This window comes from Rattus rattus, chromosome 3 (assembly GCF_011064425.1).
Source record: "Rattus rattus isolate New Zealand chromosome 3, Rrattus_CSIRO_v1, whole genome shotgun sequence".
NCBI lineage: Eukaryota > Metazoa > Chordata > Mammalia > Rodentia > Muridae > Rattus > Rattus rattus.
This window is the reverse complement of record NC_046156.1, coordinates 31,693,020-31,837,198: the sequence shown is the minus strand read 5'-3', so window position 1 is coordinate 31,837,198 and position 144,179 is coordinate 31,693,020. Positions and strand designations below refer to the sequence as shown.

At 42.4% G+C, this 144,179-nt stretch overlaps 3 protein-coding genes across 3 annotated transcripts; 2 read left to right on the top strand and 1 right to left on the bottom strand.

Annotated features, from left to right (window-relative positions):
* Positions 1–27,492: 27,492 nt before the first annotated feature.
* Larp7 (La ribonucleoprotein 7, transcriptional regulator) lies at positions 27,493–42,886 on the bottom strand. The gene is given in 14 exon segments (XM_032897357.1): positions 27,493–27,815; positions 32,124–32,215; positions 32,347–32,506; positions 34,322–34,446; positions 35,101–35,225; positions 36,819–36,993; positions 37,044–37,169; positions 37,172–37,399; positions 37,485–37,578; positions 37,663–37,827; positions 37,923–38,006; positions 38,089–38,189; positions 38,365–38,552; positions 42,644–42,886. Coding segments are annotated over 14 exon segments (1,761 nt in total). The 5' UTR covers positions 42,661–42,886; the 3' UTR covers positions 27,493–27,734.
* Positions 42,887–43,407: 521 nt separating this feature from the next.
* Positions 43,408–105,432, top strand: Zgrf1 (zinc finger GRF-type containing 1). The gene is made up of 26 exons (XM_032897356.1): positions 43,408–44,030; positions 45,575–45,664; positions 47,481–47,561; positions 49,354–49,413; positions 50,696–50,881; positions 51,183–53,418; positions 56,682–56,755; positions 61,218–61,403; positions 67,969–68,089; positions 69,766–70,367; positions 70,970–71,108; positions 72,326–72,510; positions 74,141–74,337; positions 75,976–76,115; positions 82,284–82,427; positions 84,968–85,082; positions 87,710–87,972; positions 89,549–89,708; positions 94,825–94,902; positions 95,284–95,431; positions 100,439–100,566; positions 102,440–102,563; positions 103,736–103,912; positions 104,048–104,182; positions 104,859–105,117; positions 105,296–105,432. The coding sequence occupies exons 2-26, from the start codon at positions 45,644–45,646 to the stop codon at positions 105,430–105,432; spliced, it is 6,096 nt and encodes a 2,031-aa protein (XP_032753247.1). The 5' UTR covers positions 43,408–44,030; positions 45,575–45,643.
* Positions 105,433–125,911: 20,479 nt separating this feature from the next.
* Neurog2 (neurogenin 2) lies at positions 125,912–126,878 on the top strand. The gene has a single exon (XM_032896631.1). It carries the CDS (start codon positions 125,912–125,914, stop codon positions 126,701–126,703), a length of 792 nt encoding a protein of 263 aa, XP_032752522.1. The 3' UTR covers positions 126,704–126,878.
* Positions 126,879–144,179: the final 17,301 nt, after the last annotated feature.

Here is a 144,179-nt window from a genome sequence, read left to right as displayed (position 1 = left end):
GTATTCTGGCTTACCTGGATCTCCAGCCAAGTTTTGTTCACTTTTGAATATAGACTGAACATCAGGAGACTGAAATTAAGAGACATCACATTAAAACCTATTTCATTCCCCTCCAATATTTTTATTTTTTCTTTACAGAAACCTTTTATGCAGCTAAATCAGTCTACTCAATCTTAAATAGAATACCGAACTTATTTCTCTAAGCAAAGGCATTATTGGATTTCCCTAGACTTCTGGAATTACCTTGTCCTCTGATTATTCTTAGTCTTTAGTGTCTGCAATAGTGATCATATGCTAAATTAGATTTTATGTGTGACTAACACAATCCACATAATATTATCCTGTATCATGCGGTTACTTATTTTTCTCTTCACGTCCTATTTCTCAGTAACTGCGTTATTGACTTTTTAAAGACAAGGATTGTATCATAGAGTTATTCCCTCAGCATGTGCTCTACAAATAGTATAAATAAGATAAGATGACTTGATTATTAGAGGAACTCGTCAGAAATGGAAAAATCACTAGGAATGGGCATTTTGTTCAGAAGAACTTTTATAAGAAAATGTAGGGCATGGAAGTACATGCCCATAATTCCAGAATTAGGTGAACTGAGACAGGAGGATCACAGGTTTGAGGGTAGCCTGGGATACGCAGCAAGATCCTATTAAAAAACAAATAATAATCACTAGTTATTTGAGGGATGGATTACTGACACCATATTGTAGAAATTGATATTAAATATTAGTATTGACTCCTCGTGGGGGGGAGGGGGAGGGGGAGGGAAGAGACAGCTCAGCATTTACGGGCATTTACAGAAGATCTGAGTTCTATTCCCAGCTCCTGTGTTGGACAGCTCACAACTACCCTAACTCCAGCTCCAGGGGATCCAAAGCCTTCTCAGGTCCTGAGGGAAGCAGGTACCTGCAAACACATAACACGTACATGCGCACACAAAATAAATAAGTAAAAATAAATCTTTAGAAATGTATCTACCACCCTTCATGTTTGCAAGTGTAACTCATATGAAAATGTTCTTTGAAAATGTTCCAATTCTAGGAGAAAGATGAGAAAGGGTCCCGGGGAAATGGGGCCGGGGAATAGGGCCAGGGAGTGGGGCAGGGAAATGCAGCCAGGAGACCGATCAGTTCAACCCTGTAAGAATTCGAGGACCTGTGCTGAGATCAGGCTCTCTTCTAATCCAAGTCCCTCCATAGTGTATAAAACGGTGGCTTTTCCGGCTGTACATTGCCCTAGGAGACTCCATTTTACAAACAGCTTTTGAGTCTGTTCTGTGGGAGAAAAATGACCGTAGCTCCTGAGTGGGCTTAGACACTGCACCATCTGCCTGGTGCCTCTCATCAAATGCAAGCTGATAGATGAGTCATTCCAGGGAAGACAAAGGGAGCTACCCTACAATTTTATTGTGGTGCACCTGTATCACACATGTGCCCAATTAAAATCATATCAGGGAAAAACAGGCCCAAGAATCTATCAGACATGCCAGACCAAGGAAAAGTTATAGCTCCTTTGCCTGGACTCCCTCAGATGATAGACAGCTGACACTGTGAAGGCATGGTGCTGTTTCAGCCTATCATCTGATACCCAGTATGTGCGTCAAGGATCAAGCACTCCCCCAACCTCCTCCTGGAGCTTGGCCTCAGCTTGGTGGACCTATGTTGACTACCTATTTGATGACCTGCTCACCCACCTTTTTTGCCCATTTGGACCTGAACTGTTGGTCCCCAGTTCCTGGCCTGTTTCCTGCCCTCAGCCCCCAGTCCAGCCTTTAACCTCACAGCTGACTCCAGCAGCTGCCGTAGCTGCTCCATCAAGGCATTGGTTTGGCTTATTAATGTGTTAATACAGCGCTTCTCAGCCCACTTCTAACCCCTTTAGAACTCTGCTGCAGCATCCAGTAATCAATAATTAGATAGATAGATAGATAGATAGATAGGTAGATAGATAGATGATAAATAGATGGATGACAGACAGAAGATAGATAGATGGATGGATAGATAGATGATAGATAGGTAGATAGATATATGATAGATAGATGGATGATAGATAGATAAATGATAGATGGATGATAGAAAGATAGATGGATAATAGATAGATGATAGATAGATAGATAGATAGATAGATAGATAGATAGATAGATAGATGATAGATAGATAGGTATATTTACCTCTGAGACATGAGAGTTAGTACTAATGATTAAAATCAAAATAAAAGAACCTGCATTCACTTTGGCCAGGCTACCAAAATAGGAGAAGTTTAGCAATAATTGCTGTCATCGAGGCCACTAGACCATGTAAATTTACAATTAGTCGATGAATTTTGACATTGTGAAAAGACACAAGCATATTGGTCTATGTTTCGGATGTAATGTCTTCGTGACATCTGGCATTCATGACAACTGGTGAAGTGACTCAGAGGGTTAAAGATGAAGATGATTCTCATCGCCCGAGTCCGATGACCTCAATTCAGAACCCAGTGCCCAACGTGGGAGGAGGGAACCAATTCCCAAAGGTTGTCCTCTGACCTTAACATATATGCTATGACATACCTTAAACAATAGATATACACATACAGATATGCAGGTAAACTATTTATTTTAAAAAAAATCCTGATCTTCTAATCTCCATTGTCTCTTTTTAAAAAATTAATACTGTGTAGACAGAACTCAGAAGGCTGATGCAGATGGATCTCTGTGAGTTCTATGCTAGTCTGGTCTACATACCAAGTAGCCCAAGGACCAGGACAGCCAGGGCTAAATATAGAGACCCTGGAGGAGAGAGAGAGAGAGAGAGAGAGAGAGGGAGAGAGAGAGAGAGAGAGAGAGAGAGAGAGAGAGAGAGAGAGAGAGAGAGAGAGGTGGGGGAAGGGGGAAGGGAAGGGGAGGGGAGGGGAGGGGAGGAGAGGAGAGGAGAGGAGAGGAGAGGAGAGGAGGAGAGGAGAGGAGAGGAGAGGAGAGGAGAGGAGAGGAGAGGAGGGAGGAGAGAGAGGAGAGGAGAGGAGATCGGGATCTGTAGAGATGATTAATGGTTAAAAGCACCTACTGCTGTTCCAGAAGCCTGAGTTGAGTTTTCAGGCCCCACATCAGGCAGCTCACAAGCCTACTTGCAAGCCCGTGGTGTACACAAACTTACAAAGTCATATGCATATGCATGTAAATAGTAATTAGATAAATCTTGCAAAAATTAAAGATTAAAACTATAAAGTATTATGTTGTTGTCGTTATTTGAGTTTTTAAGACAGGGTTTCTCTGTGTATCCCTGTCTGTCCTGGAACTCACTCTGGAGACCAGGCTGGCCTCGAACTCTGAGATCCTCCTGCCTCTACCTCCTGAGTGCTGGGGCTGGAGGTGTGTGACACCACTGCTCATGTGGACATATGAAAGTATACATTCTTTTAGTGTCGTTTCTGGATTTGTGACAAGAGCTTGCTATTGTCACACACAAACTGGCCTCACACGTCCACCTCTGACACTCAAGAGCCATGTGACACACTTGAACCGCCACACCCGGATTATTTGAAAGGTGAGTCTATTCATGTGTGTGCATGTGTGTGCACGGGTGCCATGCTTGTGGCATAATCTACATAGGAGTCAGAGACTGATGTCTACTGTTGTTCTGCCCACCTTCTCTTTGGAGGCCAGGTCTCTCTCTGAACCTGGAGCTCACTGTTGTAGCTACACTGGCTGCCCATTAAACCCTAGGGACCCTCCTATTTCTGGCTCCCCAGCATGGCTTAGAGACTTTAACCGAGCCCAGCTTGTGCAGTGGTGCTCCAGACCAAACATAAGTCCTCATATTCTACAAGTGACTGAGCCATCTCCTCAAACCTTCATAAATCCTCTCTCTTTTTTACTGTATGTATCTAGCCTGCACATTTGTCTCCGTGAGGGTGTTCGATTCCCCCTAGAACTAGAGATACAGACAGTTGTCAGCTGTCATGTGGGTCCTGGAAATTGAACCCGGATCCTCTAAAATAGTCAGTATTCTTAGCTGTTGGGCCATCTTTCCAGTCCCGATCATAAAATTCTTAATGTTACCTTTTAGGTTTAAATTAAAAAATTTAAATTAAGATCATTGTAGATTGTCACATAGTTGTACAGAATTCTTGTGTATATCCCCAACTTTTCCTATTACAATATTTAAAAAAAGATAAAGTGTAATGTAACCATGATATATAAGACATGTTACAATCTGGGTTGGGGATTTGGCTCAGTGGTAGAGCGCTTGCCTAGCAAGTGCAAGGCCCTGGGTTCAGTCCTCAGCTCCGGACAAAAAAAAAAAAAGACATGTTACAATCCAGTTTTCCAAATTTCCCCTTGTTTGACTCCCCATCCCCGTGTGTGTGTGTGTGTGTGTGTGTGTGTGTGTGTGTGTGTGTGTGTGTGTAGAGAAGCATGGTGACAGATGCCTGCAGTCCTAGCTACTTGGGAAGGTAAGGCAAGAGCCTCTCAAATCTTCATAGACTCACGTATCTACAACCACAAATAGGACTTTCAACAGTCTCTTTGACCTGTCCGTTCTATAAACACCTCCTCCTTAACTCCAGTTTGTCCTCCATTTCTAAAATGCTACCCCATTTCTAAAAGTGTCTGCGAATGGGATATCAGTCTATATAATCTTTTGGGGCTAGCTTCTTTTGCTCAGTGAAATTCTCTGAAGATTCATCCACATTGACGCACGCATTAAAACTTCACTCTTTTTGTCATTATTGTCGGACTAGTGAAAGTGGTGTGGTCTTAATACCAGACCGTAGAGCATGTTCCTCTGCAATCCATTTTAAGAACCTAAACACATGTGACATCCCCTCGCCTCCGCCCCGTGAAGGGGTGTCATGAAGTCAGTACAGGCTTCACGTTGGTCGGAATGATTTGCTTTGACCTTGAGGGCGGAGGGTAGTAATCTTAGACTAAGTGAAGCCTCCAGCAGTAGCTTCTAACCTTCTTCTCCACTGGGATGCCTTCCAGGGCTCACAGGGCAGCGTGCCTGGTGGAGGAGCAGCCGAGGTGAAAACAAGAGCAGGATGAAGTGGCACTGTAGGAGCCCGAGCTGCTCTTTAGGCAGCTTCCTACTGAGGACCAGAAAGTTCCACTCGTGAGGAGCCTCTAAAAAGCAGTGAAGGAAAAGAAGGTTGAGGAACACTATCAGTTCAGATGGCGTTGGGCCTCACCACTGCCCAGAGGACACCATAAAGTGCTTCGGAAAATGCGTAGTACTCTGCAGGAGGCATGCTTCCGAAAGAGTTCTGCCAAGTGATGAGGTTTCCCCTGGCGAAGTCATGGGGGGAGCACGGCAAAGGAGTTCTGGACGTACAGAGTGTATAGGTGGGAAAACATACACTTAACCCTGTGTGGGTTTTAATCAATTAAAACGGGAACCAAGGGTCTGTAAATAGAAGCAGAATATTCAGACGCAACTAGGAAAAATTTGAATAGCAAATCGTCGGTTTGCAGATGGTGCGTAAATACGACTTTGCAAAAATAGACTACAAGGAACAAGGAGACAGGGGAGAAGTGACAGAAATGCATTTCGGAGACAAAGAAAAAATATCTAGACCTTAGAAGGGAAACAAAGATTTTATTTTTTGCTAAGAAATGCCTTACATGTTTACTTTAAAGATAATTACCTCAATGTTTTCTCTTCCATTGAACACAGACAAACTATCAGCTTGTGTCCCTGAGTTTCTTTCTTCTTTTCTCTCTCATCTGAAAAGGAGAACATAAAGAACAGTAATGCTAAGAGAGCAAAATGAGGGGAAAGAGTTGTGTACAGGTCTGGTACACTGGTACATGCTTACATTATAATCTTACTTCTACAGAGGCAGAGGCAGAGGCAGGGGCAGGGGCAGGGGCAGGGGAAGGGGCAGGGGCAGGGGCAGGGGCAGAGGCAGAGGCAGAGGCAGAAGAGGCAGAGGCAGAGGCAGAGGCAGAGGCAGAGGCAGAGGCAGAGGCAGAGGCAGAGGCAGAGGCAGAGGCAGAGGCAGAGGCAGAGGCAGGCAGCTCTTTCTGAGTTCAAATCCAGATGGTCTTTATAGTGAGTTCAAGGCTAGCTGGGACTACATAATGTATACAATGGGGAATGGTGTTGTAAATTTTATTTATTTTATGGTGCCAGCACTAAACCAAGAGCCTTGTTCATTCTGGTCAAGCAATCTACCAGGGAGTTAGTCCTCTGACCCTAATTTTTGTAGATCTCAACTTTGCAATGATAGTAAATATTCTATACATAGGAACACACTTGTCTGAGCCCTGTCCCAAACAAAATCATGCAGTACAGGAAGTATTCCGAATAGGAAAATAACTGTCAGAAAGTGCAGGACCCTAGAGAACAGGACCGTTAGTAACCACTGAGCTCAAAGCCACAGACAAGCTCCATGACTTCACTGAGAATTGGTGTGCTCCTATTTTCAATATAATTTCAGCAGATGTCAGCATGCGACTTCCAGACTTGAAGCAGACCAAATAATGTTAAAGCAATGTCAGCACTTTCAGGTGGCAGACTAACAACAGGGAGTGACAAGTGACTTCCAGCAAATAAGAAGGGCACAGAAAGGATCAGAAGGAATACTGAATCACTCCAAAGTAAAGAAAGGGAAAGAGGTCGAGGGCATATAGCTCAGTGTTCTTGCATAAACTTGGCCCTAGATACAGACACAAACAATAGTCATTAGGAGGGTCACATAGTCTTAATACTTTATATAAGGCAGAAAAGCTATTGCATATCTTAGATTTTTTTACACAAAAAGATTAATCTTAAAATATTTTGGAACTCCTACAGTACAGTAATTCACCCATCTACTACATTTAAATTAAATCCAATATCTAAGAGCTTAAGCTCTAGTGGGGAGTACATGCCCAGATACAGTAGGGTTAATAGAGTGTAATTCTGGGGATACGGAAGGCTTTTAGTAAATATTGCTGGGCTTGGAATATTTTTTAAATATAGAGTAATTACAACCTTGTATTGTTCAGGGTTCTCTAGAGAAACAGAACTTACAGAATGAATGTTTTATACAAATGACTCGTCTAGAGAAGGTGCTTGCTTCTAAGGCAGACGACCATCTTAGTTTTATCCTTGAGGCTCACATGATGGAAGGAGAAGCCCCTGAAAGTTATCTCTGACTTCCACACTCCAACACACACAAATGTATGCCCACACAAATAGACTCACATGAAAGTAAATAAATAAATAACCACTCGTCAAGGGAACTTTTCTTTGCCACAGATGGGAGACCATTAAAGAAAATCACAACCAATCAAAATTCAAAGGACAAGCAATCATGTGGTCCCTAGTCCCACCTAATACATCTACAGTACAACTCCTGCAACCTAAGACTCAGGATCACGACAGAAGAGGGAGCAGAAAGATTGAGAGGAACAGGGGGTTTGGTATGAGACTGTCTCCTAGAAACTTGAGAGAGGCTATACCCACGGTACCTCATCAACAGGGCTGCCAAAACAAAACCTGAACAACCAAAGGACATGCTAACACAGGAGGGCTAACATGAAACTCTCAAACTTCAACCGTAGTTCTAGGCCAAGAACTACAGGTAATAGCGAGAGAAAGAGAGAAATAGGCTTCCCTGGGGAAACTCCTTCCCCCAACCCCCAATGTCCACTGCTAATGGGTCTGCCCTGAAGTCTTGTGTGTATTAGTAACATTATGGATTGAGAAAGTGACCAGTGAGCTCCTTTTATTCAGTGCCTTAACCCAGTTTTGCGGCTTAGACTGTGTGTCTATGCTCCTCAACTTATCAGATGAGATAGATATTGGTTCGCATCAAGCACATTTTACGTCGAAAACCGGAGTGAAAGTTGAAGTCTGCACTGTGCAATATCTTGGGCAACAACAGCACATGTGGCAACTGAGTGCCTGAAATGAATCCAAGTTGAGACCACAGTGTAGAACTCACCATAAGACAGTACAAAGAAGAGGGTAAATGACCTCGTTAGTATTGGCTTACAATAATTACATGTCGGAATATTTTTTGACATATCGACTTAACTGCAATGCAGCCTCCTTTTTCTTCCCTTTGCTTTTTCCGGTGCCGACAAGGGTTGTGCTTCTGACCTACACCTCAAACCTCACCGGTTTGCTTTAGTGTTCTTTAACCTGGCTACTCGAGAATTTAAACTCCTATATGTGTAGGCAGTCAAGGAACTCCCTAGTGAATGTGTAAAACTGACTTGGGCATGGCCACATCAAGGACTCATCCCTAAGACCTGCAGGAATGACTAAGCCTAGAGTGAGGCTCAGGGAGACGGCAAATCCTTTCTCTGATCCACGTGGGAATGTTTTCCTGGTTTGTGTCTCAGTCAGGGTTTCTACTGCTACAACGAAAACACCACGACCCAAAAGCAAGTTGGGGAGGAAAGGGTTTGTTCAGCTTACACTTCCACATTGCAGTTCACTAAAGGAAGTCAGGACAAAGGCAGGGCAGGGTTCTGGAGGCAGGAGCTGATGCGGAGGCCATAGAGGGGTGTTCCAACACCAACTTATTTGATATTACTCAGTCTGCTTTCTTATAGGATCCAAGGCCAGACGTCAACCCACAGTGGGCTGGGCCCTCCAGCCATGATCACTGATAAGGAAAAGGATCTCATGGAGGCATTTTCTCAATTGAGGCCCCATGTTCATGACTCTAGCTTGTGTCAAGTTAGCATAAAAGCGGCCAGTGCAAATGTGCAAAATCCAGCAAGTACAGTTTTCCCATCCAGGCGTTCACAGCCTGAAACCGCTCGCTATCTGCAGACACCTCCAACTGAGTCTGGCTAACCCCCACCCCGACCCCGGCTGTACATAATGAATGTGCGGAGGCTCCGGATTGCTTCACCGCTGTGGCTCCCTCTGAGCATGCGCAGCCTTCCTTATGGCCGCTTTCTTCTTTCCTTTGCTGGCCCAAGTCAGGGGTCTGGGGATCCAAACATTCCTAGCCAATGAACTATGACCCATACTATGCTTCTGTGGGTTGGAGGAATTTGTTTATCAAGGTGCTTCAGGTCACCTGACTAGTGTCAGAAGCAGGATGAAAGCCAAGTGGCCACCGGATATCTGTATCACAAATTAATGCTAGCTAGTAATTAAGAGATCTTAACAACGCAACCAACCAAAACACAATCAACCAACATCTCCATAATTTGTCTCGTCGTGTGCACTGAGACGTCTCTTAGAGCATCTGAATGTGACGGTGATTCCTGTAGCACAGCCAAGCTTACCACATTGTATTGCTTGGAGACTGTGGGTTTAAAGGCGAGGTTTAAAAGGAAATGAATGTAGTGTATCCCTACTCTAAGTATCTGAGATGCTTCAGATTGATGAATACGCCATTGTGCCAGCAAGATGGCTCAGTGGGTAAAGGTGCTTGCCACCCAGGCTGATAAGCTTCGTTCCGTTCCCAGGACCTACATAGAAGGAAAGAACCAATTCCCAACAAGCTATGCCCCAACCATCCCGTGCGCGCCTCCGCTCACTTCATAAATAAGCATTAGATATCTTTTTATTAATTATTTTACATTTTAAATTAAAATATAATTATATCACTTCTCCTCTTGCCTTTCCTTCCTTCAACCCCTCCTGAATACCCCCCCCCACTTCTCAAATTGGGTAGCTTCTTTTTCTTTTTTCTTTTCTGGACTTACTGCTTTTTTTTTTCCTTATGGCTTTTTTTTTTAAATGAAATTTTTTACAATATTTTCTGATCATTCTTTTTTCTCTCTCAACTCCCCCCTACTTAACTCCATGCCCCCCCCCTTTTTCTCTTCTTAGTTCTCTAGGGTAGGACCCAAGGGTATTTTTTGCCTTTCTTGATAGCTCGCCTATCAATATTGCCATTGTCCGGGTCTTTACACAGCCCTTTCTAAGAGAGGCTACCACACAGCAGGCTGCCTGATATTCTGCCTCTTGCGGTCTTTCTGCCTGTGCTTCCTCAATGTTCCCGGAGCTCGGGATGCAGGAGCTGTGCTGTAGATAAATCTATCGGGGCTAGACTCCTCATAACCCTTCCATCTCTGCATTGTGTCCATTGGTGTTTTGATTTTTTTGTTTGTTTGTTTTGTTTTGTTCTGTAGTGGTATTTGGCTAGGTATCAGGAATGATTTCCTTCCTATTGACTGGGCCTTATAAACATTTTTAAAAACATTATAATCTTTGACAGTGCTCGTGTTTTCATTAAAACAAAGCCAGTTTTAGGACTAAGAGACATAGCTAGCCTGTCTAACATGCACAAGGGCCTGGCTCCTGGATTTGTTCACCACAACATGAAAGCAAGTTTAGGTGGTTCGCGCCTTGGAACTTGGGTCGTGGAGGTAGGAAGATCCAGAGTCCAAGGCCAGCCTTAGCTACAAAGCAAGTTCAAAGCCAGCTGGGCTATACGATACCTTCCCTCGAAACAATAACAAAATTAGTTTTGTGAGGAGTTAATTTTGTGTACATCAGGAGGGGTTGTGTGATAGGAAAAATGCTCACTCCCGTGGAACTGACATCCAGTCACAGGTTTGGGAGGGTAGACAGACATCCATCAAATCTATCCTGTTGAAGTAAGAGATTCCATGGGGAAATGAACACAGAGTGAGAGGGGGAAATCACAAGATGGTGATGGAGGCAGAAGCTGGAATTTCTAATAGTAGGATCTGAGCCGGCTTCTCGGATACGCTGACATTTGTACAGCGATATAAATGAGGCAGTTGATCCAGACATGAAGTTATTTTGGGGAAGAGCATTCCAGGCAAAGGCAAGCAGGTGCAAAGGACCTAAGGCAGAGTGGAGTGGAGACGGGTAAGACATGGAGCTAGAGGGAGGCCGGGGGGGGGGGGTGTTCACACAAGGCGGAGTGACAGCACAGCAGCTCCTGGGTTTCACACTTCACCTTGATTGAAGGTCAACTTCAGAATCAAGGCGTGAGTGAGTTCCGAGTCACCCTGCTGGCTTTATGGAGGACAGGGTGTAAGATCCAAGAGGGGACTGGGAAAGATGCTTGGAAATGGGCCGGTTGGATATGAACGTCTATTGACCTGATGGTGTCAGCGCAGGAAATGACGAAAGTCCTTTGTGTTTGTTATGTCACTAAGGCAGACAAAACTCTGAGGATGGACTAGAAATATGACAAAGGGGGATGCAGCAGTCATGGTGGTCCAAGTGCTGTTGCCTTATTCCATCTCTGCACAGTGGCAAGAAAACAAAGAAAAGAAGGTTTTTGCTGTTGTTTTGTTTTTTGGGTTTTTGTTTGCTTGTTTGTTTTGTTTTTGTTTTTGTGTTTTTTGTTTTTTTTTTGTTGTTTTTTTTTTTTTTTTTTTTGAGACATAGCTTCTTTTAGTAGCTCTGGATATCCTAGAACTTGATCCGTTGACCAAGCTGGCCTCCAACTCAGAGATCTGACTGCAGTCTCCTTCCTAAATGCTGGGATCAAAGGTGGGCGCCAAGTTAGCTACCTGCGGAGCACTGTTCTTGCTGTTGCCATCACTTCTTTTGGCAGATGAGACCCCCGGACCTGAAGGTGACGAGGAATGCACAGTCTCATGTAGCAGAGCGGGCTTCTCACTCCCATCATTTGCTACTGGTCACAGCTTGTTTGTTGAGATAGGATCACATGTTGTCTAGGCTGCCCCAGACTTGCTAGTAGCTGAGGATGACCCTGATCTTCTGTTTTCTGAGTGCTAGGATTACAGTCTGCGGTGTTATGTCCAGTTTAATGCCGTACTAGGGATCTGAACCCAGGACTTTAAGCGTGCCAGGCAAACACCCTCCCAACTGAGATAGTGCCCTATTCTCAGACTGCGTTTTTGTTTGTTGTTGGTTTTGTTTTTTTGTTTTGTTGTTTTTCAAGACACTATTTCTCTGTGTAACCCTGGCTGTTCTAGAACTTATTCTGTAAACCAGGATAGCCTCAGACTCACTCTGTAGACCAGGCTGGCCTCAGACTCATGGAGATCCATCTGCTTCCACGTGCTGGGATGAGAGGTGTGTGCCAACACTGGCCGACTCCACTACTTGTCCTTAAAACTTGTTCTTTTTTTTTTTTTTTTTCTCTCTAATGACTTGTCTGGATTGGTGTTTTTCCTGTATATATGTCTATGTGAGGGCATTGAGTCTCCTGGACCTGGAGTTAGAGATAGTTGTGAGCTCCCCTGTGGGTGTTCGGAATTGAACCTGAGTCCTCTAGAATAGCCAGTGCTCTTAACCTCAGAGTCATCCCTCCAGTACCCGAACTTGTTCTTAGAGTGATTCCTCTTGCCTCAGGAATCGTTTCTGTTTTGTCTTCTTTGAGACACTGTCTTACCATTGACTCATTTGCATTTTCTTAGCCAGTGATAAGATTACTGATATACACCACAGAGACTATTAAGTTGTAAGTTTCTTTTAAAACATATATTTATTTATGTTGTGGGGTCAGTGGGCAACGTTGGGGTGTTGGTCCTCTCCTTCTAACTTAATCTGGGTCCTGAGGATTGAATTTAGGTTGCCAGGATTCTTGGCAAGTTCCTTAACCTGTTATAGCAGCCTAACCCTGAGCATTTGGAAAAAGATTGAATCAAGTTTCATAATGTGTCTCAGCTACTTGGGAGTCTGAGGCAGGAGGACCATTTGCATCCAGGATTTTAAGGCTGACCTGGATAACATAGCAAGACCCTGTGTCTTAACTAAAAATAAATAAATGAATTCGAATTAAATTTCACTTGAACTTGCCTTCTTTCTTCCATTTTTTTTTTCTTTTTCTTTCCTGTCCTGGAATTTGCTCTGTAGACCAGGCTGGCCTTTAACTCAGAGATCCCCTTGCCTCTGCCTTCTGAGGGCTAGGATTAACTGGGATTAAAGGCCTGTGTTATCACTGCCCTGTTCCCCATAATTATTTTAAAAATCTTCAATGATAGAGAAAAATCTACCTCTCCATCTTGAAAAAAAATCTGTAGCATCTTTTGACTAAAGTTTCTTAATTTAATGTTTTTCTCAGGGATTCAGGAAGGTTTACCTATTCTGGGAAGTGACACACGGAGAAAGGCCTTGACGTTGGAAGCAGAGTAATGTGGAACAAATGAGTCAAGGTCGGAGAGGGAGGAAGAAAGGCGGTGTGGGGAGGACCCACCACTCCTTCTGCTGGGTCCTCAACAGCTGTGGCTTCTCAGTTTGCACTTGGCCTGTAGCCCAACGCCAAGAGCCTCCTCCTTACCTCCCGCCTGCATCCTGCCGTGGACACACACTCAGGCCCTGCTCTTACTGTTCAGTCCTCTCCCTACAACAGAAGTCTCAGGATACTCTGGTTAGGCAAAGTAATGCCTGTGGTTCCCACAGCCAACATCGTCTCAGGGGAATGCCTTGTGTGTGGGCAACATTTTCATCTGAATGTAAGATCAAAAGCATTGCTCACCCCAAGAATACACACTGAGGATATTCTATGTGCACTATCTCAGAGAATAATGAAACTACAAAATATACTGGATGATTACGCCTTGTTTTGAAAACACATTTCCATCTGTGCTGGCCTTTCCTGTCAGATGAACTTGAACTCTTATGTCTGGCTTGGTCACTCACTGGTGTTAGGAACGTCATCTGTTTTTATTTCTCTGCTTCACGTTCCTTAGGCAGAATGGGGCTCACATTGTCTGACTGCAATGTAAATATAAAATGCATTGAAAAATTATGCAAAACTAGGTAAATTTTTAGAAATATTTTCTTATCAGTTCTCAAATGATACCTGCTCCGTGTCTGTGGCTAGTGAACTAAATAAATGAGCTCAATATAAACACGACTCCAATTCCGAGTCACCACATGCATCTGAGAACTTTTGCAAAGAAGAGAAAAAGCTTGGTGACTCTTTCTTTCTTTTCTTTCTTTCTTTTTCCCCTTCCCCTTCCCCCTTCCTTCCTTCCTTCTTCCCTTCTTTCCTTCCTTCCTTCTTTCCTTCCTTCCTTCCTTCCTCCCACCCCTCTGTTACTTTTAACTTTTTGATACAAGGTTTCTCTATTTAGCCCTGGCTGTCCTGGAACTCCTTTTATAGCCAGGCTTGCCTCAAACTCAGAAATTTACTTCACCTCCCTAGTACTGAGATTAAAAAGAGTGCACCACCACCCTCTCGCTGACTTGGGGCCCCTTCAGTACAGCACAATATGACTCCAGGCTGCCATTTACTTGAGCATATCCCGGGTTATAGAATCTCAGTCAGTGAATGTCACAAGAGGAATGAGAGCAGTCAACAGTACTCAGACCGTACAGATTTGCAAAGTGATGTCACAGAGCCAACACTGTTGAACTAATATCAAAGGTATCTTGAATCCAAACCTTGAAAGTTTGAAATGCCCCAGATCACGAACTTTTGGGGCACTCTCTTACATCATGCCAAAGGTAGAAATTCCATACTTGACCTGATGTGCTAGGTCACAATTAAAACGTCAGGTCACTGGGGTTACATGACAGCTAAGTAATTGATTATTGGTTTAGCATTCAAAAACTCCTGGGCTGCATTCTACAATCATACACATAAGCACATATATGTGCCAATACACACACACACACACACACACACACACACACACACACACACCCTAATGAAGTTCATCCGTAGCCTGTCGTGGTTATATGTGCATGTATCCCTTCCCGGTAAGGATGACAATGACGCCTTCAGAACAATGTGATCTGAAACATCTCTCCATGTTTCTTATTTCACTCCTTTTCTTTGAAAACTAATCTCATTCTCACATCACCCACAAAATTAAGAGCAGCACCCAGCCTGTCTTGCTCACATGTAAGTGAAGTGAGAATGGGGTGATTTCAGGATAATAGGTTCCCTGCGTAAAAAGATCCATCTTTTCCTGAAACTGGGACAGAATCCCTCTGTAAAATGTTTGTCATGGTGCTTGTGCACAGCACCTCTTCTAAACACAATGGCTTGGAGTTGCCACCCTATCACGTTCAATATTACAGATAATCATTCGTTTATTTTCTCTTTACAAATGTGCAAGTCAGAAAGGGACAGTATTTCTAGGCTTTTTAAAACCATATGGCTCTGTTTAAATTGTTTTCCCAATCATGGTATTTCTGGCCTAAAATCCTACCACTTAAACGGCTGAGGCAAGAGGTCTGTGAGTTTGAGGTTATCTGGGTTACATAATGAGACCTTGTCTCAATAAAACAAAACAAAACACCCCAAAAAAAAATCAGACAGCAGTTTCCAAAGCTCTCTCCACTGCTTCAGAATGAAGGTGTAACATTTTTACTTCTGCCTCACAAGACCTTGTGCTTCTGGCTTCCAGCTTTCTGGCCTGTCTCCTGCTACACATGCCCTTGTTCGTCCAGTACCAGCCAAACTGGCATTTGAACTTCACCTCGGTACCAGAGGCGTCCTCCCAAACTAAGGGCCCTCACGCTTGAGTCATTGGGCATGACCGATTCTCCTCTAGCCTCAACTTCTCACCTTCTGATTTCTTGCTGAAAAGTTTCTGCTCTCTCAGGGAACCTAGCCTTGTGAAAACTGGGGCATCTCAGGTGGCCCCTGTCCTATGGCTCCAAAGACACTCAAGGAAGAGCATCTCTTGCCCAAAAGGAAGATCCAAGTAGCCTGAGCAGCACAGAGACTGTCTGAAAGGAAACAGAGAAAACAAAGTTTCAACATCCCTCCCTACTGCTTCCTTGGGCTCCCCATTATTCTTCCTGCCTTTGTAGTGTGTGTCATCATGGCATAGAGAATATGTAAATAGCTTCCTATGCGGTGCTATCAGCTTACACTTCAGTACAGCCTCAATGACCGGAGAAGATTTGTTATTTTGTTACTATGTTTAGCCCTTGGTAGCTGCAGGACTAATGTGAAGTAATTAATGAGAATGAGTGAATGGCGCAACTACTGTGGGGTTTTGTTTGCTGGCTAGTTGTTAGTTTCAGGTTATTGGTTTTTTAAATTAGATTTATTTATTTATTTATTTCTATGAATGTGTATGTGTATGGGAAGTCAGAAGATTAGCCTGGGGGCTCCAAATCTCCCCTTCCACCATGTGGGTCCTGAGGAATGAACTCTGCTTGTCCAGCTAGCAGCAAGTGCCTTTACTCACTGAGCCTTCATTGTCTGCCCATTTTTTGTTTTTGTTTGTTTTTGTTTTGTTGTTGCTGCTGTTCTTGGTTGGGTTTTTTGGGCTTTTGTTTGTTTGTTTTGTTTGTTTGTTTGTTTGTTTGTTTTTGGATTTGGAGACAAGGTCTCATGTATCCCAAGTCAATCACAAATGCACTCTTGCAGCCAAAGATGACCTTAAACTTCTAGTTCTATCTCAAAGTGCTGAGGTGACAGGCCTGTGCCACCACACCCGGTGACTCCAATGCTAGGGATGCCTGGGGCTTCCTGCATGCTAGGCCGAGCCCCATGCTAGCCCATCACCTTATTCGGCAATAAGTGATTTAAGAAAATACTTTAATGGAAGTATAGTCACTCACAGAGCATGAGAAACAGGTAGAGGATATCTCTAGGAGGAAAGAGGACTCCTGAGGGTATCTGAAGGCTGAATAATTCCTGCTATTAATTTTGCTGAGGGTTAGCCCTTTTCAGTGTATTCACCAACAATAAATCTCAGATCCCGGTAATTCAGGAAAACTTAAACCTCAGAAATTCTATTGCCTTCCAAAAAACCCTGTCACAGTCATTTCTCATTCATGTTAGTAGAGTTCTCCTTTTCCTCTCAGGGTAGTAGAGCCAAAGGAAATCACTTCAAGGGCCTCAAAGAGAACAAGTAGCTAAATATAGCCACGTGATACTGTAAAAAGAACCAACTATGTAAAGCCTGCCAAGGCTGGTGCCCATCAACAAGGAACACATTCTGTTGTTCCTCGCTTCAACCTTGATGCAAGAAAGGCTAAAAATTAGTAGTTTCAGCCCTCTACCTCTGTTTTATATAATAATTAGAATTTTGCAGGATTGGGTTCAGGGTCTTCTGAATGTTAGACAAGCTTCTCAGCCGCTGAGCCACACTCCGACTCCAGGATTTCAAATGACCTGGCATTCGGACTGTCCTTTCAAAGTGCAACCTGGATATTTAAAGGCAGGAACTATGTGACTGCAGACAAAAATACACTGTATCAGCCTGGAAGCCGCCACCTTGCCTTCCCAGCTGCTGCTGGGACACTTGTGCGCTAATGGAATCTGCCTTGCTGCTGATAGCTGGATCTCAGAGCAGCGTTTTCGAGCGCACGTTGGAAGCAGAGCACGAAGACAAGCTCAACTGTACTGTTTCCGATCGTTCCGAAGTATGTAATCAGTAGAGATGGAATGTCAATACTATGTGGCGTGAGGCCAGAAGGATGGCGAAACCAAACACTTCTTCAGGCAGACGCAGGGACTCCCAACTCCAAGCTTGCCCACCAGCTTTATAACAAGTGAAACAGTTGTAGCGACATCAAAGCAGAGCGGCTTTGTTTGAGTATACAGCTTTTTCTCTTGCTCTTGGCCAGGAAGGAATGAGGGGAGAGGTCCAGTTTTAAAGGACCGGAGGTCTTTTTTGCCATACATGCTGTAGGAGACGGGAAACTGCACGCATCGAGGAGCGCATTGGAAGAAGAGAACAGGTTTGTTCACCAGTGAATATGACGCAGACCTAACAGAAGCAGAAGAGGCCAAATGGTATGGAATAACTTGTTCTACGACAGGCCTGCACGTTTAGGACATGATAGGGCCGCAAGTGCCGTTTTTGTTTTTGTGTTTGTTTTTTTAAATAAACATTCTCCATAGTTAACATTAGAAAACCGACGATCACAGCATGGTGCCAGGATCTGAGATCTTATTGAAGAGAGGAAGTCTCAGGTCCACTGCAGACCTGCTGGACCACACGGCTATGTGTGCAGAGTTCAGCAGGGCTCGTGATCTAACACTTGCCTTGTAGGCAAAGGGTCCTGGATTCGATATCCAGAACTAAAAAACACACTATCAGAAGGGACTCATCTGGTACCAGAGCCCACCTCTGATGCCCTGTACGGAATGGATGCATCACTAGTTCCTGTGGACAGGAAGTGGGAGCAGACATAGAAAGCCAGACATCATGGCCTGTCAACTATTATGTACCCGTTTGTATAATACAGAAAGTTCACAGCAAAAAAAATTACAATTATAGCACCATTTACATCGCATCAAATAGTTGTGCCTAGTAGATATTTCCCAGGGTTAAGATGAATGTTTATGTACTGTTCCGAGATATGTGGTGTGATATTTTTAAATTCTGTGTTGCTAGGAATGAAACCTAAGGCCTTGTGGCTATTAAGTACACATTCTACCACTGACTGATGTGTGTGTCTGTGTGTGTATATCTGTGTGTGTGTAAGTCACACACTCGTGTGTTTGTGTATGTCACACATGTATGTAGGATCTTCTGCTTGTCTTTTATCTATAATATTTAAGGTTATTTCATGTATTGCATGTATTAATTTAGTCCATATTTTTGTGTTTTTTCTGGTTTGTAATTTCCCAGTGTCTTTTTTAATAAAATGACTGAATTATGACTTCATAAGACAAGCAGAGATAATGTTTGAAACTGTTCTTTTTTTTTTTTCTTTTCTTTTCTATTTTTCGGAGCTGGGGACCGAACCCAGGGCCTTGCGCTTGCTAGGCAAGCGCTCTACCACTGATCTAAATCCCCAACCCCTTGAAACTGTTCTTAAAGGCCACATTGAGAGCCACCATGCGGGGAAATTCAGCTCCAATAAGAGAGAAACAAAGGACTGATGCTGGGTTCTGCAGGGACGATAGTCACTCAGAGGTTACTTAGGAAACTCCCAAGGCCCACTGTGAGAAGCTAGGCAGAGCTTTGGTGGTGAGGGGATGGGAAGTGATGGAGTGGAAGACAAAGGGAAGGCTCTCAGAAGAAAAGGAAGTTTTGGTCAACACAGGCCAAGCAATGGCTGAGGACACTCTGGCAAAGAGTGGAGAAGGCATTCCAGGCTTAGAGAATGGCCTTTCTAAGCCCCAAGGAGAGGAACTAGCAAGTCATGTGCTGGGTGCTATCTGCCAATTAACTTGGCCGGAGAAGAAGGTCATGTTAGGGCATAACAAAAATGAGGTTGACAGCAAGCCCAGAACGCTAAACCCAGAAATACAGCCACTAGTAAACAAGGGATCTCAATGCATTCACAAAGGAGCAATGGGATCCTGAAAACCACAGTCTCCTGTAAAACCAGTTGATTCCAAGTAAATACTGTTACTGGGTAATTGGCGAAACAAACCATTTGAAACAGGATTATTTATTAATAGGATTAAATATTTTAATTAATATTTACATAAATCAACATTATTGATTATTAATAATTATCATTGTTATCACCACCACCACCATCATCATCACCATCAGCTTTTGTTTTGTTGTTTAAGACAAACAGGTTTTCTCTGTGTATCCCTGGCTGTCCTCGAACTCACTCTTTAGACCAGGCTGACCTGGAACGCAGATCCAATTGCCTCTGCCTCTAAAGTGCTGGGACTGGAGGTGTGAGCCACTGTGCTCAAGCCTGAAGCAAAATTTTTATGAACAAGATATATAGGAGCTGAAGAGATTGTTCAGCAATTAAGAGTGAGAGCTGTTTTTGCAGAGAAGTTGGGTTCTGTTACACACACACACACACACACACACACACACACACACACGGAGGCTCACAAATCTGTAATTCTGGGGATCCAACAGTATTCTAGCCTGTTGTGGGCACTTGCATACATACACAGTGGACATGTTCACACACAGACACACATAGGATAAAAGTAAATATCTCATTTTGTATTTATTTATTTGTTTTGAGATGGGGTCTTTCTCTATGTAGCCAAGGCTGGCCTGGAACTTGATATGTAAACCAGGCTGGCCTCAAATTCACAGAAGTCCACTTGGGTCTGCCTCCCAAGGGCTGGGAATAAAGGCATGCACCACCAAGCCTGGCCAACTTTTCTTTTTAATGAAAAAGATGCAATTTTTTTTGTACTATTATGTCTTTCTTCCGCTGTGTTTTCTACTCAGTGCACTGCCATAGCTCTGCCCTATTTACCTCAACATCACAGTGGGAAATGGTTCTAATGTAAATTATTTATGCTAGAAAGTAACTCTTGCCATAGAGTTAGCTTAGCCTTTCTTGAAAAGACTCTTATGTTGATGGGAAGTAACTTCCTGTTCAGTTTGTACTGAGATGTAAACTGTTCCTCTCAGGCTCCGTCCAACCGGAGAAGCCTGGGCCTCTTACAGCTTTTCTCATGGGCCCCGAGCTGCAAAGGTGACAACTGCATCTACAATCACATGGCATTCTCGTTCTTAAAAATTATGTATGTGTGTGTGTGTTTATGCTTGAGTACTATATATATATATATATATAAAATATATTATATATATTCTCATAAGATATGAATATATATACTCAAAGATAAACACAATATATATACATAAACATACATATGTACATGTCCACACACATACATCTATACACACACATATATATATACATCTACACACACACACACACACACACACACACACACACACACACACGTAGATGCCCACCCCACAGAGGTCAGAAGTGGGCGTCACACCTCACAGACATAGGGTACGGGTGGCTGTGGGCAGCCTGATGTAAGTGCTGGGATCCACCCGCAGGAGCGGATCTACTGAACTCTCCCTCCAGCTCCTAAGCTGCATGATCTTTACCTACAGCATGACCGAGCCGAAACAGCTCTAAAAATCTTGATACGCACCAGAGGAAATGAGGTGATATGCTGTGAGGTGCCAACCCTGTACTCTTTATCTTTTCTTTTTCATTTTTAACATTCATTTGAGAAACAAGCAAAGAAAAAAAAATTGACAACTGTAAGAAGCCGTTATGATGACCTATAATTAATTACAGGGCCAAGTAGCCCAGGAATCCAAGAGGGAATTGAAACCAAGGACAAAGCTGATGGATAGCAAATCCCTGAAGGAATTCTGTCCTGACAGCCCAGGGAGTGAGTACTAAACCTGCCATGGACCAGACCTGGAGACAGCAAGGTCCTAAAATGCAGAGTCCATGTGTTCAGTGCGGCCTGCTTGTCGTTCTGGGGACAAAGTGCTAAGCACTGAGAGATACGGCTGGAGAGCGAGTGACTGAAACGGAGAGAGAAGTATAAAGTGTAGATAAAGCCAAAGACGGTCACTTAGTTTCTTCCCTAGGGACACTTACTTGTCTGCATTTCATCTCTGTTCTCACCAATGCCAGGCTCCTGTGGCCAAGTGGACCAAACACTACGGTGGAGTCCCAGAGCGTACACACTGACTCTAACTGACAAACATCACGGTGCTCACAAAGGCAGAGCAGAAGGGAGGACAGTGGAAACACAGGAAGATGAGGAAAAGGCTCACAGTTCAGTTGGCATCAGAAATAGTCTACCTGGTGGAGAAGTGAAAACGCTCTTTTTTTTTTTTTTCATTTCCGGCATCATCTACGAGTGTGAACATCGAGGTCCTCTGGAGTGAAACTGTGGATTTGAATATACACATTTTTCATGACTTGACCTTTTATACATTGGTGTCCAGCTTTAGGAACAGAAAATTGTGTTTCTAATAATGGTGAGAAATCGTCTCTGTTGGACTTAAAGAATTAATCTTTTCAGCTGGTATGGTGCGTCTCATGTCCGTGTGGTGGGAGGCCGGAGCAGGAAATTTTCATGTTCAGAGTCAGCCTGGCTAGCAAGACTCTGTGCCAGAGACAGAGACAGAGGCAGAGAGACAGAGAGACAGAGACAGAGAGACAGAGACAGAGAGACAGAGAGACAGATTAAGCCCATTTAGCCTACTTTTAATTTGTTACTTAAAACACAAAAGGAAGTTTAAAATATGAAAGATATTTAATATCATGAACTTATACATATTAAAATTTTCTAAAGTAATGTCTGAAATTAGCCCAGTTAGTTGAGCACTGGCTTAGCATGAATAAAGCCCTGGGTTGACCCCAAGTAACATTTAAAACCAGGTGCAGATGTGCACATCTGCAATCCTAGTAACATTTAAAACCAGGTGCCCATGTGCACACCTGCAATCCTAGTAACATTGAAAAACAGGTGCAGATGTGCACACCTGCAATCCTAGTAACATTGAAAACCAGGTGCAGATGTGCACACCTGCAATCCTAGTAACATTGAAAACCAGGTGCAGATGTGCACACCTGCAATCCTAGTAACATTGAAAACCAGGTGCAGATGTGCACACCTGCAATCCTAGTAACATTGAAAACCAGGTGCAGATGTGCACACCTGCAGTCCTAGTGCTCAGGAAGTGGAGGCAGGAAGATCAGAAGTTCAAGGTTGGCCTTGGCTTCCTAACAAGTTCCAGGACAGCCTGGGATACATGAGACTATCCAAATAAAATAAAGTAAAAATTTTGTAAGTGAATCTACGCGTTGTAATTGGGGCCATGAGTTGCCTTTTGTGGTTTGTGTTATGTTGTGTTGTGTGTGTTGTGTTAATTGAGGCACACATTGGCCTCCAGCTTGAGGTCCTCCTCATGCCTTGGGTTTCTTCCTGTGTGCCAAGATAACAGATTGTACCATCATGTCTGGTTAGCTGGCACTATTAATCAACTCTCATCATAAAACCCCATCATCATCATCATCATACTCCATCATCATCATCATCATCATCATCATAATACTCCATCGTCGTTGTCATCATCACCATCACCATCACCATCACCACCATCATCACCACCATCATCACCATCACCACCATCACCATCACCATCACCATCACCACCATCATCATCATCATCATCATTTTGTCGAGACAAGGTTTCCATGTGTAGCCCTGGCTGTCCTGGAGCTCACTTTGTAGACCTGCCTCGCCTTGCACTCAAGAGATCTGCCTGCCTTTACCTCCCAAGTGCTGGGATTAAAGGTGTGCATCACCCCCACCACTGTCTATAACATCCTTAAGGACCTCAAACATTCTGTTAATTATCCATTGCCATGTTCCAAGCCAACGAAAGTATCAGGATTTTTCTTTGAAATGTCCAACGACTTCCTTAGGTTTCCATGAGACAGTTCTACTGACGTTTTGTTCTTTTAACTATTTGTTTTGTGCTTTGAAACCAACTGCTTTGTTAGGCGAAGACAAGACTGGGTGAATTTAGGCTATTCAGAATGGTTCATGATCAAACCCCGAGTGTCACACAGTCTGTGTGATGTGTAATTGCTCTACTGTGGAATATGGAACCGTGTCATTGCCACTCCGGGACCTGGGAACAGGAAGTACATTTTTGAGTGTGAGCACACACTGTTTTCTGGGTCCTGAAGCAGCTGGTACCATTGAGCCATCTCCAGTGGTCTAGGCTCCTGCGCTTCCCTAGGGTACACAGCATTAAACCCTTGATCTGGTTTTCCTTTGATTTCATAAAGTCTACTGTGAATTCCCACGATAATCTTTTTCCCCCTTTGGTGTAGTGTTCTTTCTGCTTCTTGTAGTCAAAGGTACCATAAATAATACAATTTAGTTTTCACCTGCTCTTAGATATTTAGAGAGCAATTTAACCTTTCTCTCTCTCTCTCTCTCTCTCTCTCTCTCTCTCTCTCTCTCTCTCTGTGTGTGTGTGTGTGTGTGTGTGTGTGTGTGTGCATGAACATGTGTGTGTGGATGGAGGGGGTGTTCCCGTGCCAGGGAGCACATGCGAAAGTCTAAAGACAACTTAGAGGGGAGTTGGTTCTCTCCTAGCATGGAGGTCCCGGAGAGATTGAACACAGGTCCTCTGGTTTATCTGGAGGCATTTTTGTCTACTGAGCCATTTTGCCTGTCTGTTCTTGCATACTCAATTTTGTAAATTGCTGTGTCCCACATTAATCTTTCTCTGCTTTGACTTGGCAGGGTGAAAAGAATGGAGCCAAGAACCTTCCGAGGTCGACTTCGGAAGCTGGACAGAGCAGTGTCACTCCCAATCTTTTGTGCTCTGAGCATGTTTCGGAAATGGTTTTGAGAACTTTGGTGCAGAGCAACTGGGATGGATTTAGATTTGGGGCAAAGCTGAAGAACGGACTTCTCAGACAGTTGACTCAAGGTCCCCAATGTGTTATTAAATAAGCCTCTAATTTTAAATTTTTTACTTTACTCTCAGATTAATGAGATTTAAAATCAGTGTGACATTATAAATCTTTGTGGGTTTAATGGAAGTAGTTAATTAGCATTATAGAAAATAAAGTTGAATTACAAAAAAAAAAAAAACATTTTTGAGACAGGGGTCTCATATATATCCCTGACTACCCTAGAACTTACTGTATAGAACAGACTAGTCTAGAAATCATATAGATCACCCCTTCTCCCTCCATAATGCTGGGATAAAAGGCATTTTACCACATCTGACTTGAAAATAAAATTATATATAAGCTTACATCTTCTTGTTCTCCTCCTTTTTCTCCTCTTTTCCTTCTCTTCTGATTTGTTTTGTTGCTTCCTTTGAGATAGAATTTTGTATACTTTATGGTGTCTCCGCCTGCTGGATATCTAGGACTAATTTTCCTGTCTTTGCTTCTCCAGTGCAAGAAAGATTGTTGGCTTAAGTTATAGTACTTTTATATTTTATTTTGTAATCTGAGATTTGAATGGAGGAGAAAGATTTTCTAATACTTTAGGTAAAGATCAATAAAATGAAAATTATTTGACCAGTCATTCACATTTACATTTAAAATCTCATTAAGTGACTACATCCTGACTTCTTTGGCCGGCTCATCTACTTTGATGATTAAGTTTGAAATGCTCATCCAATTTTATTACATATCTTTTTTATACTAAAATAAGGATTAGATAGGAATATAAGTCAATATTTAATTCTGTTTGTTCGTGTGTGTGTGTGTGTGTGTGTGTGTGTGTGTGTGTGTGTGTGTGTGTGTGCTCATGAGAGTCCAGGTACCCTTGGAAACCAGAGGCATGGGGTTTTCTTGAAGCTGGAGGAACAGATCCTCGGCTGCCCAATCTGGGTGCTGGAAACCCCACTCAGGTCTTTTGAGAGAGCAGTAGGAACTCTTAAACACTGCAGTCATCTCTTTAGGGCCCCCATGCTTATTTCTAAGTTACTCTGCACAATAAATTACTCAAATCTTTGTATTTTTAGAAATCAGCCTGGTCCACATGAAGTAAGCACTCTCTGACAGAGCTCCATCCCAGCCATGTATGAAGATGACCTCTGTAGTCAAGGTGTATGGACATTCATGCCCAAATTAACTGCAGGTCAAAAGATAGTGTCAAAACCCTAAGGGCTGGTAAGCTGGCTTAGCGGGAGTACTTGCTGTTCAAGCCTGACCCCCAAAACCATGGTGGGTAAGAGAACAGATGCTCAAAAGTTGTCCTCTGATCTTCACAAGCTCATGTGTGTGCATTCAGATGAACATGCTAACGAAAGAACAAATGAAGGTAATCAATGGAATCTCAGCACAAAATAGCTCCCTGCAACCCCATGAAGCCTTTTAGTTTTAGATATTCTCATTTGATTCAGTAATTGTCAATATAATCAGATAGTCAATACTGATATCAATTCCAGTTGTGTGTGTGTGTGTGTGTGTGTGTGTGTGTATGATACACACATTTCCTCTGAATCAATGTTATCCAATCATAATCTAATATGAAGTTGGGCATGGGAGCATATAAGTGTCATTCTAGCACTTGGGAGGCAGAGGCAGGGGCAGACAGATCACTGCAATCTCAAGGTCCACCAGAGGTCTATAGCAAGACAAGTCAAAAAGAAATGTACACATATAATTAAAAATAAAATATCATTGAATTAAACCTCTGCCTGATCTATTGGCACACTAGATGGGTTTAGACAGGGTCTCACTGTGTAAGCTCGGTTGGCCTAGAACTTGCAATGGAGAGCAGGCATCTCTAACTCACAGAAATGCACTTGTCTCTGCTCCCTGAGAGTTGAGGTTAAAGGTGTGTTAACACCAAGCCCAGCTCTCTTAAAATGACATCTAAAAAGATTTCTGGACATAGTATACAGCTTATTTTTATGCGCATGTTTTGCATGCCTATGTGTGACTGGTTCCTTTTTTAAAGTATTTTTTTAATTTTTTTATTAATTTTTTTATTTATATGAGTACAGTGTAGCTGTCTTCAGACACACCAGAAGAGGGAATCAGATCTCATTACAGATGGTTGTGAGCCACCATGTGGTTGCTGGGAATTGAACTCAGGACCTCTGGAAGAGCAGTCAGTGCTCTTAACCGCTGAGCCATCTCTCCAGCCCCCTTGAAAGTATTTTTGTATGTGGTAGGGGAAGTACATGTATGTAGGAATGGGGCTCTCCATCATATGGGTTTCAGGGACTGAACTAAGATCAGGCCCTGCAACAATTTTTGTTGTTGTTGTTGTTGTTTTTTAACCCACTGAACCAGCCTGCCAAGTTCCCAGAAAGATACTTTCTAACAAGCTTTCATTTTGAAAACTTTGTCTTTATATACAATACAGGTTTCATGAGAAATAAAAAACCTTGCTCTGTTAGTGTTTCCCAAGTGCTATAGCAACATCTAAAGATACTCCACAGTAAATGTTCAATTCTCTTTTGAGACAGTCTCTATGTAACCCCAGCTGTCCTAGATCTCTGACTAGGCTGGCCTTGAACCTACAGAGATCCACTAGCCTGTGCTTCTGTAACCTCCAGCCCTAAGTGGTCAATCCTTTATTTATTGGAGCTTCAGTTATAAGCCTGAGAGTATAACCTAGAAACAACTGTTATATATCTATATCTATATATAAATAAAATCACCCCATGGAGGAAAGAGAGGGGATTGGCAACTTGCCAGGGTACTATATTTGGAAGTGATGAGCTGTTGTTCCCTAGCCAGTGACCCTCCTTGTGCGTCAGTCATAGAAGATGCCTGACCACAGGTCTAACACAGTGCACAGAAATTGCCACTCCTGCAGGCAACGGGACAAAGCCAGTGGAAGCAGTAATAATACACTGCTTCAGAGACAACCATAGAACACTTCAGGAGATTCTGATGAAGTCCAGGATGTCAGTTCTTTACATATGCTTCGGGAAACAACTTAATTACTTGAGTTTTGCTAATTAAAAATAAGAATTCAGGGGTTGGAGAGATGGCTCAGCGGTTAAGAGCCCCAACTGCTCTTCCGGAGGTCCTGAGTTCAATTCCCAGCAACCACATGGTGGCTCATAACCATCTGTAAAGAGATCTGATGCCCTCTTCTGGTGCATCTGAGGACAGCTACAGTGTAATATATATAATAAATGAATAACTCTTAAAAAAAAAAAAAAGAACTCAGTTTTCTTTAAGGTCGATTCTCAGACTCCCTGGAAGCTCACAGTACCTGGCAGATCATCAAGTTAAAATGTCTATTTATGAAAAACAAGCTCAATGCTTTCAAAATTCAACATCTTAATAAGCAACATTTGGTGCAGTCTGCTGCTTAAAGGAAGGAAGGAAATATGAGAAAAAATAGAAGAGCATGTTACAGTTAGTTTGCATCTGACAAACATACATTTTTATTTTTGCAATTATTTTGTAAATAAAAACAAAATTATATTCAAAACACATTTATTTATTAAATCATTTGAAGTTGACTTACATAATTTCAACAAGTAAGGGCATTCATTGAAAAAATTCTGACACACAATGCACCTGTCATTAGAAAAGTCTTATTGACACACTGAGGAGCCAAGGTCTTTCCTTGTCTTTCTAATGCAGGTCTCAGCACAACATCCATTAAGCAGCCCCACACTAAGAATACTTCAGCAAGGGAGCCCAAAAGTCGTAGTCTTCTCAGTCATACTCGGAGAATCGAATGTGCTGACTGGCTTGCTGGGTCTTGGCCAGTCTAATCTTCTCAGCTTTGGTGATTAGCTAGAGAGAAGGGAGAAATGAGAACGTCTCGGGAATTCCAAAATCAAACACAAGCATCACTCTGGAAGCCTTACAACTATCAGGCTGAGGAACACTTTTAAAAGCTGGGGTGCAAAGACGAATGAGATCATTACGTTTTGATCAAATCAATTTACAGAGAACTGGGAGAATTTTATGAAATAGACCTTTTAGAAACCTCCAATTCTGGTTCATTACTCAAAAGCTTCCACTGAACGTCACTCACTCCTCACTCACTCCTCACTGTCGTTTACCTTCTCATGATAAGCCACAACTTAGCATTATTTTGAATCCCCCTCCCCCACCCCCTGGATAGTAATTGCTATGACTAAATGCTATGAGACCCTTAGTTACACTGTGATTAAAGATTTATACATTATTTGAATGGGATGTCATGATTCTAGGCTGTATACTTCTCAAGTTTGCTTTACAAACTGTTTATTGGCAAGGCATGGTGACTTACATATCTTAATCCCAGCACTCCAGTGGCAGAAGGATCCCTGTGAGTTCAAGGCTAGCCTAAGCCACACGGTTCTCAGAAAGAAAACCAAACAAACAAACAAAACAAACAAAAAAAACCACCCCAAAAAACCCAAACAACAAACTGTTTACTGGAAGGATAATTCAGTGATGGGACGGACTGTAGTGCTCAACAATTATGTACACTTTATTATGATTATGATTATTAAAAGATTTGTTTATTTATTTATTTTTTTTTATCGTGTCAAGGCAGGAGAGGAAGAGAGGAAGAGAGAGAGAAAGAGAGGAAGAGAGAGAGAGAGAGAGAGAGAGAGAGAGAGAGAGAGAGAGAGAGAAAGAGAAGATTTGTTTATTTTATGTATATGAGTACACTGCGGCTGTCTTCAGACACAACAGGAGAGGGCATGGGACCCCATTACAGATGGTTGTGAGCCACCATGTGGTTGCTGGGAACTGAACTTAGGACCCCTGGAAGAGCAGTCAGTGTTCTTAATCACTGAGCCATCTCTCCAGTTCCTATTTTGGTTTTTTTGAGATAGGGTTTCTTTGTGTATCCCTGGCTGTTCTGGAACTTGCTCTGCAGACAATGGCCTTGAACTTAAGAGACCTGCCTGCCTCTGTGTCTAGAGTACTAGGATAGGAAGTATGTGATACCACGTATCTGTCTGTCTACTTTAAAGTCTTACTCTGTAATCTTGTGTGGCCTGTAGCTTACTTACTATGTAGACCAGGCTGTCCTGAGTCCTGGCATTGAAGGTGTGTACCATCATACCAGGCTTGTTTTCTTTCACTCTACCTCTTATATGATATGATTCTTTGCTGTTTTGTTTTGTTCAAACAGGATTTCTCCCTGTAGCCTTGGCTGTTCTGGAACTCACAATGGAGACCAGGCTGACCTTAAGACACCTACCTAATTTTACAATTCTTTTGTGCCAATTACACCTTCTAAAACCTGAGTAGCTGGGACTGTAGGTCTACACCTACAAATGTAAAATGTTTCCTTAGCAGAAAAAAGTTATAGCTTAGTTTTAGGGGATCAGAAATGCAAGGCTTTCCTCGGCTAAACAGTGTGAGCTTGAGGTCAGCGTGAGATGCCAGGAACCTTGTCTCAATCACTCAACCCATTAATCAAATCTAATGTCATACCTGTTGATAGGAGGCCATGACAGGATTCAATTAAAACACTGTTTACAAATGGCAAGAATAAAATTCTGGCTAGCCTAACACACTAATGATGTGTTTCCAAACAGGAATTCTGGCTTTAGCTGGGTAATATCCAGCAGTAATTCCAATAAAAGTCCATTTTGATTAAAAACAAAGTCAAACATCTAAAAAATGTGGGTGGTGGAAGGTGCCTCTGGGATAGGGCACTTCCTCCAGAGCCTGACAACAAGAGTTCCATCTTTGGGACCCACATGACAAGAGGAGAAGCTGCCCTTTAACTTCCATGCTGTGGCACAGGCACATCTACGTGAAATGTAAAAATAATTAAAAGTATTAAAGAATATTTAAACAGCTGAAGTGAAGAAATAAAAAAACCCTCACCCAGCACTGCAAAGCCTTGAGCCTTGGCTGATTCCTGGCTTCCAAGAAGTGAAAATTAAAGCACATCCCACCAACACCTGGGGCAGAAAATCAAGTCATAGTTTCCTATGTTCGTAATCCTGAGTTCATTTACATTTGCCTGATTGCCGTATGCAAACATCTGTGCAGAGAGTAAACACACTTTCTGTTGATCTGCTTGCGTTTTTTTGTTTGTTTGTTTGTTTTCTTTTTTTTTGTCCTTAACTCATGGAATCAATGAGCTGTCATATAAGGAAGGAATTATGTCATAATCACTGAAATTTTGCCATTGTTTTCTATGTACTTAATAATTCCCATTACTTTAGCCTAAAATGTTGCACTTCTGAATTTTCAAGTGGACCTGACAGCGGCCTGGTTTAATCTTCTGTGCCACACTGGCACTGCTTAGAAGCAAGCTAAGGGAGAACAGGAATGTGCTATCCACGCCTACTGCTCTGTTTGCAGGAGCACAGAGAGCATCAGCTGTGGCAGGTAGTCCAGAGGTGGAGGAAGCACTCCTTAACACCCCCAGGGAGCTGAGTTCAATCTCCAGCACCAGAAAACAAGTGAGATTAGCAAATGGTTAGCTGTGGTTCCCTTTCTTCTAGCTGTGTGGCAGCTCCATTGAATTTCAAACTGTGAAGTCAGCTAGCTTCAGTTGTTCCTACCTAGATCACCCTAACAACCCTGATAATGAAGCATGTTAACTCATAAAGAGTAACTGCTCGGAAACCACTGAACTGAGAACAGGACCCCTGTTGATGGAATCAGAGAAAGAACTGGAAGAGCTTGAAGGAGCTCGAGACCCCATATGTACAGCAATGCCAACCAACCAGAGTTTCCAGGGACTAAGCCACTACCCAAAGACTATACATGGACTGACCCTGGACTCTGACCTCGTAGGTTGCAATGAATATCCTAGTAAGAGCACCAGTGGAAGGGGAAGCCCTGGGTCCTGCTAAGACTGAACCCTAGTGAACTAGACTGTTGGGGGAGAGGGCAGCAATGGGGGAGGGGTGGGAGGAACACCCATAAGGAAGGGGAGGGGAGGGGATGTTTGCCCGGAAACCGGGAAAGGGAATAACATTCGAAATGTATATAAGAAATACTCAAGTTAATAATAAAAAAAAAAAAAAAAAAAAAAAAAAAAAAAAAGAGTAACTGCTTTGTTGTTATTCCAGTTTAATTTTACAAAATATGCTAGGCAATTTATTTCTTTGCTTGAGACTAAGATGATTAATAAAGAATTTCTAAAATTAAAAATAGGGCTGGAGAAATGGTTAAGAGCACTGACTGTTCTTCCAGAGGTCCTGAGTTCAACTCCTTGCAACCACATGGTGGCTCATTTGTAATGGGATCTGATGCCCTCTTCTGGACACACCAGAACAGTGACAGTGTACACATATACATAAAATAAATAAATAAATCTTAAAAAAAAAAGGTTTTAAGATTAAAAATAAAATGTTTTAATGACTAGTTCAAAAAAATATAGCCAATTCAAACAAACCTTCACACTAATTAGAAGAATAAATATTACCTATCTGTTCTGGATTACTACATTACCATCTGAACATCTCTAACTAGTTTTGAAATTCACACCTTCAAGAAGAAAGAGCCTCAAGGAAGGAAGGAGGCCTCCCTGTCTCCACTCAAGAAAAAAACTTGACAAAACCTAACAGTGGCAAGTGTCCTGTCAATCACCATCAATGCCAAAGGAGGAAAATGAAAAACACACCAAGCCAATATGCATAGGAAATCTGCACCATGGCTTTCAAAGTTCTTAACAGTCTATTCTAAGCCCTTCTACTACAACAATATTTAAAAGAACAATCATCTGCTTTCATAGAATAAATGTCATTCTCAGTGAGCAACATATTACATTAATTATCATAGAAATAAAACTGTTGAATGAATCAGTTTGTTTTAATTATTTCAGTTTGCTGGTGCCACTTATCATAAAAAACTTGGCCATCAGAAACTTCACATGTGTCAAGCCTGTACAGAAGAAAATCTTTCTACAGGCACTTATCCCCAACCTACAAAGCCTAGCAGCTCCGAATCAGGACTGGGTCCACTTAAAATGCAATCACAGTTATGGATCCTTGTGAGAAAGCATCTTAACTCCATCTACTCCAAAAGCAGGAGGAATCTGCATTCTTTTTCAGTCTGAAGCAGTACTCTCTAGGAGGAAACACAAGTGAACTCACCCTCATTTATTACTGTCAGAAGATGCATACGACCCCTTACCTTTTCTGTGCCTCTTTTCTTTTCCCGAGGTTGATTAAGTTTGGCTTGTCTATCTACCAAAATCTTCTGCCAGTACCTCTGCTCATGATCACCTTAAAAAGAAGCAAAAGCTCTGACCACCAGCTCGAGTGTTTGGGGGAAGAGGTTCATTAGCCCAGTGCAGAACAAGTAAAAGAATCCCCTACAATAATAAGTGTTCACCAGAAACGCAATCGGGTTTTACCAGAAAGGATCTCGAGGTTCCAACTGTGCTTCTTTTTAATTTCAGTCTGTGCATTCATTACTGCCTGAGCATCCTCTGGGGTTTTGAATCGGGCATGGCATTCAGTATCTCCTTCTAGCAAATCAATGTAAACAACTTCTGAAATTGTGGCCAAAATATCCTATACAGGAAAGAAACATGAAAACTTAAAAATCACCTTAACAATGTCTGACAATAAACGAATGTAACCAGAGGTTACAAAATGCATTCTATCAAGCTATTCTCTAGTTGATGGGTAAATATATAAAATATTTCTAAAATATACAGAACTACTCTTCAAATACATTTACACATAAATGAGAAGCAATTTAACAACGTATGGCAAATTACTGTAGCTCATCCTCTTGAATGTGACTTTAAAATATGAACTGACAAGGGGATCAGCTGAGGGAACTCTTGTACAGTTGAACAGAAATGGCCCATCGCTCAGCAAGCTGGAAGGAGGTTAGTACGAAGAAGAGGAAAATACAAGGAGGAGAGGCTTGGAGAAGCTGAGTCGCACTCACCTACACAACACCATGTGTGAATGAACACAGAGAGCCAGCTCTCAACATTGTACAATAACGGACAGAAACCGAGGGCTCTCTGGGAGGTTTACTGGAACACAGCCCAACAGCTCTCAGTTTTAGATAAAATACCTTAGTAACCTTTTCTAAGCAAGCTGAGGTCACCCAGCAAGGAAGAGTTTTACCTATAACACCTGCTGTGAGCTCTAATTAAGGAGATTCCTGCATTCTTAATCAAGTTTTTTTCTTCACACCAGGTTCTCCACAGAACAGAATGCATTTATGCAGGAATGTTACAGTAATCTTATTGTTAAATGTCACTCATTAAAACTAAAGAAATAAAGAAACTGTTTAGTTTAGAACAGAATTTTCTAGGCACAATAACTCAAATTCTTTTAAAATGTTTTAGAAAAAAAATTGAGACTTTAGCTACTGTAGGATAAAAGAGTGTATGGGTTAACTGTGACGGACAAGAGAACGCAGGCCTGGAAGACAGAAGCTCACCCTTAACACATGCTCTGTAAGATAGGAACTTCCATACTGAAAAATGTTTCCTAAGAGAGAACTGGAGAGAATGAGACCTGAGAACCTTCCAATGTTGTCACCCAGTTAATCATTACTATGTAAGACACAGCAAGAGACCAGTCTGCACTGAGTTGATGAAACTGTAATGGGTTTCCTATTCGTGGTGAGAGTTTTATAATCAGTTTTTCAGATAGTTTAGAGTACCACAGTTCAAAAGGCATTTACAATTTATCCATTATAAAGTCAGGCTAATCTCCTAATTAAAAACCCATATAATGACAAATTAAGCTGGTAATCAGTGACAGCAACAGAGCTCAGTTTTTGTTTCAGAAAAACTAAGTAATTACAACAGGACTTTCAACTGTTGCATTACCAAATTCTCCTTTGTGTGCTTGGGACTGAGTCCAGGCCTCCATGCTTGCACAGCATTTGCTTACTGTCAGGTTATTAAGCTACATTCTGTATTGTTACCATGTTTTCATGTAAGCTAATAGAACCTGGGATTGGCAAATACAGCTTGGTCTACAGAGTGAGTTCAAGGACAGCCAGGAATACAGAGAAAGCCTGTCTTGAAAAATCCTGCCAACCAACAAACAAAACATGTCATCAAATATCTTTATCGATGAGAAACTCTCCAAGGCTTAACACTGAATTATATCTCAACAACTCCAAGGTCAAATCACTATCATTTTCCACTGAGGTACAGTCACCAACCATTAGTGAAACAAGAAAGGCAGGCGTTCAGGCTTATATCCTGAGGAATTTTGGTATTCAGAGTAAAGCTAAGAGTTGTCAGAGTTACCCTGGACTCTCTTAGCAGTTTACAGAGAGGTACAAATTCTGACTAGAGTTGTTTGTTTCCATACTATTTTGAAAACATGTCACATGGGGTTCATAAGTATTACCTTGACTTGTTTCCTGCCTGGGAGAGGGTCTACACTCAGGATCTTCACGATCACTCCAGTCACGAACTGCGGGCCCTGTGCACTGACCTTCTCCTGGGTGGAGCACTCCTGACCACTGCCTGCTGCTGTGAGAGGAAAGAGGCAGAGGTAACTTCCTCACCCCTCGCATTTCACATGAGAAGCACCATCCTCCAACAGCAGAGACTTCTCAGGCTAACAAGGAACTGAGAACTCGTGCAACTGGAAATTAGTATTAAGGAATCACATTGCTCATTGGAATCAATATGGAATAAAAGGCATTATACATCTAAACCAAAGACTAAAAGTTGAATAGATATATGCCAATATAAACATAGGAATAATCAAAGCACACTATTCAAATGCGAGAATTTGTATTTGTATAATTTATAAGAACTTAACATCTTTACCAATACTACAGCAAGTGAGAATAGTGCTTTAATATGTTCCCACTTGGTGCACATCACCCAATAGAACTGCAGTCGCTCTTCCTCCCTCTAGGCACTCTGGAGTGAGCTCACAGGGAATGTAGGGAAAGAGTAGGCAGGCTGTTAAAACTTACTGGGTAATATAAACCTTCACATTTTTGTCTTTTCTTAAAAAATTTCTTTGGTAATGGTTCAGCTTAAACCGGGGAAGCACTCTATCGCTGCAATGAAGCCGCCCTTGAAGACATTTATAGACTAAAGCCTGCTCTTCGGTGTAAATAGCCAAATGACACTGCATGAGCTTCACCCTTTCGGTCCCCACTGCAGACTTACCAGGCGCTTTGGACTCTGTCTCCATTTCCGACTCCAATTTTATTTGAGATATTGTTTTTTTTAGAGAAGCCATGCTAGCTTTTTGCAGTGCCAAATACTCTTTTTTCAAATCCATCCACTCAGTCCTGTAAAACAAAGATTGAACTACTTCAGGGACAAGATGACCCAGTCAGAAACCTGCGGTTGACTAGACATAACGCTCACAGCAACTCAAGTCTTTCCCACTTTCCTCTTTTAAGGCACATTTACATCATTTGCTAAGCCATAAATCTATCTTGCAAACACACAAAGGAAGTTTCTCTTCCTTAATACTCAAGGAAAATGCTTGAGGAGTTCCCTAGTTGTTTCTAATATTCAATTGTAAAATCACTTTTGAGTTACTTCCCAGAAGTAACAATTACTAAATCAGGCAACTTGGGGAAAGATTCAAAGGACTAAGATTCAAAGATTTCTCAAATTGCTTCCAATTTGAGAGATAACATTCCTTAGGATTTACTTAATTCAAAAGGAATTTCTGAGAAGAAAAAAACAGCCAGTGACAGCAGTTTATTTATTTACATACATTTAACATGTAGATGTGTCTTCAGGCAGCCAGGGCTCCCCCAGAGAAGCACAAAGCCTCGCTGCTCTGTGGGAGGCTCATTGTTACCCTAATCTGTGCCATCAAACAGGCAGATAGGAGATTTTTTTTAAAGAGGAGGATATCTTGTGGTAATGGTTTTAACAGTTAACGTTGACATCTGTTTACTTCAAAAAAGGGGAAAAAAAAAATCCAGACCTACCCCGGACCCCCAGGATCTACTTTCCCTGGGAGCTGATACATTAAAATAACAAAGGCCCAGTACCGATTCCCAAGATAGAAAGCCAAAGGAATACAGGAGCTGGGAGTCGTATAAATACAAGTGGTCTAAAGTCACTGTCCTCCACCCTCCCAGGAGAGCGAGAAAGCCGGTCCCCAAGGTAAAGTGTGTCTGCAACCTGGGTCCCCTCATGTCTCCGAGCCACCGCTCCTCTAAGAAGCTGCCGGGTGGGTGGGTTCCCTTCCACTTTAACATGGGAATGCTTTCTGTCTCATTGAAGAGTAAGTGCTTCCATGTTTTAGTAGAAGTGAATTCAAGGTTCCCTGGAGGAGGAGAAAACCTTCCCGTCTGGTGGGAGTCCCCTCTGCTTTAACATAGGATTACCTGCTGTGTTAAGTAACAGCAAGCTTCCATGTTTCAGTGGGGGTGTCTTCAAACTGTTCACCATTTTCTTTAAAAAATGATGTAGGTCAAGAGACCTGGAACTTAGTAAGTGTAAAGACTGGGCTTCCCACCACTTAAACGTGGTTGTACTTGCTTTGGAACTAAGAAAGTAAGTGCTTCCATGTTTTGGTGATGGTAAGTTTTCCTTTATATTCTCATGCCTCCAAGAACCTCACTGGAGTCTGCGTAAGGGGCCTCCTTTACTTTTTCCTTTATATTCTCATGCCTCCAAGAACCTCACTGGAGTCTGCGTAAGGGGCCTCCTTTACTTTAACATGGAGGCACTCGCTGTGCCTTTAAAAATAAGTGCTTCCATGTTTGAGTGTGGTGGCTCCTGCTTACTCTCCCTGGGCGGCATGTGGACCAAGGCCGTCACTGTTGCTAATCTGCAACTCTGTTGAGCAGACACTGGAATTGCACTTTAGCAATGGTGATGGAGTGTGTCGGTGGCACGGAGAAGGAACGGGCACTTACTTGGACAGCACTCGCAGCGGTATCACCTCCTCGCCCATCTTATGCCTCTCCTTATGCTTCTTCTTATGCTTCCTCTTCCCCTTGGAGAGCGAGTCGCCTTTCCTGTCTCCCGGCTCCTTCTCTTCTTCCGTAGAGCAGAATTCCAAGTCTAAAAATAAAGATTTCCGTAAGACCGCTGTTGTGAAGCAGCGGAACCATTTGTGTAGTCCCAGTGAGGGAGGGTACCTCTGTTCTCCTTGGAGACCTCAGAAGCAGCGTGGCCACCCCCATCCTTCTGAGCCCTCTTCTTTAGCTTTGGCCTTGGTGGGAGGCAGTCTTCGTCCTCAGCACTGCTTCTCTCCCGCTTCCCTGCCTTGACTCAGGTAAGCTGCACGTTTTCCACCTTGTCCCCTTCTTCTTCTTCTTTGCAGGTTGCTTTGGAGCTTCCGGGGTTTCCGCCTCAGAGCCCTCGGAGGCTGTCCTCGGTCTCTTCGTGGCTTTACTCACACCCGAGCTGCTGCTGTCCACAACCAGCTCCTTAGCCTGCACGCTCTCTTCCTTCTTTATTCTGCCTTTTTTCTTCTTCTTCTTTTTCTTCTCTTCTGCAACAACGTCATTTCTATTTACAGCCATAGTTTATTATTTACTTATTTACTATTTACTTATTTTGGCCAAGTAAGCACTCACCAGCCACTCGTAAGGAAGGGATGGGCTTGTTTTTCACCGTCTTGGGGAATATGCCAGGCTTTCTGGGTGCTTCTTCTGGTGGGTTGTTCAGAAACTGAGAACAGTTGCAAAAATTTTAAGTTATTCTTGCTAATCTTGTGTCTCTTTCTTTTCAGGTCCCACAGAGAGAAGTACATACCTCAATGGCTTTTGCTGCTTGCTCTTTTGTTTCAAACTCCACAAAGGCAAATCCCTTAGGATCCCCAGTAGACTTGTAATGTGGAATACTTATGTAAACGACATTGCCACATTTCCCAAATACTCTCTCAATCCAACTGTGAGTAACGTTTTTTGGGAGCAACTCCTGTAATAAATCAGTCATCCTATGAATAAAGTTCCTACATTTTACCAATAAAGTGGAAAACTAGAATTAAAACTTGTGAATGTGTCGTTTCTCACCACATATACCGTGCGTTCTTCCTCGTCCTTTGGTCTCTCTCCTAGGGGTTTTTTCCTCCTGATTCTGGTCCCTTCTAAGTCCAACTTTATAAAAAAAGGAAAAAGCTGAATAAAGTCGGTAGTCAGTTGGATGTGGCTGATGTGTAATGAAGTGGGGCTTACTTACCTCTACAACAGATGAGCTCTTCAGTGCTCTGGCTATTAGCTTCCCATCAGTTGTCAGCTTCTTCATTTTGTTAAAAGACACCAGAAGGGAAATGTCCACATCTAGTTTATGCAAAAAAAAAGGTATAGAGTATGTGTGCATGTAAGTGCATACACAGGTTCTCTGTGTGTATGCATCTTATATACACATACATGCCCCAGCCCCATGCCAACCTGAGTTGGAAATTTTTATATGAGTTAGGACAATAGATTACAGGGACTTAAATTAGAAACTTACATCCATCTCTAGATTTTTCAATTTGTTCTCGCAGAAACCTGTCCTTGTGAAGGTTTGCATCTCCAAACCAGAAGTCCACCTGCTTAGCGATATCTGCAAGCACCTGCTTAACCCGTGATCGCTTCTTTTTTTCTTCTTTTCTCTTCTCAGTGCTTTCTTCCATGGTTTTTTGGTTTTCAGTTTCCATTCTGAAAGAGCAAAACAATCAGATGAGGTTTCTGCGGCGGCTTATTGTAACTACGCCCCTGTCACCTGAGCCTTCGTGCTGTAGAGGAGATCATTAAGTCCTTGTGATGCATCTCAAGTCTCATAACTACATGCTAGTTTTTATCGAGTCAAAGCTGCTACGGCAAGTGCAAAAAGTACCTGATAAGTACTTTAAAAGAAAGGTGAATGCTGTATAACCAGAAGCCTCATTCTATCCCGTCAGGCTTTTATTCCTATCAACGAGCTCTGTGTCTGCCTAATCCCAACGCTTACTACCTAACCTCTTCATCCGGCTTTAAATTTAAGATTTTTACCCTTTGCAAAATAATACCAACTATAAAACCCTGAGATCAGAAAGCAGTCTCAGCTCCTTCCCTCATACTCTACAGTTAATTCAATTCACCAGCAGTCAGACTAGCACTGGCTTTAAATACATCCTGAACATTAACACTTATTTCTAAAAACTTACTTGGTCCAAGTTATTATCACGTCTCACTTGAACTATTCCAAGACCTTCCCTAATAGTAAGCTTGCTTTTACTCTATTTTCTTACAATCCATTTACTGCTGTGTCTTCCCCTAATACTCCTGTATGGTTTAGCGATTTACCCAGATCTGTGAATGTCACTGTGTAAGAGAGGCCTTTTCTTTCATCCAAGCTAAAACAGTCCCATTGATCCCAATCTGAACTATCCCCAAACTTTTCTTTCTATGCTCACCGCTATCTAGAATTAAGAGTTTTGTTATCTATCTACCTCACTATAATACAAATATATAGAGGCAGAGGCTTTAATTGCTCACTATGTATTTGTGAGGTAGTTATACATATTTAAAAGTACCTGTAGCGAGGCATGGTGGCACGCACCTAAACCCTAGCACTCATGAGGCACTCAATGGCAGTACTCGAATGTCGGTACGAAGCATTTCACTTCTTTTCTAAGGTGGTAAGGTATAAACAAATATAAATACAGACTACAATGATCAGAGCAGGCTCCACTGCGAGCCGTTAACTATAAAGGGCAGACCTCCAGTTTTCGAGTTCTTTTCCCAGTCAAATCCCACCATCTAAGGCAGTGGTTCTCAACCTGTAGGTCAGATACCTTTGGGGCTCACATATCAGATATGCTGCATATCAGATATTTACATTACTATTTATAACAACAAAATTACAGTCAGGAAGCAGCAACAGGATGATTTTATGCTTGGGGGTCAGTACTACATGAGGAATTGTATTAAAGGGTCACAGCGTTAGGAAGGCTGAGAGCCTCTGATCTAAGGCATAGTGGAATCTACAGTACACACCTCTTCAGCTACCAGATCTAAAGCAGTGCAGACGGAACTGCAAAAACAAAGACATTCAAGTTATCACTCCACTATCTTAACCCAGAGGCCATCCTTCCTGTTTCTCTTAAGGGTTACTTTTGTAGCTTAGCATATTCCAGTTCAGGATGATTAAATACACATTCAATTTAGAACAAGTTATAGACCAAAGTCACACAATTCAGCTTCCCTACTCCAGGCCTAAAGAAAACCAGTTAGTTACATGGCTATACTTTGGTTACAGAGCTCCCTCATCTTTAACCTTTCTATCTGTCTGTCTGTCTGTCTGTCTTTCTCCTTGATGCTGGGAACAGGGATTAGACCCATGGCTTTCCACATCCTACCACTGAACTATTCCTCAGCCCTTGCTATATACCCAGCCTTGATTGTACTTTCCCAAGGTCCTGTAGTAATGAATAATTATATTGCCATCCCACACATTTCAAAGGAAATGTATTCTTTGCGACCAAAAACTATTTATCATCACTAATGCTAACGCTATGATCAACCAAGTTGACCACAAGCCATGTCTGTATGTGTTTGGACCAAGTTTTCTCATTATTGTGGTCCAGAAAATGTAGACACAAATCTTATCTATATAATAGCTGCTGTGAAGATGAAATAAAAAAATGTAATTTAAGCACTTTAGAAAATGCGGCTGTGGAGAAGTCTGCAGAGATGCGGTTAAGAACACTATTGCTCTTGCCCTGGACACACGTTCAGTTTCTAGCACTGACGTCAAAGCTCACAACCTCCTGTAACTCTGGGTCCAAGGGGGGGTCCAAAGCATTCTTCTGACTTCTGTGGGCATGTGGTGCACAGACATACATACATACATATATTACATAAGACTCTCAGGCTGGAGAGATGGCTCAGTTTTTTTTTTTTTTTTTTTTTTTTTTTTTGGTTCTTTTTTTTCCGGAGCTGGGGACCGAACCCAGGGCCTTGCGCTTCCTAGGCAAGCGCTCTACCACTGAGCTAAATCCCCAACCCCATGGCTCAGCAGTTAAGAGCACTGATGCTCTTCCACAGGTCCTGAGTTTAATTCCCAGCAACTACATGCTGGCTTCCAAGCATTTGTAATGGGATCTCTGATGCCCTCTTCTGGTATCAGAAGACAGCTACAATGTACTCATAAACAAAATAAATAAATCTTAAAAAAAAAAAAAAAAAAAAGGGGCAGGGTTTACTGTGGAAAGCATGATGCCGTGTTATTTTTTTCACGAGTCACTAAATCCTATCAATCTGATCTTCAAAATGGTTCTTATCCACATTTATGTTTTCTACAACTGCTATTATAATATAATGAATTTATAATATGTACTAGAAATCACCTATCCTTTACAGAAGTTTGTGTCACCTGTCCATAACACTGATATGGTTTGTGAAGGTTATTTCTTATTTTTGGTAATAAGCCTAGCTTTTAATGGCTGAGCCATCTTTCTAGCCCGTGAAGGTTATTTCTTAATTTGCAACATTAGTAATTCCTTATCGACTTTTTTTTTTTCCTTTGGTCTGGTGTATTATATACTGTTAAATGGGTGTGATGTCACACAACTTTAATACCAGCAGCACTCGGGAGGCAGAGGCAGGTGGATCTTTGAGTTTGAGGCTGGCCTGGTCTACAGAGTGAGTTACAGAGCTCAGGAAAGCCAGAGCTAGAGAAACCCTGCCTCCAAACAATCAAACAAATAAGCAACATCCATCCACAAAACCCACGGTCTCGGAGCAAAGAACTTACTGTGTAGCAATGCCAGCTATTCACATACATGGCTTAAATCTTGATTACTTGGTAGTTTCTTTCAACTTTTTTTTTTAAAAAAAGATTTATTATTAAATATAAATGCACTGTAGCTGTCTTCAAACACACCAGAATAGGGGATCAGATCCCATTACAGATGATTGTGAGCCACCATGTGGTTGCTGGGAATTGAATTCAGGGCCTCTGGAAGAGCAGTTGGTGCTCTTAACCACTGAGCCATCTCTCCAGCCCTTCTTTCAACTTTTTAAAAGGAGCCTGAAAGGTTATATACTTTAGTGAAAGCTACGTAGGTAAGCAAGCATTGATGTTTCTCTTACACTGTCTACCTTTTAGTAGAAGCTTCCCCATCTTGTCACCATCCATACTATATTCTGACCCAGGAATTCTTAATCTGAAATCCCTAATTTAAAGAAACCTTAGGAATCCATGAGATGTTATAAGACAAATTTTTAAAGAAAAGGCAAAACCATGCTTTTACAAATATAAATGACTATGGCGAATGAACTTAAGTAGGACAAATCCATTTAAAGGAGAAAGACCAGATCAATATACAATAGAAAGTTAAAATGAATGTTAATATATACTGGTCAGGGAATGACATACTTGGGCAAACATGGTTTTTCATCTTTATGTTTTCAACAAGTTAAAAGTTGTAATATTGCTCAAAGACAGTGAATGCCATAATCAGGATGTAAGCTATGCTACATGTAATAAAAAATTTTAAAATCATAGGTTTTGCTTGTAAAATCGCAAACAAAATCTTTCCATTAATACATGTAAAATTTCCAAAGGAACTCGACGATAACATTTTTCAGGATATGAAGAAAAAGAAGTGTACCCAAAAGATTGAGAGCCAAAGTTGTAGTCACAGCAAACCCCTTAGTGGCCTGCAACTTTGCTTCTAATGAATCTTTTAGTGTGAATGTTTTAGCAAGCCATTCGATTTCCCACCACCGCCCAGCTTCGAAAGACTAATAAAAGGTAGTCTTACTTCCTGAGGACTTCCATTTTCAATGAAATCTCCACTCATATTTTCCCTTAGTTTCTCATAAATGCACTCAGAACTTTAATTCATCATTTATCCTTAGGCATTTTCTGTAGAGGGCCGACAGGGTGAAAGACTAGCAAAAGACTTCATTTTAAAATGCAAGTTCTCACAGCTGATGTCCTTGGGCAGACAACCTGTCTACCACCCACAGTTCCCCTGAGCAACCCTACTTCCGCAGACTCCTCCAGAAGCCGGGCGTGCCCCAAACACCCCAACACCAAGATCGGCCCGCCCCCTCCGTACTACAATCCGAATTGCAAGGGCCGCCAGGGAACTGCGCGTGCGCACAGAGTACGTAGCCGAACCAACGGAACAGTGGCGAGGGGGGCGGGGTGAACCCGACCACAGATGTAGGATGGACCTCAGGATACCGGACTGAGAGGAGCTTCCACCTCACCCGGTCTGAGAGGATCTACAGGCCACTTGTGACTTACTCCGTGCACGTCCTCAGATCCACGGTCAGCGATTGCGTTCTTCCACGCTTTCCGTCTCCCGACCCTAGCAGGCGGCGGAAATTTGCGTCATCCGACCAGCGACGCGCTTCTCTCAGCCCACTACAGAAGGCCAGGTCCGAGGCTCTGTGTCCGTCACTGACGTCACAGGCGACGCATCTCGGGGGCGGGACCTGGGGGGGGGTGTGGGAAGCGCGTTGACTGCGCTCGGATGCAGAATTCCATTGGTGGTTTGAGAACGGTGGCGGTGGGGCCTCAGCCGCATCGTCCCTACTTGATGACGTCTCTCAAGTTCGCGGGAGAAATTCGAAAGTGGAGTTCATGTCATCGAGCAGGTGAAATGGATACTTTCTGGCGTTCTAGGCAATGAAGGGTTAATAGACTGGGCGACTTGGCGCGGTTGGGAGAGCCCTGGACACTGACTTCGCCTCCACAGAAACCGCCCACGAGACGCCGTTAGAATGCAGGGTGAGGCAGTCACTATCGAGGCCCATCCCGGTTGTGGTTGTTTTAGGGGCTGATAAAGGACCAAGGGTCCATTATTATTTAGTGACACAAAACCTTGCTTTGTCAAGTCCTGGCAAGTAAAGCTATGTTTCTTTTAGGTATTTGTACTGTTATTTGTGGTTTGGAAACTTTACTGGTTTGGGCCGTGCTGTTCTGAGCTACTGTGTCAGCTTTTCTTTAAAAGCAAGGTTATGCTACGGCTTCCTGCTGTTTTCATGGAAAGCTCTCCTCAGCATAACAAAAGATCATATACATCCGATTACTGATGACTCCTGCCTCATCCTCATTCTCTAGTGCTTTCCCTTTTCTATGCTGCTTAAGGATCAGGCCTCTGCGCATACTGTTTCCGGGTTGGGAGCCACCATTCACTGGTGAGGACTTGTGAGAACAGTTTGTTGGGCTCCAGAGCCAGACTTTCTAATGTAATAGATCAAGAATTGGACCTGAAATGTTACCAGTTAGTAATAGCTAGTTGTCACGTCATGTCCCTGGAACCACTTGTAGATATGTGTGCTCATGTGTGTGTTGCTTTGGCATCGATTTTCAGTTCACCATCGATGATTTCAAGATTTCAAAATTTGACCTTATATTTTTAACCAGTTGTCAGGATAGTTAAAGTAGGTGCAGCACCACTGTCTAAGAGATTTCTCTTCCTGGGTGTGCTGGAGTATTGCTTGTAATAGTCCAGCTATTCCAGAGGCCAGAGCAGGACTGTGCAACTTGGCCAGATCCTATTTTAAACACACACAAAGGCTGGATGCGTGTAAGCACTATTACCTAGTTTACGTAAGGCCTTGTCATCAGCCCTTAGCACTGGGTAAACGAAAGAAAAATTCCTTGCAGAGGAATCATATGTATATTTGGTCCTAGGATACTTTGCTGTATTGACTAAGGTATAGTTAGCCCTCTATATCTGTAATTTCTGTATCTGTGTTCAGATGGAAAATAGAAAAAAAACCTGTTAGTACTGTGCATACAGATTTTTTTTTAAAAGATTTATTTATTATATATAAGTACACAGTAGCTGTCTTCAGACACACCAGAAGAGGGCATCAGATCCTATTACAGATGGTTGTGAGTCACCATGTGGTTGCTGGGAATTGAACTCAGGATCTTTCCAGCCCCAGATTTTTTTTAATTATCATTTTTTTCTTCTTCGTTTCTTCTGTAGTTATCCCTGACTATCCTGGAGCCCTGTAGGTACATAGACCAGGCAACCAGGCTGACCTTGAAGTCACAGAGATCCACCTGACTATGCCTCCTGTGTACTGGAATCAAAGGTGTGTTCCACTAAGTCAGGCGTGCTACCATTTCTTAAATAATACAGTTTAATCACTATTTGCATATCATTTACAACTCACTAGGTATAAATAATCTAGAGATGACTTAATTTATGTTAGAGAATGTGTACACGCTCCTATATTATATGCTAAAAAAACCTGACATTTTATGTGTGAATGCAAGTGGAAGGTTCCTGATGTTGATATTTGTGGTCCTGAAACCAGTTCTTGTATACATAAGGATTACTCTAACAGAAAAAAATTTAAAACACAAGGGGGCCATCTTGTGGTAAGTATGATTTAGGAAAATAAATTGAAATTGGGTTCTAAGGAGCAATACATATTGAAGGAAAAAACAATCCATTTTCTGATATATAGCAAAGGCACCTGGAGAGGTGTTTACAGAGTATTAGTAACTTTGTCAATTTTACTTAGTTTTACCTATATTTTCCATTGTGTGGTGTCTCAAAGTTGTGTCCTCCATGACAGATACACTTTTGTTTCTCTTGATGGCTTGATAGTCTTGGAATTCTTTGGTTTCTGTTTCTAGTCAAGATTTATTGAAGAACTTTGTATTTGATACTTATTCTTTTTATCAGGGTTGATTGATAATTCTCTGCTGTTTTTCATTTTAGAAGCTATAAATGTTGAATAAAAACTGATTATTTTCTGGACCTGACTATTTTATAATCTCAGAAGAAACAATGGAATGTCAAGAATTTATTGTAAGTCTTAATAATTTTCCTTTTTGTTGGAGAGGGATAAGAGACAGGATTTTATGTATCTCAGACTGGCCTTAAATGAAGTTGAGGATTACCTTGAATTTCAGATCCTCATGCCTTTTTCTCCCAAGTGCTGGGATCATAGGCTTAAACCATCACATCCTATGTATGTGATGCTGGAGACCAAAACCAGTCTTGTGAAGACACAATTGGTCAAACACTGTACTAATTGAGCTGCATCCCCAGCCCCTAAGTCTGACTAATTTTTAAAATTTTTTTCCTTCCTCTCCTTTTATTTCTTCCTGTCCCTTTCAAGTATCTTGTTAGCATTACCAGAATCTTCAAAACAAGAAAAAACAGGGTATAAAATTAAGTTCGAACATCAGATAATGATTAGTTTTCTAGTATAATTGTGTCCCAGATATGGTACTGAGGTTTATCTGGGAAACCTAATTCCTACTTATTATCTGTATATTCTATAGAAGTCATTTGTTAAAACTTCATTGGAAACAATCTTTTTCACTTCAAGACCTGTCAATGGCACTTCTGTCTATAGCAACACATTATTTGGTCTTAAGACTTTTTTGTACAATAAAAAAATATCAAAGACCCTAAATAACATTGGTGTGTAGAGCTTCTATCTTATTATTTATACTAGACATAAAAGCATTTAAAAATACTAAAAAAAAAAATCAGTACATTTTAATGTAAATTGCATTTTTAATGATAAGTAAATAAAATTTCCAAGTAATAACTACACTAGGAGAAAACATTTGCCAGAGTAACATTGTTAGATATTTTTGAAGATTACTAATGTGTGTGTATGTATGTGAGTGTATGTGCCGTCCTCAGAAATGCCATGCAGCTCCTTTGGGACAAGGTCTCTCTTTGGCCTGGAGCTTACCAGTGAGGTTAGATTGACTGCAGATCCTAGGCATCCTGTGTCCACTTAGGATGCATTACCATGTCTGGCATTTTATGCAGATTCTGGGGCTCAAAGTCAGGTTCTCATGCCTGTGAGGAAGACAGTTTCCAGCAGAGCTAATTCTCCAGCCCATGCATTGCTAGACAATTTTTTCCCTTACATTTTTTTAGCATTTGATGCAGTAATAGCTGGATTTTCACACTTGTTTCTGGATTCAATCTGTCATTGAATCTAGCACCATATATAACGGTTGGGAACTCCGTTCTTCCACTGATGGAGGCGGAATCTAATGTTAAGAGCAGTGTGAAGTTGTTCTGACCTCACAAGCTGTGACAGTTGAGGAAGCTGTCAGCTTTGGGCTGTACTCAGAGAGCTCTGAATGAGACGTGTAGGTAACCCGTAGCTGTGGTTCCTTCCCACTGACAATGTGGCAGTTTAAAATGATTTTCGATGTTCGCTTAACTTAAAGACTTCTACTTGCCATTTTTTTCTTTACCTTTTAGTACTACCCAGCTAGTCAGTTGTCTTCCTGTCCTTAAAATTGTTTTCCCCCCATTTTTTTATGCTGGGTGTTAAACTCAGGGTCTCATGATGCTAAGCCTGCAGTTTATAGTTGAGCCACAGCTCTTCACTGATATTGTTATTGTGATGATACATGTCCTATTATTTTGATTAAGAGCATCTTTATTTTTTTTTTTTTATTTATTTATTTTTTTTGGTTCTTTTTTTTTCGGAGCTGGGGACCGAACCCAGGGCCTTGCGCTTCCTAGGCAAGCGCTCTACCACTGAGCTAAATCCCCAACCCCGAGCATCTTTATTTTTATATGCCCTGTAAGCTATATGATATTAAATATGTGCAAGTGGCAATGATGTCTCCTTACTTTTGGAAATAAGGTCCTATATACTCATCAAAAGATGAAGAAGTCCAAAGTGTGGCAAGATGGAGTTTTGAAGACCACTCACTTAGGCAACAAGGTAAGTGCCAAGCAGTTGACTACGACCTGTAACAGATGTGTTCTTGCCTTTTGATCGAGCATTAAGGAAACTCTGTTGATAATAAAATGTCAGTTATGGCCACACATTACCATGATGTGAAAAAGACATTTTCATAATGTGTTTTTGCACATTATGAAAGTTCAGTAAGTAGACATTTTTCAATTTGTTTTGAGTTAAATTTACTATGAGCTGGTTGTGATGCTTTCAGCATGTTAATTTCATTTGCACGACTCTCCTACAGATAAAGAATTTTGTCTTTATTTTACTGAGGGGTACAGATGAAGTATCTCACCCACTCTCAATCCCAGATGAAAGTACTGGAGTGATTCATGAGCTTAGACTTGACTCCAGGACCCATTTTCTAGCTAAGTTTTTTGAGACATGGTCTTTGTGTAGCCTTGGTTGTCCTGGACTGTGTAGATCAGGCTGACCTAAATTCAGAGATCCCCCTGCCTCTGCCTCCCAAAGGCTGGGATTAAAGGTGTGTGCCCCAATCACCCAGCTCTAGCTAAATCTTTTTTTTTTTTTTTTTTTTAAGATTTATTTATTTATTATGTACACTATGTTGTTCCTGCATGTATACTTGCACACCAGAAGAGGGCACCAGTTCTCATGTTGTGAGCCACCATGTGGTTGCAGGGAATTGAACTCAGGACCTCTGGGAGACCATCCAGTGCTCTTAACCTCTGAGCCATCTCTCCAGCCACTAAATCTTTTTGAGCATTTACTACAGAAACTAGGCTGTGAGTTGATATCATGCACATACTAATGACTGTCATGTCCTTCAGATCAAATATGTGCTCTTAAGTGAAGGTATTAAGTCTCTTCACATTCTGTTTTTATTCTGTTTCTTTGTCATTGTAAAGCAGTGGTTCTCCACCTTCCTAATGCTATGACCTTTTAATATAGCTCATGTTGTGTGACCCCCAGCCATAAAGTTATTTCATTGCTACTTTATAACATTTGCTACTGTTATAATAGAAGTTTGCCAGTGGGGTCATGACCCACAGATTGAGACTCACTATTGTAAATCTATCATTGAGGGAGGCTTTTCAGTAGGGAGGTGATTATTTACTGTACTTTTAAAAATGATTTCTCTAGTTATTTAAATGTAGGAGTGCTCTGCATGTACACCTATGTGCCAGAAGAGGGCAACAGATCCCTGTACAGATGGTTGTGAGTCTCCATGTGGAGGCTGGGAATTGAACTCAGGACCTCTGGAAGAGTAGCCAGTGTTCTTAGCCACTGAGCCATCTCACAGCCCTATTTACTTTAGTTTTAAAGAATATTTAGTTTGTTAAAATAAAAACTAGTTTTGCCTTAGGTCTGTAAGTTCAATTTATGTAACTTTATTATTTATTTTTTGCCTATATAAGAGGTCCACATTGTATGTCTTCTGATTATTTGAGACTGGGTCTTTCACTGACCCCAGAGCTCAGCAGTGAGCTAGGCTGGCCTCTCCTAGCTCCATCTCCCTCACTTCTGCTGTGGACATAGCTCATACTGAGATTTTACGTCGGTGTTGGGAACTGACTCCAGGTCCTTTTGCTTGTCCATAGATGCTTTGCTCACAGCCATCTCTCTAGCACCTGAGTCCTTGCATTTCCTACACTGTACCTCAGCTCCCATGCTCAGTGGATGCAGTAACATTTGAAATAGATGTACTTTCAAATGCAAGTTACAGAGCATATATAATTATGATTTCCTTATATGACAAATTTTGATTTCCCTTTTGAAAATTTTTTAACTTTTCTCTCTTGTTTTCTAACAGGCAATTTTATATGATGACAAAGGAACATGTTTGGAAAGCCTGTTTCTTAAGTGCCTTGAGGTATTTTAATGTCTTCACCTCACTTCCCTTGAAATTTAAAACCTTAAATAGATACTCCTGTGTGAATATTCTTAATAGTGTAGTCGGAGTACTGATGCTGATAGGTGTAGCTGATATTTTGTTTATTATAGCTGTACCTTATGCTGTCAGCCTTTAGTCATTTCATTTTAATTTTTATGACAGTGCTATAATGTTTTTACATCAGGAGTGCAGCACAGAAAGGTTTAGTAGTGTGTTTGTGCACATAGAATGGTGGTTGCAGTTTATAATCAAACCCAGGATGTGACCCTAGAATCGGCCTCTATTAGGTGAGGTTTTGTTGTGCTGGGGATGGATCTGACGGCCTCATTCCTGTAAGGTGTATGCTCCACTGCTGAGTTCTCTCTCAGCCTTCAGACAGTGGGTTGATAGTCTTTGTGGAATTATTCCCATTTAAATATTTCCTCAAATACACATTTTGTGTTTTTCTTGTGTTTGAAGAAGGAAAGGACTGAAGGCATTAGAACTGCTCTGGCTCCTTTAAGACCCTGAAACACCTCCTATGCAGCCCATGACCTGTGTCTACACTTCAACTAGAACAGATCAGTGTTGTTCTGAAAATTAGAAATTCTCTAATAACAGCATGTGCTAAAATCCATTCCAATACTACTATTACTATGTGGATGCTGAGTCATGAGATCTTGTATCATTAATAGTGACTGTTCTTTAAGATTTATGACGAGAGACTAGGAGAGGCATTTTCTTAGTAGATGTTTAATTAATGTAGCTAACGTTATTTTATCCTAAGTAGTTTCATTAGTAAACATTTAATATGATAAAGATGTATTTTCTAAGTTGATAATCTTAGTGTTTTACTCTAGAACTGGAAGCAATTAATAAAATGACTAAACAATGCTCTGTTGGGAATGTGATTACATGTATGTAACTGAACTTATTATTTGGGATAATTATAAAGTTCTAATCTATAAACATTTATAAAAATACAGAGTTGATGACTAATGGCTTTGACTAATTGTATAGGTTCTAAGTGAAAGGAAGCTTTCAGGAGCCCACAGTGTGCACTGCTGAATGAACAATTAGTGACATTTTCATCGTTTTATTTCCTTGTATATGTTTTTGATTGTAACTTGTGCATGATAATCAATAGTTGAAGGATTTGCTGATTGATTACTTTAGCAACGTAGTCGAATGTTCACTGTATCTTGTTCATTGCTGGGGAACCTGCTGGTATATATAAAATTACCCAGTTATGCAATTTGGATGTTTATTTTTTAAAACTTAGGTGAAACCTGGAGATGACTTGGAAACTGACCGGTATTTAATCACAGTTGAGGAGGCTAAGGCTGCTGGAAGCAGAGCTGTTGAACCGGATGGCCCTAGAGAAGCCCTGGAGTCAGGCCCAAGGACACTTGTATCCTCCAGCCGGTCTCTTGGGTGTCAGCCATCTGGCTTAAAAAGGAAGGCTACTGTACGTTTCTATGTGGGAACTAATATGTCAATGTATAATTAAAAGGTATTTTTAAAACTAGTATATTTCTTATCATAGGTTGCTATTAAAATGGTGCTCCATTGTTTACTTAGGTTAACACAAAAGTAAATCCACGTTAGAAAAGTCTTACTAATACATGTTTATATTTTAATTTAGCACATTTAAAATATTATTTACCTTAGGCAAAACATACATGTTCTTTGTTATTCTTTTTAGCAAATGAATTTCACATTTTCCTTAGAAATAATGGTATAGCTGATAATTGTTTTAATCTATTTAGGGTTTTCAAAGACCATATAAGATGCCAAAGAAAGTGACTGTTAATGAAAACAGTGGACCAGCTGCCTCGCTTGGCGATGGGAACTCTGGCCTGCCTGGCCCAAGATTTCTTCCCACGTTCTCCAGCACACTTCCTTTGTTTTCCACTGTTGGTCATAAAGATGTGACGACTACGTCAGCAGACAACGAGAGTCCTGTCACGTTCAGGAGCACAGAGAGAAGCAACATGTCTCTATCATCTCTTTCTTCATCCTTCACGATTAACACAGACACACTAGGTAAAGAGGACAAACTTTGCTTTCCTGTAAGTTCTGAAACCAAATATTCAGACTCTTTATTGGCCAGTGAGTCCATGAGAAGAAATGGCTTGGACTCTTTCTGTCCTGGAGTTTCACAAACCATCAGAAGCAAAGCCCAGATATTAGCTCTTCTGAAGTCCAGCTCAACTACCAGGAAGGATCTGCCTGATGAGAGTATAGGACATGTTCCTAAGATACAACCACAGGGCTGTCTGAAGATTACTTCTAAGCCAAAGGAAGACTGTGCTGAGACACAGAGCACAGGGAATTTACACTGTGAGCAGCAGTCAGAAAATCCTACAAGAACTACAAGCCGGTGGGCCAGGTATTTACCCTCCCAGAGGTCACCTCCCTGTTCTGCTAGAGATGAAAATGACACACAGGACAAACCGGAAGCCCAAGAAGATGTGAACATTTTTAACTTGTCTGAACTTTTGGTACAACAAAAGTCAGAGCTCTTTGAAACATGTATTGAAAAGGGAGAGTTATACAGTGAGGACAAACCGATAGATGATTGCCAGTCCTGGAGTCCGGAAGAAAGCTTAGCACCTTCATTCTGTAAGAACAGCAGCGTATGGGTTAGCTGCAGCAGTAAAGAAAGTATCGACTTATTGTCAGAATCTGACACTCAGTACAGTAGCAAAGTGCCTTTTAATCAAAATGAGAAGGTGTGTATACAAGGGCCACTTTCCACTCAAGGTATTCAGGGGGCAGATGCAGATACAACATTGGAACCGGAGTATAGATCACTGTCGCCACTGTCAGAAATAGAACATAAACAAATTGAAGTCGAGTCTTCTCTAAGTACCAGCTCTAGAATCTCTGATGACATTGTAGACATGGTTTCTAAAAGCAGTGCTGAGAGAGAAAATCTGGATACTGTTCAGAAAGCTGCACAGCCATTCTTGGAAGTTTCTTTTAATCTGAGCAACTTTGAGGCCAGTGACACTGATGAGATGTCACAAGAAGACAGCAGACTTTCCCAGGATTCAGAGAGGTGGGAGAAGGAGGTTGTGCTTATAGATGATTCCTGTGTTCAGAAGAGCTCTGGGGATATAGGCTGCCGAGAAATTGCAGGAAAGCACTTGCCACTCCTGTCGTCTGCCGATGGCAAGCCTAAAGAGGCCCTCACTGCTACTGTGACTCTGTTGTCAGAATTCTGTGATAGAACCTGTGTAGGTTTTAATTCAGGACCCCATGAAGATGCTAACACTGGCAAAGCACTAGAGGGGCAGTGCTACGGAGACACAGGGAGCAGTTTGGACTCGTCTCTGGAGTGGAGTGAGGAAGTGCCAGGGGACAGCAAAGAAGATGCTAGTAAATCTATCCAAGGAAATGCAATTAATTATGGTAGTGTTTCACCCTCAAATAAACCGGAAGGTATAAATACAAGCTTACATATTCCTTACCTTTTAAACGCAGTCACTAATCCAGCTCCTGAAAACAGCGACCTGTTCTCAGAAGGTACTCCACCTTCTGTTTTGCAAAGTCACATAGACAGAAATGACGAGTGGGTCTTATCACCAATCTCTAGCAGTGACATTAGTGGCCAGCTCTTGAGTACCACTCAGGATCACTCTGAGCATCATGAACTAGATGAATTCAACACTCAAGTTTCTAGTTCTTTATTTTACCCTGTGGGAATAAAACATCCTATTTACAGAGACAGTGAAGAAGATATTTCTGAGTCCAAAGAATTAGGAAGGATTAGAAGTTTGTCGTGCAATCATTTTAAAGTGGAAACTACACAGAGAAACCAGCAATCCTGGGCTACTTATAAAAATTCTTCAGAACTTTCAGAAGTAATAAATAACATGTCCCTTTTAAAGTCACGGCCTGAGCATAGCACAGCTTTAGAAAACTTGGCAGTACTGAAAGAAAAGCATGTCTTTCTGCATGAAGTTCAGCACAGTCGAGGCCCAGATGTCAGTCCTAAAGGTTAGAGTCACTTGGTTGTTCCCTTTGTAGCTCAAAGGAAGGGAAGACTCCTGCTGTCTGCTGTACAGAGATTTACATATGTGGTGGGTCATGCCTGTGACCTCAGCACTTTGGAAGTAGAGATAGTATTAGAATTCAAAATTAACTGCACCTCTCCTTAGTTTCAGTCCAACCTGGGTATGTGAGACACTCCTTCAATAAATGGGGCTGGAGATTACATGGTGTAATCCACATAGTGTAATGACAACTCTAATAGAGAATTATATAGTGAAGACTAATAAGTCTTCCTATCACCATTCCTCAGTCTACTTAACATTAACCAGACTCTACAGCATCTTTCCTTGAAATGCCCTGTGCATGTGCAGAACACACATTGACAGGTATAAGCAAGGATACGTTCAGGTTAAGCATACTAATCAAAACTGTAGTGCTTTTCCTTCACATGACTATATCCCCATCCCGAGTGGTACAAGAGAGCCTTCTGCTCCATTCTGTAATATTTCTTTATTCTCAGTGTGAAAGGGCCCTGACTCAACATGTCAGTATATTTTACTCCTAAAATTCCACAGTGCATAACAGATCATTGCCAAATTATCACAGCAATGCTACTGCCCACCAAGATCTATCAACTTTGTAAAGTTCCCAAGTCCTTCCTAAGTCACTTTAGTAAATGAAATTGAGCCTCTCTTAGATTTTATAATTCTGCCATTTCCATGATTTCATGAACTCGTCAACTGTTTCTCTCTCTTTTTTTTTTTTTTCTTTTTTTCGGAGCCGAGGACCAAACCCAGGGCCTTGAGCTTTCTAGGCAAGCGCTCTACCACTGAGCTAAATCCCCAACCCCTGTTTCTCTATTTTTAAAATGGGTGTTGGTCTTTTTATTCTTGACTTATAATCATTTTCTTATGTATTGGTAATATTAATCCTTTATGATATCTGCTGCATATGTCTGTTTGTTTTTTAACATAAGTTTTCTCTGTGTAGCCCAGGCTATTCTAGAATTTGATCTGTAGACCAGGCTGGCTTAAAATCAGAGATCTGACTGCCTCTGCCTCTGCCTCCTAAGTACTGGGATTAAAGGTGTGTGCCACAGGCTGGAGAGTTGGCTCAGTTGGTCAGAGCATTTGTTGTTCAATTCTTAGCACACATAGAGAGGGGCCCATCACCTCTCATACCAGCATGTTTGGTGCACAGACACACAAGGCAAAACACTCATATACATAAAATAATAAAAAAGTTGTGCACCTCTGCCTGGTGTGTGTGTTGAGGCAGCATCTTACTCTATAGCTGTGTACCGTATAGCATGGTTCCTACTGATCTGTAGTATATGAAAGTAAATGAACAACACTGTGATAATCCATTGTTAGGATTAAATTCTTACTTGAATATCGCAAGTCATTTTTGCTAAAAGTATGAGTAAATTCCTATACATTCTAAAATTCTTTGAAATGTGATTAAGTTTTTTTAAAGATTTATTTATTTATTATGTATCTGTGTGTACACTTGTACACCAGAAGAGGGCATCAGATCTCATAGATGGTTGTGAGCCACCATGTGGTTGCTGGGAGTTGAACTCGGGACCTCTGGAAGAGTAGCTGGTGCTCTTAACCACTGAGCCATCTCTCCAGCCCAGGAGTTTGTTTTCTAAAAAAATGAAATGAAAATCCTAATAATAAAAATGAATGGGTATAACCGGTTCATAAACCAAAATAAGATCATAAAATTATAATATGAAGATTTGGAAAATACAGCATTTTATTTTGAGAAAATGATTCTTTCATCAAATTGGAAGGGGAGAGTACAGTAGCTGCACAGTGCTGAGATCTTTATGTTCTGTGATGAGCTCAGCACCAACTGTAGAATCATGGGTCACATGAGACATGCAACACTGACTTCTTGCAGATTTTCATTTGCGCAGCAGCACATAATTATGCCCTTCAAATTTTTTAGTCTATTAACATTGAGCTCACAGTCAATGGTGCTGATGAAAACGATCCCTATGTGTTTTCTCTGTAGCAGACATCACAACTCTCACACTTAAGAATACAAGATAGCACTAACGCTAGGGGACTTTAAATAGTGAAATCATCATTAAAATCAAAATGCGAACATTTTGGTACTAAATTGAAAAGGTATGACTATGTACAGCATGCAGTAAGGCCGAGTGTTGTCTGTCTTGTTGGGAATGTGCTCCACTGCTGGTCTGCCATCTTGTCGGCCTCATACCCTGCTTGCTTTTCATAGCTTAGTTATGCATTAGGTCTCAGTTCAGGGTTACTTCCTACAAGTGACCTTTCTAGAACGCCTGTATTGCATTTCATCACCTTCCTGTATGATACCATTTCCTAATGTACTCTGAGTTTATCTGGTGTAATTGTGTGGTTGTCTTCTTTGTCTCTCCCTTTTCACTGCTCTGTCCCCAGTGATTAATTCCAATACTCTGGGCAGGACATCTTTGGTTTACATAGTGTGTTGTAGGTCAGATGGATTTAGGATAGGTCTGGATAGACTCGGGCTCCTCGTACTCCCCTTACCCTCCCCTCCCGCCCCCAGTGGTGTATGGCGATAGTGTAATAGTTTTATTAGCTTTCTTGTTCTCAACCATTGGGCAGTGCTTCATTTTTGACATTTGTATTATAGGTGATTATTGGTTTAAAATATATATTTTTAAAAATAGCTTGCTAAAAAATGCAAAAACATATCCCAATTAAGGCATAGTGACCAGTGAGGGAACTGAGAGATGGCTCAGCAGCTAAGAACTTACTGCTTATGCAGAGGATCCAGATTTGGGTCCAAGAATCCCCTTCTTGCCTTTGTAGGCGCCCAACATACACATAGTGCATATATGTGTGTGTAGACAAATATTTGTGAAAAATAGATCTGTCTAGTGTATCTACTTGAGACAGGGTCTCACCAGGTAGCTCTGGCTGTTGTGGAACTCACTGTTAACTAGGCTGGCCTTGAATCTATAATCTACCTCCGATTTCTGAGTACTGGGATTAAAGGCATGCACCCACACATGGTCTTAATGTTATTTTAAAAAAGAAACCAGTAATTTTTTATTTTTAAATATATTGAATTTTTGCCTTAAGAATGTACGTGTCTGTACAGAATAGTACACCAAAGCTTTACTCCTGCTCCAGATTAAATGATTATAAGACATTACTTTTTAAAGTATATTACTTCAGTTTTAGAAGGAAATGTATTATTGCAAAATACTGTGATGCATATGATAAGTAAGGCTGTTTGTTCTTTCATTGCAGCCAGGAGATCACCTGCCACAGTAGTGTCACATGCCCTGCTAGACTGTCCTCACGAGCATCGGGCGTCTCAGCAGGTACATACGTATCCATCTCTAACTGCTGTGGTTTTCTTGTGGAGAAGATGAGTTTTATATGTGTATAGCATATACTTTGATTATACTTTCTCACTACTATCTCCTCTTCTGCCCCCATTCTGGTATTTATTCATGTAGGCATCATTCATGTCATATAGTTGATAAGAGTTACCAACTTACTTGGTAAGTCTTAGGGTTACTATTGCAACGATGAAACACCATGACCAAAAGCAACTTCGGATGAAAGTGCTTATTTCAGCTTACATTTCCAGGTAACAATCTGTTACTAGGGAAGTCAAGGCAGGAGCTCACATCAGGCAATAGAGCAGGAACCTAGAGGCAGGAGCTGATGCAGAGACCATGGAGGGAGGGTGCTGCTTACTGGCTTGCTCCTTACAACTTGCTCAGTCTGCTTTCTTATAGATCCCAGGACTACCAGACCTGGGTGGTGCCACCCACAATCCTCCCCAATTACAGCCAGATCTCTTTTTTCCCCTTCGATATCATAGTCAATCATTGAAGGAAGTCAGGATTAGAACTGGAACAGGGCAGGAACCTGGAAGCAGGAGCTGATGCAGAGAGCACGGAGGAGAGATGCTTACTGACTTGTTCCTCATAGCATATATATATATATATATATATATATATATATATATATATATATATATATTTTTTTTTTTTTTTTTTTTTTTGGTTTGTCAAGATAGGTATTTCTGTGTGTAGCCTTGGCTTTCCTGGAACGCTGTAGACCAGGCTGAGTTATTTTTTTAATTTCATTTCTTGGCCCAAAGAAATGTGTAATATTCCATTTGTCAAATACTAGCATTGAGTGATAGTAAATATGGGTGTCCTAGTAACTTAGCAATTTATTATCTACATAGTGAGTTAGGGCACCCATTGCTGGGTCCCAAAACTTTAAAAGTAGACTGAAGAGATGGCTCAGAACAGTGGTTCTTCAGAGTCCCCATGTGTCTCACAGCTGGATGTAACTCCAGTTCCAGGAGAAGCCCATGCTCTCTCCTGGCCTCCAAAGGGATCAGACACACATGTGCCATATAGACATACATGCAGACAAAGCACCTATATACATGAAATTATATAGTTTTTAAAAATTAAAAATCTCAAAACAATGAGAGGCATGATGTCATTGAAAGAAGATAATGGGTCAGATGTTGAAATTGCCCCTGAGTTACTTCGGTATCCAGAGATGTTGTGTGCTGCTGTTTTGTTCTGTGGAGCCTTCTGTGACTTTACCACAGCATTCTAGAGAACTTTGTCACTTTGGGAACAATGATAGCAATTTCAGAAATAATTGTGCTAATTAAGATGAGATGAAGTTCTTAGTAGTAGTATAATTTTCATTTCTATTACCAATAGCTTGTATGTGTGTGGTGCGTGCACATGCCTGTAAGAAGATAATTTTGTGGAATTCATGTAGGTTTCAGGAACCAAACAAGTGGTCAAGCTTGCATCACCATGTACATCATGTAGCAGCACCTTTACCTGCTGAGTGCGGCCAGTTTCATTTCACTGGCCTAAGATGTCTTTCAATATTGTTTAAAGTTAACAAGATCAGAGCTGGGGTGGTGGTTCACACCTGTAATCTCAGCACTAAGGCAGAAGGAGAGATGTATATTTGGGAGTCAAATCTGAGATAGCATGAGCTCCTGATTAAAAAACAAAAACAAAACACCAAAACATCCCTTAAAATAAAACCAACCAACCCAAAAGCTGACAATCAAATATTCTAAAAGTTATCAATATAATAAAATTAAACACAAAAACTTATCAAAGTCATCAATATTTTCAGAAATACTTTTATTTGCTCTAAAAGTCTTTGAAAAAATGTTATTTTCTCAAAATGCTCTTGCCCCCACCACCAAGGAAGTAGTTTCTCTTATCATTTTAGTCAGTATTCTTTTGCTTCAAGGCAGTTTATCTCTATCTGACACACACATTATATATTATTTGTTAGTGAATTCAAAGGTGATATTCCAAACTTGTTCTGATTTTTCACTATCAATTTCTAATTTAATGTGTCAAAACGAAACATACTCAAAGGACCCACCAGTTGTGTCCCATTCAAAATGGCTGTGCCCTATCTGAATTTCCTCTTGGCAACCAAACAGCACATCAATTATAATATTTTTGATGCCGTCCCCAAAGTCTTTTCCTGTTTTAAGATGGTTATTATGGTGGTGTAGGTATAGCTTCCATCTGTCTCCCTTTTGGTTAGTAAAAAGATGTTATAAACAGCATAGCTAAGTAGTAAAGGAGAAGGTTTAGGGGAGGGTTTTAAGGGGTAGGCTCGGGGCTGAAGAGATGGCTCAGTGGTTAAGAGCACTGACTGCTCTTCCAGAGGTCCTGAGTTCAAATCCCAGCAACTACATGGTGGCTCACAACCATCTAGAATGAGATCTGATGCCCTCTTCTGGTATGTCTGAAGACAGCTACAGTGTACACATATACATGAAAAATAAATAAATAAATAAATTTTAAAAAAGAGAGAAACCCTGTCTCAAAAAAGAAACATACAAACAAATAAAGGTGTTACATTATAAAAAGAAAAAAAGCGGTAGCCTTGATGGGGCATTCCTGGGCTAGGTGTCCAGACTCCCCACTGCTTGCCTTGCTGTAGTTCACCGCCATGTGGCCATTCTCACCACAACTGTAGCACTTCATTTGGGTACAGTCTTTCTGGATGTGCCCAAATTGACCACAAGTGTAGCATTCTGTTCTTGCTGGTTGCAGTCCTGAGTCATATGAACAAGTCAGCTGCAGATGTAACAACACTTGAGTTGAAGTTCTTAACTAAATCATCAGATTAGTGTTTGTCAGTGGAGACTCTTAGCCTTGTCAGGGGGACAGTTCTCACGGCACTTCCTTTCTAGCACATAACTTTGAGAGAAAAGAATGCTTCATTTGTCCCCGTTTCATCTTATTTCCCATGTTACTGGTCCACTTTAATAATATGTAAATAGACTCTAGAGGCCGGCCACAAAGCCAGAGAGAGGATAGGAAACACATGCTCTGTAGTGAACAAACGAGTTCACTTGAGTTCACGTCATGGCTTCACCACGTGTTTTGCTCTGCCACTTCTACACTGCTCTGTTTCTGACTAAATATATAGAAATACTCAAGTAGTGCTTCCTACTCTACACCAAGATGGCCGACCAGGGGCTGAGGGAGGCTCAGCAGTTTAGAGCACGGACTGTGCTTTCAGAGGACCCAGGTTGGAGTGCTAGTCGCTAAAAGTCACCTGTAGTTCTCGTTCCAGGAGATCTGACTGGCTTCTGGCTTCTAAGGGCCCTGTACACATGTAGTACACAGACATGCATGCAGGTGATCATATACAAAATAACGTTTGAAAAAAACTTACCGCATGTATTTGATTGAGTTTGTAAATAGTCGTTGTGTTCCTGAAATCCCCACTCTCCCACAGAAGAGAACTATGTGGTAGCACAGACTAAGGCACATTCGAAGGTCCCTTCGGTAAAGCAAATGTAGGGAGAATACTACAGTCAAGGTTTATTTTTATTGAAATGCATGTTTTCAAATTTAGAAGAATAATTTCAGGCTGGGGTCATGGCTAAGTGGCAGAGAACTTTCCTTGCTTGTATAAATATCTGGTTTCTGTCCCCAGCAATACAAAATATTTGTTTCAATTGAAATTGTGTATAAAAAAGCACTTAAGTTTAATTTTCCTTTCAGATGAACTTTATGATCAGTAACAAGATAGAGAGTATGGATAGTTGTCCTTTGTCAGTTCATCCGTTAGCAGTCAATCCTTCATGAGTTTCCTTTGGCCTATCAACTATTTTTTTCTGTATCTTGGGTGGACATTGTTACCCTGTGTGGACTAAAAATGCTAAAATCCGGGCTGGAGAGATGGCTTAGTGGTTAAGAGCACTGACTGCTCTTCCAGAGGTCCTGAGTTCAATTCCCAGCAACCACACGGTGGCTCACAACCATCTGTAATGGGATCCAGTGCCTTCTTCTGGTGTCTGAAGACAGCAACCGTGTATTCACATGTATAAAATAAATGTCTTTTTAAAAAAATGCTAAGATCCTCAAGGGGGCAGCAGAGAAAGCCATTTGAAACCTGAAAGCAGACCAGGGAGGGAGAAGGAGAGCACTGCAGTCAGACTCTGCAGAGCAGGGGACCTGGGGACAGTGCTGCAGAGACCTCACACTCTACATCACAGTGAATGAAGTCTGAATGCAGACCTCAGGCAAAGTCCTGCTTCATTTCTTCTCTTCTCGCGGTTTCATTTTGTGTTTATTCATTGCTTTCTGTGTGACAGTATTAGATGTTGGTGATGCTTAGATGCAGTGAAAAGGTCTGTGCACTCCAGGGGCTTACAATACATTAGTATACAATAAGTAAAAGTTTTCTACATATACATTATGAATATATATGTCATATACTTATAATGTTCTTATTTTTAACAATTACCTATAGCCTGTTGAGTTTCAAGGACATCAGGTGAAAGGATCTGCTACTAGTGGTGTACTGGTCAGAGGACACAGCTTACAGCTAGGATGCAGTCAGTTTCCAGATAGCGTTGAATATGACAGCTTCCTGACCGATCCTTGTGTTTGGACACCAGAGTTGCCTAGCCCTTGTGTGCAGTCAGACTTCTTGCAGGTAAAAGTCATTTTTATACTTGCATTGCACTAGGTCATTTCTCTTTCTTTTTTTTTTTTTTTTTAAAAAAACTTTTCTGTGTTTTTTTATTTTTATGTACATTTATGTGGTGTGTATGTGTACATATGTGCCATTTTCGTCACACATTTAGAGATCAGAAGTCAACTCTTTTTTTTTTTATTTATGTATTTTATGTTTATGAGTGCCCTCTCTTTATGCACACTAGAAGAGGGTATTGGATCCCATTACAAATGGTTGTGAGCCACCATGTATTTGCTAGGAATTAAACTCTGGACCTCTGGAAGAGCAGCCATGCTTTTTTTGTTATTTGTTGTTTTTTGTTTTGTTTTGTTTTTAGAGAGAGGGTTTCTCTACGGAGGCATGGCTATCCTGGAACTCTCTCTGTAGACCATTCTGTCCTTGAACTCAGAGATCCACCTGCTTCTGCCTCCCTAGTGCTGGGATTAAAGGTGTATGTCACCACCAGCCAGCTGCAGCCAGTGCTCTTAACCACTGAGCCATCTCTCCAGTCCTTCCAAGTCATTTTCTTTTTCCCTTTTTTTAAATTAATTAGTTAATTAACCTCCTATCCTTACTACAGTTTTCATCCCCTCCTCTCCTCTCCCATGGGTGTCACCCAGCCTTGGCATCAAGTTGCAGTAAGTCCGGGTGCATCTTCTACTGAGGTTAGAAGAGGCAGCCCAGTAGGGAGAGTACAAAGGCAAGCAACAGAGTGAAAGACAGTCCCTGCTTCCGCCGTCAGGAGTCCCACATGAAGGCCTGCTCATGTGTAACAGACAGCTGTTAGCTATGTGTAGAGGATCTAGGTCAGTCCCACGCATGCTCCCTAGTGGTGGTTCAGTCTCTGGACCCCTCTGAGGTCAGGTTAGTTGATTCTGTAGGTTTTCTTGTGGTGTCTTTGACCCCTCTGGCTCTTAAAACCCTTCCCTTCCACAGGATTACCCAAGCTCTGCCTAATGTTTGACTGTGGGTCTCTGTATCTGTTTCCATCAGCTGCTGAGGGAAACCTCTGATAACAGTTCTAGGCTCCTGTCTAGGATCCCTACTGCCCATATGGCCTCCAGGAAGGCAGGCCGAGTTGTGGGCTGGAAAAACCCCAAGTCATTTTCTTAAGTCAGTCCTAAACCCTCGTACAAGAGCAGCCAAGGGTAGATCAGCAGGAACCGTCGTAGCTGTACTCAGACTGCACAAGGCCAGCTGCTTTCCAGTGCAGGCAGGTTGTCCTGAGGCTTAAATCAGTTTACGTATTATTGGTCTTTCCTCTAGTAGGAACTGTAGCTTGCATTTCCTCTGCGTTGCCAAGTCTATGCTACTTCCTACTCTTCATAACATTATATTGTAAATTATGACCGCCACTGTTTGATTTATTGAAAAAGAATCTTGCTGTGTGTGCTGGCTCTCAATCCCAGCACTTCAGAAGTTGAAGTAGTAACACTTAAGATTGAGGCCTCCTTGGGCTGTGTAGAGAGTTCTAGGTAGTTAAGGAAAAGAGGGGGGGAAATGGAGAAGAGATTCGTGTTCTCACGTTCATTGTTGTATCTCTAATCATTAGTCTATGTTAGTTATGATCATAGGGTATAGATGACATGACTAGGCCTCCAAAGACAGAAAATGTCTCCCATAAATGTACAGTATTCCTAATACATGATGTTCTCTGAACTTTAATGTGTGTTCTGTATTTCATCAAGTTCTAGGATGTAAGAAGCATTATTTTGTTGATACCAGAAAGGAAAACAGTGAATAAAACATTACACAACCCTTAATCAGTTAGACTGGAGAAAGATTAAAACCTTTATTGTGGGAGCGAGAGAGACAGCTCAGCAATTAAGAGCACTGGTTGCTCTTGTAGAGGACCTGGACCTGTTCCTCAGAGCTTACATGGTGTCTTAACATCCAGAGCTCGAGTTTCATTGAATCTGATGCCCTTTTCTAATCTCTGTGGTTACCAGGCATGCATGCATGCATGCAGACAAAACACAAAATAAAGATCTTTAAAAAAATTGAGGCAAAATGGTATATCATTACATTTTAAAAAATTTGTTATATATATGTATATGTATGTATATGTATGTATATGTATGTATATGTATATGTGTATGTATATATATATACACTGCAGCTGTCTTTAGACACACCAGAAGAGGGCATCAGATCCCATTACACATGGTTGTGAGCCATCATGTGGTTGTTGGGAATTGAACTTGGGACCTCTGGAAGAGCAGTCAGTGCTCTTAACCACTGAGCCATCTCTCCAGCCCCAATATTTATCTTCTTTAATTATATGACCCACAGCACTGATTGCATCTGCAGTGCTTTGAAACAGTCTGCCCAAGCTGTTTTAACTTCGTTTGAACTTTTTCTTAGTTTTCTCTCTGGTGGTACTGGGGACTGAACCTAGAGCCTTATAGGGCTTAGGCAAGATCTCTACTCGGAGCTGGATCCTGTCCCTGTTTACTTCTTATTTTGAGACAGGGCTTCCTTTGTAAGTTGCCTAGCGACTTGAACTCATCCTGCTTCACAGAGTCCCTCACGTTCTGCTCTGTCTTAGCCTCCTGAGTTCTGAGATTAGAGACCTGCGTTTCCAGGCCCAGATATAATTTATTTTTTAAAATGTACTTTCATTTTAAAATGTATCTTTTTAAAATGTATCTTTTAGTTTGTGTGTGTGTGTGTGTGCATGCGCGTGTGTGCTTGTTTGCTTGTGTGTATGTATATCTGCGCATCACATGCACACAGTGCCAAAGCAGGCTAGAAAAAGGTGACAGATCCCTTGGAACTGAAGTCACAAATGTTTGTCCCCTACCATGTGGGTGCAAAGAAATTGAAACAGGTCCTCTGCAAGGGCAGCCTCTGCTCTTCACTAAGTTATCTCTCCAGCCCCTGTGTCATCACCATCATCATTAAAAATCATGTTTCAGAGATCCACCTGCCTTTGCCTCCTGAGTGCTGGGATTAAAGGCATGTTTCACCGTTACTAGAGTAAGCTTCTGTCTTATTCTTAATTGGCGTAATGAGTGTATATACTGTGAGGATCAGTGTGACATTTCATTACATATGTGTAGTATATCCTGATGAGATCAGCAGTCACCTCAGACATTTGCAGTTATTTCTGTTGGGAGCATCCAGTATCCATTCTATCATTATCTTCATTCATTCATTCATTTTTGAGGCATGGATTGGCTGGACTGAAACTATATAGACAGGGCTGGTCTTAAACTCACAGAGACCTGTCTACCTAAACTTCTTGAGGACTGGAATTAAGGTGTGCATTCCCACACCTGACATTTTGCTAGATGTCTTGAAATATTAAATTAAATGTTGTTAATCATAGTTGTCTGAATTGCCACAGAACATTAGATGTTATCTTTTGTGTTTATCTGCATACCTCCCAATACCCTTCCCATGCTTTCATAATCCCTGTTCTGTCTTCTTATCTTTGGGTTGTTTTGTTTTCTAAGGTTGTGTGTGCACATGTGTATATTTACATGTGTGTAAGTATGCTGGTGCTTGTAGAGAGGCAAGAAGCGGGCTTTAGGTTTTTCAAAGCTGTAGTTATAGTTGTTTGTAGGTTGTTCTAATTACATGGATCCTGAAATCTGAACTTTGGTCCACACCCTTATAGAGCAAGTACTCTTAACCATTGAGCCATCTCTTCAGCTTGTTTTTTGATTTTTGAGGCAGGGTAGTAGTAACCAGGTTGGCCTGGACTTTACATATAGTCCAAGCTGGCCTGAAACATTTAATAATTAATTCTCTTGCTTCATTCTGCAGACTGCTGGGATTACAGGCATGACTGAACTAACATGCACAGCTCTAATTTCTAACTGTAATTTAAAGATATTTTACAGGCAGGCTATTCTTATTGGAGTAGGATAATTTTTCATTATGGTTTGATTTATGTTTTCTGTTGACAAGTGATGGTGAATCTCATTTTCTATATCTGTTAGCCATTTGTTATTCAATATACAACATTTGTATATTGTTTATAGAAATCTATGTTTAGAGTTTAAGGCTAGTCTGGCTAAATAAGTTTCAGGCCAGAGAGAGACATTATCACACAAAAGACAAAATTGGGCTTTGCATGGCAGTGTTCATGGGGAACAGATTCTCGGAGGAAGAGAGGTAGGGAGAGAAGGAACAAAGGCAGGGAAGCAGGCCCACGTGACCATTTACCGTTTATGTTGTTTCAGTTGTGGTGTTGAAATTGAACCCTTGCTTTGCACGCGCTAGGCAAACTCCCTACCACCAAGTTGTACCCCCAGCCCCGGTTGTTGCTTGACAACCCAATCATTTGGGTGCCGGACTGTCTTTTATCTTACTGTCTCTTGTCAGATGAATACTTTGCCTAGTCTGTCTGTGGTCTCTGTTGGTTGTTTCTTTTTCTATGCAGAAAGTTCTTAGTTTCTTAGAACGCCTTTTACTAATTTTTTTTATTGCCCCTTGCTTTTATGTCATATCTTCTCCAGAATGGACTCAGTTATTACTCAGCCCCCCAATAAAAGGAATATGAAAATATATCCTATTTCATCAGTTACTTGGAGATCATTGGTGACCTTGGCAAGAGCAGTTGCAATGGAATAGTATGTGTAGGAGCCAGTTCAGAGTGAATTAAATAACGAATGAGAGGTAGGAAAGTAGATCTATGACTAACTCCTAGAAAGTATGTATTTGATTAAACACTCCTAAAAGTGTCCTTTGAATTATCTACCCCTCCCCCATGCCAACCTCCATACAGGGATGTTAATCAAATCAGGACTTCACACTGGGCAAGTGCCCTACCACTGAGTTGTATCCCCAGGCTGTAAACAGATACTCTTCTCTTTTCCCCTCTAAGAGACTTTTCACTAGCAACAACCTACCGCCTATTGTATATCAAAAGAGGACTGAATAAAAGAGGCAAATTCTTGACCTTACTGAACTTATACGCTAATGAAGTGAGACACAACAAACACATTAATACATAGTACTCAGAAGGCTCAGGTGGCCTCAGTAAGCATATAGCTATGTGAGGTGGCAGTGCAGTGGGCTAGTCCACAAGTTCTGTATCGGTGAAGTCAGCCTTCTCTGATAATGTGACACTTGAGTAGAGATGAAAATGCCATGCCAGTACCTAGGGGAAAGGAGTTTGTGGCAAGAGACCATTGGCCAGTTTGTAGTGAGGAGGAGTGAGGTCAGAGAGCAAACAAGAGGCCTGGGCAGGCAGGGCCATGTACAATATCACACAGCTGTCATGGACACTAAAACGGGCGATTAGAGGGTTTGGATCAGTGAAACAACGTTGGCCAGTTGTGGAGAATGTACTAGAAGAATGGGTGCAATAGTTAAGTATTTCTTCTTCTTCCTTAGTTTTTAATTTCATGTGTATGGGTATTTGCCTGCATGTATGTCTGCATTACTTGCATGTCTGGTGCCCAGGGAAGCTAGAAGAGAGCATTGGATCCCCTGAAACCAGAGGTACAGACGTGAGCTGCCACATCAATGCTAGGAGCTGAAGAACAGACACAGCTTTTAGTTGCAAAGCTACCTCCAGCCCCTTGTTTTGTTTTTTGAATCAGGGTCTCTGTGTAGCTGTCTGGCCTGGTACTTACTGTGTTGACCAGGTTGACATGGAGTCACAGAGATCTGCCTACCTCTGTCTCCAGAATGTTAAGATTAAGGACATGTGACACCACACCTGACTTCTTTATTGTGGACTTGACAAAGCCTAGAGTCATCTGGAAAGAGGGAACTCAATTGAGAAATTACTCAGATGAGATTGTTGATTGATGTGGGCGGTGCCATCCCTGAGCAAGGCACCCTAACGTGTGTAAGGGCCAGCAAGCCAGTAAGGATTGTTCCTTCATGGTTTCTGGTCCAGTTCTTTGAGTTCCTGACCCAAATTCTATCAGGAATGAACTGTGATCTGGAAGTGTAAGCTGAAATAAATCATTTCCTCTCCTAAGTTGCCTTTGGTCATGATGTTTAGCAACAAAAGGCAAATTAGAACAGTATTGAGTGTGACTGTCACCAGGTTTGGATTTCGGGGGAAAGCTGCAGCATGACTTAAATGCTGTTGTAGTGAGAATAGCCTTGAATTAACTATGTGGTTGTTCAGATCTGAGTAAATGTTAAAAGTCCTGGACTTGGAAGAAACATCTTGTGAAATGTGATGTCAGCTATGAGTAACCCTGAGTCCAAAGCATAGAGGAGACTGTTGAGACCTTGAGTACGCTGGGATATAGTTTGCACAGGTTCCACGTGAGATGGGACTTGGATTGAACCCCTTAGAATGGAAATTTACCTTGAGAACTAAATTCTTGTAATGGAATCAGTGCAAATCAGAATGCCACCCATTTCACAATAGATCCCTATTTTTATCTTCTGTACATAAAAGTGTTGTTTATTTTAGTAAGTTTGTTCCTTCCTCTCCTTTTCTGTGAAAATTTTACAGTTCTTTGCTCCCAATGTGTTTAGAATAGTTACTTCTGGAGGTTACTAGAATTCAAACTAATAGAAAAAGAAGCATAAGAACATTTTAGTTAGTGATTTTCTTTTTTCTGGACAGGTGATTTCTCCAGAAAAGATCTCTGCATTGAGCCCTGCACCTACTTTTTCTTTCAACACAAGAAGTGAAGACTCTGTGCTTGAATTCTCTGAGGAGTCTCTGAAAACAAGAACTTTCCCTGGTGACCTTCACTTTCTCAGCCATTATCTGTGAGAGTGTACTGGGCTATGAATGTCAGGGAACCAAGTGCACTCCCTCTCTAGCTCTTGCTTCCTTCTCCGCTGTCTCTTCACTTCCTCTCAAAGTGTCCCTACCCACCAGGCACTGTGAGTACTTCTTGCAGCTGAAATGCCAACACTTGGCTCCCCTTGCTGTCCTGCAGTGAAGTGACCCATAGCAGATGTCTCATCAGCCGCCTGTGACCTCAGCATAGCCTCTTCCTCTCTGCCTTGGGCGGCTGTCAGTGTCAGGACCTCCTCAGTGGCTGCTCTCTTCCAGCACTGCGCTCAGGCCAGTTTGACTTTTCTGCTTCCTGAAAAGTATTTTATTCAATAGGAGCTCTTCCCACTGACTTCTGTTTTCTGAAAATTTCATTAATGTGTATTTTTTCTTAATCTGAAGTTAGGTTTGGTGGTTGATGTTTTCTTGCTTGTAAGTGTATGATTAATATAAAAAAAGATAATTTAATGTGAATCAGTAGTTGAGCTAGGGATGGATTCGTGGTTGTGTCTGGTTGACGGCAAAAAAAGAAAAAGAAAAAGGTCGGGGTAGGAGGAGATGTGAACAGGGTGGGCATGAGGAGGTAATTCTTGTAATCCCAGCACTCAAGAGACAAGGCAGGAGGATCAGTACTTGAAGGCCTGGACTACTTGGGGCAAAGGAGGGGAGTGCATGGGAGAATCGCATCCTCTCAACAGTCAGGTGGCAGTGGAGTGGAGGGGGCTTCCACAGCTCTGAGTCTTAGCTCTGTAATAGTTTTATTTCTGTTACTGTTTCTTGATTCAGTTTTGGATTCTAACCGAACACTTCACCAAAAAATATTCTTTTGCTCACTGCTATACTCTCCAGATGATTATCAAAATTTATTTCCATAAAATAGACTAAGTCAAATAAGTAAAAAATCTATAATGTTTTTAGATAAAACATAATTTAATAATATATAATTCCTAGGCAGTTTTGCCGATTCATTAATATATTCAATACTTACTGCTTTTTACTTTTTCAGCAATTTCTCTGTTCCAATAGTTGCTGATAGAAAGAAGGAATTATAAAACTTATTTAGACAAAAGCTCACTATCCTATCTATGTGCTAATTTTACAAATAAAGCTAAAGATCTTTTTGTTGTGAAAGGTATCATAATGCATAAATACATAATAAAGGTAGTTGCAATCACATGGTATTAAGTGAACTATGAACTTTGCAGAAGGCATGAGAATAGATATGAACTCACTCCGTGTTTTCTTTGACTGCCACTTGGTACATACTGCACTTGGATCTTGGTTACCTCATCTATAAGATAAGGATGCTACAGCTTTCCTCAGATTTAAACACCTTGAAAACTTAGATGCTCTATAAATATAATGAGTAGTTAGATTAAAGATACTTAGCTCAGTAGAAGGAAAGAGAAGGACATATATTTGTTAGCTTTGCAAGTCTTCAATTTTGTAAATTACATTTTGAATCTTTAGATCTTGATATTGAAGCATTTAGTTCATGAGGGAGCACGAGACTTACATTATTTTCTGTCTTACAGAGAAAGTCAGAATCTTCTGCTCTTGCCTGTATCCACTGTTTTCTAGAGTCTGGTGATGATTGGTTGAACATTTGTATTAAATCAGCATTATGTTTTCTTTCAGGATTGAAAAACATTGGTTTTCAGGACAATAAGAACTTCCAAAGGTTTCCATTTTTAAGTGGAGCCTCAGTTCCCTTTGTCACTTTGCCACCAGATGATGGACCAACGGTCTTAGATTCTTGTTCATTTATGATCGATGATGACACACGAGAGCCTTCTGGTTCTTCCAGGTTGAACCTGTGTGAAGAATCAGGTCTTTCATTTGACCTTGGACTTGAGGACCAGGATGGGATTCCACGAGATGTTTCACTGCTTCCTAAGAGTTCTACTCAAAGCAAGTGGCTGAAATATCAAAAACCATCCCACTGCAACTCAGCTGCTCTGAACAGAATTGCCAGTGAAGTGACAGAGGATCTCTCTGCTGAGGCTGTCTCTGGCTTGCATTTTAGCCACACAAGTGAGAGTGAGAGTTCTGTAGACCCTGTGCACTTGCAGATGATAAAAGGCATGCTCTATCAACAGCAGCAGGATTTTACCAGTCAAGATTTGGTTTCCAGACAGAAAGCTCTCTCTCTGAATTTAAATCAGACCTCCAGGACTGGGGAACTTCGGACTGCCTTAGGAAGCTCTGCCAGCAGTAACTGCAGAGTCAGGGATGGACAGGTGAGGTTTTCTCATGGTGCATTTTCACCCTGAGGCCCTGTGGGTGCCAACAAAGGCTAGCAGGATAGCTTGGAAAAGCTGACTTTCTGATTGGACAGTTGTTTTCACACCTTTCCCAGGAGTTATGAAGACTGACTTGTGTATTTGAAAGTCTCTAGGGCAGTACTGCCATATAAAAGGTACTTAATACATGTTGGCTCTTATTTCTCTCTCTGATCTCACTGTGATTGTTTTTACTGTTGACTATGAAATCAGTCTTGCTGATTGAATTATTAAGGAGAAGGCACATACATCAATTTCCCATAAATCATTATTATACTAGTGACAGAAATAGAAATATAATGTGATCCACTTAGAGCAAAACATATTTAAAATCATATTAAGAGGCCGATGAAAAGAGTTAAAAGTGCTGTGTCACGTCATTCAAGCTTGTCATTCAGGCTTGTCATTCAGACTCTTATTTGGTTTTTTATTTTAGATCGTGGATTCTAAAAATCAAAAGTAATTAGTATTTTTTCAATGTATTTGAAAAACAATTTATTGGTTAAACAGTGATATTTTTTTTCCTTTGAGTTATAATAGGTCAAACCATTCTATTTCAGGAAATAAATAATTCTGATCTATGCTTCCCAAATGGGCAGAAAATACTATCGGCTTACCTTCCTCAAAGGCGAGTTCACATACCAGCTGTTTTCCAGTCCCCTGCTCACTATCGGCAGATCTTTACGTCTTCCATCATCGGTATGACTGTTACGACTTTATTCTGAGACTGCCTGTGTGATATTAGAAGTATAATGCATTGTGGATTTTCATAGTAAAGTCACCTTGATTTATGTAGCATATATTCACTCAAGGACGTACCAGTAACTTTATTCTAAGGTCATATCAAATTGAGCTTTAAAAGAAGGAAAATGGAAATTTTTTTAAATTCTGACTTTTATTTATTAAAATAGAAGCAAATGAGCCCATTATACTTAAATGGAAACTTTTAGGTATGATGCATGATTAGGTCTGAATGAATGTTCTGAGGGTAAGAACAAACCTTGCCAAACATTGTTATAAGTTGTGGTGTTGCCTGCCTGTTACCCTAGCTCATTGGAGGCTGCAGGAGATGAAGAGTTTAAGACGTAGTAAACCTGTCTCCAAACTAGAATAAAATGTGGTAAATGCATACATGCTGTGGTTGTTAAGGCATAATATTTGCATGCATTGAAATACTGCAGTGAGGGGCTACAGAGATGGCTCAGCTATCGGATGTGCTTCACGCTCTCCAGAGGCTCTGACTTCCATCCCCCACACCCACAATCAATGGCTTATATCTACCAGTAACTCTGACTCCAGGGGAGCCAACACTCTTTTGACCTCCTTGTGCAGTCATGTGCACAAATCTACACATGGATACACATATATGAACATAATTAAAAATAAAAAATGCATATAGTTGAAATTCAATAATAATAAAAAGTGTGGATGACTTTGAGGGAGTATAACAGAGTCTGGTAGATAGGGACTTAATGCCTTGGATGCATTATTTGGATGGCTGTGAAGCTGGCTTGTTTTGTTTTGTCTTATTTTTGTTCCAATTGGCAAAATTGAGACAATGTTAAGGTACAGAAGGGAGGTTAGGGAGTTGGAGTGGTGACTCAGTAGTTAAGAGGGCCCAGGTTCAATTACTGACACCCACATGGATGTTCACAACCATCTGTAGCTCCGGCCCCAGGGGATCCAGTGAATGGCTTTGATCTCAGTGCCACTGCACACATTCGGTGTGCTTACATACATGCAGGCACTCACAAGCATAAAGTAAAATCAATCTTTAAATTAATGGATGTTATAGTATTATGTTACAGTTGACTGCTAAATGGCTATTTTCTAATTGGCTAATAAACAGCTTTTGATACAAATATAAAATGATTTTGTCTTGAATTTTCAGCTTTTTTTTTTCTTTTTTTTTGTAGAGCATCTGAATATATTGTTGTTTGGATTGGCACAAAGGCTGTACAAAGCACTTTCCAAAGTTGACATATCCTTTTATACATCGTCAAAAGGAGAGACGATGAAAAGTGGAAAAAATAATTCACCATCCTGCCACCATAATCAACCTGCCAAACTTGTCATGGTTAAAAAAGAAGGACCAAATAAGGTACTGCTTCTGCCCCTCCCACACTACCTTATACACAGTTTAGGTACTTGGACACTGACACGCGAATTTTCTTTGTGGTGTTAATAATCATAAACATAATGATCATAATAATAACATAAACATAATAATCGTAAACACAGTAATCAGTACTTTTTAATGAAATAAATGATCTGTGTTCCAGGATGCAAAAATATGAATTAAAGTTAGCCTTCAAACTTTTTAGGAACTTACCGCACAGTAGTTGATGGAAACAGATAGTGAAGAAAATTACACATATACAGTAGGAAGGACGTGTCTGAGCTACAGTGTCAGCACTGAGAAATGGGGTCTTCTGTGGGAGGGTCTAGAAAATGCTGAAATGAGACCGAAAGAACTGAAGGTTGAAAGCTCCTGTATCAGCACTAGACAAGGCCACGCACATAGAAAATCATGCGGACCTAATGTGTATCTAGTATCACAAAGAGGGTTAGTAATATGTCGGTAGCTTTGACTCATTTGCACAACTGCTCTTGCCTATAATAGCAATAAAATAATTCACTATTTGTATGCATCATTAGTTGAATATATAAATTTGACCTTAAAAAGTCAAAAGCAAGTATTCATAAATAATAGCATGGCCATAGATGGAAGGAAGTGGCCACCACCATCTTTTGTTGTTTTCAAGATCATTTGATGGCATGTTTGCATGTTCATGCTATGCTGTTTGTTAAAAGGGTTAGGTCACAGAGTATAAAATACATCAACTGGTGAGCTTTGTTTTAAGAAAACCTCTGTGTGTGTGTGTGTGTGTGTGTGTGTGTGTGTGTGTGTGTGTGTGTGTGTGTGTATCTGTGTGTGTGTGTATGATTATGTAGAAAGAAATATACAGATATTGCTAGTAGTTTCTGGTAGATTTCAAGTTGTCTAGTGAACACTTAACTAGGAAACAATAAATTACAATTTATTGCTAATTTTCGAATACATTTTTTTAAAACCGCACACTAGTGTTTTGTCTGCATGTGTGTCTGTGTGAGGGTGGCAAATCCACTGGAACTGACGTTCCAGACAGTTATGAGTTGCCATGTGGATGCTGGGAATTGAATCCAGGTTCTCTTAATTACTGAGCCATCTTTCTAGCCCCTTCAATATATTTTAAAAGTAATATTTTATTTTATTTAATGTGTATGTGTGAATGTCTGCATATATATGTGTTCACCTCATGCATGCCTAGAGCCCCTAGAGGCCAGGAGAGAGTGCTGGATCATCTAGAACTGGAATTACAGGCGATTATGAGCTGCCTCGTGGTTTCTGGACACTGAATCTGAATCCTCTGCAGAAGCAGCAAGTACTCTTAGTGCTGAGCCGGCTCCCTAACGTGTTGAATAAGTTTTGGTCTCAGAATAATATGCTCTTGATGAAGAAAAAATAGATAGGAAAGTAATAGTTTATAATTTTAATACATGTTTAAATTAATAAGGTTTATTTCTTAGAATATATTAATAGCAGGCAGACTTTATAAAATGCTTTACAAATGTAGTGCAGAAAACAGTAACAAATAGAAATAGGTTTTTTTCTACTAAGTTTTAACATGCATACTAGGCAAGCACTATACTGCTGAACTCTTAATTCTTTATACCCTCTTCCTGCTTAGGGCCGTCTATTTTACACATGTGATAAGCCAAAAGGTAATCAATGTAAATTTTTCAAATGGCTTGAGGATGTGACTCCAGGACAGTTATCACAGAATGAGTCTCAGCCCAACATGATTTTTAATGATATTAAGAGTATTGGCTCGTATTTAAGAAGTCAGAAGATAGCAGTCTATGAAGAATGCCAGCTTTTGCTGAGGTATGTTTTATGGTATCATAACATTTCCTGTAGTTATATCAGAGAACAGCAATCCTGGGTCAATCCCAGAGTCTTGCACCTGCTGACGGTCATTGTACTAAGCAACATTCCAAACCCACCAATGGTTTTGAAAGAAATTGAGATGAAGAAAGCATCAAGGAGACAACTTCCAGTCCTATAATTTTAAATGAAAGTAAAGCTTTAAAGTTTCTTTGATCCTCTCTAAACATGAAGTGCTATCAACAATGTTCGGACAGCTGACAAAAGGTGGTTTGTTTTGGTTTCTTTTGTCCTCCCTCCCTCCCTCCCTCTCTTTCTGTTTACGGCTATTCACAAACCTAAGGGAACCCCATTCACAAATGCAGGTACAGTAACAACTCTTTAGCAGTGCAGGAAAAGTCATTCCCAGGCTTGAATTAAGAGTTGATAGGATAATAGAGTGCTATGTTTTAGAAGCCAAACTTCATGAAAATGGGCTCATTAAAGAAATAGTGATAGTTTGCATAGGCATTTAATAACTTACTGAAAGCATATAGATGCCAGTGTCATTCTAAAGACTTTGTGTATATTATTTCCTCATAACAATAATGTATAGAAAAAAACTAAGATTATTATTCTAATTTTACAGCTGTAAATGTAACGTTCCTTGCCTGATGTAATTATCTTCTTGGAGGCTTACTGCTGAATATGCTCATTCTTCCTAGCTCTTTCTGAACTGGCTGGCTGGTTCAACTCAGCTGTTCTGCCTCAAACTCCTTCCCACCCTGACTGACTCAGCTTGGCTTCTAATCTTCTGGCTCCTTCTTCTTCTCTGGCTTCACTGCTGAATGGAACTGAACTGCATGAACTCAGGATTGACCTCTGCTCCCTGCCCTGACTCCCACCTGACTCAGCCCTAACTCACAGACAGCTGACTCTCCCTGCCCTGCCCTGGTATAGCTAGCTTTTCTTCTGAGAGTTGGGCGTATCCTATTTCTGACTTATTCTGTCAAATCTTTCTCTGATTCGTCACCTTGTCTGCCCCTCAATGTCCTTGTTTAGGACTAAAGGTATGTACCAAAGGATTCCAGCCAGAGGCATTAAAGATATGTACTAAGGCCCTATCAAACAGATCTAGAAGGTCTTTGGATATGATCAGAGCGGCCATGTTGCTGGATTAAAATTCCTCTATATATGGCCATATAAATTTACGTAGTCTAGCTTCTAAATGGTTTTTATGTTTTGATTATTGTTAAAGCTGGTGACAGATCTGTGAATTATTCTCTTCCTTTGATAGAAAATGTTTATGGTTTACAACATCTATGAAAGTAAATAAGCATGCACACAACAATTTTTTTCCTTTACATGTGTGTTAAATATTAAATTTTTGTCCTTAACATTCAAATTCATTTTTTAAAATATTTTAAAAATTATTTATGCATATGGTGTATGTCAGTGTGTATGTATGTACACGTTGTACTTGGAGAGGCCAGAAGAGGTTATTCATCCATTGGAATTTGTGAACTGCCAGGTTGGTTGTGGGAACTGAACTTTGGTCCTCTGAAAGAGCAGGAAGTGTTCTTAACCTGAAGAACAGTCTCTTAGTCTCTTAAGCCCTCAAATTCATTTTTATTTTTTGTTCTTTTTTTAATTTTTCAGGAAAGGATTTGATTTTCAGAAAAAACAGCATGGTAAACTAAAGAAACTTGCAACTGTAAATCCTGAATTTTACAGTGAAACAAAAAGTAAACTTTATCTTAAGCTGAGTCGGAAGGAGAGCTCTTCGGTTTATAGTAAAGGTTGGTAGCTTAGACCAAGTTCACAATTAAGTTCTGTATGGTTAAGATGTAGCTCTACAAATCTCATATTAAGAAGAGTTCCAGAGTATCATTTAATAGTGTTATACCATGAAAGTTGTAGTGTAATAGATTGTCTCTAAAAATCATACTTAAAAATTTAAAGTTTAAAAAAAATTATTCCAGAAGCCACTTTATTGAAAAAGTTACACTAAACTCTTGGTATCATATATACAATAAAGTGATTCAACTCTACTTTGACCTAATATTGAAAATAAATTGAAAATGTGATGAGTTTGTCATTGCTTCTTTTATGGTCTGTCCAGCACTGGATCCCAACTTTTATAGTTTGAAGTAAACTCCTTTTAAAAATACATTTCTAAAAGGCCTTTAGGTGAGTGAAGTAGATTAGACATTGTCCTTGTTTCTGTGACCTAGTTTATCGCTAGTCCTTATGTGACTTGGTATGCTGTAAGAATCCCTGTATTTTCTTGTACATACATGTAAGAGTTTCTTCTGGATATAATTCTTATAGTGGAAATGTTACATAATAGGCCATGAAAATGTTACATACATCTTTATCTTAGAGTTCAAATTGATGTCCATACTGGTTTCATCGTGTTTAGTCCTAGAGCAAGTGGGTGAAGTTGTAGTCTTCAGTGATGTCAGAATGAGTGCTCCATGTGTTTGTTAGCGTGTTCCTCGCCTACTATACTGTTTAGTAGGTTTTTAGCAATCCTTTTTACAAAGATGCTCATGTATTCATGTTATCCCTTCATTGATCATTTATACTGTGACTATCTGCTTATGTAGCAAATATTTTTATTCAAAGACTTTTCTAGACTTCTTTTATAGTTAAGTGGGAGAAATCAAACCCAAGATCTTGCATGTGTTAGGAATGTATTCTACCACCAAGCCTCTTTCTTTCCTTTTTTAATTTTTGGTTTTTTGAGACAGTGTCCTTGTCTTTTAAACTCACAGCTACTCCTGCCTCAGCCACCCACAGGTGCTGGGGTTAATGGCGGGAACCTCCGGGATGGGCTTCTGTGAGTCAGTTATGTATGTTTGTTCTAACTCCACACCTACTGCTTAAATTACTGCAGCGTCCTAAGGCCGAATAATCAGACTAGACAGAGTTTCTTTCAGTTCCAGAAGTTATTATTGACACTTTGTATTTCCATGTTCATTTTCAAGACATCTGATAAAGCTTTTTTTTTTTTAAATAACCTATTGGATTTTTGATGGAAGTTGTATCTCTTAATCAAGTTCACACTGCTCTCAGTATGCACGTGGAAATGGGGATAGCTAAATGAGGTGACTTTCTCCTTTCACCGTGTGGGCTCCAGGGTAGCAAGTGCCTTTATCCACTCAGCCACCTTGTCAGCCTCAGAGAATGGCATCTTTTAAATACTGTTTTGTTATCTCTGAGCTCCATAAATAAACCTTACTAAAGACTTTCATTGTTTATGGGGGGGCAGGATCTATAATCAAGTGTTGCAAATCCCTGTAGAAATCACTTGTTCAATGTCTTCATACTTTACATTTTCTAAAACATATGTGGTTTGTATTTTTTGTTCTCTTGATCCGTTTTGCCTGAAGGTTGTCTCTTTTGTTAGTTTTGTGAATCATCTCTTATCTTCATTGATCCAAATATCAGCAAATTGTCTTTGTTTTTTTTTACTTAATTTTTTAAAAAAAGAAATTGACTACATCTGTCAGTTTCACAGTGGAGATCCAGGTTGGGAAGGCCGCTCACTTGCTCTCCCTTGAGGTTGCTGTGAGCTCTCACAGTCTTCGCACCTCTGAAGAGCACACCTTTGATATGATGTGATGACTGCTTTAGGATTGAAGGTTGCATTTTGTTTTACGTTTGTTTCTGTTTACTTTTGTTGTTATTGATGTGTTTTCTTTGGATCTCTTTGCTTCTGCAGGATATATTATACCATTCGTTTTCACATATCTTGAGGCAGATATTTGGCTTGAAGATTTTTCAGTTTTTCCTTTACAATTCTTATTAGGGTCTAAACCTTCTTCAAGTATCAGCCTACTTTCATTGAATAACTTTTTTTCATTATAATTTGGGATTTTGTACCTGTACTCCAGTTCCCAAATATCAGCTTGAAGGCTTATACTTTATTAAGAAATTCCTAGCCTTAAGCTATGCTTGTTCCTAACTAGCGTGTAACTCAATTAATCCATTTATACTATTCTATGCCTGCTGTGTGTTTGGTTACCTCTCCTCAGTTTCATATGTCCAACTTCTTTCAAGTTGGGGGGTGAATCTTTCTGCCTCTCTTTCCTAGAGTTCCTTTTTCTCTGCAAAATGTCCCACCTTCCAATCCTGCCTCAGCTTTTTATTGACAATTGATGCTCCCACATAGTACCCAAGAGATTATCCCCACATAATTGTTTTAAACATCGATTGGATTTCATCTTCAACCTGTAGTTATTACATGCTTTGGTATTCAAACATTTAGGAACTTACGTTTTACGCTTTTACTACTAATTGCTGGCTTTGTTGTTTTATGGGCAAAGATTATAGTTTGAGTAAGAGTCTTTGTTTTTGTTTTAAAGATTTTACTTATTTATTTTATATACAGCATTCTGCCTGCATATGTGACTGCAGGCCAGAAGAGGGCACCAGATCTCATTCAGATGGTTGTGAGCCACCATATGGTTGCTGGGAATTGAATTCATGACTTCTGGAAGAGCAGTCAGTGCTCTTAACCTCTAAGCCATTTCTCCAGCCCTTGTTTTTGTTTTAAGACAGGATCTTGCTATACATTGAACACACAATGTTCCTTGTTTAGCCTTCTAAGTCCTGGGATTACAGGCCTGCACCACCCCATCCAGACATTCAAGATTCTCTTAATGGTTTAGTGCATGAGAAATATCTATTGTTCTAGCTGTTGGTTGCAGAGTTCTTTAAACACCAGATCACATCTAGTATTGTCCGCCTAGACGTTAGTTAGCTGTGGGCAATCAAGGAATATGAGTTGAGTTCTTTTATTATGGCACACTTTTTTTTCTCATTTGCTGAATTTTACAGATTAAGGCAGTTTCATCAAATAAAAATATGTTTTAAGTTATTATCTTCTTGGTAAATTAAAACATTTTTATTATATAGAGATTCTTTAACTATAATACCCTTTACTTAAAATGTATTATCAATATAGATGTATCAGGTTTATTGTTACAAATATTTACTTGATAACTTACTTTTCAACATGTTCTATTTGTTTTTATAACTTTGTTTCTTCTGTTGTAAAAATGTTACTTAAATAGATTAAGCTCAATAATTAGATTTATTATGATTGATAAACTTGTATTTTTATTTTACTTTTTCTTATGCTTTTTCTATTTTATTTGTTTTTGAGACAGAGTCTTACTATATAATCTTGGTTAGCCTAGAACTTGCTATGTAAACCAGGCTGACGTTGATCTACAGATCCACTGGGCTCTGTCTCTGGAGTACTGGTATTAAAGGTGTGCACTACCATGCTTTCCTATGCCCCTTCCTCTCTTTAATTATAAAAGTTAAAACTTTTTTTGTTTGGGGTTGTTTTAATATGTGGATGCTGGAGATTGAACTGGGCCATCTGGGGGAGTGGCCAGTGCTCTTAATGTCCTAGCCATCTCTTCATCCCACCCTTTTTAATAAAATGATTTGACTAATTTATTTTTGTGTGTATATGAGGCAGGCACACACATGCTGTGGTACCTTTGTGAACATCAGGGGACAACTTTTAAGTCCCCCCCCCCTTCTTTTGAGGAGTCTTTTGTTTCTGCTGCTGTGCTGTATATGTGAGCTTTTAACCTATTCTCCTGTCCCTGCTACCCAGAATCTTACCCCTTAGGAATTCTAGGGTTGCAGACAATCCACTTCATCTAGCTTTTTTAAGTGGGTGAGCTCTGATGACAAACTCAGGCCATGGGGCTTCTTTGTGTAACTCTGGGTGTTTTGGAACCAGCCTCTGTAGAGTAGACTGGTCTTGGACCCGGAGGTCCTGCTGCCTTGTTTCCCGAGGGCTGCTGGGAAGAAGGTGTATGCCACCGTGGCCATAGAACAAAGAGTTTGCTTTGTAACCACTTTTACCTCCTGAACCATCTCTTCGTCCCCTTGTCTCCTTTCTATGCTCTTTTAAATTCTGTTCTACCTCTAAAAATGGGTAATTGAAATAATTAGAAAGCAAACATATGCCTTACCCACTTGCCCAGACTCTGTTCCTCACTGTCTCCTAACTGCCTCCATCAATATACTTAAGGTACAGTGTTCAGGAAAGTTATGCTCAAAGACAAGCGAGGTGTTGCTGTTGTTGCAGTGTCATTGAGTTGATTGGTAGTTTTATTTGTTGCAAGACTTTCTGAATGAAGGAACATTATGTTGACCGTTGAAAGAATAGGTTGAAGGTCTATTGTCTGAAAAGCTGGATTTAAAAATGCTGCAAAAGCTACTTTTTGAGTTGCTGACATGAGACCACCAGTAGTCAGTTACAGATCAGAGGAAGTACTTTGTGTTTATTTATTTTGTAATTATTAAAAGTATTAGATAAGGTCTGGATGGCCACCATGAGGAGATGGAAGATAGAGACAGGAGAATTGCCAGAAGCTTAGGCCAGATAACCTGGTGGGAAAAATACTAAGGAGATTCTGTCTCAAACATGGTGGAAAGCAAGACCAGCACCCAAGGTCGTTCCTGACTTCCATACATACAGTGTGTGCACACTCACCTGGTTCCCTGACTCCCATACATACAGTGTGTGCACACTCACCTGGTTCCCTGACTTCCATACATACAGTGTGTGCACACTCACCTGGTTCCCTGACTTCCATACATACAGTGTGTGCACACTCACCTGGTTCCCTGACTCCCATACATACAGTGTGTGCACACTCACCTGGTTCCCTGACTTCCATACATACAGTGTGTGCACACTTACCTGGTTCCCTGACTTCCATACATACAGTTGTGCACACTCACCTGGTTCCCTGACTTCCATACATACAGTGTGTGCACACTCAGTGTGTGCACACTCACCTGGTTCCCTGACTCCCATACATACAGTGTGTGCACACTCACCTGGTTCCCTGACTTCCATACATACAGTGTGTGCACACTCACCTGGTTCCCTGACTCCCATACATACAGTGTGTGCACACTCACCTGGTTCCCTGACTTCCATACATACAGTGTGTGCACACTCACCTGGTTCCCTGACTTCCATACATACAGTTGTGCACACTCACCTGGTTCCCTGACTTCCATACATACAGTTGTGCACACTCACCTGGTTCCCTGACTCCCATACATACAGTGTGTGCACACTCACCTAGTTCCCTGACTTCCATACATACAGTGTGTGCACACTCACCTGGTTCCCTGACTCCCATACATACAGTGTGTGCACACTCACCTAGTTCCCTGACTCCCATACATACAGTGTGTGCACACTCACCTAGTTCCCTGACTTCCATACATACAGTGTGTGCACACTCACCTGGTTCCCTGACTCCCATACATACAGTGTGTGCACACTCACCTGGTTCCCTGACTTCCATACATACAGTTGTGCACACTCACCTGGTTCCCTGACTTCCATACATACAGTGTGTGCACACTCACCTGGTTCCCTGACTCCCATACATACAGTGTGTGCACACTCACCTGGTTCCCTGACTTCCATACATACAGTGTGTGCACACTTAACCTGGTTCCCTGACTTCCATACATATAGTGTGTGCACACTCACTTGGCTTCACATATATAAGTGAGCATGTACACAATCTACACATATTGTAGGATGTATTTTTATTCTATGTGAGTAACTGTATGAGAATATGGGCATCCTGTTGTTTTAGTGGTCTAATATTCTGTGTACTTGGAATCTGCAAAAGACGGAGCTCTTTAAGGGTTCCTACCACGCATATAGAAGTAGCCATGTCAGGAGATGGATATTAATCAGCTTGGTTGTGGGGATCATCATACAAGATAGGTCAAATTCGTTGTGGCTGGAATTGTCGTACAGTGGTAGGATGGGTACATAACATGCACAAGGCACTGGATTCAATTTCTGCTACCATCCCAAGTGCCATGTTAAACATCCTGACTAGAGTTGTTTTGCTCAAGCTTTCCTCAGGAAAGCTGGAATTTAAAAGTGTTTGTCCTTCCAGGTGATCTTTGGGTTATTTCAAAAACCCTCGACTTTGAACTGGATACTTTCATTGCATGCAGTGCCTTCTTTGGGCCATCTTCTGTCAACGAAGTAGAACTGCTGCCTTTGAAAGGCTACTTCCCTTCTAACTGGCCCACCAACAGTAAGTACCACCACGCCCACCCTCATCTCTATTTAAACAGAACAACAGACGCAGGAGGCAGTGAGAGTAAGAACGATGTGTGTGGAATTGTTTACGAAAGCCAATGAACAGCACCCATCTCCAGTTTCTAATGTTGTGTGCAGCGTGACCTGAAAATATGTATTGTTTCTCTGTTGCTGTGACAGACCATTGACCAAAAAGCAATGGAAGCAAAGGGGGGGGGGGGGAGAAGAGGGTCTAGTTTGGCTTACTAGTTTTAGACCATCATCCAGGGAAGCCATGGCAGGTGTTCACAACAGGAACATGGAGGCAGGAAGTAAGGCAGAAGTCATGGAGTACACTGTTTCCTGGCTTGCTCTCCATGGCCTGTTCAGCCTGCTTTGCTATACAACCAGGATCGCTTGCCCAGAGGTAGCATTGCCCTAATGGGCTGGGCCCTTCCACTTCATATAAATCCAAGAAATGCCCCCACAGCCTACAGGATATTCCAATGGCAGTATTAACATTCTCTTATTTGAAGTTCCCTCTTTCTAACTTGTGTCAAGTTGTCATAAAACTAACATATGTATGAAGATTGAATTTGTAAATATTTCTACAGTTCAAGTCCTATGGGACTAACAATATAATGAAATCTTAGGGGCTGGAGAGATGGATCAGTTGTTGCTCTTGCAGAGGCCCAAGTTTAGTCCCAGCACCCACTTGATGGCTCACAGTAATAGCAGCTATGAGGATCTAGCCCTCTTCTGATCTTCAAGGGCACTAGGCACACATGCAGTATACATATACATGCATGCAGAAAGAAACACTTACACATAAAAAACTAAATCTTTACCAAAAAAGAAATCTTGAACTATCATTTAATATTTGGTTAAAATTGAATTTTTCATAATGTTCTATTCATGAATTCTAATATTTTTGGTCTTTGAAAGTATATTTAGTAAACAGTTTGTCATTACATTGTGAAGGCCTTAGAGACTTGAGATTCAGAAGAATATGATTTTTATTTTGAGAGTACCCAAACTCTTTCGAGTTCTCTTTTTAGATATATGTATTTTATGTGTCTGAGTGTTTTTACCTGCATGTATTTCTGCGCCACACATGAATGCCCCGGTCTACAGAGGTAAGAACAGGGCATCAGGAGCCCTGAGACTAGAGTTCACAGATGGTGGTGGGTGCTGGGAACCCAGCCTTGGCTCTCTGGAAAAGAAACAAATACTCAACTGAGCTGCCCTCCAGCCTCTCTTGAGAAATTTTTATGAAGACAGATTAGCCACCTTATGTTTTTTAGTAAAGAAATTTAGCTAGCCTGGAATATGTAAGACTTGTCTCTAACAGAAAGTTACAAATTTCGCTGACATTTGAGGTTCTGAGAAACTTTAGTAAATTTACTTCCATCTATTTCTATGAATCTTGAGATATCTGGAGACTTCGCTATACATTTCAGTCTCTTTCTTTCTTCCTAGGATTTACTTATTTATGTATTTTATGTGTATGAGAGCTCTATTTGCATGCATGCCTATATGAAAGAAGAGAGTATCAGATCCCATTACAGATGGTTGTGAGACACCATATAGTTACTGGGACTTGAACTCAGGACCTCTGGAAGAACAGCCAGTGCTCTTAACCATTGAGCCATCTCTCCAGTACCCGGTCTCTATTTCTGAGGGTTGAATTTGATCCATCATGAACTAAAGATACAGAATTTAATGACCCTAGTTTTTAGAATTTCGTGGTTTTAGTCTCTTTTACTCTCCCATTCCCTCCAGCCTTGTTTGTTTTTGTTGAGAGGCAGTCTTGCTGTGGAGACCAGGCTAACCACAAACCCACAGAAATCTCCCTGCTTCCACTTCTGGAGTGCTAGGATTGTAGGCGTGCATGGCTTGCTCTTTTTTTTTTTTTTTTTTTTTTTTTTTTCTTTATTTTTATTTATTTGGTTAGTGAGCCTGGCTGGCCGCCTACTCACAGAGCTCCATCTGCCTTTGTCTACTGAGTGCTAGGATTAGAGGTGTGCTCCACTATACTCAACTGATCTTTGTTTTTTTTTTAATGAATGAGCTTAGTCAATCAGTATGAATCTGACTAGAGACCAATTGACAGCCATTTTTCATATGGACATTTTTGTGTTTGTTACAGATGCTTTCTTAGCAATGTTAGCATTCTAGTTTTCTGTTTTTCATGTTTTAATAAATATTGAGGGAAGAAATACAAGAAAGTTTAACTACATAAGCGCCTCTCTCTACAGCACAAGCTCTATGCTGATTAAGGAGAATTGCTGCTGCCAAGCAGTGCCCTGCACTGGCACTGTTCTGTACTCACTGCAGAGTTCAAGGGTCACTTAGGTTATGCAGTTCACACACAAAATGAAGGAGTAGAGAGCATAGCAATATAAACAGAGAGATGTTTAAAGACCTCGCATGTCCTAACAAATTGTTTTCTGTCATCTGACTAGTTCAGACGGTAACCTGAGTTATAAGGACATTTGATCAGTTTGTGTTGGTTTTATTTACATCTAATATGCACTTTCTGCCTTGTCTCTGTAGTAACGGTCCATGCATTATTGGTTTGTAATGTCAGCACAGAGCTGACAATGCTGCAAAACATTCAGGACTACTTTAACCCAGCGACTCTTCCACTAATGCCATACCTGTTAGCAATGTAAGTCATCTTTTACCTTTGCAGTATTGATATTATATTATGGCGGCCTAGTTCCTTTCTATTGTTTGATAAAGACTATAATCAGGGCTGGAGAGATGGCTCAGTGGTTAAGAGCACGGCTGCTCTTCAGAGGTCCTGAGTTCAATTCCCAGCAACCACATGGTGGCTCACAACCATCTGTAATGGGATCTGATGCCCTCTTCTGGTGTGTCTGAAGACAGCTACAGTGTACTCATATATATAAAATGAATAAATAAATCTTTAAAAAAAAAAAAGGCTATAATCAGAAACAACTTGGGAGGAAAAGGTTTGTTTCACCTTACAGCTTAGATAGTGTCTTATCTCAAACGGAACTTGGTGCAGAAACTTGGAGGTAAGAACTGAAGCACAGACCATGGAGGAACATGCTTCCTGGCTTGCTCAGTCTGCTTCTTTATGCAACCTAGAACCCTTTGCCCAGGGGTTGTACCACCTACAGTAGGCTGGACCCTCCCACATCAATAATTAATCAAGAATGTGCCCCATAGACTTTCTATGGACCAATGTGATAGAGACAATATTTTATAAGGATTCATTTATTTATTATATATAAGTACACCGTAGCTGTCTTCAGACACACCAGAAGAGGGCATCAGATCTCATTACAGATGGTTGTGAGCCACCATGTGGTTGCTGGGAATTGAACTCAGGACCTCTGGAAGAGCAGTCAGTGCTCTTAACCACTGAGCTCTCTCTCCAGCCCCCAAGACATTTTCTTAATTGAGGTTCCCTCTTCTCAGATGCTAACTTGTATCAAGCTAACAGAAAATTTATCAGCTCAAGTGTTAACTGAAAGTGCAATAACAGAATATTAGATATATTTTTACCAACAAAATTTTAATTATCTTTTACATTTGGAGATTATATTTGTATATTAGAAGTTAAGCATAAAACAGATGTGGCTCAATGGTAGAATGCTGTGAGCATGTGTGAGGCTCTGGTTTGATCTCCAGCACCAAAGATAAATAAATAAATGACATTTATGAAAGGAAAGAAAAAATATATATGCATTACTTCCTTTTCATCGGTTTATTTGTTGTCATTCAGGCCAGTTCTGAAATTAATTCCTTTTATTGAGGACTTTTAAAAGACCATTATAGTACCTTTTTAAAAGTCTTTTATCATTGTTGTTGTTTTTTAATGTGTAAGTGCTCTGTCTGCATGTACTACTGCATGCCAGAAGAGGGCATCAGATTCCTTTATAGATGATCATGAACCACTGTGTAATTACTGGGAATTGAATTCAAGACCTCTGGAAGAGCAGCCAGTGCTCTTAACTGCTGAGCCATTTCTCCAGCCTCATTGTGCAACATTTCATTCATCTGTATGTTTTTTCCTGTGTATGGGTGTTCAGCCTGCATGTATGACTGTTCGTCATTTGTGTGCCTGGCATCTGGGGAGGCCAGAAAGGATATTGGATCCCTGGAAGTGTTGCTGCAGTCAGTTGTGAGCTGCTATGTGGGCTCTGGGAATAGAGTCTGGGTGCTTCGGAAGAACAGCCAGTACTTTTACCTGCCTTCTCTCTAGCCCCTTATCTGTATCTTAATGGTGCACATCACTTAACATTCAAAAGAATGATTTTATGATGTCCATGTTGACACATATTTATTCTTATTACCTATATCTCATTTTTAAATTTTTCTAACACCAAAGCTCTTTTTAAAAAAGTGAGAAATGGGGCTTGGCTACAGCTCATTCTGTCACATCCACGAGGCCCTAGATTACATCTCCATTACCACACTAACCTCCTGTGGTAATATACACCTGTAGTCTCAGCACTTCAGAGGTGGAGAGGAGAATCATGACTTCTTTTCTTTTTTTTTTTTGGAGCTGGGGACCGAACCCAGGGCCTTGTGCTTGCTAGGCAAACACTCTATCACTGAGCTAAATCCCCAGCCCCGAGAATCATGACTTCTAATTCATCTTCACCTACTTAGAAAGTTCCAGGTTAACCTGGCATACATGAGACATCCTGTCTGAATGAATGAATTAAAATAACTGGGAAGTGAATTTATAGTTAATATATTAAAATGAGAAAAGCATGCTGCCTTGCACTGGACATTGAACTCCATTCATGCTCAACAAGTGCTCCACACTGAGCTATCTTCCCGGCTCCTCCCTTCCACTTTGGATCTCTATCTTGCAGCATTACCCTTTTCTTTGCCACAACAAAACCCTAGGGGTTTTTTAAGCCTTGTAGCTTCATTTTTATATATTTTAAATAACAATAAAATCTATTTACCTATTGTAGGTTTGCCTGAAGTATAAGCTATGTTAATTATCTAAAGATTACTACCTATTAGTACCATGAATTTGTGGGCACATTTAAATATTTATATATCTCTATTTGGGGTAACTCTTTTTTGGTGTAAAGAGTATATAAATTAATGTGTAAACTACTTAAACTCATGGCAGTGGACGGTGGGTGTTTTGTAAATATTAGTTCTCTTGCACCCTCCAGAGTAAAGCCTATCCATTTGTTACCTCCAATTTTGTTTTCTGAGGATTGTAAAATGAGAGCTAAGTTATAAATAAGACCACTCACACATTTCAAAAGCCCTAACTGTTTCTAATGTTCTTTTTACTAGGTCTCAGTCAGCTACAGTTAGCAGTAAAAATGTCAGTAAAAGAAAATTTATCCCACCAGCCATTACAAGCATTAAAACAAAATTTGAACTCCTCCACTTGGGAGCGACCTTACAGTTGGCCAGAGAGTTGATTAACGTGCACCGGTTGAACAACGACCAAGCTTCAGCACTAATGCAGATAGCTCAGATGATGGCATCCCGAGGCAGCGATGAAGATGCCCTGGAGCCCTTCAGCCATTCCCTGCCTATCACAGTCATTCATGGTGAGAGACGTTGTAGAGGATGTGAGTGTTTATACGTTACTCTGCTCTTCGGCGGGTTTTCTAGTAGGTCAGGAGGTAGCATCCTGAATCAGAACTCTGCTCTCACATCCTGGTTCCATCACTCACTAGCTGTGTGATCTTGGTAGGTGGCTTACTTCATAGCTTTGACTTCTGTAAAATGTGCATTAAAAGAAGCGTACACCTCATGTGGTTGGATGTGTAAATGATTCAGAGTAAGTAGAATGCTTAGAGGAGCGCACAGCACATGCCTCAGGAATGTGTGAGTTGATTATGCTAGGTGCTCTGTCTTCCCTTCACCTTTCTCATATAGACCCATGTCATTTTCTAAGACATACTCTGACAAGTCAGTCCAGGTGCTTAAAATCCTTCAGTGTCTGCTTGCCAACTTCAGGAGAAATATAAAAATTTTAGCTCTAGTAGAGGTCCAATTTATCCTTTTTTGAGACAGTGTAAGCCTGGCTGTCCTGGAACTCACTTTGTAGACCATATTGGTCTTGAACTTCCAAAAATCCACATACCTCTGCCTCCTGAGGGCTGGTTTGTCCTCTTGTGATTTGTCCCTTTGCCTCCCACGAGCCTCCCTTTTTGCCTTCCGGCTGTATACCTGTGGAAAGTTCTGAAAGTGCTTTCAACACGCTTAGCTGACTTTCTCTAGATCGTTGGGTATGTGATTCTGGGAGACTTAGTTCTGCTACTTCCTTCCTTCCTTCTTTCCTTCCTTCCTTCCTTCCCTCCTTCCTTTCTTTCTTTTGGGAGGGTTTAATAATTTATTTGTGGGGTTGGGATTTAGCTCAGTGGTAGAGCACTTGCCTAGCAAGCGCAAGGCCCTGGGTTGGTCCCCAGCTCCGGAAAAAAAAAAAAAAAAAAAAAAAAAAAAAAAAATTTATTTGTTCACTTTACATCCTGATCAAAACCCCCTTCCCTTCTGCCCTCTCAGTCCCACCCTCCCATCTCTCTTCTCTTCCCCCACTACTCCCACCCCAACCTGCCCTGATGTATTAAGTTGAATCAGGACTAAGTCCATCATCCTCCACTGAGGCCAGACAGGGCAGCCTAACTAGGGGAAAAGGGATCCAAAGGCCGAGTGAGGAACAGCCCCTGCTCCAGTTGTTAGCAGACTCACATGAAGAGCAAACTGCATATCTACTCTATATGTGTAGGGTTTGTTTTGATTTTTTGAGACAGGTTCTCTGTGCAGCCTTGGCAGGCTGGCCTTGAACTCTTAGAGATCTGCCTGCCTCTGCCTCCTGACTGCTAGGATTAAATGCATGTACCACTCCCACCCAGCTTGCTACTTCTTTCTTTACAGAAAGCCTTCCCATCTACCAAGGCCACAATAAATAGTCTTTTTCTCTGCTCTCATAACAGTGCTACCCTGTTACCATTATCTCTTTACTTATGATTTATCCTGTTGACTGTAGTGTTGTCTGTTTATTCTCTTGTGCTGAACATAGTGGATGGACACTCTTATTTTTGAGTATATTAACTAATTAAAGGTGGGTGAGATAGAGAAAGTATTGCTTGTATATTCATAAAAGTTTTTATGGTGTCTTAGGTGTTTTTGGAGCAGGCAAAAGCTACTTGCTGGCTGTGGTGATTCTGTTCTTGGTAGAGCTGTTTGAAAAGTGTGATTCTGAAGCAGTTGGCAGGGCAAGGCCATGGAAACTCCTCATTTCCTCTTCCACTAATGTAGCTGTTGACAGAGTGCTTCTTGGGTAAGTGTGACAAGTGGACGTAAATAACCCTGTCTCATAAGCTTGCTGCCTGGAGAGAGTACAAAGCTGTCATTTCTGACCCAAGAGCTACGATGTAGTCAGTCTGACTTTTTAACTCATGACTGTTCACCTATCTGACAGTTTGGATAACGATAGAATAACCCTGTAAAGTCCAAGTTTGGCCAAGAACATGTGGGACCGGCAGTGTGTTCCTGCAGGGAGGGGGGAATCTGTTGTGAGCCTTGAGCATTCCTTTGAAAGGCATTTCTCGGGGTTGCAGCTTGGACTGAGGGGATACCATCTTCCTTGGGAATGGAAAGGAGGCTTGCCTGCTGCTTGCCATCGGAAGTAGTAGACTTCCAACCTCATCGCTCCTTGCTATACATACAGTTGGGACGGCTGCTCGTCCAGGCTGCAGCTCAGGGGCTCTGCAGAGGACTCATGCACCGTGGGCCTTAGGCTATTTCTTCTCACAGGTAGCAATCCTATGCCTCTGACTCCGAGGTTTGAATTTATTATCATAGCAGTAGGCTAAAGCCAAATACCAGAAATTGTCACTCAGAATGGCAACTATATGCCATCCCCTTGCTCATGCCCTGTGTAAACAACACAGCTGAACAATGTAAGTCATGTCTGTGTTTAATAAGAGGATACAAAGAAGACAAGAGCAATCAATTCTAAGTAAATACAAAAAAATTTTAATTTACTCTGTGTATGTATGTGTGTATGGCAGAAGTGCACGCCTTTACATGTGTAGAGGTCAGAGAAAAATATCATGTGCTACATTATCAGTCTGCCTTTTACTCGGAGTCACAGTCCCCCTCTGTCCCTCAGTGCTAGATTACAGATGACTGCATGACTGTAGTAGTTTTTTGTTTTCTAATGTAGGTGCTAGGGATTTGAACTCAGGACTTGTGCTTGAATTGCAAGTGCTTTTACTGATCCATCTCTAGCACCAGGTTTTTTTTGACTGTATAGGTCTTTTTCTTTTTTAATTGCAAATAAGGACTACTGACATGGATCAACAGGTAAAGGCATTTGCTGCCAAGCCTGGGGAATAGAGGCTCATGTGTGCCCAAATTGGCGTAAGTATATTTTTTAAATGACAAGAAAATACTGAATATTTACCAATAATTCAGTATTTATCTGAATTTCCACCTATTTTTATTTTTAAAAATCCATGATTTATCTTTTTGTTTAATCTCTCTCTCTCTCTCTCTCTCTCTCTCTCTCTCTCTCTCTCTCTCTCTCTCTCTCTCTGTGTGTGTGTGTGTGTGCATTGTATAAAAGTAGCTTTTATTTTCCTGTAGTAACTGTCATCTCTGAGGCTCACTGCCTCAGTCTGCTAACTGAGACCTAGTCCTGGAAGCTTGCAGCCTTCACACAGTCTTATCTAGGCCTAGAATGTTTTCAGCCTTTGAGACTTACTGCTGAATAAGCTCACCTTTTCTGTTTCTTTCCGAACTCTGGCTGGCTGCTTCAACTCAGCTGTTCTGACTCAAGCTCTCCAAGCTGACTGATTCAATCTTGCTTCTCTCTTGGCTTCTGACTTTTTGCTCTGCTTGGCCTCAAACTAACTCTGACAATCTGTTTTAGTCCTCTGTCTCCTCGTTCCCTGACTTGTTTTGTCTTCACCTGTGTCTAGCTTGTTCTTTCTCTGCAACCTGTCTCTGTACAACTGTCCTAGTAAAATTGCTCGCGCGCTCTCTCTCTCTCCCCCTCCTTAATAGCTTCTCTTTTCTCTATCTTCATGAGAGTTGGGCATATTCTATTCTGTCAAATCTTTCTCTGATTTCGTCACTTTGTAAAGAAAGTGATAAGACATCACCTTCAAATATGAGTGCTTCCTTCTACAAATCAACTTTACCTTCATTGTTTGGGATTAAAGGTGTGTGCTAAGGGCTGGGCCACACCACAGCTAGAAATAGGTATTTTCAGTAAATGTACAATCTTGGGGTTCACAGTATGATCAAATGTCCTGGAACAGGTGTATGCATGTATGAGACAGAGAGAGAGAGAGAGAGAGAGAGAGAGAGAGAGAGAGAGAGAGAGAGAGAGAAGGGGCTAGGGGATTGAACCTGGGATTTTGTGCATGCTAAACGGGTGTTCTACCACTAGGCTCTACCCACAGCTGTTTTAGAAGGCTGTTTAATGCTTGACTCTCTGAAAAGGACCTGAGAAGTATGAATCTGTAAGTAAGATAGATGCTTCGACTGCAGGTAGACTGCATTTTCCCTTTCTTCAGAGTAGAATACCTTCTTGTGCATGGGAATAGACAATGTCTGGTATGATGCTCAGAGTAGGCACTGTCTAGTTTTGTGTGTCAACTTGACACAATCTGGAGCTATCACAGAGAAAGGAGCCTCCCTAGAGGAAATGCCTCCATGAGATCCAGCTGTAAGGCATTTTTCTCAGTGATCAAGGAGAGAGGACCCAGCCCATTGTGAGTGGTGCCATCTCTGGGCTGGTGGTCTTGGATTTTTATAAGAGAGCAAGCTGAGCAAGCCAGGGGAAGCAAGCCAGTAAGTAACATCCCTCCATGGCCTCTGCATCAGCTCCTGCTCCCTGACCTGCCTGAGTTCCAGTCCTGACTTCCTTTGGTGATGAACAGCAATGTGGAAGTGTAAGCTGAAACAACCTTTTCCTCCCCAACTTGCTTCTTGGTCATGATGTTTATGTAGGAAATGAAACCCTAAGACAGAATAAGACAATTTTTTTTTTTTAAGGAAAAAAAATGAAAAAATGGGATACAAATAATACCCAGACCCCTATAGCATCAGTGCTCTGAGAATACCGCCCCTACCGTGTTACTGATGTAATATAAACTTGCACTGAAAAACAAGCACTAGCTATTTCTGATGGAGAAGTAGCTCACTTTTCTCTAAATTGAAGTTCATTGGTTACTTCTCATCTTAGCCTGACAAAATAACTGAAGGTGGGAAATGTCATCACAGTTCATATCCGCAGTACAAGGCCTCATGCTGTGGAAGCCATGGTGGCTGAAGCATGAGGTAACTGGTCCATCCACTCTCAGGAAGCAGATGAGACAGGTGCTGGTGCCTTTCTGTCTGTCTGCATTCACTTAATGTGGGACCCATGGCTTCCCGCCACCCACTGTTGGGACTTACCCTTTCAGTCTAGAAACTCTTTACGGTCATAACTTACCAGAGCTTACCTCCAGCCTGATTCTAGGTCTTGTCAGACTGGAAGATTTAAAACAGGAATCATTTTATGTTCTAACAGTGGGTTTCCGTCATCGATCTGGGAAACTGAGTTTGCTTTAGTTCTCTTTAAATCCCTATTTCCAAGGTGATGCAGGTGTTTAGAGGACCTGGGGTTCATTGAGCTGCACCTCTGAGAGAGTATAAAGCTAGAGTGTAGGATACAAGAGGGAGGAGAACAGTTCCTCCTTCTACTCAAGTCCCTGTTCCCAGGGCTTAGGAACTGTCTGTAGAGTTCTCTGTATCTCATCTCTGCAAGTCAGCAATGTAGCCTGAGTTCTAGGCTTGACTGGCTCTGCTTGTTCGTTTGTTGTTTGTTTGTTTAATGTTATATGTATGGGTGCTGTGCCTGCATTTATGTCTGTGCACCATGGGTGTGCTGTGTCCACACAGGCCAGAAGACATTGGGTCCCTCGGAACTGGAGTTAAGGATTGTTGTAAGCCACTGTGTGGGTGCTGGGAATTGAGCCAGGGTCCTGTGTAAGAGCAGCCAGTGCTCCTAACCTCTGACCCATCTCTCCAGCCCCATCAACTCGTTAATGATGTAGGCTCAACTAAGTTATCTCACCTTATCTTAACCTAAGTTATCTCAGCTTCAGTGTCCTCCTCTTTGATGGGCTAGTGTGCATCATTATAGTAACATCCTGAAAAGGCTCTTCACTTGATCTTAGCCAAAAGGCCGAGAAGCGATCTGAAAAGGCTCTTAATGAAAAATATATAGTATTTATTGCTTTCCATATTATGTTTTTAGGGCATTTTATTTCTAATCAATCTCAACACTGGCATTTTATAAGTACTGTACAGATTTGAATGCTTTAGTCCTAGTTAGTGGCTATTTGAGGAGGATTAGGAGGTGTGGCCTTGCTGGAGGAAGTGTGTTATTGGAGGTGTGGCCCTGCTGGAGGAAGTGTGTCACTGGAGGTGTGGCCTTGCTGGAGGAAGTGTGTCACTGGAGGTGGGCCCTGCTGGAGGAAGTGTGTCACTGGAGGTGTGGCCCTGCTGGAGGAAGTGTGTCACTGGAGGTGTGGCCCTGCTGGAGGAAGTGTATTATTGGAGGTGTGGCCCTGCTGGAGGAAGTGTGTCACTGGAGGCGGGCCCTGCTGGAGGAGGTGTGTCACTGGCGGAAGTGTGGTTTTGGGGGTGTGGCCTTGCTGGAGGAAGTGTATTATTGGAGGTGTGGCCTTGCTGGAGGAAGTGTGTCACTGGAGGTGGACCCTGCTGGAGGAAGTGTGTCACTGGAGGTGTGTCGAGGCCTTGAGGTTTCAGGAGCCTCCTCTGCTTGCAGTTGGGAATTGAGATGTGAGCTCTCAGCTGCCTGTCCTCTCCTCTCCACTCCACCACCATTGACTGTCACTCCCCTGGCACTATACACCCCAAACAAACCCCTTTTTTCTGTAAGTTGTTTTAGTTACAATGTTTTATCACAGCAATAGAAAAGTAACTTATATAAAATAAATCTACCTGAGTTTTCTGCAGAGTGCTGAGAAGGTAGCTCAGTAGTGGAATGAATGTACAGCGCACATACAGTCTTGGCTTTAAGCTCCTACCAAGAAAGGAAGATAACTGCTAAAAATCTCTCAGTATGTTCCAGGGGGAAATTTTCAACTTCCTTGCTTTTACTTTGAGTTTAAATAGTTCATATCAAATCATATAACTCTACAGTACAGTCCTATGCAAAATAATTATGATAATAATATACCCTAAACATGTATGTGCATACATGTGTGTCCAGCATCAGTAGGCTGAGGAAGAGCATTGGGAGTTTAAGGAAAGTCCGGGCTACAGACTGCACACTGTCTTTAAAGAAAAGCTCACATTAATGTAATAATACGTGAAACTGTGTTTTATACTGTTTGTAAGTAAGGAGAATCTGTTTTCTCTTGTTTTTTTTAAAGGCTTCTCAGTCTTGGATTTGAAAAGTTCATCCGAGTTGGGAGTGTTAGGAAGATTGCCAAGCCAGTTTTACCTTACAGGTAAGACTGCTAAATCCTAACAGTTACACAAGAGTCTGAGAAGTATCAACGTTTTATGGGTTTTATCTTAAATTTGGCCTTTGAGAAAGAGATAGCTTTAGTTTTTAGTTAAATTAGGAAACCTATATAGAAATTCTATCTTAGAACGAGTAATCCAAAGCACATGTAATGGCCCAGGTCTTTAATCCTGGTCCTTGGGAGGCAGGAGCAAGTAGGTCTCTGAGTCATTTCCATGGCTAATTCCAGGAGAGCCAGGATGAGACAGTGAGACCTTGACTTAGAAAAAGAAAAACAAGCAAACAACAACAAAAGTCTAATCCATTTCGTTCGTTGTGCATATGAAATTAACAAGGAATATTCTTTCTTGTTGCTCAATTTCAGCTTACATGCTAGCTCAGACAATGAAAGCGAACAATTAAAGGAACTCCACGCCCTGATGAAGGAAGAACTGACTCCAATGGAAAGAGTTTATGTCAGGAAAAGTATTGAGCAGCATAAACTGGGGACCAACAGAGTCCTGCTAAAGCAGGTGAGGTGAAATCACACCAGTTCCTTCCCGGTGTGTATGTTCTGTTCAGATGCTCTTCGTCTGTGGTGATGGATGAGCTGAGACTTCAACGTGCATCCTTACCAACTCTACCCACTGCGTATTGTATTTGCTGCAAACATTCTTCAAGTTGTGGCTGCTGGCTTCCATCAGCCTGTGCAGATCTTGTTTGCAGGACCTGGGATCTGAGGACCTGAGAGAATGGGCGGACTAGGGTCTAATAGCCTTGCTTCGGTCTCAGTGTACCTGTATTTACGAACGTAACAAAGAAAGCGGTGATCCAAGGAAGGCTGTTTGAGTTCAGAAAAAGCATGATTAGAAAAACATGTACACAAACACCAGTAAGCACATATAAAATTAACAGAGCAGCGCTTTACCAGAACGTTCTTAGGACAGACAAATTTAAACACAACTGCCTGACATGAACTGTAGATTCTATGTGGAAAAACATGTAAGCAAGGCAGAAGCCTTATCTAGAGTGAGGGTGTGGGTATCAGACAGTTCTATAGCTGTGTTCTGACATCCAATAGTAAACATATCTTATAAATTGAATGTAAGTGTCACAGGAGGCATGAAATCACATCCAAGAACAATTCTGGGAACAATGCACCTGAGGTAAAAGACCCGCTCTTTTTTTCCTGGAACCTCTGTCACTGTTCCCCAAGGCATTGCTCACCACGGTCATTCTTTTGACTGTGTCCGGACAGTGATGGACACATTTTATTACCATGCCTGCAGCCTTCTTTCTTCTCCCTTTACATAGAGGCTCGAAGAAGAAAATGGAGAGCTTTGAATAGATTCTTGGTAAAACCCGTAAAATTAGTTGGATTCTAAGAGAAAGAAAGAGAAAAAGTTTTTATTCTGGGTGAAATATCAGAGTGAAAATTTGTCTGTGATGCTGCCGTGGAAAGCCAGGTGTCTCACGTCTGTCTGCGCCCAAGAATACAGGCAGCGCTCCACTCCCTCCTGGCGCTGGGTGCCAGGTGCCCAGATGGTAACAGGAAGTACTGTCCCTTGGTGAAGGGGACAGTTCAGAAGCTTTGTCTTATGCAAAGGACAGTAGTGAAGGAAGAAGAGTCACGGCTCCCTTGCACTGCACGGACACTGGTCAGTTTCTGCAGGTATTTGGGAAGCCGGCTTGCGTGAGACCCTGTCCTGGTCGCTGTTGCTGAAATGAGGCTACTGAGTACAGACGCTCAGGGCAGCCTCTGAGTGTCAGCAGCCGTTGCTCGGCGTAGACTGTGAGCCAGTCTGGTCTCAGGGCACCCACCCACCGCATACTCAGGATACCTGAACACAGGAGGGCAGGCTAGACCTTCAAAGTTCATGCTCTGCCCCCTAAGATTCCCTTCGCTCTGCTGGTAAGCACTGTAAAGTCACGTTGCAAGTCGGGTGGATCGTCAGACAAACTTTACAGGGAAAGGAAACCCAATGACGAGTGTGTGATGGTTTACATTCTAGAAGACCTCGAGATACTGTTTCTGTTTTGTTATGGAGTCTTACTTTGTCGCCCTGGCTGACCTGGAACTCACAGAAATCACTTGTCTCTCTGCTTCCATAGTGCTGGGTTGAATGACATTGGTTAAAAATGCTCAGCTAGAAGTCCTCAGAGCCCTTGAGACTAACTTTCTAGGATCAGAGTTGTAAAGCTTGCTCTGGGCTGCCCCTCCTCAACTAAGGGCCGAATTTGGTTGTTTTCAACAAATACCAATGCCATTTATGTAAACTACTCAACCTGCTATAATAATATATAAGAATAGCTGCTAATATTTTTGACTATTTTTAATCAGAACCCAGTTCCAATAAACATTACCTATCAACAAATAAACATATATTAACAGGAAAAAAATACTTTAAAAAATTTTTAAATTTACTTTTAATAATACTTTTTAAATTTTCCTCAGTGTCCAGACTACAATAAACTTTTAAAAATGGTTTATAGTTACTGCTTCCTAGTCAATAAATAATAAAATATCTTCTATTATTTGACTCTCAGCAGTATAATAATGAATTAAAAGGTAAAAATAGTTGGTCATGTTAGCAATGCCTTACATGGGAGGCCGAGTCTGGTGAATCTCTGTAATTTCAAGCCCAGCCTGGTCACAGACTGAGACTAGTACAGTCAGAGCTACATAGAGAGTCTCCTGAGAGGCTCTGCCAAAGCCTTACAAATACAGATGTGGATGCTCACAGCCAACCATCGGACTAAGAACGGGGTCCCCAATGGAGGAGTTAGAGAAAGGACTAAAGGAACTGAAGGGTTTGCAACCCCATAGGAAGAACAGTAATATCAATCAAGCAGAGCTCCCAGAGACTAAACCACCAACCAAAGAGTACACATGGACAGACCCATGGCTCCATCTGCATATGTAGCAGAGGATGGCCTTGTCAGGCGTCAATGAGAGGAGAGGCCCTTGGCCCTGTGAATGCTGGATGCCCCAGTGTAGGGGAAGCCAGGGTAGGAAGATGGGAGTGAGTCGGTGGGAACACTCTCATAGAGGCCGGGGGAGGGGGAAAGGGATGGGAAACTCCAGAGGGGAGATCAGGAAATGTAAGCAAAGAAAATATCCAATTCAGACAGACAGACAGACAGACAGACAGACAGACAGACTGTGTCCCAAACAACAACAAAAAGCTAAAACTAATATAATTCTTTAATGGAAAAACTTCATCCTTTAATTTTTAAAAAATGCTTATTGATTTATAAATTTAAGATTTTCCTTCTAAAATTGCTTTTATCAGATATAGTTTCCAGAAATAAAAGAATAAATGCTATTTAAGAGTTGTACTAAGAGATATGTACTAAGAGATAAGTTATAAGGATTAGGATCTACTTTTAAATAACTAAATGCCTCAAGTTCAACCCCCAAAAGTTCAACCCTTTTGGGATTTTCAAGACAAAGTAAGTGGCTTTCAGCTAAAACAATTTTCTTTTTCAGTTTCTGTGTGTGGGTGGTGACTGTGGATATGTGGGTGCCTGCAGAGGACAGAGGAGAGTTGACCCTCGGAGCTGGAGGCACAGGAGTTTGTTAGCCCCCAGTGTGGGTCAGGGAACTGAGCTCAGGTCCTCAGGAGAAGCTGCAGGTGCCTAGAGCCATCTCCAGCTCCCGGATCTCTCTTTTAAAGTCACATTTTTTCCTTTTTTTTTTTCATTTTATAGACAGGCTTTCTCTATGTAACCCTGGAACTTGCTGTGTAGACCAGGTTGGCCTCAAATTCACAGAGATTCACCCGCTTTTGCCTAAGTGAAGGGATTAAAAGCGTGCTAACACATCTGGTCTTTTTTAAATTGTGTGCGTGTGCGCGTGTGTGTGTGTGTGTGTGTGCGTGTGTGCATGTGTGTGTGTGTGTGTGTGTGTGTGTGTGTGTGTGTGTGTGTGTGTGTGTGTGTGTGTGTGTAGAGGTCAGAAGACACCTGGCAGTGGCTCTCTCCTTCCTCCATGTTGATCCTGAGTACACTCAGGTGATAGTTTAATAGAAGAATGGAAGCCTGACTGACACAGAGCCACTGTACATGACGAATGTTAAGAAAATAATGCTTATAATGTCCTTGGGCTCTGTGGGGAAAGAGACAGTCGAGAGTCCTGGTTTTGTCATTTGGGATTGTTGAAAAAATCATTTGGTGTTTAATATTCTGAAACCATGCATACAGTAATATACATACTGAGCAGATTGTGTTTGTGTATTTAAGAATACACACACACATGCACACACACACACCCCACCACTACCAGCAACAACAAAGCAATAACAGTGAATGGAAAAGAAGGCTGTGAAGTTGAAAGAGAGCAAGGACAGGTACATGACAGGCTTGGAGGGAGGAACAGGAGGGGTAATGATGTAATTATATAAAAAAATTCTTTTAAAGATTTATTTATATATTTCATATATATGGGTGTTTTGTCTGCATGTATGTCTGGACACCAGAAGAGGACATAGGATCCCATGGGACTATAGTTATAGATGGTTGTGAATTACCATGTATGTGTTGGGAATTGAATCTCCAGAAGAACAAACAGCCAGTGCTCCTGACTGCTGAGCCACCTCTCTAGCCTTAATAGAAATAATCTTTAAAAAAAGAGAGACCATCTGTTCATATGGTCTTACTGTCAGGTGTCATTATGCTGCAGGTTAGGAAGGGACATGACTATATATAAACATATTGATATGGTATACGTGTGTGTAGCTCAAGATACTAGACCAGTCACCATACCTAAGCCTTAAAATTCATAGATTTTTCTATTATGTATATTTATATAATTGGTCTTTCAAGCTTTATGCCTTGAACACAATGATATTTTAATATATTACTTAAGGTTTGTACAATTCAAATACACTAAAGCATAAAAGTACATTTGAAATTCTATTTTATTGGCATTAGGGACTCACTGTGTAGCTCACATTGCCCTGGAATTCCTGATCCTCTTGCCTCAAGCTCCCAAGTCCTGGAGTTACAGACATGCCCTACTTTGGACAGGTTCTTAAGCAATCACAGAGCCACAGTGTTCAGGGGTTAAGCAAAAGATGGCTTCTTAGCATGTTCTTCCTGGGAAACTTAGGTCAGTGTTGATAAAACGGCTTCCGTTCATTCAGGCTCACCTGTAGAGGAGAAAGGAAGACACGTCACCCTTGACGCTTTCTGACCCACTAGTGCACTAGTACGTCCCTTCTGCTGTAATGCCGCAGTGACAGGCTCTTGCTAGTGACCCCAGAGCAGCTTGTGTTCTACAGTATCCGCTGTACGTGTGGGAGTGAGGAAAAGGTAGCCATAAGCCGACAGTCGACTTATGAGTAGCAGGAGCCAAGATACATTCCGTTTAGCCTTTACGTTCTCTGTTAAATTCTTGACTTTCTTTTAATAGCCGTTGGTTAGTGATATTTTTGCTTGGCCGGGCAAGGTGACTCACCCACGCTCAGCGGGGAGAGTGAGGCTAGGCACGGGTACAGAGTGGGATATTGTCTCAGAACCCTTTCTTCTTTCTAATGAAGGCTCGAGTTGTTGGCATCACCTGTGCGGCCTGCCCATTCCCGTGTATGAATGACCTTAAGTTCCCTGTGGTTGTGCTGGATGAGTGCAGTCAAATGACAGAGCCAGCCTCACTCCTTCCTATCGCAAGGTAACCTGAACGACTCCCTTCCCAAGAGTACGCATGAGTCAATTATTTCAAACATTTCCTGAGGTCAGACTCCACAAACACTTGTCGGAATTTTTAGCAATTCAGTTACTAACATTAATTTTATAAATAATAGAGAGAAGCTTTTTGAAGTGAATATATCAAAGTTTTGTATAGTTTAGCCATTGGACTTAACCTCACAGTCTTTACGACATAATCCTAAGAGCACTACTGCTGGGATTATAGGACTTCCCTTATTTGTCAGCTGCATTAATGGTTCCGAACTCCACTGGGTAATGTCATTCAGTGTCCTTTCTTTTGTATGATTTGAATGGTTTAGCTTCTGAAAAAAAATTTTTTTTTAGTTTATGAGGTAATATATTAAAAACCAAGTTGAAAATGAAAATTTGTCCCCAGAAACTGAAGAGGGAAACCTAAGCTGATAACAGCCATTAGAGAAATGTGCTTTCAAAGCATCTGTGAGGGCTGAGATGTAGTTCAGTGGATAATGTTTAATGTGTGTTATCTGAGTTTAATCCCCAGTACCATGGAAAATAAAATAAAGCATGTGTTAAGGAAGAGTCCGTCCACCACAGTGAGATTCAGCAGGCCTTGCTCATCCGCCGCCCATGTGTCCATAGGGCGCCAATTGTCAGGGTTTGCCTGGGACCCTGGTCAGCTTTTACTGAAACGATGCTGGGCAGTCAGGGCGACCTGGTAACTTCCCAGCAGCCAGGTTTGCAGGAGCACTGAGGTCCTGGGTGCAGTACAGCGGTAATGCAGTTCTGCTGTATTCTGAGCACACTGTGGCCTTCATTTGATCCTCATAACAGCCATGCCCAGAGTCACTGCCTCTAGGTTACTGAAAGAGTGAGGAGCAGGAGAGCCACAGACAGGGTAGATTTTGAGATCTGGGCATAGGTTTGTCTGTGAAACTAAGACTTCCCCACACTGTTTTACTGCTATTTAGAAAGACAGCTCATCCCGAAGGCCTTTCTTATCTCAATCCCTAAAACAGACTTTAAGCCAAGGAATTCCAAGACAGCTTCAGAGTTTCTGAGGTCTTAAGATCACTGTTTCTCAAATGTGTTCTGGGAAGCACTGACTCTACACAGAGGCAAGGGATGCCTAATATATTTTACGTGGAAAACTGTTAAGTGAAAGCATGTGCGACCACATGGGCATGTATGTGCCAGTGCTCACCCACGTGTGCTCATAGCTGGGTGTGCATGTGCAGGACAGAGGGAAACATCCAGTGCATTCCTTCTGGCCTCTTCACGTTCTTTTCTTTCTTATTTTTTATTTTTAAAATGTGTTGATTTTCTTTTCTGTGTTTGAATATTTTGCTCGTGTCTGTGTCATGTGCACCCTAGAGTTGGAGTGGAGTTATGGACTACTGTGAGTTGCCCTCCTGGCATTGAACCTGGGTCCTTTGCAAGAACAAGTGCTTTAACCACGGAGCCCTCTCTCCAGCTGTCTTCACCTTATGTATGGAGATGGGTCTCACTGAGTCAGTCCAGAGCTCACTGTCTCTGCCAGACTGGCCAGCGAGCCTCTGTAATCCTCCTGTCTCTAAGCTCCTAGCACTGGAATTAGGGATTTGTGCTGCCGCCACTGTGCCTGGCTTCTATGTGAGTGTGAGGGATTTGAGCTCAGCTCTTCAAGGTACTTTAATCACTGAGCCATCTTCCTAACCCAAAGACTCTTGGAGGTAACATTTCAAAGCCTTCAACATGCTACTGAGCCCCACTGAGACTGCTAGGTCTTACGTTTCCTGTCTTGGAATTCTAAGAATACATTTTGGAAAGTACAATGAGTGGTATCTGTATATCTTTTCTCTTCGCTTAGATTAATTTTCTGAATTGTTTCTTTGTAGGTTTGAGTGTGAAAAGCTAATTCTTGTTGGAGACCCCAAACAGCTGCCCCCTACAATTCAGGGTTCTGATGCAGCTCATGGAAATGGACTGGAACAAACTCTTTTTGACCGACTTTGCTTAATGGCACGTGCTTCTAAATACTTCGAGTTACCACTAAGTGTATACTGTGTGGGTGCATAAAGGATAAAGATATGGTACCTTATCCTTGTTCTTAAGTAGTTTATAATGGGAGTTCTTTAGAAAGTACTCTTCTTAAAGACGAGTGGAATCTCTCTGTTCTAATACGCCTTAAAACTGTTTCTCATCGTGTCTCTGTGTACGTCACCCTCTGTTATCCAGGAGTGTCCAAGGTGGACAGTGATGTGGCATTTTATACAGTCAGGTACCTAGCAACCACTACATAGTTCTAGGGGTTTTCCCCTCCCCACCCCCAAATTTAAAAAAAAAAAAGATTTTTCTATAATTTTTATTTATTTCTTGTTAATATGAAAAAAAAGTAGTTTGAGTGTGACTTTTCTATCCACTGGAATGGTGAGACCTGGATGCTAGAGTGCAGTTGTGAGAGCTGGGGCTACTTTGAAGGTTCTGAAAGAAATGGTGACTTTTTCTGAGAAAGAAGCTAAATAAACTATAGTGGCAGGCATTGGACTAGGGCCTGGTGTGCTACACAGCAAGCGTGGCTTTCTTGTCACTTGGAACCTTGAGACAGTGTCTCACTAAGTTGACCTTGAGCTTCTTGACTAGTCCAGAACAAGCTTCCCTTGGGATCTGCCTGCCTGAGCCTCACCAGAGCTGGACTCACGGGCAGGTACACCCAGCCGGCCTAATGTCCAGAGACCTTAATTCTTAGGCCTAACTCCACATAGATTATAAAAGCATAATGTTGGGGGGCAGTGAACATTAAGATTTGGCTTACTCTCTATTTTGTGGTTTTATAGTTTATGAACACATATTTAGGGTTTTTTTCCCTGCTGTTTTGTTTTGTTCTGTTTGGTTTGAGACAGGGTTTCTCTGTATAGCTCTGGCTGTCCTGGAACTTTCTCTGTAGACCAGACTGGCCTCAAGCTCAGAGATCCCCTTGCCTCTGTCTCCAGAGTTCTGGGATTAAAGGTGTGTGTGCACTGCCACCCAGCTTTATAATTTCTTTTAAAATATTTATCTGCAGTTTTTTTCTCTTGTAATTTATCTAAGAGCATAATGTAACACTGAAACATTTTAAATAGATTTTCTCTTTCTCTAGGAATAAAAGAGAAAGCTGTTTTAATTTTTTGTTTTTCTCCATTTAAATCTCTTAGGGTCACAAACCCATTCAGTTGAGAACCCAATACCGTTGTCACCCTGTGATCAGTGCCATAGCTAACGATCTGTTTTATAAAGGAAACCTGGTGAACGGCATTTCAGAGAGAGAGAGAAGTCCTGTACTGGAGTGGCTGCCCACGCTGTGTTTCTATAACGTCACAGGAACAGAGCAGGTGAGTGACATCAGTGTTGATGGGAATCACTACTTAATTTCTTGGTTTAACTTTATTGCTGTTGTTTGTATGGTTTCATTCAGTCTTCCCATGGCCTTTCTGGGAAGAGAATTTCGGATCTGTTTCTTACTCCAGGTTGAAAGAGAGAACAGCTTTGTGAATGTGGCAGAAGCTGCTTTTACCCTCAAGCTAATCCGATCACTGATTGCAAGTGGAATAGAGGGCTCCATGATTGGGGTGATAACATTATACAAGTCGCAGATGTACAAGGTGTGTGCAGTGTATGATGATGTTAGCGCATATTAAACATCATGTTCTACGTTGAAATATCTGGTTTTACACTGGCAGTACTTCACTTGGTGCAGAAATCTTTGAGATTTCATCCCCGTACTTACAAAGGGACATTCTGATGTATTTTTCTGGCCTGGATTTTTTCTGCATAACTCAATGCAGACCTAACAAGGTTTAATTAAATTCAGTATACAGCTTTTGGGAAGAATGCAAATAAACAGATTAGAGGAGGAAATGTGGTGTATGCTTTGTGTCCGGGGACAGATGGGGTTGAGACCGTTTCTCAGAATGTTCTGTGTGATCACATCTCACCAGTGAGTGTGAAGGATGGACGACAGGGATCCATGTGCAGAAAAGCCAGCTGTGCTCAGTAGTCCTTACAGTCTTTCTTAGTAGTTTTTATTTTTCATTGTTAGATACTTATCTGCCCAAATTAGCATATATAATAAAATCCCTGCAATAGGTTAATCACTTTTAATTATTCACAAATAATATTGTCATTTTCAATTTTAGATACTTTCTACCTAAATTCATGTGAGTCATAAGGAAGAAAGAAAAAACTATTCCTGTATTTACTACCAAATGGTTGAACTGACCAGTTTAGAGAGCGAGTTCGTCTAGTTTCTGTGTTATGAGCCTATTTCTTTATCTACAGATTTGCAGTTTACTCAGTGTGGACGTTGACCATCCAGATGTTAAAGCTGTGGAGGTGTCCACAGTGGACGCCTTTCAGGGTGCAGAAAAGGAAATCATTATTCTGTCCTGCGTGAGGACAAGACAAGTAGGGTTCATTGATTCAGAAAAACGAATGAACGTTGCATTGACCAGAGGAAGGAGGCATTTGTTGATTATAGGAAGTTTGTCTTGTTTGAGGAAAAATCAACTATGGGGACGCGTGATCCAACACTGTAAAGGTAAAAGAAAAACAAACCTATTTCAAGCATTTTAAATTAAAACTGGTTCTGTGGGGCTAATCCTGGGTGGTTTGTGAGGAATAGCTGGGCCCATGGCCCCTTGGGAGACGCCAGAAGGGACAGTAATGTGGAAAGCCCCGAAAGGTAAAGAATGATTCCTATTTTCTGTCTCTCTCAGGAAGGGAAGACGGATTGCAGCATGCAAGCCAGTGTGAACCACAGCTGGACCGTCTTCTGAAAGAGTATTTAGAAAAACAAGCAGAAGAAAAACAGAAGAAAACAGAGAAAGAGAAATTGAGGGATAAATCTCATTAACAACAACAAAAAGGAACCTGGGCAAGGGTGTTTGTATTGTTGTAAATTCAGAATCTTTTTATACCTACATTTTTAATGTTTTTCTTTATTCTAAAACCCCTGATACAAACAAGTTCCATCACTTAAAATAATGTGCTGAAAATTTGCTTTTTAAGGTGCGTATATATTAGATAGGCAGATGTCTTGTTTGTGAAAGGAACAGTTTTTACATGAGGCAGGAAACCAGTGCCAGGCAGGCCCACGAGTGTAGTCTTCTGAGCTGGACATGGGTGGGACATGTGCATTCCCCATCAGTTTACATAAAACTATTCACAGTAAAAACTTAAATAAAAAAGTACAAAAGGAAAGGCAGAACACCGCAGTGTCCTTCACACTGGTGCTCCATAAGTCAGGTTTTCTTCACCTCTTTTCCCCGCACAGAACTTACCAGTACATATGTATAATAAGTGGGTAAAGCCTTTTTTATTTTAAAGTTAACATGTTCTTACAGAAAAATGTACAAAATACAGAAACTATATAAAAGAAACCAAAATTACTTAGAAATCCACTATTGAGATAATTATTAACATATTCACTCTTTTTTTGTATGTTCTCTCTGTAAATGTAAGTTTTGAACCACTCAAGTCTACATGATTCTTAGGTATTGTTAATAAAGGAATATATTTATATCCAGGTGGGAAAATGTCCGTCTTAATCATAATTTGGTATGATTTTTAGCAAGGAAAACATGTAGGGACAACCCAAGTCATTAAGTATTTATTCTGAGAATATTTTAGATTTATTTTAAGAGTATGGAAAATTGTTATTAAATTGTTATTAAATTAAATTTCCTTGTAATAAAAACTTCCCAGTCTCTGACTGTCAGGATGGTGAGGTAAACACAGTTACTTTGCTACCAAGCCTGACAGCCTGAGCTCAGTCCTGGATCCCCCACATGGTCCACAGCAGGGGGATTCTCGAAGGTTCTCCTCAGACCACGTCCATTCTATGACTCATGGGCCACCCCTCACACACGCTAAGTTAGTATCTAAATGATGATTTATTGATGTTACCTGTGGTTATAATGGTTATTTATTATATTAAAACATATGATAACTGTCCCTGTGGAATTCCTGTGTGAAAGAAAAGGTAAATCCAACCACACTTGTAGAGCAGTGGTTGTGTGTGTATGTGTGTGTGTGTGTGTGTGTGTGAGTGTGTACTTGTGTGAGTGGGGCAGGGGACAGCAAGTGCTGTAGAACTGTGCTTTGCCTGTGTGCAGTGTAATATAACAGCAACAAATATCTAAACTGGGCTCCGGGCCTCGCTGAACAAACCGTCCATGCGCTTTATTTCTTAATTTTGCATCTTTTCTTGCCTAGCTGGAGCAAATTTCAAGTGATTCTTCATTCATTTATTTATTCACTTTACATCCCAATCTCAGCGCCCTCCTCTCGATCCCCCCTTCACAACCCCTTCCCCTACCTCCTCTGAGAAGGGGAAGGAGCACCCTGGTGTCACCCAACTGTAGCACATCAAGTCACTGTAGGACTAACTGCATCCTCTCCTGCCAAGGCCAAACACGGTTGCTCGGTTAGGGGAATGGGACCCACGGGCAGGCAACAGATTTAGTGAGAGTCCTGCTCAGGTGTTGGGGGATCTGTGTGAAGACCAAGCTGCACATCTGCTGTATGCCTGGAGGGAGTAAAGACCATGTATGCTCTTTGGTTGGTGGTCAGTCTCTGGGAGTCCCCAGGATTTAGGTTGGATGACTATTGGTCTTTCTGTGGAGTTCCTACCCCCTCCAGGCCTCTCAATCCTTTCCCTAACTTTTCCATAAGACTCCATGAGCTCTGTCCAATGTTTGACTGTGGGTCTCCGCATCTGTTTCATTTAGATGCTAGGTGGAGCCTCTCAGAGGATCAGGTGTGGGGAGAGATGAGGAGAGAGGACCAGGAGAATAAATGGAAATTGACAGCCCAGGGCAGGGGTTGGGGGCATCTCTAGGACATACCAGAGACCTGAGATCCAGGAGTCTCCCAGGAATCTATGGGAGTGACTCTAACTGAGACTCCTGACGGTGGGTGGGTGGTATGGAACCTGTAGTCAGGCAGGACCCCCAGCGGAGGGACAAGGACACACACACACACACGCAATCTTCAACTCAAAATGTGTCCTGCCTACAAGAAGTAGAGGGACAAAGATGGAGCAGACTGAGGGAATGTCCAACCAGTGACCGGCCCAACTTGAAACCCATCCCATGGGCAAGCACCAATCCCTGACACTATTAGTAACACTCTGTTATGCTTGCAGACAGGAGCCTAGCATACCTCTTTTCTTCTTTTCTTTCTTTCTTTTTTTTTTTTTTTTTTTTTTTTTTTTTTTTGTTTTTTTTTTTTTTGTTTGTTTTCTTGTTTTTTGTTTTGTTTTTTTTGAGACAGGGTTTCTTTTGCAGCCTTGGCTGTCCTAGAACTCACTCTATAGACCAGGCTAGCCTCAAACTCAAGAGATCTACCTGTCTCTTAGTTTTCCAGAATTGTTTATTATGTACATGATTTTCTTGCTTTCATGTATGTCTGAACACCACTAAAATCAAGACTATAAGACAAACAATATTGAAAGCTGTAGGAAAAGCACTAACTCGCAGAGGGTAGCCCATCAATACAAGACATTTTGTAGAGACTGAAGAATGAGAAAGAATGGGATGAGCTCTGAATGGAAATAATTGCCAGCCAAGTAGCTAGCAAAATTTATCTCTAAAGGGGACATATTAGAAAGCATTTCAAGATAGACACAAACAAACATGCCCAGTTGGCATTGCAGAAGGTATTAAAGGGATCCTACACAGAGGAAGAAAGTCTTAGTCATGAGAGTGTAGACAGATGAACCAAAGAACTCAAGATGAATCAGCTGTGTTCAACTCAGAAAACTATGGCTCAAAACAGGAAGAGACAATAAAAGGACAACAATAATTGAACCAAACAGGAAAATAACCCACAAAATTATAAAAACAAGTAAATCTCGTAATAACTCAAATGGTAAACTATCATTAAGAAAACTATTGCTAAACAAAATATTTTGTTGTCTGTAAGAAAGACACCTCAAATGATAGGAGCTGCTCCATTGTTTTAGTTTGGGTTTTATAAAGCAAACGTTTAACTGGGACTGGCTTACAGTTTCAGAGGTTCAGTCCATTATGGTGAGAAGCAGGGCATCCTGCAAGTAGACGGTGCTTTTGGAGCCAAAGGTTTTATTTACATCTTGATCTACTGTCTTCTGCACTGGGCAGAACCTGAGCTTAGGACCTCAAAGCCCACCTACACAGTGACACACTTCCTCCAACAAAGCCATCCCTCATTCAATAAGGCCACATCTCCTAATAGTACCACTCCCTATGGCCAAGCATTCAAACACATGGTTCTATGGGGGTCAAACTTATTCAAACCACCACATACATCAAGTCTGTATGTAACTTTGGTAAGGTAGACCTCAACCAAAATTCATAATAAAAAACAATGCTACTACATTTTACTGACAGGAGCAATTCATTATGAAGATATAACAATCTTATGTGCAGCATGTTTTGGTGTACTCAATTTCACAAAATTTTAACAACTACTGGATCTAAAAAGGTGGATCTGTCCAGATGCAGTAAGAACAGGCAACTTTACTACCCCCATTATAGACATAACATGAAAACCAAAGAAATCCACATTTTTCCTAATAAGCATGGACACAAATTCCCAATAGAGTTTTTGTAAATTGTGCTTAAGAACATTATACAAGGGCTGGAGAGATGGCTCAGCGGTTAGGAGCACTGACTACTCTTCCAGAGGTCCTGAGTTCAATTCCCAGCAACCACATGGTGGCTCACAACCATCTGTAATGGGATGCCCTCTTCTGGTGTGCATGAAGACAGCTAAAGGGTACTCATAAAAAGAAAAAAGCATCATACATCAATTTGTTTCATCCTCGAAATGTAAGGATGATTCAACACAAATCAATACATAGAACTCACTCACTGACAGAAATCACATGATCATGTCAATAGAGACAGGGACTTTGAAAAAATTCAATATCCCTGTGTGATAAACATAGGTGAGAATAGGAGGGAGCTACTTCAATAAAAAGACTCGTAGGGAAGAGGCAGGTAGGAACTAGGGGTGGGGTGGAGATAAGGTGGTAACAGCAATCAGAAGGGGTGTGTGTGTGTGTGTGTGTGTGTGTGTGTGTGTGTGTGCGTGATTGTCAAATTTAATCTGATCTGCAAAAGCTTCTATCAGCCAGTTGTGGTGCCACATATGCCTTTAATTCTAGTTAAGACCCTGAAGACCAAGATGAGCAGATCTCTGTAAATTCAAACCCAGCCTAACCTACATACGGAGGAGTTCCAACATTATAGTAAATGGGAGAAAAAACTGAGAGCCTTTCCACTAAAACCAGGAGATAAAGATGTCTACCTTTTCCACTCTAATCCACTATACTGCTTGAAGTTTTAGTTAAACAGTAACCCAAGAAAAGGACATGAAAGATAAAAACCATAAAAGAAGACAAATTTTCCCTTTTTGCAGCCAATACAATACTAAACTTAAAACAACTAAAAACTCCACCAGAAAACACTTTGATCTGAACAATGCTTTCAGCAAAGTAGCAGAATACAAGTCAATGCTGAAAGCGTACTAACTTTTCTATATATCAACGATAAAACTTGATGAGAAAGAAGTCAGGGTTTTTTTTTTTTAATCACATTCACAATAGCTTCAAAAACATAAAATATCGGGCTAGAGCGTTGTTTCGGTTCTTAAGAGCACTTGTTCCTGCCAAGTCCCTAGGGTTCGAGTTCCTATCGCCCACGTGGAGGCTCATCACCACCTCGGGCATCAGGCATACCCGTGGTGCACAGACAAAGCAGTTGCACATAAATCTTTAAAAAAAGTTAAGTTTCTAGTAAAAAGTAAAAGTTTCTAGAAATAAACTTAAGGATATAACATTGCAATGAAAACTTTACAACACGGAGGAAAGAATGTGAAGACTCAAGAAGATGGGAGGATGACCCTACGCTGACGGGGTGGCACAGTCAATATTATGAAAAGGCCTGTCAATGCGATCCTCATAAAAATTCCAGTGACATTCCTCAGAGACCTGGAAAAGCAATCCTAGAATCAAAGTAAGACCACAAGAAAGACAACAACAACAGCAGTAACAGCGACAAAAAGCCAAAACCGTCTTTTGTACTGCAGTGTCTGATTTTAAAGTACCAAAGACCACAGTAACAGCAGTATAGAGCAAAAAGCCAGACATGGAAATCAGTGGATTCCTGTAGAGGACTCAGAAACAACAAAGGTGTCAAAAATATAATCAGCAGAAAGAGTTTGCTCATTAAATGCTCAGGGAAAAGTGGATATTGATCTGTAGAAGAATAAAACTAGATCCATATCTCTCACCCTATACTCCATAAAAAATGGATCTGGGCTGGAGAGATGGCTCAGCGGTTAAGATCTCTGACTGTTCTTTCAGACGTCTCGAGTTCAATTCCCGGCAACCACATGGTGGCTCTCAATCATCTATAATTTGATCAGATGCCCTTTTTCTGGTGTGTCTGAAGACAGCTACGGTGTACTTATATATAATAAACAAACAAACGAATCATTTTTAATGGATCAAATATGTATGTGTAAGACCTGAAACCACTTAAGGGAAATATCAGAAAGTCATAATATAGGAAGGACTCTCTGAAACTGACCCCAATTTATATAGAAATAATTGCAAGAACTGGCAATGTGAGTTCTGAAATTAAAATGCTTACTCATGGCAAAGAAAACAATTAACAGAGTGAAGAGACAGCCCACAGAGTAGGAGAAAACCCGCCAGCCTCTCCTCTGGTAGGAGGTTAATATGCAGAATCTATATATAAAAGACAAGCCAGCAGAGTGACTCAGTGGGTAAGGTGCCCACCGCCTAGCTTCAAACGTAAGTTCAGTCTCTGGGACCCGCAAGGAGAAGGGAGCAACCAACTCTCACAAACTGACCTCTGACCTCTACATGCACGCCAGGCACCCATTCCCCTCCCAAAACAAATGCAACCTAATAGCACTCACAAAATGTCCAGCTCACTAAATGAACAAATAAATTGGAAAATTATTTATTCTTCAAAGGAAGAATAATAAGTGACCAGTAAATAAATTTCAAAATGTTCAGAATCCTTAGACATGAGAAAAATGCAGAATAAAATAACATTTAGAGTTTAACTTCCTCCAGTTATTGTCTATCATCAAAAAGCAAAACCAAACCAAACCAAAAAAAAAAAAAAACCAAAAAAAAAAAAAAAACAAAAAAAAAACAAACAAAACCACATAACAAATGCTGAAGAGAAAGAGCCTGTGTAGTGTTCTTTGCTTTTTTTTCTTTTTTGGGGTGGGTTTCTTTATGTAGCACTGGCTGTCCTAGAACTTGTTCTCTGTAGACCAGGCTGGCCTTGAACTCACAAAGATCTGCTTGCCTCTGCCTCCCTTAATGCTGGGATTAAAGGAGTGTGCCACAACTCCCCAGTAGAGCCCCTGTACACTTCTGGTGAGACCATAAACAGATGCAGCCAGATTAGCTAATCTATGACAGGATCCAGCTGTAGCCATCCTGAGCAGTCAACACGGCAGGGATACTTGGGAACTTGTGTTTATTGCATCATAATTCACAGTGAACAAAATACGGAGTCAGCCTAGATGCCAATCAATGTGTCAATGGATACACACACACACACACACACACACACACACACACACACACACACACACTTTATTCAACAGTAAAAAAAAAAAAACAAAGTAAAATTATGACATTCCCAGAAAAATGAGAAGACTGGAGATCACCTTGTTAAACGAAATAAGCCAGACCCAGAAAGACAACCATTTTTCTACTATCTGCAGAATACAGATTTTAAAGTGTATTTCATGAGAATCGAAGGGGCCTGTATAGGTAGAAGGCATCTAAGGGGAGATGGGAGGGGGAACAATTAAGGGTAATGTGGAAGGAGAAATAATGCACATTTTATTTGAGGCAGAGCTCTGTCTGTCTGATAAGGAAGCAGAAGGGAGTTCATTTGGGGAGAAGGGACCACAGAAGCAAAGGGGTAATGGGCAAAGTGAACTGAGTACAGTGATAAGTATGTATGAGGACATCCTTAGAAAAGCCCTGTACTTTGTATACAAACAGAAAGTAATAGAGAAAACGTAATAGGATAAAAGGAAGTCTGTTTAAAAAAAGTCTGAAAAGAAAAAAGGCCTTCCGTACTACTTAAAGCAAGAAAGAATGACGCTTAACTGAGACGCATTGGTAGCCAAGCTGTCAATCCTTACAGTTCTCATGATTTGATAATCAAAAGTGTCTTAAGACAACATGTATGTTGTTTGATAATCTACTCCACAGCCAGTCCCGTCTTTGGAGGCATATACTGCAAGTTAACTTCTGAAGCCCGACTTTAAACTTCAAAACAAAACGTTACTTTCGGCATCTCACACTGAAGCAAACACGTTTGGTTTGAGGATGTCAGGGCAAGCCTCCGAGGCTGCGTGCTCTCCACTACGGTTTCATTTCAAGGCAGCTGTGAAGGAGCTTTACACTAATTAGATTTTTTTATATTAAATAAGAATGAACTGGAAATTGGTGATTTACTTGACAGATAATTGGGCTTTGAAAATTAAATAATTGCTCTAAAAACGTTAGCTCTGCACTGATTTGAAATGCCTGCTTTGTGATTGTTCATGAACAGAGAGTGAGTTTGGTCCAAGTTGCATTAACATGACTTGATTATACAGTCAAGGAAAACGACTGACCAGCTCTCCCTAACCCTAACCCTCCTTTCTACCCAGAGACAAAAGTTACTTTGATAAAATTAAAAACAAACAAACAAAAACCCCAAAAACTAAACCTTTCCTATTAGTTTGTAAGCTATTGGTTTTCCTTAATTTTCTACTCCTTAATTAGACAAATCTGAATGGGGATAAATGAGTGTGTGAGTTTGGCTGTGTGTGTTGCACATGTGTCAAAAAAATTAGGAAGTTGAGAAATAGAATAGTTTACTTCACGCCTCCATGACACATGTGTGCAGCTTGTTTTATGGGTCAGCCTAGGCAAGGAATGAAGGACTAGTGACATGCCACTCAAACCTCAGTTCCTCGGGGAAAGACAAGGCTCTCCCTTACAGAGAAATTTGTGAGCATTCTGGAGGCACAAACACTGGGCTCTGTCCACTCTCTTGCAATGTGCCCTTCTTTCCTCCTCCTCCTCCTCCTCTTCCTTCCTCCTCCTCCTCCTCCTCTTCTTCCTCCTCTTCCTCCCTCTTCCTCCTTCCTCCTCCTCCTCCTCCTCCTCCTCCTCCTCCTCCTCCTCCTCCTCCTCCTCCTCCTCCTCCTCCTCCTCCTCCTCCTCCTCCTCCCTGCTCCCTCCTGCTGCTGCTGCTGCTACTCCTCCTCTTCCTTTAATATATACCTCCTGGGTCAACATGTAGAAGAATGCAGATCGATCTATGCTTATCACCCTGTACAAAGCTTAAGTCAAAGTGGATCAAGGACCTCCACATCAAACCAGACACACTCAAACGAATAGAAGAAAAACTAGGGCAGCATCTCTAACACATGGGCACTGGAAAAAATTTCCTGAACAAAACACCAATGGCTTATGCTCTAAGATCAAGAATCGACAAATGGGATCTCATAAAACTGCAAAGCTTCTGTAAGGCAAAGGACACTGTGGTTAGGACAAAACGGCAACCAACAGATTGGGAAAAGATCTTTACCAATCCTACAACAGATAGAGGGCTTATATCCAAAATATACAAAGAACTCAAGAAGTTAGACAGAAGGGAGACAAATAACCCTATTAAAAATGGGGTTCAGAGCTAAACAAAGAATTCACAGCTGAGGAATACCGAATGGCCGAGAAACACCTAAAGAAATGTTCAACATCGTTAGTCATAAGGGAAATGCAAATCAAAACAACCCTGAGATTTCACCTCACACCAGTGAGAATGGCTAAGATCAAAAACTCAGGTGACAGCAAATGCTGGCGAGGATGTGGAGAAAGGGGAACACTCCTCCATTGTTGGTGGGGTTGCAGACTGCTACAACCATTCTGGAAATCAGTCTGGAGGTTCCTCAGAAAATTGGACATTAAACTGCCTGAGGATCCAGCCATACCTCTCCTGGGCATATACCCAAAAGATGCCCCAACATATAAAAAAGACACGTGCTCCACTATGTTCATCGCAGCCTTATTTATAATAGCCAGAAGCTGGAATGAACCCAGATGCCCTTCAATAGAGGAATGGATACAGAAAATGTGGTACATCTACACAATGGAATATTACTCAGCTATCAAAAACAATGACTTTATGAAATTCGTAGGCAAATAGTTGGAACTGGAAAATATCATCCTGAGTGAGCTAACCCAATCACAGAAAGACATACATGGTATGTACTCATTGATAAGTGGCTATTAGCCCAAATGCTTGAATTACCCTAGATGCCTAGAAGAAATGAAACTCAAGACGGATGATCAAAATGTGAATGCATATCGCTCCTGAGAGACACAGCCAGAATACAGCAAATACAGAGGCATAGGCCAGCAGGAAACCACTGAACTGAGAACAGGACCCCCGTTGAAGGAATCAGAGAAAGAACTGGAAGAGCTTGAAGGAGCTCGAGACCCCATATGTACAGCAATGCCAACCAAACAGAGCTTCCAGGGACTAAGCCACTACCCAAAGACTATACATGGACTGACCCTAGACTCTGACCTCATAGGTAGCAATGAATATCCTAGTAAGAGCACCAGTGGAAGGGGAAGCCCTGGGTCCCTAAGACTGAACCCCAGTGAACTAGACTGTTGGGGAGAGGGCAGCAATGGGGAGGGTTGGGAGGGGAACACCCATAAGGAAGGGGAGGGGGAGGGGATGTTTGCCCGAAACCGGGGGAAAGGAATAACTTTTTCTAAATGTATATAAGAAATACTCAAGTTAATAATAATAAAAAAAAATATATATAAAAAAAAAAAAGAAAAAAATATCAGTCTTCATTAAACACATAATAACAGTGTCATATTTCTAATGCAACTGTTCAAAGGAACAGGATAAAAATCATCAAAAAAAAATATATACCTCCTGGAGCCTAGAGAGATGACTCAGAAGTTAAGAGCACTGGCTGCTTTTCCAGAGGACCTGGGTTCAATTCCCAGCACTCATATGGCAGCTTGCAACCTTTTATAACCCCAGTTCTAAAGTTTCTGACACCCTCTTCTGGTCTTCGTGGTTAGCAGACATGTGCATGGGGCACAGACATACAGGCAGGCAAAACACCCACATATAATAAAATCATTGTCCTTTGAAAGTGTGTCTGTGTGTGAGAGTGGGATCGAACGGCCTCTCTCAGTATGTGCCTCCTTTTACGTATTACAGGACCCATCTGGTATTTTGAATGAGTGATAACAAATCTTTCTGAGCAGCGGCACGGCGGCATGGAATAGTTACAGAATCAGGGCATAAGCAAAACTGTAAGGTACAGCAAGCAGGCGAGGGAGCTGATCCCAGCAATTGTAGGAGATGGTACTTGCTCTTATGTGTGTGGAATAAGAAGCCAACTGAATTACGTACCAAGGATGAAACAGACTGAGTGGACAGGGAACTGATGCAAACAGCTTCAGTGCCAATGGCTTTCAGACTGTGCTTCACATTTGTAATTTAATGGGTGAGCAGTAAATCCTATCCTCCAAGTAGTGTTAAGAGCAGGGCCAGGGCTCTGTAGTAGAGCACTTACCCCACATGTCCAAGGCTTTGGGTTCAATTCTCATTGCTGAACAAACGGACAGTGACCGGACAGATTGTTTGCTTTTAAAAAAAAAACGCCACCCACTTTATTACATTTTCTTCTCTATATGTCGTTTGCTTGGTTTTGAGACAGGATCTCATTATATGGTCTCAGCTGCCCCTGAATTCTCAGAGATCCACCTGCCTTAGCCTGTCTCATGCTAGGACCAAAGGCGTGCTTTCAAAACCAGGAGGAAGATACTAAGAGTCGACTGGGAACAGCTGACTTGGGGGAGGACATGTGGTGGGGGAAATGAGGCTATCTGTGGGCCTCACTTTCAGTTCATGATTGTCTTTGCTTTGTCCTACAAGCTTGAATGAGAATCGGCCGTTTGTATTCGTTACACAGAGCACCCTTTGCTCACTGAGTGTGGATACTCTTAAGATCAAACGCCACAAAACGATTTACATCAGAACCAAGTAAAGCTGCCTAATTCAAACCAAATCCACCAGTTCTGATTAGGAATGTATAGCCCAAGCTAAGAAATCCAGTAAGAGAACTTTAAGAACTGATTATGTAGATAACATGAGAACCAAAACCTAACCAGAACAGTGAAGTGACACAGAAGTCGATATAGCCAAGGCAGGATGTCCCAGAGTCGTCAGGAGTGTTCCACATCGGTCCAGATGCCAAGGCCTCGAGTTTAACTGTGGGTGCGTTCTGTTGCAACTCACCCCAAGGACCTGAATGTTCCTTCTGTTGTTTTTGATAAGTATTCAAAGGAAACAAAACCCAAACAAGCCTTTCCCACACTTCCATAAGACCATCATTTCTGATTATAATGGTCCCAGTGTTGGCTTAGAAAATTGGAAAGTTAAATTCTAAGTCACTCAGTGGCAAAAGACACATGCAATGACTTTTCCTCTACTGTTTATGTGCTTATGGCCTGGGCCATTGTCCAAATAGAGATGCCATCTGCAGTCGTCGGAGACATTCTGAAATTTTTAAAAAATAAGTGTTTATCAAAATTTGATTTTAAACTCTGATATTTTGTTATTGTGTTAATTATGCTAAAGTAGATTTGCTAACAATTGCTCCTGTCTCTCTTCCTATTGGTCTGTCTCTACCGCCGATCACACTTCTTAAACTTTACCATTCCAATCCACAGGTGAGAGACGTAAAACAGGTTTTTACGTTGTCTTTGACCCCTGAGAAAACACAATAATTTGTAGTTTTTTGTAATAATGTCTGATAACATTAAGGACAGGTAATTTTAATTGGAAAAGAGCTGAAATGGGGAGCCGAAATAGGAATCTGAGTATCTGGACCCAAGGGATGACGCCTGAAGCACACGCCGGAAGCAGCAGGTGGAGACTGAAAGGACGTGAGAGGAGGGACCTGGGAGGAGGTCGCCGTGGATCCGGGTGGAGCTGCTGGACCTCAAGTTTCCCCGGAGGCCCTGGGCGCCGTCGTACTGCCAAGTCCCGCCAGGGGGAGCCGCGACCTCGCCTGCCTGCCGCGCGCTCCGGCTGCCGTCGCGAGCAGTCGAGGCTCAGGTGTGGCCCGAAGGCCGCGCCAGTGCCATCGCCCCGGGCTGCAGGAGCCCCTTCCCCACCGCTGGGCGCTGGAGGAAGGCCGGGTGTTGTGTTGTAAAAGCCTTCTCCGCCCCGCACTGCTCCTAGGCGTGAATGAGTGAGGGGTGGGAGGGGCGCGCGGGCGAGCTGGAGAAAAGAGGCGCTGGCGGACTGAATACCTCCTTTAAATTACTGCTGACACCTCGGTTCCAGGCCCCTAAAATCTCAATCAACAATCCATTAGAACTCAACAGGAGTAAAACTAAATCCTCGTTTAAGTGTATTTATCCGATCTCCTTTCTCTCTTTCAAATGCTAAATCCATTTCAGCATATGCCCCTTCTTTCTCTCGCCTTTTTCTCAAGACTGGCAGCCCATACCTCTCTTGTAAATATGAGAGATGCTAATCATATGACATATCACGTCTCCGTCGGAGCCGGAATAAAGCCTTCAGATTTGGGATCATTGCCTCCAGACAACAGCTTCATCAGCCGGAAAGTTGGTTTTTTTTCTCCTTTCCTTCAACTCTCAATCCCCTCTTTGTCTGGAGGAAAATGCAGCCGACTCGAGCCACCCAGGCCATATGGTTCACTCTGTATTTTCTTAGTTGAATTCTGAATTGTTTCTGTGACTTGCGAAGTTTTTTTGGAAGTGCATATAAAGAGGTAGGAGAGCTACTTGTGCGGGGAGCGCTGCCCGGCGCGCCGCGGCCGCCCCCTCCCGGCCGGGAGAGCCAGCTCCGCCCAGGCCTGCACCAACAGAAGCATTATCTCAATATTGTGACCAACTGCAGAGCGGGCGGCAGCGTGGTTCGCTGCAGGTGCAGACCTGGCGCCTCTCTATTGACTTGGCACACAGAACGTGCAGGAGTAACACTAAAGAGAATGAACGAATGAACAAGTCATATATATATATATATATATATATATATATATATATATATACTGAATTGATGGGGGTGTAAATATCTCTTTGGCTATCTGAAAATTAATTATCCCCCTTCCTCTTGACAAATGTATTCCATTATTCGTTTGCACTGTCTTCATAGTAGATACTAATTCCAGGCATCTACAGTTTAAACAAAATCGTTTGTTTGAAACTAAGTTCCATGCAGCTATGGAACAGTGCCCATGTTGTACACCCGGGCGGTTCCCTAGGCTGGCCTAGTCCTTGGCATGTCTCAGACGCTCTTTAGTGTATCCTTGAATGTAGGAAGTGGGGAGGAGGCAATGAATAAATTAAATGCGCATCTTATTTCCCCAGAGTGTAGTTTCAGAAACCTTGTCTGCTGAAACCCAAACTTATTTACCCCGCCTCACTGTAACAGATACGAGCAAGAAATAACACTATTTTTTACGAAAGGTTTTAGGTTTTTTGTTTTTCTTGGTGGGAAAATGATGGAGGAGAATCGGCTTTCAAGATCTTCATCCACATCTCTGAGTATGTTTTGTGTTTCCCAGGTTGGGGACAGTTCCTGAAGGCAGCAGGCTGCCAAATTTCCTTTCTCTCTATCTCCTAACACAAACCGAAAGGGCCCTTTCACCAAATCACTGCATTCTACAGAGGTGGTCAAGCTAGCTCTGCTTTTCATGAAACGGAGAAAGAAAAGGGTCCTTGAAGTTTAGAAGATGCCCAAGGAAAGTCCTTGAATGACATCAAAAGAATGAGTTTCCATAGCTGTTGAAGCGCGAGGGCAGTGTATCCGCACAAAGGGGGACGGGGCACCAGGACGGGCCCACTGCTCTGTCCCAGGACAATTGGGTCACTGAAATAGGGAATTAATTACCATTGGAGAGTGGGCAGCCCATTCAGCACTGGCTGAGTTTTATTAAACGCCAATATAAATAACAAAACAACTCTTGTGGCTGCACTATTCCTACACGCCAAAGGAAGGATTATGCCGGGGATTAACATCTTAAAGTCTATGAGACTTTCTGACTCAGGGCTCGGGGCTGGTAATCGCGTTTGTCTCCTGGTTCAGCGATTAGTGCTCTTTCTTGCACTTTCTCTGGATAGCCAATGTCCCTTTTTGCAGGCACACAGGCTTGAGGAGGCCTTCTCTCCCTGGAAGGTCCCCTAACTTCACATTCAGGCTGTTCTTTTCCCTTTACCTGAGTAAAACAATCATGGAGTTAGTCAGAACTGGCAGCATCTCCCTCAGGGAACAGAGCGCGGAGGGGGTTGGGGGAGGGCATAAGGGATGAGACTTCAGGCTCTGCTTTTCCCAGGGCCTACTGGGGGAAAGTGAGCGGAGGACCTAGACTGGGGCTTGCCCGCACTTACCAGCCTGGTAAGGCGAACCGGGTCACCCGTGTAAACGTGGGGGCACCCGGAGTACGCTGCGAGGCTTGGAGCAGTGGTCTCAGGCCTGGGAGAAAGTCTCCTCTGACCTCGGTTGTCTTACCTCCGACACAGAAAGAGGGGCTGGCACTGGGATGAGCTAGCGCAGCCATTCAGTGGGGGTCCCTCCAGGACTCGGTGGAAGCCGCACCCTCCCCTCACCGGAGCTTAAGTAGGAAGAGAATCCCAAGCAGGAGCGATGGTGGGGGACTAGGACACAGAGGGTTTGAATTTATGCTACTCTCGATCGGAACTCTCTCCTGCCTCCAACGGCCTAACTAACCTCAAGTCGCAGGATTATTTTACAGAAAAAACTAATTGTTCCCAGGCTAGTGTCTCCAGCTCTGGAAACTGTATCTCTAACCCGCAGGGAAGCCGAAGACGCCCTCCAGATAAAAGATACTCTGGGTTTGCTAACTTAACTTTCTCGCCATCTTTCCTCCTTTGGGACAGCTCACTCGGATCGAGGGTTAGGATTCAGGCTGCGCAGCTAGCTTGGCAGTTTGTTTCTGCAGAGTGTAGACACGCGCCCTCCTGGCGTCGTCGCGGAATAGCCACGAGTACCCTGGAGGAAGGGCTCCCTTCTTCACGCCCCGGTAGTCATCTGTCGAAAGTCTGGACCATTTGTCCTCTGTCGCCACTTGTGAGGTCGAAGTGCTGACCTCCCCACAGAGACACCTACCCTAAACTTTAGGGCTTTGGGCCATCACAAAGTTCAAGCTTCTTAGAAGGAACAAAGGTTTTCTAAAGGTCTCCACCCCCTCACCCCTCCCCTTACTTCAACTTTTTCTCTAGCTACACGCACTAGGCCTCCTTTCTTTCTAAGACTTGGGGATGATTTTAAATCACTAGGCTCCCATTTCTTGATAACAGCTCGCTTTGAGCTTTTGTTCTCTTAAAGTAGGATTGCCCACTGAAAGAGGGACTGAAGATGAACAGTTTGACCCTTTAGGACAGTTCACGCTCTGGACAGGCGCGGCCCTGGGTCGCCATTCTCGCCGGGTCTATTCACGCGCTCCCCACCCCCTTCGCATAGCATTTCAGCCAGGTTTCATCTACACAAACTTTCAGACCACACAAGTGCCTCTTGAATTTATTTAAGTTAAAAGAGTGCTGGAAGGGACTAGCTCAGGATGTTTGGCGTCGGTCACGTTTTCACAAAGCTGAGTACAAACCGAAATTGCCTCTTCGTTTTCGCAGCAAAACTGAGCAGAATGTGGAACAATTCCGCTATCCAACCAGAGCATGACCGGTTGGTTGGCTCTGGGTTGCACAGTATTGTTAGCCTGTCTTTGGACTTCTTTTTCTTTTCTTTTCTTTTTTAAAGATTTATTTATTTAATGTATATGAGTACACTGTAGCTGTCTTCAGACACACCAGAGGAGGGCATCGGATCCCATTACACATGGTTGTGAGCCACCAGGTGGTTGCTGGGAATTGAACTCAGGACCTCTGGAAAAGCAGTCAGTGCTCTTAACCATTGAGCCATCTCTCCGCCCCGTCTTTGGACTTCTTTCTTTCTTTCTTCTTTTGAATAATACTCTTAAAGTAAGAAACCTGTATAAAAGTGTTCTGGTATTACGAGATAGGAGAGGGTTGGAGTTTGTAACCCAGGACTTTAATCCCAGAATCCAGCAGGCAGAGGCAGGTGGATCTCTGAGCGTTTGAAGCTGGCCTGGTCTACCAAGTGGGTTCTAGACCAGTCAAAGTTATGAGGGGGAGACCCTGTCTCAAAGTTAGAAAGAGAGGCTTGGACAGAGACACCGAGAGAGCAGTTCTGTTCCTTCACACAGTGACCTCACACAAACTCATTGCCTAAAGGAAACAAGGAGGTTCTTACTCAAAAAGCGGAAAACTATGAGCCCACGACATCTTGATATTTAAATGATTTAGAGACTGATAATACCAGTATCTGAATATGTACACAATGCTAGGTTTCTTAATAGCTTGGGAATGCATTGTGTACTCTCCAAAACAAAAAAAAAAAACAAAACAAAACAAAACAAAATCCACACAAAGAAATGGGCAGCTAATCTTAATCCTATCTCACCATTTGTCAGCATCAGTCAATTCTGTTTACATTATTTCCATAAACCACAGACAAGGGTGGATTTGTCCTTTTAAAAATCTGTTTGTTCTATTTTATGTGTTTGAGTGTGTTGCCTGCATGTATGCATATCTGCTACATATGTGCTGATGTTTGTGGAGGCCAGAAGTGAAGGGCGGAGGCCAGAAGAATGAGTCAGAACCCCTGAACTGGTGTTCTGGATGGTCGTGGGCCACCATGTCGTGCTGGGACTCGAACCCAGGTCCTCCGAAAGAGCAACAAGTACTGTGAAGTGCTGAGCCATCTCCCCAGCCCTTTAGGTGTGGGTTTGTCAAAGGAAGCCATATGCATGCTCAGGGGATCCTAAAATGCCAGGGGGACAGGAAAAGGTGGGGACTGAGACACCTCGGTACTGCTAAGGAGCAATGAAAGGATTCGATTGTGCGTGCTTCAATGGCACTAAGTGTTAGACTCGGCTTGACGTCATTGTTAGCTGAGGCTACACGGGCTCCTGTAAGTTCCCTTTAAAGCTCTAACTGAATTATGATTATGTTCCTCTGCCAATATTTTGCCATTAAGTCACCCAGCACTGCCTGGCTAAGCAAAAAAAGAAAAAAAGAAAAAAGCAACTTGCCCAAAGAGATAGAGTTCTACTGATACCCAAATAAGCCGTCCTTTGTTTTCGATTGCATTAATTTACCGGTTTGTCTTCCCTTGCAGGCAGCCCCTGTGGAGAGGTGGAGCTATCCCCGAGGCTGACCCAGCAGGTTCCTCTCATCATTCTGGTATTTGTTTTTAATGGTCTTTGATCATTTCATCAGACCCTACTGTTCCCATCCTTTATTCTTTTCAAGTTTACGAACAAACACAAACTCGCATCCACTCCCACATGTTCCTTCAATCCCCACCCGTCCAGCCAAGGCCAAACAGACCCTTAGTGGGGTTTCATTTAGGAGGAATTTGAAGAGTGGTTAAGTGTTTGGTCTCAATGGTAACTACTTATAAAATACGGTCGGGTGCACCTGCAACCATGTGGGCTATCCTACAATGCTCACTCCAAATCTACATTTTGCCTTCCAGAATGTTCTGCTTCCCGCGAGTTTCCAGACAGAGCTAGAGACTCAAAAGAAGAGTCTCTGAGAGGGCCAGACGCTATAGTGTTGAGGGCAGGCAGTGTGTCTCCCCTGTCTTTCCATTATTTCAGTCAAACTGCTCTGAGAGGATCTAGCGGGAACTAGACGAAATCATGCTTTTAAAGTTAGCAAATTGGCTTTTAAAGGGGGGAAGAAACGAAAACAGGTGTCAAAAAGCAAATTGAAAATCATTTCAATTTGACAGAAAACACTGGAGGTTGTTTGGGGCGCTGCAAAGATGCAGCTCATTCCCCTGAATGCTGAACTTGCTTTTCTTCACTCCGCGCTCTCCTGTCCTGCTCGGTAGCCCTCTGGGGGAACTAAACGCACGCAAACCTTGCCAACTGGCTGAACTCTTGTCTGAGATTCAACTTATTTTCAGTCCTTACAAACTAAGGAGACAGAGACCCGAGGATAATCTCTTTCTTTGGCTCTGGTGCACTGCTGAAGCCCCTCCCAAGACTCTCCTTTTATCCTCACAAAAAAAAAAAAAAAAAAAAAATCCTAAGGGATGGAGTCGAGCGACCGGTCCCAGTCCTAGTTGACACTCGGCCCAGGACTCACTTCTGGGACTCTGGTTCAGTGGAAAGGGTGCTAAGTGGGAGGGACAAATCAGAACAAGTTTCCTCTCAAGTCCAGCAGGGAGCTACCGCTCGGTTTTGTTTTGTTTTGTTTTTTTCCTCACTGAAAAAGCAGAATTGGAGGACCGGCCCCATGTCTCAACAACGCCCCCCAGAGCGGAGCAAAGGTCATGCAAGTGTCAGTGTGGCCCACTCGCTCCTAGGAGCAGCAGCCCTCTTGAATTTGCCACCCACACAGGAAGCCACCTCAAAGTATCATTTGGCTGTATTAACCTGTTGTTGATACCCAACTCCTTCCGCACCAGAAGCCCCCCAAATTACATCAACGCGTGAAGCCTCGCTGTGTCTCAGGTAAAATGGGTGTGTCATGTGAGTGTGTTTATTATTATTTTTAATGCCCACCTATTGCTCTCCGACCGATTTCCCCTTTTAGGGGACGTCTCTGTGAACTCCTAATGTTACCCAGCCAGGCATACACTAGTTTCTCTGGAACTCAAGCACTCTCCCTCACCAAGTGTCTACCGCCTGGCTCATGAGCATATCCCTTCCCTTTCCTAATCAGACTCAGGCGTTTTAAAAACCATTTTCTATTTGTACAGCCCCAAAGAGACTGCCTAGAGATGGCTGGCAACACCACCCGGCCGCCTTCTCCGGGATTCTGACTCTCACTAATTCCGAGGAGGCTCGGGTCGCGGGTGAGGCCGGGCTGAGACCGGTGGGACGCGTATGCTAGCATCCGGGCAGGGGCAGCCCCTGCTGCCTCGAAGACCGGGGCGGGAGCAGTAGTCGGGGTGCCCCCTCCCCCGCCATGGGCCCCCAGCGCTCGGGCCCCTAATGAGCTGCTGAAAGGGAGCGGGCTCCGGTGCGCGTGGCTCGCAGGCCTCCCGGAGTCTCGGGAACACTGATTGGCCAGCTGCGCCTCGCGACCTCCTTTCATTAATAAATTAGCGGCACGCTCCAGCCGAGCGCGAGCCACCAATCACAATAGACAGCGGCGGCGACAACAGCCGCAGCTTGAGCCACTGCCGCCGCCGCCGCCGCCGCCGCCGCCGCCGCCGCGGCTTCGGTAGCTTGGGCTGCAGCCTGGAGCGCCAACAGGAGCTTTAGAACCATTTTATGCTGATTAGATAAAGGGGGGACGGAGGGGCGGGGGTGATGGAGGAGGAGGATGGATGGCCGGGCCAAGGGAGGGGGAGAGGGACTAAAGAAAGGGAAAGAAATGAATGATGATAATACGATGAAAAGAATAAGCTGGAGGGGGAGAGCGGGGCACGGGAGGGGGTGCAGGACAGGCGGAGGAGGAGAGGGCGGGGGCAGGGTAGGTGAGGAGGGGGCCCCGGGGCAGATCTGATTGTTTTCTTGGTGGTATATAAGGGGTTTTAAGGAGAGTCGTGTGCCAGACACGCAGCCACTGAACCACAAGCAGCTCGGCTTTAACTGGAGTGCCTGGGAGTCGCGTGCCAGCAGCCGCACGGCCAGGGACTGACTGACAGACGGACACGCACGAGCACGACAACACACGAGACCCAGGCGGGCTGCCGCGGTCGCCGGGGCTCTTGGCAAAGTCGCCCAGCAGAGAGGCCCCCCGCAGAGGTGCGCCGAGGAAGCGCCAAGCCCGCGGCGCGGAGGACACGGTGCTCCGTTCCGGGCTGCGGGGACATTCCCGGGGACACACACACACACACACACACACACACACACACACACACACACACACACACACCCCAGAGCAGCAGCTGCACCGCGACACATCTGGAGCGGGGTAGGTAAGTGTGCACCGCCGCGGCTCTCAACTTCGCAGGCCGTGTCCCCACGCAGGCCCACGCCGCCCATGCTAACTCCATCGCTCTGGACGCAGTGGCTTCTGTGACCCAAAGTGACCGTTCAGAAGGTGGCTCGAGCCAGGGGCGCTCCTCTCCAGCTCTTCTTTCGCCACCTTCGCGGATGCACCTTGGGGGACGGGAGTTGTTGGGGCGACACTTCGCCCAGTTCCTGTAGTAAATTTTATCTGCCCCCTCTTCTTTCGCAGGATGTTCGTCAAGTCCGAGACTCTGGAGTTGAAGGAGGAAGAGGAGGTACTGATGCTGCTGGGTTCGGCTTCCCCAGCCTCGGCGACCCTGACTCCGATGTCCTCCAGCGCGGACGAGGAGGAGGACGAGGAGGTGCGCCGGCCAGGCGCCGCACGTGGGCAGCGCGGGGCGGAAGCGGGGCAGGGGGTGCAGGGCAGTTCGGCGTCGGGTGCCGGGGGTTGCCGGCCAGGGAGGCTGCTGGGCCTGGTGCACGAGTGCAAGCGTCGCCCGTCGCGCGCACGGGCCGTCTCCCGAGGCGCCAAGACTGCGGAGACGGTGCAGCGCATCAAGAAGACCCGCAGGCTCAAAGCCAACAACCGCGAGCGCAACCGCATGCACAACCTGAACGCCGCGCTGGACGCGCTGCGCGAGGTGCTGCCCACCTTCCCCGAGGACGCCAAGCTCACGAAGATCGAGACGCTCCGCTTCGCCCACAATTACATCTGGGCGCTCACCGAGACCCTCCGCCTGGCGGACCACTGCGCGGGCGGTGGCAGCCTCCAGGGGGCGCTCTTCTCCGAGGCGGTGCTGCTGAGCCCCGGAGCGGCGCTCGGCGCCAGCGGGGACAGCCCTTCGCCATCCTCCTCCTGGAGCTGCACCAACAGCCCCGCGTCCTCCTCCAACTCCACGTCCCCATACAGCTGCACTTTATCACCCGCTAGCCCCGGGTCAGACGTGGACTACTGGCAGCCCCCACCTCCGGAGAAGCACCGTTATGCACCTCACCTGCCCCTCGCCAGGGACTGTATCTAGAGCAGCGGGCTCTCCCTCTTTCGTCCTCTACCTGGCCCTCTTCCCACCTTTCTCCTGTCCCCCAGCCTCCAAGCCCCGGACTCCACTTCACAGAGCAGAGGTGGCCTTTGCTATCCCCTCGGCTGCTGGTTCATTCGGGTGTGGAGACCCGCTCTGATTTATTGAAGATGTGAGGATTTATGGTCAAAGAGGATTATGGCGTGCGGGGTTGCGGTGGGAGTCGGGGCTGGGAGGGGGGGGACTTCGTGAGACTATAAAGAGACTGAGGAAAAGTACCATAACTAACGAGTGTGCAGAGCAGACTGACGCTCCTCCCCTCTCTCGAAGCTGCTGCAGGAAAGCTCCGGCCAGCAGTTCGTGTGAATCTCTCAGAGGGAATGCAACTGGTCCCTGTGATCTTTTCACCTTCATTTTTATATAGAGATGTTAATGTCAGTCGAAAGAAACGTATCTTAGCATCTGAATGAATTTACCCGTAATAATATTATCCACACATTTGCAATGGCTGGCATCTGCTCTATTCCCATTGCTGTCCGCAGGCTGTGGGAATTTCACCTGTCAAACCAAACTTTCCCTCTCTGATGTGCACTTTGTTTTTTTTCCCAGATTCGTCACAATGCCTATTGTCCCGCCCTTCTCTTTCCTTTTCTCTCCGTTTTGCCATCTGTCTCTTATGATTTATAAGGGGAAAAACTTGTTTTGTTAGAGGGCCAGGTTAGAAGTCATTGTATAATTTGTAGGCTTTTGTAAGGATTGAATGCAAGCGTGGAAATTTAGGCTGAATTCTCTATCAAAAGAAAAAATGTGAAGGGAAAGGGAAAATCAGGAGGGAGGATCGCTTCATGCATTATTTATCTCGACCTTTTGGGGGAGAAGGAACTCCCCCATCCTTTCAAGAGATTAAAAATAAATCAACAGTCTGAAAACCTAAGCAGACACGGGGCATTACCAGGATCAGCCACACACGTGTTTCCTTCTATTTATTTTGAAGAAAAATTTCATGGGAAAAGTATGTATTTTTTTGTATATTCTACAGAGTTTATTCTAGTATGTATTGACATCTCAAAGAACAAGGAAATTGTTCTGTGATTAAGCTATAAATAAAGTATCTAATTTTCCTAAGTTTGTATCGAGGTTTGGCTTTTAATGCAGGCTGGTTGGTATTTTACTAAAGTTCTCGCATGTCGAATTGAGTATATTTGTATTTTTGGGTAATGTTTGGTATGCAATTTCACTAAGAAATTACAAAAATATGGGATCATATCTGAAACACCAATACTCAAATTCATCACAAACCCACACTGCACTCTTAAGAAATCACTTCTTAAAGGCAAGCAGCTCTCCATGAGTTCAGGCCTAGTCTACGTAGTGAATTCCAGGCCAGTCGGGGCTATACAGTGAGACTTTGTCTCTAAATAAATAAATAAACGACTTACTGAGTTGGGGACAAAGTTCAGTGGTGGAGAACTTGCTCAGAATACCAAAGCTCTGGGTGTTTAAATAAGTATACATACATACATACATACATACATACATACATACATGCCTACGCAATGAAGAAGAGCAAAAGTGGGGATCTTAATAATAATTATGTCACAACAGGCTCCAGGGTTCAGAAAAGTCTTGATTTGAATAGTGGTTGGCTGGGCCAGCTGTAGTGGTGCAAGCCTTTAATGCCAGCACTTGGGAGGCAGAGGCAGGTGAATCTTTAGGAGTTGGAGGCTAGCCTGGTCTACACAGTGAATTCCTGGACACAACCAGAGTTATGTAGAGAGACAGATGCTGCATATCTGTTGAGAGAGGAAGAGAGAGGGGGAGGGAGATGGGGAGAGGGGGAGGGGGATGGAGGGAGGAGAGGGGGAGGCCGAGAGGGAGGGAGGGGAGAGAGAGAGAGAGAGAGAGAGAGCGAGCGAGAGAGAGAGAGAGAGAGAGAGAGAGAGAGAGAGAGAGAGAGAGGAAATTTCTTGGTAGTGTGTGCAAGTTTGTTTCTTGCAGTTAACTTCTTTTGGCTTCACCTTTCTTTTGTTGTTTTGTTTTTTGAGAGACTTTCTGTCCTGGCTGTCCTGGAACTCAATTTGTAGAGCGAGCTGTCCTGGAACTCACAGAGATCTGCCTGCTTCTGCCTCCTGAATGCCTGGTTTGCCTTTATGACCATTTTTAAATGGAAGGAATTGTATATTGATCTCTAAGGACACCCTCTTCCAGCTCTAACTTGTGTAATAAAACATTTTTTTCCTGTTTAGTTTATTGTGGGTGGTTAGTTTTTTGTGTCAGGCACTTTAAAAAGCTAGTTGAATTCAAAGGGCAAAGGTCTAGAGAAAAGGAGACACTCAGAGTCGGTTCAAATTCAAAGAACAGTGAAAGAAATAGCTCTGTTTTCTAAACTTTGTTAAAGTTATTTGAAGAGAAAGCCAAATCCCTGAGACTTACACCCCATTCTCCAAACACTTCAGTGGTTGAAAAGTGACCGAGTAAAATTTGACCACATTCAAGAATTAAGCCCTAGATGAACAAGTGCAAAAAGAAAATCAAGCAATTAAGAAAGTTAGCTGATCGATGTATTTTCTTCCTACAGATGTCATATCTGTTTTTGCCTTGAGCCAAATGCGCTGTTTCTTTGCATAGAGAAATTACTGCTTCTTTCAAGGTCTGAAATGTCCCACACTCATAGGGATTTTTTTTTTAACATTTAATACCTTTAATGTGTTAAATATTTATTTTATAATATGGTGTTGTGCCTGCATGTGCGCCAGGTGTGTGCAGTGCCAGAAGCGAGAGTTATCACCACGTGGTTGCGGGAAAATGAATCTATATCATCTGGAAGAACAACCAGAGCTCTTAAAAGTCATCTTTCCAACCCCAGTATTTAATATCTTAATAACTGCATTTTCCTCAACCAAAGGAAGGTTCAACCCAAAGAATTGTTCCATCCGGGACAAAAGAGGGCCTGTTTGACCCACCCCCTTCTTGTGAGATGCTAGGAACTGACCCCAGTGTGTCACAGATGCTAGGCAAGCGCTCTACCAGTGAGCGCTTTACCCCTCAAAACCAGCTCCTTCTCTTCAGGCTGTGTTGATATGTGATGGATACAAAGTGGATAGTTTTCTTGTTCCTGTCTGTGCTTTGAGCAGTTGAAAATCTAATCAGCAAGCAGAGGAGTGGTAGTGTGAAAGTTTGAAAACAAATGTGCCGGTCTGTTGATGGTGGTTATAGCCATAAGCTTTCTTTGGAAACTGCCTGAAGGAATAGCAGTTGAGAGGATGCCGTAGTCCTGAAGGCTTAGGTTCAGCCACTAAAGCTTGGAGTAATGGCAACCCCAGGCAGTCTCATCTCTACCAGTCCTCCAGCCCCAGAGGTTCGCCCACTATCTGAAGGTGCAAGCGTACGTTGTCCACACATAATGCCACGCCTGACATTTTTGCTTAACACCTGGAACCCTCCTCTAGCGCTCCCCTCCCATTTCATTCCAGATTATCGTACACCGAATTGGGTGCTGTTGTTTTTGTGGTGTCAATTCATCTTTAATATTGAAAAAAGAAAATGCTATCTCAGGCAGTGCTGATGGCTCAGGACAGAACATGCTTGCTGTATAGCAGGACCTGCATATGATCCCTAGCACCCAAGTTTAAAAAAGCCAAGTGTGGCTGGCAGTCCTGCTGCAATCTCAGTGTGGGAGAGGCAGAGAAAAGCAGATTCCAGGGCTTTACTGGCTGACCAGCAAAATCCTATCTGTGAGCTCAGGTTCAGCCTTGTTTTTCTTTTGAGCACACACACACACACACACACACACACACACACACACACACACACACACACAGAGAGAGAGAGAGAGAGAGAGAGAGAGAGAGAGAGAGAGAGCGCTTTGTAGATCAGGCTAGCCTTGAACTCACAGAGATCCTCCTGCCTCTGCCTCCTGCATGCTGGGATTAAAAGTGTATACCTCCACTACAAGGCCTTGAGATTATCATTTAATTACAACATATCTCCCTTCCTTTGCCTCCCCCCAAACCCTCCCACATACTCTTCCCTGTTCTCCTCCAAATTCACGGTCTCTTCAAAAAGCTAATTGTTGTTGCACACATGTGTATATATTCAACACACATATATTCCTAAATATAACCTGTTCAGTCTGTATGATGCTTCCTGTGTGTGTGTGTATGTATGTATGTATGTATGTATGTATGTATGTATGTATGTATGTTTCCAGTGCTGACAACTTGGCATTGCACAACTGATTGCTCTCTACACCCATAAAGTGTCACCAACATGATCGCCCAGATTCCAGCGGAACAAATATGACATCGTTGAACAGACTGGATGGAGAACAGCAAATGAGGCCTCAACCCTACCCACAGCCCCAATTTGAAACAAAGCAACAGTAGGCAAGAAGTGAGGAGGAGGAGTCTTAATGTTGATTTCTGTCCTACACACACACACACACACACACACACACACACACACACACACACACACACACACACACACACACACACACACCATGCATGCACACACGCAAACTGCTATTCTTCCTGGCTCACTTAGCCCCGGGAGTTCACAAGTCACTGTCACCGCCTAAGCGAGTGGGCGCTCAGGCTCAGTCCTCCCAGATCTTTGTAAGAATGAACATAGGCGCAGGATTGAAGTCACTGCAGTTGGCACGAAAGAGGCTCACTTACTCTGTCACTCAGTGAGGTCCGGGTGAGCTCACTGCAGTGTTCTCACTGACCTGGGAGCATGCTATTTTATCTCGGCAGGCTCTAATGAAGTCAGATATCAAATAGCGCTAGGAATATGCTCTTCAATAGACAGTACACTGCACCGCTGTTGCTAGATCTTTCTAGCAAAGAGGCTTAGCTTAGGTTGGAGCCGTCGTCGCGTGACAGCATACTGGGGCCCGATACTGGATGCAATATTTGTCTAAAGTATAAAACTGTCTGAGGTTAGAAAGAGCAGGTTCTGGTCCAGAAGTGAGCCTGATTTCAGAGGAGAGGTCAGAGCTTCTGGGAGGTTCTAGGCTCTGGAGGATGGGGTCGTCGGTGGCCTTGGCCTCTAGGGCTTGGTCGGCGGGGTAGCTTGGAGGCCTCCTCACCCACGCCGGTCCCGGCAGCGCCACCGGGCGGTCGCAGGTGTTGGGGTTACGGAAGGGCCTGGCTAAGAGCTGTGGCGCCCCTCAGTCCGGGAGCATCTCCTGCATCCCACAGCCCTAGGCGGGTGGTGACTTCTGGGCACCGACACCTGGAACCCGTTAAAAGCTCCTTCTCACGCTGGTCCAGGGCCTCCCCCCAACCCGCCTAGGGCTCCCAGGCAAACTTTGAATGTATTAATTAAATAAAGCAGCCTGCCCTTGAATCGGGCCAGTGGTGAGAGCTCCCAGGAGCGTGAAAGTCCTGGCCTGCGAATCAGCAAAAGAAATGTGTGAAAAGAGAATTAGTGAAATTAGGTTAGGCCAATAAAACGTGAGGGCTGCAACGCCCCTCCCTTCCCGCTCCCCAAGCCTGGGGCTAGAAGGGCTATCTGGTCTGAGCTATTGTTTCCAGCCCTGGCAGGGGGTTCATTGTGTGATAAATAATTCCCCCTCCGTTTTCTTTTATTCTTACTAAAAATGGGTATTTGCATAATCAGCGCTTTGATGTGGCCAGAAATCAGAGATTTGGTGTCCCCCCCCCCAAGTCCGCTATTGGGAATGAAGCAACAAAGCTAGACCCAGATCTTTCTTTACTTCTCTGAGAGTGTGTGGGGTAGACCGTCACTAACAGCAACGTTAAGCCTCTGCCTCTCTTTTAAAAGGATCTCCTTTAATGATTAAACTTAAGGAATGTCCAAAGTGTGTGCGTGTGCGAGATGAACGTTCTCACTCCTCTCCGGAGGCTTCTCCCTATGGAGTTCATTGTCCTCGGGAGTTTGTTTTCCAAGGCTCTTGAAGTGGGGGCGGGGTGCTCCTGGATTCAAGGCGCCCCACGTGGCTTGGAGAGGGTCCCCACAGGGACCAGAAGAAACAAGGTCTACGGTAGTGAATCTTTCTTATTCCCCTCTCCCCCACGTTTTGTTTATCCAGTTTGGTTTGTGCAGCCAAGGACTGATTTAATGGAGGATCCTGATCAGAGTAAAGATTCAGTTCCAGGGTGCAGTCTGGGGGACGGGGGGCGCGGAGTTCCCTGAAGACTTAGCTTGGGGGCAGTTTTAGAGGGTGCTCTTCCTGGGACAGGAGAGACTCAGTCATCCGGAAAGCAGAGCGCCCAAACCGGTGTGCCCAAACCGGTGTGTCCAGCTCTTGTCATTCTCACTGCAAGGTGGCGTGGAGTTGGGAGGCCGTGTGGGAAAGTTTCCTGATGGTGCATGCGCTGTAATAAATGGCTTTTCCTGCTCCAGTTACCAACGTCCGGGGCTGGGGAGGTAGGGACCGATCTGCCTGCTCTTACTTTTTCGGTGTTTCCAGTTCCTCAGAGCAAGAGGGGGGAGAATGATGGCTTGGATCACTAATGGGGCGCTCCTAGGCCCAGCCCAGCTCGGCCTTCGTATGACCACTGGCTCTCACCGAGCGCAAATGGATGCCGGGAAGACGTTGCTCCCAGCCCTCTTGTCACCGCCTGGGTCATCATTCTTCAGGTGGCCCAACAGCTTCGGGATCTCTTTCTAATGTGGCACAAGCTTTTAATCCGGGCACTGGGAGGGGAGGGACGGACGGGGTGGGGGACAGAGACAGGTGGAGCTCTGAGTTCGAAGCCAGCGTAATCTGCTGAGTTCCAGTGTAGCCAGAGGTACACAGAGACAGAAAGGAAGACAGAAAGAGAACAAAGTCAATACATGTCATCAGAGAAAGACAGGGCTCCTCAGTTCTTTTGGGTGGACGCTTATCCTCAAGGTCGGACCTAGGGTATTGAGGATGCTGGTACATACCGCACACAATTCACCAACTCTAGAAATGAAGACCAAAGAGTTAAAACTATTCCTGAAGACACTTCTGGAAGGAAGCTGTTCCAACTGTAGGTGGCATCTGAAAGGAGATATCTGATGGATTCAATCACCCAGTAGTCCACAACTCCCCTCCGTTTCTAATGAAGCTAACACCTCCCATTTGCCTCTCCCTCTTGCAACTTTGCAGGCACACCTAGTCCTTTCCATTTCAGTACCCTTTGTCCCCTACCTGGAAGCATGCCTGGAGACGTTAAACAGTAAAGAGCCCCGATCTCTCGATTGCATTTGATGTAGAAACAAACGAAAGAGTGAAACCCCTAGGAAATGGAAGCGGGAGTCCTAAAAGGGAGAAGGGAGAGCTGGTTTCCATGGCAGCAGCTTGCGGTAAAGCTTAATTCCATGTGACAAAGAGGTCATCTTCCTTTTCAAACGTGTTTATGATCCTTTTGTGTATTGTATTTTGGCATAAAAGCTTGTGTGCCCTGACAGGGGCTCTGCAGGCGTCTCTGGAACTCTCAGGGGGTTTATTGCCTCCTTGGTATAAGAATAGCAGAAAGAAGACAAACCAGTGCCACGGTGACAAAGGAGGGACCCTATAGCTTGACATTGTTTTCCCCCTATAATACATAAGTCTCACTATGCATTGAAGCAATTTAAAAAATGAGGAATTATTTTTTGTGTTTTCTACAACCTATTGCATTTACAGAAGAACCCATGCAAACAAATACACAAAGACGGACAAAATGGAAGGGTAACAACTCATTTACTTCTTGCTTTACTTTATTAATCATTTTGGAAAAAGCATCAAGTGTGGTAAAGTTTTAAACATGCCTAGGAAGCTTTGTAGCTGGTGGCTAAGCACCAAGTTGAGAGGAACGCTGCATTAATTCATTTGTGCTTTTCCTGTGCCAAAGTACCTAGAACATGTCCACAAATGTGTTTTTAAAATCAGACTGATCTAAATTACTCCTATTCTTCGTACTCTCCACATTACAACCGACAGATAAGAAAGAAACATTGTATTGATGAAACTGTAATGCTCCTACAAGATCCTCCCTTCAAAACCAGTTTCTCTTGATTTAGGAGGGGGTGACTTTAGACTATGTCTGGGTAACAATGGGCACGTGCACGAGCAAGGATGTCCAGTGGAGCCCTTGACAGGATCTGCAATGGAGAGTCATCATTTTCAATGGAAGTAGAATGCTTCACCAGACAGGCATCTTTGGCTACCAGAAAACCGACTTTGATTATTTCGTACAAAGATAACTTGAAAAGGGTTTTTGGTGCTGGTTGGCTGCATTCTCGGGTACTTTAGACTCCCATGCTCTGCAGCGTTGTGGAGGAATTCTTTTCTAGATGCCCAGGATCCAATTTATTTTTTCAGGATACAATTGTGTTGTGCTACAGCAAGAGCAGCTGGGCTGCACAGGGCACCTGGCAGTAGTGGCTGCTGGTCCGCACGGTCCACAGCCTTTTGTGGATATTGCCCGTTAAGAAGGCAATGACCACAGACCTGGAGGAGCCTGTTGGTGCAAAACTGCTAGTCATAGTCTGTTAGGTACATGTCAGTTTTTTATCTTTCCAAATAGACATCATAATAGTTTCTTCTTTCAAATGTGTCTCTTTCTTTCTTTCTTTCTTTCTTTCTTTCTTTCTTTCTTTCTTCCTTCCTTCCTTTCTTTCTTTCTCTCTCCTTTCTTTCTTTCTTTCTCTCTCCTTTCTTTCTTCCTTCCTTTCTTTCTCCTTCCTTCCTTCCTTTCTTTCTTTCTTTCTTTCTTCCTTCCTTTCTTTCTTTATCTCTCCTTTCTTTCTTTCTTCCTTTCTTTCTCCTTTCTTTCTTCCTTTCTCTCTCCTTCCTTCCTTTCTTTCTTTCTTCCTTAGCTCTTATATACCTCCAATTTCTTCCTTCCTGAACACGTCCTTTTCTTACCTCAGCCAAATGAGTGAAACCCTGCCCAGGGACATTTCCACCATGATGCTTCCAAGTCTTCGGTGACTGTCTGTTTCTTGAGCTTCACACTCTTTTATTTGGAATGCACCTTCAAATTCTAGAGAGTTTTTTCTCAAATCCAAGGGTGAAGGTGGTGATGGGTCGTTCTGTCTGGTGGCATGGTACACAGCTATAATCCCAACATGGACAGAAAAATATTGCTTTCAAGGCCAGCCTGGGCTTGGGTGAGGACCTATCTTAGAAGAACTATGCCCCAACAAGATGAAGTATCATTAAACAAGTGGTGTATACCACTCAGATGTTTCCGAGCCTCATAGAATCTTTAGTGTACAAAGACTCACCTAGTTTCCTTCCATGTAGTCAAAAATTATTATTATTACCATGGTCGTGCGTCTGTAGACATCCTTGTGTATGCGTGGCACATGTACCACAGTGCATGTGTGGTGGCCAACTTTTGGATTTGTTTTTTACTTTCTACTCCTGGGTGGGTACCAGGGGTTCAAACTCAGGTCATCAGGTTTGTGTGGCAAGCATCCTTTACCCACTGAGCCCTCTTGCTGGCCCATTGTTCTACTGGGCTGGAGATTTGGGTCAGTGGTTAAGAGTACATGCTGCTTTTGCAGAAGACCCAGATTCTGTTCCTGGAAGTTTGTAACTCCAGCCCCAGGGCATCTAACTCCCTCTTCTGGCTTCTGTGAGGACTAGGTGCTAATGTAGAACACACACACACACACACACACACACACACACACACACACTTGTAGACAAGCACTCATACCCAGACAATAAAAAAAAAACCAAACAAAAAAACCCCAAAGAACAAAAAACAAATCAATGATTTCTGAGCCCACAGTGTATTTCACTACTGCTACCCGCATTGCATTTTTGCATGACAGACGTCTGGAACTCTATACCCACTGAATGGTAACTCCCCGTTTCTCCCTCCCACCCAGCTCCTGGCAACTGTTACTCTGCTTTATGCCCCTATGTGTTTGATGAGGTAACATCTTTCATATAACGAAAACGATTTTATTTTCCAAGCATGAAAGGTTCTGCTCCCAATCTCTTGCTCGTTTTACTAAACTTTACATTTTCACAACACCAATGAGGAGGTATGCATATGATCCCACCCCTCCCCCACCCCTCCCTACGTCTAGTCCTTCTGATCGATAGCATGGAGACATTCTCCCCTTTGCACAGTGGCGCACCAAGGGCAACTTTGGAAAAGTTCTCCCATTGTCCGAGCCCTTGTCCCTTCTTAATGACAGCATCTACTCCTGAAAGAGAGTAGGTAGTTATGGCTTTGTCTAACTTGCTTTAGGACGGGCCCAAGGCAGTTCTATAGGGCTGGAGGGCGGTATGAAGTAAATAGATTGCTCCCTGGGACCCGTGTATAAATTTACTGAGATAATTGGGGTGGGCAGTGTGGTTAACTCACACATTAAACTGAAGCATTATAACGGGTTCAGAAGCTTAGAGTATCTGATAAGGCTTTCTTTTCTTTCCTTCTTTTCTTTTTTTCCTTTCTTTTGTTTCAGCTGTTTGTTTTGTTTTCCATTTTGGGGAAGCCAGAGTTCATGAACTCAAGAGGCCCACTTCACAGTCTTTCCTGTTACTGAGTAGCCATGTGGCTGCTAGATCCAAGATTGCAGCAAATATTTACGATGGGAATAAAGTTTCCAAAGATTTAATCCAGGAACTCGTCAATCTTTTCACAAATCAGAGAAGTTTTGCTGAACAAAACCCCAACGTTTTAATTTATTTTCAGAAAGATTTGAGTGTGTGTGCATGTTTGCAGATTGAACTCAGCCACCTGCACATGCTAAGCCCATGCTAAGCACATGCCAAGTACATGCTAAGCACATGCTAAGTACATGCTAAGTACATGCTAAGCACAAGGCTGTACCACTGAGCTACAACCCCAGCCTCTATTTTCAGAAAGCTTTTAGTTTTCAAAGAACCCATGCTGGTGAACAGGCTGGCCTCAAGAGCTTAGATATAACTTCTCCTTCTGGAGTGCTGGGATTAAAAACGTGTACCACCTTACATTACCTCCTTAAACTTTTTATGGCTAACCCAGTGAAAGCTAGGGGCTGGAGAGATGGCTTAGCAGGCCAAGGCTCTAGCCTGGAGACTGAGTTCAATCCCTGGAATCCACATAAAGCTAGAAAGAGAGAAGGTTTGCTACAAAGTTGCTGTACACACATGCATCCTCGTGCTAATAATAACGATAAATACAAATGTCACAAAAAGGGAGGATAAAAGCTGGAGGAAGGCAACCGCAAGTGTCCTTCAAGATGTGTGAAGCTTTGTCACCGACTTGCTGTGTACCACTTATCTCTGAAGAGAAGCCAAATATTTTTATTGTGGTTGCGGGCTGGGGAGGGGAGGTGTCTCTTTAAGCTGATTCAGGTCCAGGTTGCCGGTTTCTCTCATCCCTCAGAGACTTACCTCCCTCAGCCTGCTGCCTCACTCCCTGGCTCCCTGATCTTCACAGGTGTTTCTTGATTTAGGCAGCGTGGATCTGGAAGCCCATCACACAGTCATGTAAAATTGCTCTTCTTGGGGTGGGGTGGGGCGCGCGCAGATTAAGTCTCTTCATGAATAGCTCTGCTCTTTTTTAATAAGGAAGAGCTAGACTGGACAAGTGCCGACGGCATATTTACCTTCATGAGCTAAAAGGGGAAAGAAAGTTAATTACTGCTCCGAGCAAGTTAGTCTGGCTGTCCTGAGCTGTCTTTTATTAGTTAGCCCCTTCATTAATTTCCCTCACTGGATTTGCCGCTAATAGCTGCCTGGTCCCCGTCATCTCAAAGCCGCATCTGTGCCATTGAGCCCAAAAGTAGGAGCCCGGCCAAGCGGGGGTGGGGCGGAGATGGGGTGAGGGGACGCTATTTACAGATCAGCTCTTATTAACGTGACAGGCTGCTGTGCTGAAGAGGGGAAAGGGTGGCCTCTGAGCTGAGGGCGGAGAGCAGGGGAGCGGCCATGGAATCTGTAAGACCCAGCCTTTCCCTTCACCGCGGTGCCTTAGACTTAGGAGCCGACAAAGTGTGCCACCTTCCACGCAACTACACTATACATTGTGAACATATTAGCCTTCCATTAGGGAAGCTTGCCTTTTTCACGGTTCCCTTATGTAGCTTTTAATCTCCTAAAAGACGTTAATTTAGTGAGAGGCAATGTATAGAGTTATATTCAGTTTTTATCCTGCCCCCACATCTGAGGTTTCTGCCATAACCGATTACCTTTCTTCCCCATATGTTATCAGCAGCAGACATCCTCTCTTACTTAGTTTGCATTACCTTCCCTCATTAAATGTAAAGTCTTCAGGAGGGCAAGTTTGTGTTTACCCACGTGTGCGTTGTTTAAAGGTGCTAGTCCAGCATGGATGTAAGCATCCCCATAGAGTAGGGGTTCAAGAAACCTGCGTTAGAGCTGGTCATGGTGACCCTTCCCTGAAGTCCCAGCTACACTGGAGGCTGAAGTGTGAAGATGATTGGAAACTAACTCAAAATAGACAAAAACACTAAAGGTGTTTTAAAACGAAAAGAACTCAGATTTGAGTTAATGTCGACAAACAAAGAAACATTTCACCAAGAATTTAGTTTTACTTCCCTGTCTCTACACATAATAGTTGAGCTATCTATCAGTGGACTTCACTTTTTTCCTATGGAACACATAACTCAAGCATTGACTTCATTCAGTTTGTAATACAGGAAGGCCTCATAGCACATCTACCAAAGCCTTTATTTTCCCTGACTTACATAGCAGTTCACCTTTCCAAGGTGAAAACCTCACCCGCCCTCAGAGGTTGAGAAGCCTGTCAGTAATTCTGTAAGGTAACCGATTCGGACTTCAGAGTATAGCATATACAAACACAATTGCTTGAGTACTAAGGGCTAAGGGGAAATTGGAATGTCCTCTGGTCTTCACTGCAATATATTTGAGCCTGGGCTGCATTGTGCTATGATGATCAATCAAACAGACAAGTGGCATTTCAGTACTCTGAAGTGTCCAAGCTTAGTCTATCAGCTCAGGTTCCCATCTCACTTGTGTTAATTCCGTGGTTTTACTTAATTCCAGCACTCAGGAGGCAGAGGCAGGCAGATCTCTGAGTTCAAAGTCAGCCTGGTCTACAAAGTGAGTCCAGGACAGCCAGGACTCTTAGGCAGAGAAATCCTGTCTCAGTAAAAACCAACCAACCAACCAACAAACCAACGAACCAACCAAAGAAACAAGCAAACAAACTAATCTTACTTGTTTACTTCTTCTCTTTTCAAAAAGTTTATTTGTTGAAATTTGTACAATACATAAACCTCACACAACATAAAATATGATCATACCCAACACGAATTTCTCCTTCAGTCAACAGCCCTCCCTGTCCAACTTCTTGTCCTCTTCTCTCCTCTTGCTCCTTCGACTTTTATTCTTTCAAATAATCTATTCAGACACTAGGTTCAATTAGTGCTGCCCACATGCGCACGGGTATGGAGCCGTCCATAGAAGTATGGGCAACTTTCCAGTGTCTATGCCTCAAAAAAAAAAAAAAAAAAAAAAAAAAAAAAGATTCTCTCCTCCCTACTAGCTGTCAATCACCAGGAACTCTTCAGTGATGATGAGGTCTGAGGAGCACCTCCCCTGTTGATGCTGGAAACTTGGCCTTCTTGATCTTGTGCAGGCCTTGTGCAAGCATTCACTAGCGCAATAGCAGTGCCGTGTCAAGGAATGCATTGCAGCACCCCTCCACCCCTTTCAGCGTTTACACTTTCCACTTGTTCTTCCTTGATGTTCCCTGAGCCTCAGCTCTCTCTCTCTCTGTGTGTGTGTGTGTGTGTGTGTGTGTGTGTGTGTGATAGATGTCCCACTTCAAGCTGAGCATTTAAAGTCACTCTCAGCACTGTGACCAGTTAGGAATCTCTCCATTGACCACTGCCCACTGCCAAAAAGAAGCTTCTCTGGTACAGGTTAGCAGCCCCCCACGTCTATGGGTATAAGCATCAATACTTAGAAGGTAGTTTGACAACATCAATATTTAGAAAAATAGCACCAGTATCTTCTACCCTAGGGCTGGTGGCCTTTCCAGCCATGGGCTTTTGCAGTACTAAGAATTAGTTTCCTCGGTGAAAGAGGTCTCAGATGCAATCAGAAAGTGATTGTTACCCTATCAGAGTCATTCGAGCTATTGCATCGGAGGGCCCATCTTCCCCAGCAGGTTAGTACTGTAGTGTGCAGTGTCCAGCTCTTTGGTAAGGTCAGTGATGTCTTTTCCCTCCAGCAGCCTGCATGATACCTTCCAGAACTGTAAAAGCTAGTCAGCGGGAAAGAGGTTTCCTGGTGGTTTGAGACAGGTTGATTACGTTCTGTAGTAGTGTCTATGTAGTACTGTCTTATGTTGGCAACCAAGAGCACAATTTAGCCTGTGCTCTTTGGGAGGTCTCTGATTATATTTTTTAGTCGGGTTGTGAAATGGTGGTTTCCATATGACTTTCCTCCCTTACCCCACCACCAACTTCCCATGTTCCTCCCCACTTAAGAATCCCCTTCTCTACTTCCATTTTACCTGTAATCTACTTCCCTAAATGAACCCCACCATGGCCACTTTCTTGACAAGCATTTTGTTCCTTTTGTTTCTCTGCTGTCATTTTTTCCTGAGATGAATTGGACCATGATCACAGTTGGATTTGCTATGGAGAATAACCCTACATTGTATAGCATCATTGGATCAAACATAGACCATACTTATGACAGTAGTTCCATATGATTGTAATAGAGGACCTGGCTTTGGTGGTTCACACCTTCAAATCTCAGTGCTTGGAAAACAGAGGCAGGGGGATCCCTGTGAGTACAAGGACAGCCTGGTCTACAGAGTGAGTTCCAAGCTACCCAGAACTACATAGTCAGACCCTGTCTCAAGGTGTCTATAACACCTGAAAACTCCCTACGTCCTAACGATAGCTACTTAAAGTCAATGATACTTCATGTACATGCTTTTTGTTAATTAAAAAGCCTCATGCCGGGTTGGCGATTTAGCTCAGTGGTAGAGCGCTTTCCTAACAAGTGCAAGGCCCTGGGTTCAGCCCCCAGCTCCGAAAAATAGAAAAAAAAAAAAAAAAGGAAAAAAAAAAAAAAAAGCCTCATGCCAATCCCCAGATATAGACATTTTCTTAGAGGAAGGCACTGACCTTTAAATAGTAATAGTAGTCATTATAGGGGTTGGACCATAGCTGTTTTAAAATTAGTAGCTATCGATTGGTACTTTGCAACTCTAAACACAGACTGCTCTTGTGTTGTGATGAAATAAACTTAACACAAAGTTTATCGTAAGTATTTTAAGTTTTTTTTTATTATTTTATGTGTATGGGTGTATGCCTATGTACCCCATGTATGACTGGAGACATTTGAAGATAGTATCAGATCTCCTAGAACTGAGGTTACAGATAACTGTAAGCCACAGTGTGGGTGCTGGGAATTGAACCCAGGTCCTCTGGAAGAGCAGACCGTGTTCTTAACCACGGAGCCAACTCTCTAGCCTCCTATTTTGAGTATTTTTAATAGCAGTTAAGCAGAATTAGCTACATTCATGGGGCAGAGCAATCCGCACCGTTGCACAGTCCCAAACTTGTTTAGCATCTCAGAGAGTTTGTGCCCACCACAGCACTGCTGCCTCCTGGAAACAAACACCTGCTTTCTCCACAAAGTCGCCCACTTTAGGGAGCTTACAGGAGTGAAATTGTATCTGCTTTGTATGCGTGTGTCTTTCTTCTTTCAGTTAGTTAATATTTTCAAGATTATTCACCAGTGAGATGACTCAGTTGGTAAAGGTGTCTGCCTCCAAACATGACTTCCTAAGGTTGATCCCTGGAACCGTCTGACCTCCACTTGCATGCTATGATACATCCCTGTACACACACACACACACACACACACACACACACACACACACACACACACACACACACTGATTCTTTTGGTTTGCTGTGTGTTTAACAAACTCAATCATTCAAACACGGTCATTGTAAATTGTTCTCCAGACCACATTCTGGTCTAGGCAGTATTCTAGCAACTTCTATGTGCTTTTTCTGATTCTTACACTTGATCTCCTTAGCCAATGGGCACTGGGCGTGAAGAATAATCCCGAGTTAATCAGGAAAGAGAGAAGAGATAAGAACACCATTTTGGCATAGAAAGCTTGAGCACCCTTTTCAGCTTCATTATGGATTCTTGGGTCTTTAGATGCTTTGCATATTAAGGGGGAGTCACATTCTTTAACTCACGAAGCCTGAAGAAAGCGAGACTTGATGGTCACTAAATATTTTAAAAATTATCCATGCTTGGACATATGCTTTGCAAATACAGGGATCTGAGTTTGATCCGAAGCAGGCTTACTGACCTGTCTATAGTCCTAGCACACAATGACAGAGACAGGAGATTGCTATGACAAGCTGGTTTGCTGGATTTGCTGAATCAATGAGTTCTGGTGCATCTAGTGTGAACATTGGCTTCCATATGCCCTTCCACACACATGCACATGCACCTGTACACATGCACACTTACATGCCAACACAAGGCATGTGTACAATACATATGTGTGCACTTGTGCATTTAAAGACACGTACATAGACACATGCCACAAGTGCATATACACATAGGATGAATAAAAAACGCTACTAGGGTGTTATTAATCTCAGCACTCAGGAGGCTGAGGCAGGTGGATCTCTATGAATTCAAGACCAGCCTTGTATACATGGAAAGTTTCAGTCCAGCCAGGGATATACAATGATAACCTGTCTCTCCCTTGCCAGTGTGTGTGTGTGTGTGTGTGTGTGTGTGTGTGTGTGTGTGTGTGTGTGTGTGTGTGATTGGCAGCATGGCACATAAGAATACATAGAATACAGTTTAGCAGAACAGGTCAATTGTCCTAGAAAATCGGAGCTTAGTACATTTTGGCTACACAGCAGTAGCGTACTCCTAGAAGCAATGACGTCACATCTTCACAGCGGCAGAACAGATGGTCCTCAAGTCTCCTGGGCGTGCGGCTTGCAGATATATAAACAATGACATAAACCCACAGAGGCACAACACTAGCAATCGTTACTTCCCCAGTTTTGATACAGGTGCCAGGGATGACTTAATTTCAGTGAAATAAGCACTAGAAACTCCCACAGACCCCAAGAGGGAGACAAGTCTCTGCAAGCTACGGCCCATGGGCACAAGTTTTTTTTTTTTCCTTTTAAAAAGCCCAGGCAAAACCCAACAAACAAACAAACAAAAAAGCCCCTGTCTCCCCAGGAGCCAATCCCTTTTCCACACTCATTATCATTCAGATGAGTTCTTTCTAAAACAAAGATGTGGGCTTGGACATTGCTTTTGCAGGCTCTGAGAATGCCTTTCTTATTCGGATTTACAAATAAAGAGGGCCCTCTGGATCTAATTAAGAGATTTTCACCTGTCATCTTTTATGCATTCATCTCACAAACATTCTTGAAGCACGTGCTGTGTTCCGGGCACAATGCTAAATACTGGCTACACTGAGAGTTGGCCCACAATGGACCAATCATAAACTCATACTCTTAATTAATCTTGTGATTTTTAATGATTTAATTCTTT

Coding starts and splice junctions, on each gene's coding strand:
- Neurog2 (XM_032896631.1), top strand. CDS start 125,912: ATGTTCGTCAAGTCCGAGACTCTGGAGTTGAAGGAGGAAGAGGAGGTA.
- Zgrf1 (XM_032897356.1), top strand. CDS start 45,644: ATGGAATGTCAAGAATTTATT. Junction 61,404..67,968: donor TGCAGTCAGACTTCTTGCAG/GTAAAAGTCATT, acceptor TTTTCTGGACAG/GTGATTTCTCCAGAAAAGAT. Junction 95,432..100,438: donor ACAGAGTCCTGCTAAAGCAG/GTGAGGTGAAAT, acceptor TTTCTAATGAAG/GCTCGAGTTGTTGGCATCAC.